General features: G+C 41.3%; 1 protein-coding gene, 5 long non-coding RNA genes and 6 gene segments (V, D, J or C); 6 read left to right on the top strand and 6 right to left on the bottom strand.

Moving 5' to 3' along the window:
• The first annotated feature begins 17,802 nt into the window (after nucleotides 1-17,802).
• Nucleotides 17,803-18,369, top strand: LOC123728252 (uncharacterized). The gene is made up of 2 exons (XR_006760163.1): nucleotides 17,803-17,895; nucleotides 18,047-18,369. It is a non-coding gene; the product is annotated as an uncharacterized lncRNA (long non-coding RNA).
• Nucleotides 18,370-19,726: 1,357 nt separating this feature from the next.
• On the bottom strand, nucleotides 19,727-21,721 carry LOC123728251 (uncharacterized). The gene is made up of 2 exons (XR_006760162.1): nucleotides 21,333-21,721; nucleotides 19,727-20,237 (listed from the first exon to the last, which is right to left on the bottom strand). It is a non-coding gene; the product is annotated as an uncharacterized lncRNA (long non-coding RNA).
• A 19,715-nt stretch (nucleotides 21,722-41,436) lies between these two features.
• LOC123728250 (uncharacterized) lies at nucleotides 41,437-51,501 on the bottom strand. The gene is made up of 2 exons (XR_006760161.1): nucleotides 51,283-51,501; nucleotides 41,437-41,483 (listed from the first exon to the last, which is right to left on the bottom strand). It is a non-coding gene; the product is annotated as an uncharacterized lncRNA (long non-coding RNA).
• LOC106576384 (Ig kappa-b4 chain C region-like) lies at nucleotides 44,881-46,615 on the bottom strand. The segment is given in 2 exon segments: nucleotides 44,881-45,467; nucleotides 46,351-46,615. Coding segments are annotated over 2 exon segments (402 nt in total).
• LOC106576381 (Ig kappa chain V region 3381-like) lies at nucleotides 47,586-48,825 on the top strand. The segment is given in 2 exon segments: nucleotides 47,586-47,737; nucleotides 47,861-48,825. Coding segments are annotated over 2 exon segments (408 nt in total).
• Nucleotides 51,502-51,982: 481 nt separating the features above from the next.
• LOC106576385 (Ig kappa-b4 chain C region-like) lies at nucleotides 51,983-91,390 on the bottom strand. The segment is given in 2 exon segments: nucleotides 51,983-52,571; nucleotides 90,896-91,390. Coding segments are annotated over 2 exon segments (375 nt in total).
• LOC123728249 (uncharacterized) lies at nucleotides 62,062-68,011 on the top strand. The gene is made up of 3 exons (XR_006760160.1): nucleotides 62,062-62,124; nucleotides 64,479-64,609; nucleotides 67,706-68,011. It is a non-coding gene; the product is annotated as an uncharacterized lncRNA (long non-coding RNA).
• Nucleotides 91,391-92,553: 1,163 nt separating the features above from the next.
• On the top strand, nucleotides 92,554-94,091 carry LOC106576379 (Ig kappa chain V region 3547-like). The segment is given in 2 exon segments: nucleotides 92,554-92,765; nucleotides 92,888-94,091. Coding segments are annotated over 2 exon segments (426 nt in total).
• Nucleotides 94,092-94,882: 791 nt separating this feature from the next.
• On the bottom strand, nucleotides 94,883-100,684 carry LOC106576386 (uncharacterized). The gene is made up of 2 exons (XR_001321934.2): nucleotides 100,047-100,684; nucleotides 94,883-95,396 (listed from the first exon to the last, which is right to left on the bottom strand). It is a non-coding gene; the product is annotated as an uncharacterized lncRNA (long non-coding RNA).
• A 6,236-nt stretch (nucleotides 100,685-106,920) lies between these two features.
• Nucleotides 106,921-107,984, top strand: LOC106576380 (immunoglobulin kappa variable 3D-15-like). The segment is given in 2 exon segments: nucleotides 106,921-107,080; nucleotides 107,189-107,984. Coding segments are annotated over 2 exon segments (414 nt in total).
• A 1,199-nt stretch (nucleotides 107,985-109,183) lies between these two features.
• Nucleotides 109,184-111,014, bottom strand: LOC106576389 (Ig kappa-b4 chain C region-like). The segment is given in 2 exon segments: nucleotides 109,184-109,958; nucleotides 110,749-111,014. Coding segments are annotated over 2 exon segments (423 nt in total).
• Nucleotides 111,015-111,134: 120 nt separating this feature from the next.
• LOC106576387 (zinc finger protein 154) lies at nucleotides 111,135-132,944 on the top strand. 7 transcript variants are annotated; one of them, XM_014153522.2, is made up of 11 exons: nucleotides 115,577-115,658; nucleotides 115,867-115,987; nucleotides 116,179-116,448; nucleotides 127,726-127,795; nucleotides 127,963-128,165; nucleotides 128,261-128,365; nucleotides 128,471-128,569; nucleotides 128,755-128,865; nucleotides 129,578-129,698; nucleotides 129,809-130,090; nucleotides 130,817-132,944. In XM_014153522.2, the coding sequence occupies exons 3-11, from the start codon at nucleotides 116,332-116,334 to the stop codon at nucleotides 131,704-131,706; spliced, it is 1,998 nt and encodes a 665-aa protein (XP_014008997.1). In that variant the 5' UTR covers nucleotides 115,577-115,658; nucleotides 115,867-115,987; nucleotides 116,179-116,331; the 3' UTR covers nucleotides 131,707-132,944. The 7 variants fall into 7 exon arrangements, with proteins under 7 accessions (XP_014009000.1, XP_014008997.1, XP_014008998.1 ...); XM_014153521.2 differs by lacking the exons at nucleotides 115,577-115,658; nucleotides 115,867-115,987; nucleotides 116,179-116,448 and adding an exon at nucleotides 126,782-127,251 and having other exon boundaries at nucleotides 128,023-128,165; XM_014153520.2 differs by lacking the exons at nucleotides 115,577-115,658; nucleotides 115,867-115,987; nucleotides 116,179-116,448 and adding an exon at nucleotides 126,784-127,251.
• The last annotated feature ends 11,235 nt before the right edge of the window (nucleotides 132,945-144,179 follow it).

The raw sequence follows: 144,179 nt of genomic DNA, 5'->3' as shown, positions 1-144,179 counted from the left end.
CCCAGTCATTTGGGGTTGCCTACTGTACAGCTCAGTCATTTGGGGTTTGCCTACTGCATAGTCCAGTCATTTGGGGTTCGCCTACTGTATAGCCCAGTCATTTGGGGTTAACCTACTGTATAGCCCAGTCATTTGTTAGGTTAACCTACTGTATTGCCCAGTCATTTGGGATTAACCTACTGTATAGCCCAGTCATTTGTTAGGTTAACCTACTGTATAGCCCAGTCATTTGGGGTTTGTGTGTGAATGAAAATGAGGGGATCACAGTGGATTGGTTGGTGGCAGAATCGTTGAAGTCAATTCCTTCCAAGTTAACCTCAATGCATGTTGTAGAGCATTACATGTGTACATCTTGCATTTCCAATCCTGTGAACTGTGAATTAAAACAGAGTTGACATCAAATCTATTCTGATGACTGTCTAATGGGGAAATTCTGATCACCAAAAGATCATGTTTAGGTTTCATGTGATCGAGGACTAGACCCCAGGTGGGCCACACAACTGTACCCCCCCTCACCGTGGCTCCATGGTGGGCTTGTTGGTCACCTTAAGCTCCTCCAGGTAGACACACTGCTCCAGGATGAGGTCCGCCACCGGGCCCCCCATGGCCCCCTTCCCCTCCCCCGCCACAGGGCAGGACACGCCACTCAGCAGGCGGAATGTGTTGGTGAAGGCTGGTCCGATGCGTTGCACACAAACTCTGGGACGAATCTGGAAGATGGGAAGAGATATGAAGTGTTTACCAATAAGCCCTTATGATTAATCAATTATGTACCGTATATAACTGCACAAATTGCATTTTGTTAGCAAAAATGTATAATAACACATTTTAACTCAGTTCTTTCTACCTAATAATACTGTATATTCAGCTTGCCTATAAGTAATTTTGTGAGTTACGCACAGCACTTGTGATACAATGTCCTGAATGAACATGTTTTGATGTCAATAGGACATCTTGAAGTTCCTGTTGAAAGGGGAAGTGAGGCAGATGTACCTGTCTATGAAGCCAAAGGGGCCATAATCCACAGTAAATCCCAATATGCTCATGTTGTCTGTGTTGAGGACACCATGACAGAAGCCAACACATTGCCACTTGGCCACCAGACGAGCCATCCTCACTGTCTCCTGGGAACACAAGGGGGCGCCACAGAGCAGGTCTACAAATAAATGTAATTTTGTCACAGTGTGTACTTTAAGGTGAAATGTATTCACCCTGTATAGTTTATGTACAGTGCTAGATAATCTTTTTTGAATATTAGCAATGTCCATCTGGTACCGTTGTTCATATTGATAATAAGTAACAATCTCATATTTATCATGAGTAGAAATACAAAGGGTAGTACAGTTGTCGTATAGTGCTACAGGCACCTCACGTTGAATCTGAAGTTTCAGTGTAGGCCACACCTCTTTGAAAAATGCTGTGTTCCTCTCTTTGCGGTTGCCATGGCTTCGTTGGATGTCAAGGTAAAAGGTGTCGATGACTTAGTCCACTAGCTGAGCCCGAATGTCGTGGCGGCCTGGACTGGGACCGTCAGCCTGAAAACTCATCCCGAGACTGAAAGATCTCAAAGGACCCGAACCTGCACAAGCAAGTCAGCATTCAGTACCAAAAGCAGAGTTCATGGCCAGTCAGCTAGTCCTTCAGTCAGCCAGTCAGTCAGCTAGTCCTTCAGTCAGCCAGTCATCCAGTCAGTCAGCTAGTCAGGTAGTCAGCCAGTCAGCCAGTCCAGCCAGTCAGCCAGCCAGTCAGTCAGTCAGCTAGTCAGGTAGTCAGCCAGCCAGTCCAGCCAGTCAGCCAGTCAGTCAGCCGGTCAGCTACATCCCGATGCTGTTAAATTAATGATTTTCCTTGTTTTCTTTCACCTATGACCCTGGTACCCCACATACAGTAAGAAAGCTATCACAGTAATATAATATGGCCTAATCATCATATTCAATGGCTTCCTCTCTCTACCACTGAGAACTTGACAAGGGAGAGAAATATTGTATAAATCCATCCATTCCATTCACCTTCCTACTGTGGTCATCATGAAGGAAAGGAGACAAGGAAAGGAGGCCATTGATACATATATTGTAATTGAGAGGAAGAGGGGAACCACCAATAACCGTTCACCTGATGAAGGAGGGGGCGATGCGCAGGACCACCGAACACCTCTCCGAGTGGCGCCGGCCATTGTTGAGGGGGTCTCTGTTGACATAGAGTTCCGATGCCACCAGAGAGGCGGCACGGGTGGTGGGGATGCCCAGAGCGGCCATGGCCTCGCTGCACAGGAACTCCCGGATGCTGGAACGAAGGAAAGTTTTTTCAGCGCGACGTTGTTGAAAGGTAGGCGCTTGAGAGATGAGGATGCAGAGCCCTCCGAGTCCATGCCGACAGTGACCACTGTAGTGGTAAACAGAGGTTAGGTCGGCCAGTTAGTCATGCCCGGCACAAAACAAGTGCTCTATAATCCACTCATAGATTTAGCCTATGACAACACTCACACTGACTGGATCATGGTGCAAAACAGTGAGTGAGTTTACTAGTGCACTATTCAAAACCAGCCTACATAGAAAGTCTTTAAAGTCTCAATTTGACACACTTGAAGGTTGTCATTATGGTCATGTGACATCCCTCTAGTCTATTTGCCTTGGTTAAACCAGATTGGGAATGTTATTTGCCCGATGGAGTGGGCTACAATGCTCAAAGAAAGTATTGTTCTACAGAGGGCTTTCAAAGAGTGTGTGTGTGTGTGTGTGTGTGTGCACGTGTGTAAGTAAGGTATGCCTGGCTGTGTGTGTGTGTAGCTCAGTGTGTGTTGCATTGTGTATGTTTGTGTAGCTATGTGTGTGGGTGTGTAGCTATGTGTGTGGGTGTGTAGCTATGTGTGTGGGCGTGTAGCTATGTGTGCGTGGTTTGTAATGTAACCTTTTTAATTGCCAATAATATAGACCAGGGCACATTATTGCTTCCTTGTGCAGGAGATCTTATCACCCTTGTCTTGGGTTGAAATTAGATGTCATACAGGTACCCATAATTCAACCCTGTGACTGTGTCTGGCCAGAGAGGCCCAGGCAGAATCGACCATTCCCTAGGCAGAAGATTTAACACTCGCGTCCACTTCCAGCACGGATCCTGGTCATAAAATAAACCCAGCTAGCATCCAAGGCTTTTAAAATGCAGATGGAAGTGCTGTGCCTGCCAATCTGTGAAGCTGGAAATAAAATTGGCAGTTTATATCTTTAAAGAGGAAGAACTGGGGGAAGGACTCCCTGGATTCGTTTTTGGGCAAAAGGGTGGGATATGACTATGGAATTTTAATCATAAAGACTTAGTTTGAAAAATACAGTATAGGCATTTGGCACAACTGGCCACTATCATGCATATTCCCATAGCTTAAATGTGTACAACAGCAAGTCATATACTGTATACCGTCACAAAATACATGAAGGATATACACTACAGATGGTTTATAAAGAGTTGCAGAAACATCAACACACAATCTGTTTTCAAAGATTCACTCACTAGATAATTTTGTCATTGGAGTGTAGTTCATTACAGTAAAGAACTCACCCTCGTCCTTTCCTTTGAGTATTTTAGTGAAATTTACTTTCCGGTGAATGTATTTTTATATACACGAGTTGTGTTTATCAGATTATGGCCACATCAACATGAGTAGTACAGTTGTGTCATGTGTTTGTGTCAAGGTCAACCAACCGACTGTGAAGTACACCCATTCTCTGTCACGTGGTATGACACAGATCTTTTGTTCATCAGTCATGAGGTAATGTCTGTGTGTCGGGTTCACCATCACCGATACGCATTAGAATAGATGTTACACATTATAAACTGGGTGGTTTGAGTCCTGAATGCTAATTGGCTGACAGCCGTGGTATATCAGACCGTATACCACAGGTATGACAAAACATGTATTTTTACTGCTCTAATTACGTTGGTAACCAGTTTGTAATAGCAATAAGGCACCTCATGGGTTTTGTGATATATGGCCAATATACCTCCGTGTTGCGTTGTGCATTAAGAACAGCCCTTAGCCTTGGTATATTGGCCATATACCACACCCCCTCGGGCATTATTGCTTAATTATAATACCTGGAACACAACACACACACAATTACAAGAGAAAGAGAATCAAAATGCACAGTGAGTATTGGAGGGGAGAGGTGATTGTGAGATCACATTAGGGAATGTATTGATCCATTGGGCTGTACACAAGACATAAATTAGGAGGCGGGTGTTGAAACAACCTAGAATGGGAATAGATGTCTATTACAAATGATTAGGGGAAACAAGACATTTTGAAGACAGTTCCCCCACCTACAAAATCCCTTTTCAATTCCTGGTTGTATAGATGGTTATTTTTTGTATGATAGACTTCCATAGGTCTGAGTTACTTGACCGTGAAATGATCCTCTCTTTGATTTATTTCAATGCCATTGATTATAATTAGCAATCATATTTAATATAAAATCAATGTCAATTGCCATTTTTATTGCAGTTCGATGAACAACAATGCACCTTGTGAGGAATTGCGATAGTTGTACAAAAGGAATCACTGAGTTAATGGTGATTTTTCAGGCTGTCCTGTACTGCTTCATGCTTATGTGACAGCCCAACCAATGCACTATATCCGTGTCATGCCAATGCTTTGGGACCACTACAGAATTGGTGTGTAGTTGAATTTATGTATGCGCTAAATATAACAAAGTCTTATTGTCACAGTAACTTAGCAAACCGAGACCAGAAAAGGATGATACATTCCCATCATAATACTCCAAATGGAGGTAAATGATCACAAACACATTATAGACATGTATCTGGTCTTTTCAAAAGAGTAACCTGACTATTTATGTTGGGAGTGTATGGCCCATGAGTATGTATCTAAAAATATAACTGCACAAACACTTAATAAAAATGTTTACATTGAACTAGACCTAGGGTGTGTCTGCTGTAGCAATTTGGACATTAGACATCTTCCATAATGGTCAACTGACTGTCAAATATTGATATACAAGACAAATATCACCAAACTGAAAATGGTATAGTCAGTACACTCTTAGAAAAAAAGTCATACCTAAAAGGGTTCTTCGGCTGTTCCTATAAGAGAACACTTGGAAGAACCCTTTTTGGTTCCATGTAGAACCCCGTTCCACAGAGAGTTCTACATTGAACCCAAAAGGATGTTCCTATGGGGACAGCCGAAGAACCCTTTTGGAACCCCTTTTTCTAAGAGTGTATGGTCAAGTCTGATCATAACAATCATACGGTTCAAATATAACAGTAAATGTTAAATTTCTCTGACGGATTATTTACAAGAAACAACCAAATTAGTTGGTATGACTTGCCAAAATAGCACAGAATAAAATAACACTTTGTTTCACTACACATCTTCGCACATGTAAATGTTCAGTCTTCACATTTCTTAAAGGGGCATGTTCATAAGCAGCAAGCAGTATATTTACAGTCATGTCAATGGTCGCTCTTCACAGATGTCCGTGTATATACAGTAAATATCTCAGGATTGTTGGTTGGAGAAACAGATGGTGAGTGGATATGAAAAGGAGCAGCTAACCTCGTTGTTGGGTTAAAGTAGTGACACTACACTGTCAGAGACAGAGTAAAATTATATTTCCTATATATTCCTCTTCCACACACAATCCGAAATTTGAAATTAGAGGCATTGTACAGTCCAAATGGTAATACTCTCCGATGGGTGGATCCCTAGTCAAGGTCCAGGGTTGCCCACTCTCTTTATTAGTGTGCGACTGGTCGGTGGGGTCTTGGTTGCAGGCGGTTAGCTAGTAGACAGGCCAAGGCGATGCCGCCTATCTGGGTGAAGGCTAGCCCCAGCACGGTGGCAGCAATGTGGAAGACGTTGTCATTGACGAAACTGAACACCTTCCTGAAACATCCGTGGGGATGGATCCCAGCAGCCGCCACCCCTTCGCTACCCACTGCTGGCAGGGGTCGGTTCCTGCAGCCCTTGCGTCGGACGCAGCAGCTCTCAGGTAGAGACACAGAGGAGCCGTTGCACATGGGCGAGAATGCTGCGTCCTGATTGGCCCAGTCAGAGGTCAGCCAATCGCGCCAGCCCTCGGCCCCGCAGCACTCTAGCCCCCGCTGCAGGCTATCCAGAGCATTGGAGCGGCCCTCGTCTTCGCCATAGCCCGCCACTGCCTGCTGCAGTCCACTACGGAACCCTAGGGCGATGTCCTCGCGGTAAAACAGGCCTGAGAGGCCGGCGGCTAGCCCTGCCATAAGTGCCGCCAATTGTATGAAGCCGTATGCCCGCAGCACGAAGGGTAGGTTGGCGGCCACTCCCAGACAGCCCAGGAAGCCCCAGGCTGTGACGGTGGCCCCAGTAGCCAGAAGGATGAGCGGGGCATTGGGGTAGCGGTTGGCTGACAGCAGCATGTAGTCAGCCAGCGATACCTGGGCCCACACGCCCAGGGTGAAGATGGCCAGACCGGACGCCCAAAAGAGGCAGCTGAAGGCCAGCAGGGCCAGGCGCAGCAGGGGCATGACGCCCACTGGCCGGCAGCAGGGCAGGGGTCCACCCACGCGGGGAGCTGGGGGCGCCATGGAGGCCTCGGAGCACAGGGATATTGAGAGATGCTGTTGCAGCTTCTCCTGGTGCTCCTGGTGTTGCTTCTCCTGGAAGGGCGAGAGCATGTACCCGGGGAGTGCCGAGTGCCGCCGAAGCCCAGTAGAAGGGTTGAGGAGGCTCAGCCTCCTGGGAGAGGAGAGCCTCCGCGCCGCTAGCTGCTCACGTTCCCAGTCCACCGCTCGCCTGGGGCTCAGCCGAGCGGGCAAGGAGTCGTAGGGCAGTGCACAGCTCATGATGCCGGTTCAGGCTTTATCTACCTCCCTTTCTTGCTCTCTCTCTTCCTCTCTTTCTCTCTCTCTTTCTCTTTTTCTCTCTCCTCCCGTTCTCCCTTGTTTCTCCCTACGAGGCAACCCTCCCCCAGTTATTTACTACTGGCTGTTAACCCACCTTCCCCACACACCCCCCTCCGTACCCCCACTTCACCGTAAATCTCGTTGACGGAGACGTTGTGTCATGGTGTTATCTGCATCCGCAGCCCCCCTCTTTCTGTCTTATTTATCTGTTTATTTCGGGGATTCCTTCCACCTGCGTGGTCACCAGAGCTCCATGTCACTATGGTGAGTGCCGCATCCTCTCGCTCTATGGTCAGGGGCAGAGGTGTTTATGATGGCTAGGACTCAGAAACCACCCAGGCACCCCCCCTCTCGGTGCGGAGGAATCACTTGTCAGGATTTTAGTACCTACTCTGGTTGATTTGTAGCATCAACAAGCCGGCAAGAAAGTCCCCTATTCTGGTATGTCCTGTATTTTGTGAATATCATCCCAATAAAGACACATGCACTCGCATGTATGATATTCTGCTGAGATAAGGCAAGTGGTCAACAACCATTTTATGAACCAATATCAGTCCAGGACCTGTATGGACTACTGTAATTTATGGCACTTGGGATTGGATGGCAATAGAAACTAACGCAACTGGAAATGTACTAGATGTGTGCTCTGAATCTGATAAACTGTATTAGATAACGAAACACAACTGGTTACACGTCCTAAATTAGGCTATATAATTGCTTTGTTGACTATAGCCCGACTAATCCCATAATATCCTGCAAAATCCATGCAAATTAGAAGTCCCGTGTAGCTCAGTTGGTAGACAATGGTGCTTGCAACGCCATGGTTGTGTGTTTGATTCCAGTATAAAAATAAACAAAAGTTGAAAATGTATGAATTCACTACTGTAAGTCGCTCTGGGTAAGAGTGTCTGCTGAATGACAAATGTTCCAGCAGAAATTTTGCTACAAATGATATGGCGTCGAAGGAGAGGCATATCCCCTAGCCTTCCCATAGACATTAGCTATCGTTAGCTTTTAAATGTAAATTGAGCCGATTGTTGTAATTCTTCCAAACTGTCTTCATGCAATGGAGGCTGCTGAAGGGAGCCATTATTATGAGCCATCTCATAATAATGGCTGGAATGGAGTTAATGGCATGGTATCAAAAATATGATAACATTCCATTAACTCCATTCCAGCCATTATTATGAGCCGTTCTCCCCTCAGCATCCTCCACTGTCATTATGAGACCAAAATAAACTTGACAATGTATTTGGTTAGCTAGCATGCTATAGTTTCAGTTAGTTTGTCATGCTACCTTCCATTTTTGGTAACATCTGAGTAATTTACAAAGAGATTACAACAACAGTCCCTTTTGGACCCCCTCTACACTTGCGATACGCTTCAGCCATTTTGTGAACAATGTTTTAATTGGAATTAGACCGGAGTTGATATTGATAGCCAATGGGAAACCAAATAGAGCTAAAGAGTTTGTAAAGGGTAATGGGTTTAATGGCCTGATTGCCATTAACATAGCCAAGGTGAAGGTCTCAGTTTGATGTCATAGCACCACCACTATATCATGGTATATCCTCCATCTTGGGCTTCCTGGACACATTCATATACTTTCCCCTCTGATAGTTTGCTGCAAATGGCACTGACCCCAAAGTTTTATACATATTTTCCAGAAATAGCATTGGTTTACAGTGTTTAGTCGTGGAAGAGATTAAACAGGCTACTGTATCTGCGCCAAATAGATTCTGAATGCTAAATATAGTCTCCCAGTTCATGGACCGAAGATATCTCCTTCTCTCAGGTGCTGTTAAATGGTAACCCGTTGTCCCCGGCAAGAATGAGTGCATCCCTCTCAAACATTGGTCATCTCCATCCTCCATCTGCAACACACACACACACACACACACACACACACACACACACACACACACACACACACACACACACACACACACACACACACACACACACAACAATCAGGCTTCATTAAAGCCCCTTCCGCTAATTAAACACATTTGCGCAATGAAGTCGTCGTTTGAAAAAAACAACCATTCATCAGGGGGGAGGGGCAGGGGAGAGGGGCATACCTTGGAAGGCCATTTAACTAGTGTGTTCCACTAGTGAGGTGGGGGCGAGGTAGGCTCTGTGCGAACCAAGCCAGGAATATTTTCCATACGTATGGTAACATCCATGCCATGAGATTCCTCCTATTCCATCGTCTTGACACCTCACACAATGTGCCAGTTAGTGTTTGTCACGTTTAACTTATGTCTGAATAGACAGCCCGGGCTTCTGATAAATATGGTTGAAAAAGGGACAAAAAAATAGGACAAAGGTCACAGAAAACCACAGTAGAGGGCAGCATATGCAAAGGAATCAAAATTCCAGCAGAAATATTCACCTCTTGTTCACCTAGGGAAAATAGTTTAGATCGATAAACTTTGATTCCTGGCTATTTTTGCAGTGCTGATTATCATTTCTATAATAGTCACCACAATGTGACTGAAATTGGTTGACGGTATAATCATCCATTGAGTCATCTCCACCCCTTCTCTCCACATCTGGCCCAGTCCAAGGTATTTCAGGCAGTGAAACTGTTCAACTGCTAGACTGGTAGCTGTGGGAGTGAAACTGAGATTTACATAGACAGGGCTGGGTGGTTCTGCTTGTTCCAGAATAGAGCAGCACTGTCACCAGATGTTCACTCTGTCCCCAGGGGTTTGCTAAATACAGATGTGGTCACATTGGTGAGTGTCCAAGATATTGATGAAATGTTCAATAGCATTCTTAATTTGAGCCAGTTTACTACAGCAGAAAAATAATCCAACAGTAACAGGAAATGTGAATTATAATGGGGATGATAATTCATTTACATTTTTGTAGGGGATGATGCGTTTTTCATCAAGGAAAATCAAGTCTGAAATTTCAAGGTGGAAATTACAAATGTCAGAAACTATTTTAAACCTTAAATACACTAAATGTTTTACATTTCCTGCATTGCAGGACAGTTCTCCTGCAATAGGGTGATCAAATGAAGGTCCTACAGTTGAAGTCTGAAGTTTACATACACCTTAGCCAAATACATTTAAACTCAGTTTTCACAATTCCTGACATTTAATCCTTGTAAAAATTCCCTGTCTTAGGTCAGTTAAGATCACCACTTTATTTTAAGAATGTGGAATGTCAGAATAATAGTAGAGAGAATGATATATTTCAGCTTTTATTTCTTACATCACATTCCCAGTGGGTTAGAACTTGACATACACTCAAAGAGTATTTGGTAGCATTGCCTTTAAATTGTTTAACTTGGGTCAAACGTTTCGGGTAGCCTTCCACAAGCTTCCCATAAAAAGTTGGGTGAATTTTGGCACATTTATTCTGACAGAGCAGGTGTAACTGAGTCAGGTTTGCAGGCCTCATTGCTCGCACACGCTTTTTCAGTTCTGCCCACACATTTTCTATGGGATTGCGGTCAGGGCTTTGTGATGACCACTCCAATACCTTGACTTTCTTGTTCTTAAGCCATTTTGCCACAACTTTGGAAGTATGCTTGGGGTCATTGTCCACTTGGAAGACCCATTTGTGACCAAGCTTTAACTTTCTGACTGATGTCTAGAGATGTTGCTTCAATATATCCACATAATTTTCCTTCCTTATGATGCCATCTATTTTGTGAAGTGCACCAGTCCCTCCTGCAGCAAAGCAACCCCACAACATGAAGCTGCCACCACCGTCCTTCACGTTTGGGATGGTGTCTTCAGCTTGCAAGCCTCCCCTTTTTCCTCCAAACATAATGATGGTCGTTATGGCCAAACAGTTCTATTTTTGTTTCATCAGACCAGAGGACATTTCTCCAAAAAGTATGATCTTTGTCCCCATGTGCAGTTGCAAACTGTAGTCTGGCTTTTTTATGGCGGTTTTGGAGCAGTGAATTCTTCCTTGCTGAGTGGCCTTTCAGGTTATGTCGATATAGGACTTGTTTTACTGTGGATAGAGATACTTTTATACCTGTTCCTCCAGCATCTTCACAAGATCCTTTGCTGTTGTTCTGGGATTGATTTGCACTTTTCGCGCCAAGTATATTAATCTCTAGGAGACAGAACGCGTCTCCTTCCTGAGCGGTATGACGGCTGCGTGGTCCCATGGTGTTTATACTTGTGTACTATTGTTTGTACAGATGAACGTGGTACCTTCAGGTGTTTGGAAATTGCTCCCAAGGATGAACCAGACTTGTGGAGGTCTACAATTGTTTTTCTGAGGTCTTGGCGGATTTCTTTTGATTTTCCCATGATGTCAAGCAAAGAGGCAGTGAGTTTGAAGGTAGACCTTGAAATACATCCACAGGTATACCTCCAATTGACTCAAGTGATGTAAATTAGCCTATCAGAAGCTTCTAAAGCCATGACATAATTTTCTGGAATTTTCCAAGCTGTTTAAATGTACAGTCAACTTAGTGTATGTAAACTTCTGACCCACTGGAATTGTGATACAGTGAATTATAAGTGAAATAATCTGTCTGTAAGCAATTGTTGGAAAAATTACTTGTGTCATGCACAAAGTAGATGTCCTAACCGATTTGCCAAAACTATAGTTTGTTAAGAAGAAATTTGTGGAGTGGTTGAAAAACAAGTTTTAATGACTCCAACCTAAGTGTATGTAAACTTCCGACTCTAACTGTACATCTGTAGATTACAGCCTTTATAAATCTATAAATCAAGCAGGTAAAAAACTGTTCCAAGAAAGATGAATAAGGAGTACCATCTACTACATGTGGCTAGACCTCTCCTGTTAATCTGTTAACATTGTAGTATCTAGACCTCTCCTGTTAATCTGTTAACATTGTAGTATCTAGACTTCTCCCGTTAATCTGTTAACATTGTAGTATCTCCAAAAAGTATGATCTTTGTCCCCATGTGCAGTTGCAAACCGTAGTCTGGCTTTTTTATGGCGTACATCTACTACATGTAGTATCTAGACCTCTCCTGTTAATCTGTTACCTTTGTAGTATCTAGAGCTCTCATGTTAATCTGTTAACATTATAGTATCTAGACCTCTCATGTTAATCTGTTAGCATTGTAGTATCTAGACCTCTCCTGTTAATCTGTTAACATTGTAGTATCTAGACCTCTCCTGTTAATCTGTTAACATTGTAGTATCTAGACCTCTCCTGTTAATCTGTTAGCATTGTAGTATCTAGACCTCTCCTGTTAATCTGTTAATTTTGTAGTATCTAGACCTCTCATGTTAATCTGTTAACATTGTAGTATCTAGACTTCTCCTGTTAATCTGTTAACGTTGTAGTATCTAGACCTCTCATGTTAATCTGTTAACATTGTAGTATCTAGACCTCTCCTATTAATCTGTTAACATTGTAGTATCTAGACCTCTCATGTTAATCTGTTAACATTGTAGTATCTAGACCTCTCCTGTTAATCTGTTAACATTGTAGTATCTAGACCTCTCCTGTTAATCTGTTAACATTGTAGTATCTAGACCTCTCATGTTAATCTGTTAACATTGTAGTATCTAGACCTCTCATGTTAATCTGTTAACATTGTAGTATCTAGACCTCTCCTATTAATCTGTTAACATTGTAGTATCTAGACCTCTCATGTTAATCTGTTAACATTGTAGTATCTAGACCTCTCCTGTTAATCTGTTAACGTTGTAGTATCTAGACCTCTCATGTTAATCTGTTAACATTGTAGTATCTAGACCTCTCATGTTAATCTGTTAACATTGTAGTATCTAGACCTCTCATGTTAATCTGTTAACATTGTAGTATCTAGACCTCTCCTGATAATCTGTTAACATTGTAGTATCTAGACCTCTCCTGTTAATCTGTTAACATTGTAGTATCTAGACCTCTCCTATTAATCTGTTAACATTGTAGTATCTAGACCTCTCATGTTAATCTGTTAACATTGTAGTATCTAGACCTCTCCTATTAATCTGTTAACATTGTAGTATCTAGACCTCTCATGTTAATCTGTTAACATTGTTGTATCTAGACCTCTCATGTTAATCTGTTAACATTGTAGTATCTTGGGTTAGTATGAACTAGTGGTTGATGACGATGGTGGTTTCAAGTGAGAACATAAATAACTAAGCAATGACATTTAGGTCTGATAGTTTTCAAACTGTCAACAAGGATTTATGAATATATTTGTATATCATTCAACAACATTTAAGATTAAAGTCTACTTTGGTTTATTGAAAGAGACAACACAAATATTTGTTCTCAAGGTAAATCTTTATTTTCATTTATTCATCATAGCATCAATGCAAACATTTGTACAGTATAAAATAGTAGTAAAACAGAACATATCAAATCTATCACTGATACAACCTCAGTCTACAGAGAGGACTGATACATGAACTCAAGCAAAGCCCCCTGTTAGTCTACATGTCAGTGATCAATCAGACAGAGAACATCTGATCTCAGAACAGAGTGAAAGCAGAGGAACCAGCAGCCTCTCTCCACAGGGGTGTGACTGAGGGGTCCTACCCAGAACAGTCAGCCTTCCTCAGGGTCTTGGTGACTGGAGTCTGCAACTTATGGGACTGGCCTCCTGCTTCTTGCTGGTCCCGTCCACTTTCCAGCTCATGATCCTGTCTGAGGGGAAGCCATTGTTGGCCAGACACGTCAGTATGGCTGTTGATGTACTGGACAGCTCCTCACTAGAGTGCTGCAGGACAGTCAGGGTGGGGGCACTGTTACCTGGAACAAACAGAAAACATCAACTAAGTAACTACATCAAGTGAAGGTACAGGAGGAGATTATCATCAGCAAAGCAAGGATGTAAAGTACTTACACTGTATTCAGAAAGTATTCAGACCCATTGACTATTTACACATTTTGTTACATTATAGTCTTATTCTAAAATTGATTAAAAATAAATAATAATCTCATCAATCTACACCCAATACCCCATAATGACAAAGCAAAACGTTTTGTAGAAATGTTTGCATATGTATATATATTTTTTAAATGAAATACCTTATTTACATAAGTAGTCAGACCCTTTTCTTTGAGACTCGAAATTGAGCTCAGGTGCATTCTGTTTCCATTGATGATCCGTGAGATGTTTCTACAACTTGATTGGAGTCTACCTGTCATAAATTCAATTGAATGGACATGATTTGGATTTCTGAGTAAAAACCAAGCCATGAGGTCGAAGGAATTGTGCGTAGAGCTCCGACACAGGATTGTGTCGAGGCACAGATCTGGGGAAGGGTACCAAAACATTTCTGCCGCATTGAAGGTCCCCATGAACACTGTGGCCTCCATCATTCATAAATAGAAGAAGTTTGGAACCACCAAGACTCTTCCTAGAGCTGGCCACCTGGCAAACTGAGCATCGGGGGAGAAAGGCCTTGGTCAGGGAGGTGACCAAGAACCCGATGGTCACTCTGACAGAGCTCTGAAGTTCCTCTGCCGAGATGGGGGAACCTTTCAGAAGGACATCCATCTCTGCAGCACTCCACCAATAAGGCCTTTATGGTAGAGTAGCCAGACAGACGGAAGCCACTTCTCAGTAAAAGGAACATGACAGCCCGCTTGGAGTTTGCCAAAATACACCTAAAGACTCTCAGATAATGAGAAACAAGATTCTCTGGTCTGATGAAACCAAGATTGAACTCTTTGGCCTGAATGCCAAACGTTACGTCTGGAGGAAAGCTGGCACCGGTGAAGCATGGTTGTGGCAGTATCATGCTGAGGGGATGTTTTTCAGCGGCAGGGATTGCGAGACTAGTCAGGATCGAGGGAAAGATGAACAGAGCAAAGTACAGAGAGATCCTTGATGAAATCCTGCTCCAAAGTGCTCAGAACCTCAGACTGGGGCGAAGTTTCCCCTTCCAGCAGGACAACGAACCTAAGCACACAGAGAAGACAACACAGGAGTGGCTTCGGGACAAGTCTCTGAATGTCCTTGAGTGACCAACCAGAGCCCGGACTTGATTCCAATCAAACATCTCTGGAGAGACCTGAAAATAGTTGTGCAGCGACGCTCCCCATCCAACCTGACAGAGCTTGAGAGGATCTGCAGAGAAGAATGGGAGATACTCCCCAAATACAGCTGTGACCAAGCTTGTAGCATCATTGCAGACAGCGTGGTGAAGAAGGCGGAACAGCGCCTCTTCAACCTCAGGAGGCTGAAGAAATTTGGCTTGTCACCAAAAACACTCAACTTTTTGACCTTTTAATGGCGTCAGACCGAGGCTCTGCATCTGTCCTCGTGCACCTAGATCTTAGTGCTGCTTTTGATACCATTGATCACCACATTCTTTTGGAGAGATTGGAAACCCAAATTGGTCTACACGGACAAGTTCTGGCCTGGTTTAGATCTTATCTGTCGGAAAGATATCAGTTTGTCTCTGTGAATGGTTTGTCCTCTGACAAATCAACTGTACATTTCTGTGTTCCTCAAGGTTCCGTTTTAGGACCACTATTGTTTTCACTATATATTTGACCTCTTAAGGATGTCATTCGAAAACGTAGTGTTAAATTTCACTGCTATGCGGATGACACACAGCTGTACATTTCAATGAAACATGGTGAAACCCCAAAATTGCACTCGCTAGAAGCCTGTGTTTCAGACATAAGGAAGTGGATGGCTGCAAACGTTCTACTTTTAAACTCGGACAAAACAGAGATGCTTGTTCTAGGTCCCAAGAAACAAAGAGATCTTCTGTTGAATCTGACAATTAATCTTGATGGTTGTACAGTCGTCTCAAATAAAACTGTGAAGGACCTCGGCGTTACTCTGGACCCTGATCTCTCTTTTGAAGAACATATCAAGACTGTTTCAAGGACAGCTTTTTTCCATCTACGTAACATTGCAAAAATCAGAAACTTTCTGTCCAAAAATGATGCAGAAAATGAATCCATGCTTTTGTTACTTCTAGGTTGGACTACTGCAATGCTCTACTTTCCGGCTACCCGGATAAAGCACTAAATAAACTTCAGTTAGTGCTAAATACGGCTGCTAGAATCCTGACTAGAACCAAAAAAAATTATCATATTACTCCAGTGCTAGCCTCCTTACACTGGCTTCCTGTTAAGGCAAGGGCTGATTTCAAGGTTTTACTGCTAACCTATAAAGCATTACATGGGCTTGCTCCTACCTATCTTTCCGATTTGGTCCTGCTGTACATACCTACACGTACGCTATGGTCACATCCTGACCCCTCCTGTCTAAGCCTCTAGTATTTATGCTGCAGTAGTTTATGTGTCGGGGGGCTAGGGTCAGTCTGTTCTATCTGGAGTATTTCTCCTGTCTTATCTGGTGTCCTGTGAGAATTTAAGTATGCTCTCTCTAATTCTCTCTCTCTTTCTTTCTTTCTTTCTTTCTTTCTTTCTTTCTTTCTTTCTTTCTTTCTTTCTTTCTCTCTTTCGGAGGACCTGAGCCCTAGGACCTTGCCTCGGGACTACCTGGCATGATGACTCCTTGCTGTCCCCAGGCCACCTGGCCATGCTGCTGCTCCAGTTTCAAAATGTTCTGCCTCCGGCTATGGAATCCTGACCTGTTCACCAGACGTGCTACCTGTCCCAGACCTGCTGTTTTCAACTCTCTAGAGACAGCAGGAGCGGTAGAGATCCTCTCAATGTTCGGCTATTAAAAGCCAACTGACATTTACTCTTGAGGTGCTGACTTGTTGCACCCTCGACAACTACTGTGATTATTATTATTTGACCATGCTGGTCATTTATGAACATTTGAACATCTTGGCCATGTTCTGTTATAATCTCCACCTGGCACAGCCAGAAGAGGACTGGCCACCCCTCACAGCCTGGTTCCTCTCTAGGTTTCTTCCTAGGTTTTGGCCTTTCTAGGGAGTTTTTCCTAGCCACCGTGCTTCTACACCTGCATTGCTTGCTGTTTGGGGTTTTAGGCTGGGTTTCTGTACAGCACTTTGAGATATCAGCTGATGTAAGAAGGGCTATATAAATACATTTGATTTGATTTTGATTTGATTTTACAGATGCACAACCAAGAGCATTCTTTCGGGCTTTATCACAGCCTGGTACGGCAACTGCACCGCCCTCAACCGCAAGGCTCTCCAGAGGGTAGTGCAGTCTGCACAACGCATCACCAGGGGCAAACTCCCTGCCCTTCAGGCCACCTACAGCACCCGATGTCACAGGAAGACCAAAAAGATCATCAAGGACAACAACCACCCGAGTCACTGCCTGTTCACCCCACTATCATCCAGAAGGCGAGGTCAGTACAGGTGCATCAAAGCTGAGACCGAGAGACTGAAAAACAGCTTCTATCTCAAGGCCATCAGACTGTTAAACAGCCATCACTAACATAGAGAAGCTGCTGCCAACATACAGACTCAATCTCTGGCCACTTTAATAAATGGATCCCTAGTCACTTTAAATAACGCCACTTTTATAATGTTTACATGTCCTACATTACTCATCTCTTATGCATATACTGTATTCGATTGCATCTTGCCTACGCCACACGGCCATCGCTCATCCATATATTTATACATAGATATTCTTATTCATCCCTTTACATTTGTATGTATAAGGTAGTCGTTGTGATTTTGTTAGATTACTTGTTAGATATTACTGCACTGTCGGAGCTAGAAGCACAAGCATTTCGCTACACTCGCATTAACATCTGCTAACCATGTGTACGTGACCAATAACATTTGATTTGATTTGATCATCATCAGAATAAAACTATAATGGTGGTGTGACATAGAAGTTACCGTACATTAGTGATCTGAGTAAACAGTTGCTGTTTGATGTTATAAAAGCTGTGACATGAAGGATACAATACTCTAATCATTGAAGCATACTTGGAAACAGAAATAGATTTGAAACATTCATTTGCATAATACATCTGCTCCGCTGCTCTGAGAGCATTTATATCCCTGTGAGTTTAACACTTCATGACTGAGAGCTGTCCTTCATGACAACAGAACCCACAACAACCATGACTTTTATCACCATCTTCATCTGGACACTTGTTTCCTGCTTTCAAGGTTATAATTTTCAGAATTTATTGTTGAAAATGAATGAAATCTACGGTGTATACATGTACAGCATTTCAACGTTAATATTTATATTCAGAACTATTCATTACAATATGTAATATTTCATTTATATAAATGTTTATTTTTTATTTTTCAGAAGCCAGAGGACAGTACGTTCTGACACAGACTCCTGCAGTGAAAGCTGTTGTCCCAGGACAGCAAGTCTCTCTGAACTGTAAAACCAGCAGTGATGTGTATAATGATAACTGTCTAGCCTGGTACCAACAGAAACCTGGAGGAGCTCCTAAACTCCTTATTTACTATGCTACAACACTTCAGTCTGGGACTCCATCTAGATTCAGTGGCAGTGGATCTAGGAGTGACTTCACTCTGACCATCAGTAGAGTCCAGGCTGAAGATGCAGGAGATTACTACTGTCAGAGTTTACACTATCCCAATAGTAAAGATGTGTTCACACAGTGATACAGAGCCGTACAAAAACCTCCCTCAGTCAGACTGCACAGTGACTGTACTGCTACAGCTGGGACCTACTGCAGGTGCTGAGGGGGAAGAGGCAGTGACATGGAACAATGGTCACTAGATGAGGTCAACTGTGACATGTGACAATATGATTAGAAAGCAATCATTCAGATCACATGACCATAATCATCATCATCATGGTTATGACTTATAGTATTTGCCATGGTCTTTAAGTGTATATATATAAAAGTTACTTGAAGTTTTGTAACACACTTCCTGTCCATATGCAAAGCAAGATCTACAGAAGTTAAACAAAAGGTGTTATGACCTTAACAGTACTTCAAAGTTACAATCACTTCAGCCCCCCAAAACAAGTCCTCATATGGACCTCAACCAAATGTCTGATTTAAATGGATGTGATCTCCTAACATTACAACTATTTTGATGAGCAGGTTACTGACTGTTACATCTGTTAATGAGACATCATGCTGGGCTCAAACATCAGACACATGTACTCTACTGGTGGGAGGAGCTATTGGACGGACGGGCTCATCGTAATGGCTGAAATGGAATGCATGTTATGTTTGATATCGTTGAATTGATTCCATTCCAGCCATTACAATGATGTCATGCTCCTATTGCTCCTCCCACCAGCCTCCTCTGCACTACATACGCTATCTACATAAAGTAAAATTCCCATTTTATCTGTAATTAATTGCATGGTGCCATATCATTTGTCTCTCTCCCTGATTCCACCATAGAGGTTCAAACCAGTCCACTCCCTCACATCTGGTCCAGTCCAGGGTATATCAGGCTGTGAAACTGTTCAACTGCTAGACTGGTATCTGTGGGAGTGAAACTGAGATTTACATAGACAGGGCTGGGTGGTTCTGCTTGTCCCAGAATAGAGCAACACTGTCACCAGATGTTCACCCTGTTCCCAGAGTGTTGGAGGTAGAGAAGACCAGGGGAAATAATGAAGTGTAGAATACACATTGTTGAAAACCATTGCTAAAACATCTAATATGATAAATATTGTAAATATACATATGTTATGAAAAGTAACTATTTAGAAGTGAGAGTTCTGAGAGCAGATCTTAGAGGTTTATTATCAAACATCACTAATCATTATCACTGGTATTGATGCTACAGTATAACATGATCATTCAGTTGTAGAAATGAATGCAGAGTATTTGTTGGATCAGATACACTTTTAATTCTGTTTGAAAACATGAGAGTAGCTATATGCAACAATGCTAAATTATGAAAGAAGCTGATTGATATAAATAAGTATGAAATGTTCTGCCTATTCATGAGATAGAGATCATTGGAATCATGATTAAATAAACTCTTGCGGTTATTTTTTAATCAAAACAAGCTTTATTTGAACTCAAAGGCAAGAAGACATGTACAACTAAATCTCAAAATAGTTCATTTAGCACACAGCACTACTGATATTATTCACTATTCTACTGTAACATTCAGCTCTTAAACACTAATGTTTCTTTCACTTGCACCATGTGGGGACTCTCTAGCCCCCTACAATGGCTTCTAGACACTACAGTGACTTTTCCGGAAGGCGGCCGAATCACTGGTGTCGTCGTGGGCGACCCTGCAGGTGTAGACCTCTCCCTCTTCCCAGCGTGCCTTGCTCAGGGTCAGGGTGCTGCTGCGACTGTAGCGGCCACCCTTCTCTTCTTCTGTGGTGGTCAGGACCCCCTCCTTCACTTCCGCCCCGTCCACCTCCCAGCTCACCATCGCCCCCTGGGGGGAGTAGCCACTCAGCAGGCAGGCCAGTGTGGCCGAGCCCCCGGAGAGCTGCTCAGAGGACGGGGGGAGCAGAGACACTGTGGGCCTGACAGAGGGACCAGCTGGAAAAGAGGAGAGGGTCAGCTACTACTACTATATAACATTAGGAGAGGAGAAGATCAGTTACTACTACTACTCTATAACATTAGGAGAGGAGAGGGTCAGTTACTACTACTACTATATAACATTAGGAGAGGAGAGGGTCAGTTACTACTACTACTCTATAACATTAGGAGAGGAGAGGGTCAGTTACTACTACTACTCTATAACATTAGGAGAGGAGAGGGTCAGTTACTACTACTACTCTATAACATTAGGAGAGGAGAGGGTCAGTTACTACTACTACTCTATAACATTAGGAGAGGAGAGGGTCAGTTACTACTACTACTCTATAACATTAGGAGAGGAGAAACTTATCAGTGAACAAAACCATTTCAGATCAACAATACACACAGGATGAACAACTAGCTACAGTACAGAGAACAACCGACAACACTGAAACACTGAATCTATGAAGATAATGGCAAAAAAAACTCTGGATGGATTTTTAGATAAACAATCCATCAGATAAATGCTCTACAGTTTAGCACACCAAGAGCAACAAAACACTAGGAGGGGGTTTCCTGGAAACAGATGAAGCCTAGTCCTCGACTAAAAATCCCTTTCATATAGTCTGGGTACAGAATCATTTAATATTCACAATTTTAAATAAGACATGAAATATCAATTTATGTCAAATCTACTCTGAGATAAAAGCCACAAATTACCTCAAAATACTATTCAAAACTATAGATGAGGTTCCCCTTGAAACCATGTCAGTGTTAACATCTACTGTGAATACAATACAAAGTGCTGCTTATATTATAGAAATAGTAGTTGCTACATCTTGACAGAACAATGACCTGACATGCAATACTGTACATCAAAATGTGCCCTTTTTAAATTGCACGTTAGAATACTTATGGTTTTATTACCAAATAATAATTCTCTCACTTCAGTGACTCTGCCCTCTAAAAATCATCCAATCTGTCCACAGAAATCTCTAAAAATATATAGCCTAGAAGGCTTTCCTCTGGAGAAGATGATAACATCTCATAACGTTGTTCAATAGCATGATTACATTTAGTTTTATGAGAGAAAGACAAAAATGGACTTACTTTTCAACACCAGTTTTGTGCCACTTCCAAAAGTGTACCACAGTGATTAATTCTGGTGAAGTCTCCGTACAAAAACCTCCTTCACACAAGAGTGAGCACCTTCACACACAGTGCACTCTCAGTACCACCCTGATAGTACTGAAGTACTAGTATAATACAATAGGGACTGATAGTACTTCCGTACTAGTATAATATCATAGGGACTGATAGTACTGAAGTACTAGTATATCATAGGGACTGATAGTACTGAAGTACTAGTATAATATCATAGGGACTGATAGTCCTGAAGTACTAGTATAATACAATAGGGACTGATTGTACTGAAGTACTAATATAATATCATAGGGAATGATAGTCCTGAAGTACTAGTATAATACAGTTGTGGCCAAAAGTTTTGAGAATGATACAAATATTAATTTTCACAAAATCTGCTGCCTCAGTTTATATGATGGCAATTTGCATATACTCCAGAATGTTATGAAGAGTGATCAGATGAATTGCAATTAATTGCAAAGTCCCTCTTTGCCATGCAAATGAATCCCAAAAAAACATTTCCACTCCATTTCAGCCCTGCCACAAAAGGACCAGCTGACATCATGTCAGTGATTCTCTCATTAACACAGGTGTGAGTGTTGACGAGGACAAGGCTGGAGATCACTCTGTCATGCTAATTGAGTTCGAATAACAGACTGGAAGCTTCAAAAGGAGGGTGGTGCTTGGAATCATTGTTCTTCCTCTGTCACCCATGGTTACCTGCAAGGAAACATGTGCCGTCATCATTGCTTTGCACAAAAAGGGCTTCACAGGCAAGGATATTGCTGCTAGTAAGATTTCACCTAAATCAACCATTTATCGGATCATCAAGAACTTCAAGGAGAGCGGTTCAATTGTTGTGAAGGCTTCAGGGCGCCCAAGAAAGTCCAGCAAGCGCCAGGACCCTCTCCTAAAGTTGATTCAGCTGCGGGATCGGGGCACCACCAGTACAGAGCTTGCTCAGGAATGGCAGCAGGCAGGTGTGAGTGCACCTGCATGCACAGTGAGGCGAAGACTTTTGGAGGATGGCCTGGTGTCAAGAAGGAAAAATATCAGGGACAGACTGATATTCTGCAAAAGGTACAGGGATTGGACTGCTGAGGACTGGGGAAAAGTCATTTTCTATGATAAATCTCCTTTCCGATTGTTTGGGGCATCTGGAAAAAAAACATCAGTCCTGTGTCATGCCAACAGTAAAGCATCCTGAGACCATTCATGTGTGGGGTTTGTTCTCAGCCAAGGGAGTGGGCTCCCTAACAATTTTAAGAACACAGCCATGAATAAAGAATGGAACCAACACATCCTCCGAGAGCAACTTCTCCCAACCATCCAGGAACAGTTTGGTGACGAACAATGCCTTTTCCAGCATGATGGAGCACCTTGCAATAAGGCAAAAGTGATAACTAAGTGGCTCGGGGAACAAAACATTCATATTTTGGGTCCATGGCCAGGAAACTCCCCAGACCTTAATCCAATTGAGAACTTGTGGTCAATCCTCAAGAGGCGGGTGGACAAACAAAAACCCACAAATTCTGACAAACTCCAAGCATTGATTATGCAAGAATGGGCTGCCATCAGTCAGGATGTGGCCCAGAAGTTAATTGACAGCATGCCAGGGCGGATTGCAGAGGTCTTGAAAAAGAAGGGTCAACACTGCAAATATTGACTCTTTGCATCAACTTCATGTAATTGTCAATAAAAGCCTTTGACACTTTGTGAGAATGTATATTTGTGTCACTCTCAAAACTCTTGGCCACAACTGTACATTATGTACTGGTAGTAATGAAGTAACTAGTATAATACATTATGTACTGGTAGTACTGAAGTAACTAGTATAATACAAAAGGGACTGATAGTCCTGGGTTATGAGTAAATCCATTGAAGAACGCAAATCATTATATATTTACGTTATTATGTTTTGCAAATATGATAATATAATCTGTATAATTAGTATCATCCTTACCAGGAAGACTATTTACATAGAACACTTTGCATAGACAGCACATGCTTCAGTGCTCTGGGAGTGTTTATATCCCTGTGAGTTTAACACTTCATGACTGAGAGCTGTCCTTCATGACAACAGAACTTCAACAACGACTTTGATCATGAGCTTCTTGTGGATATTGATGTTCTTAATACAGGGTAAAACTATTGAATTTCATGATCTTCAAATTATTTTTCTTATTGAAATATTACATCTAAATTACCTCTGCCTCAACAGACTCAGATTCATGAAAATGTCGACAAAACAAACGCAGTTCAATAAAAATGTATATAATATCTCTGTTTCAGAATCCAGAGGACAGGTCACTGTGACTCAGACTCCTGCAGCGAAAGTTGTTCTCCAAGGACAGACAGTTGTTATAAACTGTAAAACCAGTTCAAATGTAGTAGATGCTTGTGCTGGGGATTACACCTGTATGGCCTGGTACCAACAGAAACCTGGAGGAGCTCCTACACTCCTGATGCACTCTTCAAACAGACTTCAGTCTGGGATTCCATCAAGATTCAGTGGCAGTGGATCTCATAAGGACTTCACTCTGACCATCAGTGGAGTCCAGGCTGAAGATGCAGGAGATTACTACTGTCAGAGTTACCACAGTGGTAATGTGTTCACACAGTGATACAGAGCCGTACAAAAACCTCCCTCAGTCAGACTGCACAGTGACTGTACTGCTACAGCTGGAACCTACTGCAGGTGCTGAGGGGGACAGACAGTGACATGGAACAGTGGTCACTAAACTGTGCCATGTGACAATATAGCTAGGACACAATCATTCAGATCATATGACATTCATCATCATCATGGTTGTGATCATAGAATGTCATATTATAACTATTTAATATAATAGGAATTTAGTAGGATCTCTGTGGTTGTGACTGGTTAGAAGATTTAAAAACAATACCAGTCATAACTCCACAATTACAGTCCATAAGAAGTACAAAAAGGGGATGTTAAATAAATATTTCTTAATTTTAGCCCTGTAAAACAAGTTCCCATATGTACCTCACAACCAAATATTGATGTGACCTTCTAACATTACATACACGATTTTTAATGAGCAGGTTAGTGACTGTTAGATCTGTGAATGAGACATGATGCAGGACTCAAACATCAGACACATGTACACTACTGGTGGGAGGAGCTATATACACTATCTACATAAAGTATAATAACAATTGTAGCTGTCATTAATTGCATGATGGCATATATGTCTTCCTCCCTGAATCCACCATGAAGATTCAAATCAGTCCACTCACATCTGGCCCAGTCCAGGGAATTTCAGGCTGTGAAATTGTTTAACTGCTAGACTGGTAGCTGTGGGAGTAAAACTGAGATTTACATAGACAGGGCTGGGTGGTTCTGCTTGTCCCAGAATAGAGCAGCACTGTCACCAGATGTTCACTGTGTTCCCAGCAGGTTAGAGGTAGAGAAGGCTATATGACTATCTTGAATCTCTGATACTTGTAATATATGTGGACAACTTTTAAAACAAATGTAGCTTAATTAAGGATGGTGTGATCATCACATTGTTGAGAGTCCAAGATATCGATATTGAGTTTAAATTATTCCTTGTCTAGTACAGACAAGGATGACAGAAAATGTAGTGGTTGTTCTGGGACAGGTTCAAGGAGACATGCCATTCCACTGAACCTGTCCTGGAGATGGTTCCTTAGCCACTGAAGATCCTCCTCTGTGGGCTCTCAGGACAGAGGGTTGTAGTCTTAGGCCGGGTACAGGTCCTCCACTGAAAGCACCTGGTTGGGCACGGCTGGCTTCCTCCACTCGAATTCCACATCCGTACGGCCGATATTGTGAACCGCCAAAATAGGCTGCATGGCTACACTTTTCAGCTCCACGGAAGCATTCGCATGTGGTAGAGAGAATCCCCTAGTCCAGGGGTTCTTAAACTTATCCGTCTGGGACTCAAATTAGAAATGCTGTGTTTTCCTGGGACCCAAGCTTATGAAAACATGCAACTATACCTACATATCGGTACATTTCATTGCCCTTATGCCTAAAACAAATGCAATATAGAAAGAAAAAAAGAAAAAACAATGAAATACTCATAAATATTTTTTCATGTTTATCTTTCCCCATTAATAACTGTCTATGTTGGAACTGTTGCTGTTAAAATACAATAACTTAATTCATTCTGAACGGGAATAAACTGACTAATCACATCACAGATTTATAACAGAACCACAAGAGGATGATGAGGAGGAAAGTTCAAAATAATGTCTGGAACGGAGCAAATGGAATGGCATCAAACACCTGGAAACCATGTGATTGATGATTTTGATACAATTCCACTCCAGCCATTACCATGAGCCTGTCCTCCCCAATTAAGATGCCACCAACCTCCTGTGAACAGAACACACACAGGCTCAGTTTTTGATATTGCAACCCTGAGTAACAGAACAGATAAAAAATGATCAGGCCTACTGTACATCTCACTGTAGAAATTATTGTTGAAAAAAAGTATAGGTTGGAACTGTTGCTATTAAAATACAATAAATAACTTATATTCTTAACTGGAATAAACTGAATGATCACATCACACAGATGTATACCAGCACACACACACTCCTAATGAGAGGAGTGGCTGGTTGAAGTTTTCAACAAGCAGGTCTATTCTGGGCTCAGTTTGACAGTGCCACCCTGAGGTCATGTTAAGCATTGAGTCTGTTTCTGTACTTGTTTTTTAAGAACGCCAGAGTTGAGAACCCTGACTCGTATAGGTATGTGGTGCCAAACTGGATCAGAACATCTACTGCTTTCCCAGCCAGGCAGGAAACCCCTTCCTGCTGTAGATTAACAACCCAGAACTGTGTGAGTGTGTTTGCCTCAAAAAGCATATTGCTGCCATTGCTTGCTTGTAGTGTCACTAAGGCCTCCATCTCTGGCAGACTTAGTCCTAGGTCTGATGAGGACACTGCTTGAAAGGGATACCTCACCCATTGAAGTTTTTGAGATCTCTGTGGGTTAGGAAAGTACCGGTCAAAGTTCTGCTGCAGGCTGGTCATGTGCTCAGCCATGACCTTCTTCACAGCTTCACATAGGGGGGAATCTATCTGCTGCATGTGAGCTGACAGAACAGAGAACATGCCATATGCGCCAGCCTTCAGCTGTGACTGCCACAATCCTAGGTGTGCAGTGAATCCTCTGATGCCATCTTCAAGCTCCAAAATGGTTGATTCCTTGCCCTGGAGGCTTGTGTTTAGCTCATTGAGCCTTCTGAAAATGTCAACCAGGTAAGCCAGCCTAGCCAACCACAGTTTGTCATGGAAGAGGTCTGCAAGGTCGCTGTCCTCTTTCTCCAGATAGGCCAGAACCTCCTCTCAGTACCCACAGCCTCTCCAGGACCCTCCCCCTGGACACAATGAAAGAGCAGGTGCTCATGGTCTGCTCCCATCTCATTGCAAAGCTCGCGGAACAGCCTTGTTTGAAGAGGTCTCTTCGTGATCAGATTCACCATCTTTAAGACTGAGTCGAAAACAGCCCCTTGGTTAGGTTGTAATGCTTTGCTGGCCAAAGACTCCCTGTGCAGAATACAATGTGTCAGTTTCACACCACTCTGCGGACATGAGCTATGAATCCGGAGTTGCACCCAGTCATGCATCTTGCACCATCAGTGCAAATCCCAGCACAATTTGCCCAGTCTATTTGCAAGTCTTTCAAATGAGTGTCTACCACCCTAAAAATGTAATCTCCCCTTGTTGTTGTTTGTAGATGGTCACAGAAAATAAATTCCTCCTGGATATTATCCTCAAATACGCATCTTGCATATACCATCAACTGCAGAATTTCAGCCACATCTACTGACTTATCTAATTGAAGAGATAATTTATTGTGCTGATTCATCTCATCTATCACAGATGCTTGTATGTCAACTGACATCTCTTATTCTTTTGCCCACTGTGTCATTGGAAAGTGGGACTGAGTCCACTTTTTTTGCTGCCTCCTCACTCAGAGATACACAGACATCCCTCAGGCAGGGTTTGATGAGATCCTCTCCTATAATGTGGGGCTTCTTTGCCTTGGCTATATTTAGGTTCACCTGGTATGAGGCTTTGAGGATAGCTCTGTTCCCTTTGAATGCCTGTTAGAGGGGCAGAGAAAGCCTCTGGTTAAAAACCACCTACAAACTATCGTTTAATAAAAAAAAAAATTCTAAATATGAACTACTCTTGATTTATCTTATCAGCTGTGTGTGTTATGTCTACATCTGTGTGATGTTTTAAATCATTTTATTTAGAATAAAAAAGATTACTTGTATTTTAACAGCAACAGTTCCAACCTAGACTTGTTTTCAACAATAATTTATACAGTAAGATGTACAGTAGGCCTGATAATTTTTCATCTTCATCTGTACTGTTACTTAGGGTTTCACTATCAGTATCTTGCTAGCTTGCTTTGGGTAACGTTAGCTATTAGCTGAGTATGAGGGGATCGTTTGAAAGAGAAACTCACATCTACTTCTATGAGAGATGGTGCTCATCATCTGTTATAAAATGACAACAATGCCTTGCTAATTGACTTACTCTTCCACTGTCGAAGCACTGTTTCCTGAAGCATTCTGCCCTGTTCTGGGTTTACCGTCATGCTGTGGATGTTTGGTCAAGACGTGTCGTTTAAATATGTTCGTTTTGAGAGACTCATTACTAAGCACTTCCCCGCACAAAACACGTTGCGGGCGATCCTCGTTATTTCTCAAAGTTTGTACAAAACCAAGAGAGAAACTCATCGCTGTATTTCAAGACGATTGAGCTCAGTCAGAACTTGTGGCTAGCTTGAGCCAATTTGATAACAGCGGTAAGTGATGGCGAGTGGGAATGACAAGTCAGCGGCTGACAGCACATCATCTGCTGCTGAAAACAGAGCTGTAGCTTGTGGGTCTCGGAGTGGTCTTCAAGAAAACTACAGACAAAAGATCCGGTAAACTAGGCACACATCTTCCTCCCACTCGCACACCTGCCAAACTGAGTTGAGATGCCGCTGCTAAACAGTGAGCGCAGTTGCACTTGGCCAAATCAATTAAATAATTATACATTTACTCTGACACGTCGCGACCCACTTTGTGTAGTGACCCATACTTTATGAAAGGCTGCCTTAGTCAGCTAATGAGACCTGCCAAGCGGAAGGATGTTAAGTGCCATATGCCTTTCAATGCATGACTTTGAACACCTTGAAATGCATTAGTTATGAGAAATGTGCTATATATGTTGTAAACGTTTTATCATATGACATATCAATCGTATAGTTGGAAGGATTCTATAAATCAAGACTGTGTGAATGCATGTACCACTCTGAATAAATAAATACTGTGCCTTTGAAGATTTGTCTCTGGTAATGAAACTACAATACAGGCTGGATGTCTAAACAAAGTCAAGTCTGAATGTCAATAGACTTTTAGATTCATTCTCATTAATGACAACATTCTAGAACTGAGTTATCACTCGTCAAAATCTGGTATCCGGGTTAATCTGGTTAATGATTATATCATTGATATAAGACGCTCAAACTTAACTTAACAGCTACACTCACCGACACTGGATAAAATGTATCCCTCATGCTGGCCCTGACCAAACCAGTAAGTTACCCCTCACTATAGCTGCACTTCTCCACATTGCCAGAATTATAGTGATCCTCTCTCCTTTAAATGATCTTGTGCTCATCCTTGAAAAATTACATAAATTCTGAAATAGACACCAAATTCAACATACTTGTCACGGTTGTCGTAGGGTAGTGTGGAACAAAACGCAGCAGGAATATGTGCACTCATCTTCTTTTATTTGGACATAAAAGGTAAACCAAAACAAACACGTATAAAATAAAACATAGAAATACACTTAACATAGAACAGTGCCCAAAAACCCCGGAATACTTCAATCAAACACCCCTCTACATAGACACACACCCCGAACCACATAAACCAAATACCCCCTGCCACGTCCTGACCAAACTACAATAACAAATAACCCCTATACTGGTCAGGACGTGACAATACTGTACAAACAGTTATCTAGGCTAAATAAAACGAAATAATATTTTTTTATCTATTGCTCTCTAAACTGGCGGCTAGCCAGGCGTTAAAATAGAACTTGGGTCTATTTTTTACACATGACGCGCTGCAGGTCCCGCCTCTCCCATTTTTTCATTGGATTTTAGGCGTATATACCCACAAAAGATGAACTTAAATCCACACTCCAGTCCAGTTGGGGGTGGTAATCTACCTTAAAGTTGGTTGCCAACCGACATATAAAGTCCACAGAAGAAGAGGAAGGGGTCTTCCCTGTGGCTCAGTTGGTAGAGCATGGTGTGTGCAACACCAGGGTTGTGGGTTCAATTCCCACAGGGTGCCAGTACAAAAAAAAAATGCGTGAAATGAAATGTATGCACTTCAAATTAGATCATCATACTCAGATTATTGATTTTAAATCCTGGATTTGAGGACTGCTGACCAATGACTGCACATGTTTTTAAACCTACTCTTTTACGCAGTTTGCACAGTTTTAACTTCCATTCATTGTTATGTTGTGGTGTTGTGTCTCATGTGTACACTGTATGGATGCTGCTCTCTTGGCCAGGGCTCACTTGAAAAACATGTAGATCTCAATGTGACTTCTCATGTAAATAAAGGATCAATTAAATTAAATCTTAAAATGTAGAAAGGATGTTGGGTTTCATGTATTGTAATTATGGCCCACAGAGTCCCAGTGTGTTTGATCAGAGACACAGGAGAGGAGGGAGCTGAACTCAGTCAGGAACAGAGTAGCAGTCCTGCATAGTGGAGCACCTCTTCAGTGGCAGTCCACTAGTGCTGTGTGGTTTTAAATATACTTAAGTATCAAAAGTAAAAGTATAAATAATTTCAAATTCCTACTATGCAAACCAGACAGCACCATTTTCTTGTTTTTTTATTTACGGATAGCCAGGGGCACACTCCAACACTCAGACATAATTTACAAAAAAAAGTACTTTTGGGTGTTAGGGAAAATGTATGGAGTAAAAAATACATTATTTTCTTTAGAAATGTAGTGAAGTAAAAGTTGTACAGATACACCAAAAAATGACTAAAGTAGTACTTTCATGTATTTTTATTTAAGTACTTGTGGAAGGACCACCAGAGGGCAGGCTGGGCTCATGGATAGTAGCCCAACAAGGCATGTGAGACAAGGTAACCAGAGGCAATTAAGCACAGCTGACGGTACTAATGAGATATTCTCTTTCCCCTACAAGAGAGAGGATGGAACCAGCAAGAGGGGAGGAAGATAAATTATCTCTGGAGAATGGCTACAGAGAGAGGTGCTTTCCAAGAAGATCCATTAAGACAGTGATGAATATGTGATTATTGTTATAGTTTGAAGATAATCGTAATGTGATCCTGTGTCATCTAAAGAAGAAGATGTATGTTGTTCCTTTGGAGATTCTCATTGACTGTGTTGGAGTGTTTGTATTGTTAGAAATCCCTCAATAGAGAACTGTGTTGAATCAAGAAAACCTACTCTTGACTCGTTTATTCCACCTTTCCGCTTTAGAGTGACACCAAATGACTTGGTCCGATCACATTGGTGGAGAATGTGGGCAATAGGTGGACGAGTGACACAAGGATAAGTGAGTAAATCAAGATTCTTCCACTAGACACAGGGGGATCCTCGACTTAGCCAAGGAGACCTGGGAGACCCAACCATGTCCCTTTCGATCCACAATAGAACATGTTACCCTGATGAGAGACCGCCTGTTGGCAGTGTGGCCCATAGTAAAGGAGCATATGGAGAAGGCGCAAAGGACCCAAGGCTGGGCCTATGATAAGTCCGCGACATCCCGTGGGTTCTCCGTGGGAGAGAAAGTGATGGTGCTCGTGCCCACAGCTGAACACCGCTGGCGCAGTGGAGGGGGCCCTACGAGGTAATGAAAAGGGTCTCACCGGTCAATTACCTCATCAAACAACCCGACAAGAGGAAGAAGGTCCAACTCAATCACAAAAACCTGTTGAAAAAGTACCATGGAAGAGAGGAGGAGGTGGCTTTGATGGCCATGGAGGACCAAGGAAAAGAGGAGGTTCTACCACAGGTGCGCCATGGCCAAACTCTCCTGCCGGAACAGTCGAGACAGCTAGACAAGCTGATTATGAACTTCGGCCGGGTATTCTCTCCATTCCCAGGACAAACAGATGTCTTGTTCCACCATATCCACACTGAACCCGGCAAGAAGGTGCATATCCGTCCTTACAGGATTCCTGAGGCCCGCCGAGTCATCGCCAAGAACGAGGTAAGGGAGATGCTGAGGATGGGTGTGATCGAGCCATCGACGAGTGAGTGATCCAGTCCCATAGTCCTGGTCCCCAAACCCAATGGTAGTATAAGACTCTGCAACGACTTTAGGAGCGTGAATGCAATCTCTAAATTCGACGCGTATCCCATGCCCCGCATGGATGAACTCTTGGAGCGCTTAGGAAAGGCCAAGTTCATCTCCACCCTGGATTTGACGAAGGGATATTGGCAAGTGCCGGTGGCTCCAGAGGACTGCCCAAAGACTGCCTTCGCCACACCGGAGGGGCTTTTTCAGTATGTGAGGATGCCCTTCGGACTGCGTGGTGCTGCTAGAACTTTCCAATGCCTCATGGATGCCATTCTACGGCCCCATCAAGAGTACGCAGCGGCGTACATAGACGATGTGGTCATCCACAGCGAGGACTGGGACAGTCACCTCCTACGACTACGGGCGGTGCTCATGAGTCTGGAAGCCACAGGGTTGACGGCCAATCCAAAAAAATGCTGCCTGGGTCTGTCCGAAGCGGAATACCTGGGGTACACCGTGGGGAATGGGAAAATACGCCCACAGGCAGAGAAGACCAGGGCAATTCGGGACTGGCCTCGACCCCAGACCAAGCGGGTCGTTTGGGCCTTCTTAGGGATAACGGGATATTATCGCCGTTTTATCCCTGGATATGCAACCATTGCCAACCCCCTTACAAACCTCAAGAAAAACTTGCCAAACCGGGTAGAGTGGAAAGATGAGGCGGAAGAGGCCTTTCAATTGCTAAAAGAGGGCCTGTGTTCTGATCCCGTCCTACAGGCTCCGGACTTCTCACAAGAGTTCATTGTACAGGTAGACGCCTCGGATACGGGGCTCGGGGCCGTACTAGCTCAGGGTGAAGACGAAGCAGAGAGGCCGATTCTCTTTATAAGTAGAAAGCTCAGCGATCGGGAACAGAGATATGCTACCGTAGAGAAAGAGGCCCTAGCCATTAAGTGGGCCCTCGATTATCTCCGGTACTACCTACTGGGTCGGAGGTTTGCATTAGTTATGGACCATGCGCCCCTCATGTGGATGGCTGGTAAGAGAAACAATAACAACAGAATAGCCAGATGGTTACTTGCTTTACAACCGTTCTCTTTCCATGTCATCCACAGGGCCGGATCGAGGAACGGGAATGCAGACGCGCTGTCTCGACGCGACCAAGACGGTGCGTCTGGCGCCCGACCGTCCGGTCCTGAGGGGGGGAGGTATGTGGAAGGACCACCAGAGGGCAGGCTGGGCTCACGGATAGTAGCCCAACAAGGCATGTGAGACAAGGTAACCAGAGGCAATTAAGCACAGCTGACGGTACTAATGAGATATTCTCTTTCCCCTACAAGAGAGAGGATGGAACCAGCAAGAGGGGAGGAAGATAAACTATCTCTGGAGAATGGCTACAGAGAGAGAGGTGCTATCCAAGAAGATCCATTAAGACGGTGACAAATATGTGATTGTTGTTATAGTTTGAAGATAATCGTAATGTGATCCTGTGTCGTCTAAAGAAGATGTATGTTGTTCCTTTGGAGATTCTCATTGAGTGTGTTGGAGTGTTTGTATTGTTAGAAATCCCTCAATAGAGAATTGTGTTGAATCAAGAAAACCTACTCTTGACTCGTTTATTCCACCTTTCCGCTTTAGAGTGACACCAAATGACTTGGTCCGATCACATACTTTACACCACTGGGTAACACCCTAAAAAGATGTCCGGACTGGACAGTTGTGATTGTCCATTCCATATTGTCAATTTTTATGACCTGTCCTGTTTTTAGGATATGTTGTTTGATAACATTACAACACATTCTTTATTTGATTGAGCGCCATTTAGGTTAGAGAAATTTGCTTCCTGTAGCACTATTTCCAAAAAGTTTTGGGACGCTGTAAAGTCCATGGAGAACAAGAGCACCTCCTCCCGGCTGCCCACTGCACTGAGGATAGGAAACACTGTCACCACCAATAAATCTACGATAATCGATCATTTCCACGGCTGGCCATGCATTCCACCTGGCTACGCCAACCCTGGCCAACATCTCAGCACCCCCTGCAGCAACTTGGAGGGCATGTTGTCCAAACATCTGGCAGTCTCTATGGGGGTGCCACAGGGTTCAATTCTCGGGCCGACTCTTTTCTCTGTATACATCAATGATGTCACTCTTGCTGCTGGTGATTCTCTGATCCACCTCTATGCAGACGACACCATTCTGTATACATCTGGCCCTTCTTTGGACACTGTGCTAACAAACCTCCAAACGAGCTTCAACGCCATAGAACACTCCTTTCGTGGCCTCCAACTGCTTTTAAATGCTAGTAAAACTAAGTGCTAGTAAAACTCTTCAACCGATTGCTGCTCGTACCCTCCCACCCGTCTAGCATCACTACTCTGGACGGTTGTGACGTAGAATATGTGGACAACTACAAATACCTAGGTGTCTGATTAGACTGTAATCTCTCCTCCCAGACTCACATTAAGCATCTCCAATCCAAAATGAAATCTAGAATCGGCTTCCTATTTCGCAACAAAACCTCCTTCACTCATGTCGCCAAACTTACCCTCGTAAAACTGACTATCCTACCGATCCTTTACTTCGGCAATGTCATTTACAAAATAGCCCCCAACACTCTACTCAGCAAACTGGATGTTGTCTAGCACAGTGCCATCCGTTTTATCACCAAAACCCCATATACTACCCACCACTGAGACCTGTATGGTCTCGTTGGCTGGCCCTCACTACATATCCGTCGCCAAACTCACGGACTCCAGGTCATCTATATGTCTTTGCTAGGTAAAGCCCCGCCTTATCTCAGTTCACTGGTCACCATAGCAACACCCACCCGTAACATGCGCTCCAGGAGGTATATTGCACTGGTCATCCCCAAAGCCAACACTTCCTTTGGCCGTCTTTCCTTCCAGTTCTCTGCTGCCAATGACTGGAACGAATTGCAAAACTCTCTGAAGCTGGAGTCTTATATCTCCCTCTCTAACTTTAAGCAGCAGCTGTCTGAGCAGCTTACCGATCACTGTACTTGTACACAGCCAATCTGTGAATAGCACACCCGACTACCTCATCCCCATATTATTACTTACCCTCTTGCTCTTTTGCACTCCAGTATCTCTACTTGCACATCATCATCTGCACATATATTACTCCAGTATTTATTTATTTTTTATTTTACCTTTATTTAACTAGGCAAATCAGTTAACCTGTTGGGGCTAGGGGGCAGTATTTGCACGGCCGGATATAAAACGTACCCGATTTAAACTGGTTACTACTCTTGCCCAGAAAAGAGAATATGCATATAATTTGTAGATTTGGATAGAAAACTCTCTGAAGTTTCTAAAACTGTTTGAATGGTGTCTGTGAGTATAACAGAACTCATATGGCAGGCCAAAACCTGAGAAGATTCCATACAGGAAGTGCCCTGTCTGACAATTTGGTCTCCTTCTGTGGCATCTCTATCAAAAATACAGCCTCTCTGCTGTAACGTAACATTTTCTAAGGCTTCCATTGGCTCTCAAAAGGCGCCAGAAAGTGGAATGACGTCTCTGCAGTCTCTGGGCGAAAAACAGCAGGAGTTTTTGTGAGTGGTCAGGCAGGGAACAATGACACTGGAGTGTGTGTCCACGAGAGGACTCCATGTTTTTCTTTCAGACTTTGAATGAATACAACGTTGCCCGGTTGGAATATTATTGCTATTTTATGAGAAAAATTGCATAAAAATTGATATTAAACAGCGTTTGACATGCTTCGAAGTACGGTAATGGAATATTTTTACATTTTTTGTCACGAATTGCGCTCGCGCGTCACCCTTCGGATACTGACCTGAACGCACGAACAAAACGGAGCTATTTCAATATAACTATGGATTATTTGGAACCAAAACAACATTTGTTGTTGAAGTAGAAGTCCTGGGAGTGCATTCTGACGAAGAACAGCAAAGGTAATCCAATTTTTCTTATAGTAAATCTGAGTTTGGTGAGTGCCAAACTTGGTGGGTGTCAAAATAGCTAGCCGTGATGGCCGGGCTATCTACTCAGAATATTGCAAAATGTGCTTTCGCCGAAAAGCTATTTTAAAATCTGACACCGCGATTGCATAAAGGAGTTCTGTATCTATAATTCTTAAAATAATTGTTATGTATTTTGTGAACGTTAATCGTGAGTAATGTAGTAAATTCACCGGAAGTTTGCGGTGGGTATGCTAGTTCTGAACATCACATGCTAATGTAAAAATATGTTTTTGATATAAATATGAACTTGATTGAACAAAACATGCATGTATTGTATAACATAATGTCCTAGGAGTGTCATCTGATGAAGATCATCAAAGGTTAGTGCTGCATTTAGCTGTGGTTTTGGTTTTTGTGACATATATGCTTGCTTTGAAAATGGCTGTGTGATTATTTTTGGCAGGGTACTCTCCTGACATAATCTAATGTTTTGCTTTCGCTGTAAAGCCTTTTTGAAATCGGACAATGTGGTTAGATTAATGAGAGTCTTGTCTTTAAAATGGTGTAAAATAGTCACATGTTTGAGAAATTGAAGTTATAGCATTTATGAGGTATTTGTATTTCGCGCCATGCGATTCCACTGGCTGTTGACTAGGTGGGACGCAAGCTTCCCACCTTGCCCAGGGAGGTTAAGAACAAATTCTTATGTTCAATGACAGCCTAGGAACAGTGGGTTAACCGCCTTGTTCAGGGGCAGAATGGCAGATTTTTTCCGTGTAAGCTCAGGGATTCGATTTGGCAACCTTTCAGTTACTAGTCCAATGCTCTAACCACTAGGCTACCTGCCGCTAAATTGTAATTATTTTCTCCTTTAGGGCCTATCTATTGCCTACCTCCATACTCGTCTACATTTGCACTCTGTACATATATTTTTCTGTTTTTCTTTTGTGTTTTGTTTCTTTTGTGTGACTGTACCTTTGTTTATGTGTAACTGTGTTTTGTTGTTTTTGTCGCACTGCTTTGCTTTATCTTGGCCAGGTTGCAGTTGTAAATGAGAACTTGTTCTCAACTGGCCTACCTGGTTAAATAAAGGTGAAATAAATAGAGAAATTGATCGGAGAAACCTGAATGATGTAAGTGTCCGTCTCATTACATTGTCAAACATTTTATCTCTGTCCTGTAGGCTACAGAAAAAGCCACATACTCTTTCTACCATATCCTATATCCGCTACATGATTTATGTTAGATGATTATTTTCTATGGAGCATTGGTGGAATGCCACAGCGACGTGTCTCTCCAACAGCACCCCGGAGAGGAGCACTGGGAATGGACAAGCAAAATGTTTTGCGCTCCTGCCTTTGTCAAAGTGGGCATTGATTATCATAGGGCTGCATCAGCGCTCACCTAAAAAGCCCAAATGCCACTGGTTGAGAGAAATGATCATTGTTTTTGGGCAGAATTATGTGAGGTTTTATGTGTGGCTGGATGTGTGTCTTGGTCAGTTTAGCTCAGAAAATGCCGCCCTCGTCAATCTAACACCATAGGCAGCTGCCTAATCCTGCCTAATGAGAGGGCTGGCCGTGCCAATGATCACTGGAAGGTGGAAACTGACTGGTATTCCTCTTTTCCATAGATATCAATATGTTACCGTAGCATATTACCATAACACTAATAAACAGATAAAGTGGTATGTTCAGAAGTTACATGATATATGACTTATTTTAAATCTCCATTATTCATTATAGTTTTGTCTTGCTAAAAAACAACCAATAACCAATAATAGCATTGTAGTCATGCCCTTTTTATTCACGTAATTGAACATTACTTGAAAGTTACAATCGCTTCAGGCTCCCAACCCCTCATAAAGTCCACACATGGACTTAAAACCAACTGTGGAAATTCAATGGATGTGATCATCTACAGCAGCATATTAACTTTTATCATGAGTAGGTTACCGACTGTTAGCTCTGTGAATGAGACATGATGCTGGATTCAACATGAGACACATGTAAACTACTTGTACATAAACTATCATCATGAAGTATAATACCCATTTTATCTGTCATAAATTACATGGTGGCATATCTGTTATGTCTCCCTCTCTGAATCCACCATAGAGGTTAAAACCAGTCCAATCCCTCACATCTGGCCCAGTCCAGGGTATTTCAGGCAGTGAAACTGTTCAACTGCTAGACTGGTAGCTGTGGGAGTGAAACTGAGATTTGCATACATAGGGCTGGGTGGTTCTGCTTGTCCCAGAATAGAACAGCACTGTCACCAGATGTTCACTCTGTTCCCAGGGGGTTGGAGGTAGAAAAGACTCTATGACTATATTGAAGATGTGATACCGGTGAAATGATGTGGATCTTGTAAAACAAATGTAGCTTAATACAGGTGTGATCGATCAAATGTTCATTAACATTAGCTTACTGTCTTTATGAGTCTATACAGTGCCTTGTAAAAGTATTCACCCCCCTTGGCGTTTTTCCTATTATGTTGCATTAAAACCTGTAATTTAAATTGATTTTTATTTGGATTTCATGTAATGGACATACACAAACAGTCCAAATTGGTCAAGTGAAATGAAAAAAATTACTTGTTTCAGAAAATTCTAAAAAATCAAAAACGGAAAAGTGGTGCATGCATATGTATTCGACCCCTTTGCTATGAAGCCGCTAAATAAGATCTGGTGCAACCAATTGCCTTCAGAATTTACATAATTTGTTAAATAAAGTCCACCTGTGTGCAATCTAAGTGTCACATGATCTCAGTATATATACACCTGTTCTGAAAGGCCCCAGAGTCTGCAACACCACTAAGCAACGCGCCTACCACCAAGCAAGCGGCAAAATGAAGACCAAGGAGCTCTCCAAACAGGTTAGGGACAAAGTTGTGGAGAAGTACAGATCAGGGTTGGTTATAAAAAAAATATCCAAAACTTTGAACATCCCACAGAGCAGCACTAAATCCATTATTAAAAAATTGAAAGAATATGGCACCACAACAAACCTGCCAAGAGAGGGCTGCCCACCAAAACTCACGGACCAGGCAAGGAGGGTACTAATCAGAGAGGCAACAAAGAGACCAAAGATAACCCTGAAGGAGCTGCAAAGCTCCACAGTGGAGATTGGAGTATCTGTCCACAGGACCACTTTAAGCCGTACACTAAACAGAGCTGGGCTTTACGGAAGAGTGGCCAGAAAGAAATAAGCAAACATGTTTGGTGTTTGCCAAAAGACATGTGGGAGACTCCCCAAACATATGGAAGAAGGTACTCTGGTCAGATGAGACTAAAATTGAGATTTTTGGCCATCAAGGAAAATGCTATGTCTGGCGCAAACCCAACACCTCTCATCACCCCGAGAACACCATACATGGTGGTGGCAGCATCATGTTGTGGGGATGTTTTTCATCGGCAGGGACTGGGAAACTGATCAATATTGAAGGAATGATGGATGGCGCTAAATACTGGGAAATTCTTGAGGGAAACCTGTTTCAGTCTTCCAGAGATTTGAGATTGGGACGGAGGTTCACCTTCCAGCAGGACAATGACCCTAAGCATACTGATAAAGCAACACTCAAGTGGTTTAAGGGGAACATTTAAATGTCTTGGAATGGCCTAGTCAAAGCCCAGACCTCAATCTAATTGAAAATCTGTGATATGACTTAAAGATTGCTGTACATCAGCGGAACCCATCCAACTTGAAGGAGCTAGAGCAGTTTCGTCTTGAAGAATGGGCAAAAATCCCAGTGGCTAGATGTGCCAAGCTTATAGAGACATACACCAAGAGACTTGCAGCTGTAATTGTGCAAAAGGTGGCTCTACAAAGTATTGACTTTGGGGAGGTGAATAGTTTTGCATGTTCAAGTTTCCGTTTTTTTTTGTCTTATGTCTTGTTTGTTTCACAATAAAATATATTTTGCATCTTCAAAGTGGTAGGCATGTCGTGTAAATCAAATGATATAAACCCCCCAAAAATCTATTTTAATTTCAGGTTGTAAGGCAACAAAATAGGAAAAATGCCAAGGGGGGTAAATGCTTTCACAAGCCACTGTAAATCAAGCAGGCCAAAAACTGTTCCAAAGATATGAATGAAAATAACCATCACCTACTACATGTGGCTAGACCTGTCCTGCTAATCTTTAAACATTGTACTATCTAGACCTATCCTGTTAACCTGTTGGGGCTAGGGGGCAGTATTTGCACGGCCGGATAAAAAAACGTACCCGATTTAAACTGGTTACTAATCTTGCCCAGAAACGAGAACATGCATATAATTAGTGGATTTGGATAGAAAACTCTCTAAAGTTTCTATAACTGTTTGAACGGTGTCTGTGAGTATAACAGAACTCATATGACAGGCAAAATCCTGAGAAGATTCCATACAGGAAGTGCCCTGTCGGACAATTTCTTGTCCTTCTGTTGCATCTCTATCGAAAATACAGCATCTCTGCTGTAACGTGACATTTTCTAAGGCTTCCATTGGCTCTCAGAAGGCGCCAGAAAGTGGAATGACGTGTCTCCTGTCTCTGGGTGAAGAACAGCAGGAGATTTTGTGAGTGGTCAGGCTGGGAACAGTGACACTGGAGATGCGCATTCATGAGAATTCACAGTTTTTTTTCTTTCAGCCTTTGAATGAATACAACGTCGCCCGGTTGGAATATTATCGATATTTTACGAGGACAATCGCATAAAAATGTATTTTAAACAGCGTTTGACATGCTTCGAAGTACGGTAAAGGAACATTTTACATTTTTTGTCATGAAATGCGCTCGTGCGTCACCCTTCGGATAGAGACCTGAACGCACGAACAAAACGGAGCTATTTCAATATAACTATGGATTATTTTGAACCAAAACAACATTTGTTGTTGAAGTAGAAGTCCTGGGAGTGCATTCTGATGAAGAACAGCAAAGGTAATACAATTTTTCTCATAGTAATTCTGAGTTTAGTGAGCGCCAAACTTGGTGGGTGTCAAATTAGCTAGCCTGTGATGGCCGGGCTATCTACTCAGAATATTGCAAAATGTGCTTTTGCCGAAAAGCTATTTTTAAATCTGTCACCGCGATTGCATAAAGGAGTTCTGTATCTATAATTCTTAAAATAATTGTTATGTATTTTGTGAACGTTAATCGGGTTAATCGCGCAATTCGTGACAAAACATTTCTAAATATTCCATTACCGTACTTCGAAGCATGTCAACCGCTGTTTAAAATCCATTTTTATGCCATTTTTCTCGTAAAAAAAGCGATAATATTCCAACCGGGAATCTCCGTTTAGGTAAACAGAGGAAAGAAAACAAAGCATTCGGTCGACGCGGGCACGCGACTGAGTCTTACGGTACTGTAACCAGCCACTACCCAAACGCGCTACTTTTTTCAGCCAGAGCCTGCAAAGCCACGATTCAGCTTTTTGCCGCCTTCTGAGAGCCTATGGCAGCCGTAGGAAGTGTCACGTTATAGCAGAGATCCTTTGTAATGGATAGAGATGGCAAAGAAGGCCAAGAAATGGTCAGACAGGGTACTTCCTGTACAGAATCTTCTCAGGTTTTGACCTGCCATTTGAGTTCTGTTATACTCACAGACACCATTCAAACTTTGGAGTGTTTTCTACCCAAAGCCAATAATTATATGCATATTCTAGTTACTGGGCAGGAGTAGTAACCAGATTAAATCGGGTACGTTTTTTATCCAGCCGTGTCAATACTGCCCCCTAGCCCTAACAGGTTAATCTGTTAATGTTGTAGTATCTAGACCTCTCCTGTTAATCTGATAACATTGTAGTATCTAGACCTCTCTTGTTAATCTGTTAATGTTGTAGTATCTAGACCTCTCCTGTTAATCTGTTAACATTGTAGTATCTAGACCTCTACTGTTAATCTGTTAACATTGTAGCATCTTGTGTTAATATGAACTGCTGTAAACTGGTGCCGGAGAAGAAGGCAGACATTTTACATGTAATTTTGTTTGCGTTGTTTGTAACTTGTATTTTTACTTATTTTGTACATAATGTTGTCGCTACCGTCTCTTATGACCGGAAGTAACTTCTAGACATCAGGACTGCAAATACCACGGACTAGCAGAGTTCTTCATTTCCTTTCACGACTCTGACGAGCCCAACGGGAACAGGCCCCAATCCCCGTGATCTGCGTGAAGAGGAGGTGGAGAAAGAGGGGCCGAAAGGGCGGGCTGACTTCTTATAATTCGTAGGCGATCGAATAAACCCCCACTTCCCTCCATTCTGCTTGCAAACGTGCAATCTTTGGAGAATAAAATCGACGAGTTACGCGGAAGATTAAACTACCAACGGGACATTAAAAACTGTAACATCTTATGCTTCACGGACTCATGGCTGAACGACGACAATATCAACATACAGTTGGCTTGTTGTACGATGTACCGGGAGGATAGAACAGCTGCGTCTGGTAAGACAAGGGGCAGCGGACTATGTATTTTTGTAAATAACAGCTTGTGCATGATATCTAAGGAAGTCTCGAGCTATTGCTCACCTTCGGTAGAGTATCTCATGATAAGCTGTAGACCACAGTACCTACCGAGAGAGTTTCCATCTGTATTCTTCGTAGCTGTTTACATACCACCACAGTCAGAGTCTGGCACTAAGACAGCATTGAATGAGCTGTATCCCACCATAAGCAAACAAGAAAATGGTCACCCAGAGGTGGCGCTCCTAGTAGCCGGGGACTTTAATGCAGGGAAACTTAAATCCGCTTTACCAAATTTCTATCAGCATATTAAATGTGCAACCAGAGGAAAAATAACTTTCCCTCGCCCTCCATTTGGCAAATCTGACCATAATTCTATCCTCCTGATTCCTGCTTACAAGCTAAAATTAAAGCACGAAGCACCTGTGACTAGATCAATTAAAAAGTGGTCAGTTGAAGCAGATGTTAAGCTACAGGACTGTTTTGCTAGCACAGACTGGAATTTGTTCCGGTATTCCTCCGATGGCATTGAGGAGTACACCACATCAGTCATTGGCTTCATCAATAAGTGCATCGATGACGTCGTCCCCACAGTTTTTTGTTTTTTTTGTGACCGACCGTACGTACAAGCCCCAACCAGAAGCCATGGATTACAGGCAGCATCCGCACTGAGTTAAAGGCTAGAGCTGCCGCTTTCAAGGAGCGGGACTCTAACCTGGAAGCTTATAAGAAATCAGGAAAATAGGTTTTCCGACGAACCATCAAACAGGCAAAGCATCAATACAGGACTAAGATCGAATCGTACTACACCAGCTCTGACGCTAGTCGGATGTGGCAGGACCAGACGAGCTAAACTACTTCTATGCTCTCTTTGAGGCAAATAACAATGAAACATGCATGAGAGCACCAACTGTCACGGAAGACTGTGTGATCACGCTCTCCACAGCTGATGTAAATAAGACCTTTAAATAGGTCAACATTCACAAGGCTGCAGGGCCAGACAGATTACCAGAATGTGTACTGCGAGCATGCCCTGACCAACTGGTAAGTGTCTTCACTGGCATTTTCAATCTCTCCCTGTCCGAGTCTGTAATATCGACACATTTCAAGCAGACCACCATAGCGCCTGTGCCCAAGAACACTAAGGTAACCTGCCTAAATGACTACCGACCCGTAGCACTCACGTCTGTAGACATGAAGTGCTTTGAAAGGCTGGTCATGGCTCACATCTACACCATCATCCCAGCAACTCTAGACCCTCTCCAATTTGCATTACACCCCAACAGATCCACAGATGATGCAATCTCCAGTGCACTCCACACTGCCCTTTCCCACCTGGACAAAAGGAACACCTATGTGAGAATGCTATTCATTGACTACAGCTAAGCTTTCAACACCATAGTGCCCTCAGAGCTCATCACTAAGCTAAGGACCCTGGGACTAAACACCTCCCTCTGCAACTGAATCCTGGACTTCCTGACGGACAGCCCCCAGGTGGTAAGGGTAGGTAACAACACATCTGCCACGCTGATCCTCAACACGGGGGCCCCTCAGGGGTGCTAAGTCCCCTCCTGTACTCCCTGATCACCCATGACTGCATGGCCGAGCATGACTCCAACACCATAAATTAAGTTTGCCGACGACACAACAGTGGTAGGCCTGATCACCAACAACGACGAGACAGCCTATAGGGAGGAGGTCAGAGACCTGGCCATGTGGTGCCAGGACAACAACCTCTCCCTCAATGTGATCAAGACTAAGGAGAGTGTTGTGGACTATATGAAAAAGAGGACCGAGCACGCCCCCATTCTCATCGACGGGGCTGCAGTGGAGCAGGTTGAGAGATTCAAGTTCCTTGGTGTCCACATCCCCAACAAACTAACATGGTCCAAGCACACCAAGACAGTGGTGAAGAGGGCACGACAAAACCTATTCCCTTTCAGGAGACTGAAAAGATTTTGCATGGGTCCTCAGATCCTCAAAAGGTTCTACAGCTCCAACATCGAGTGCATCCTGACTGGTTGCGTCACTTCTTGGTATGGCAAGTGCTCGGCCTCCGACCACAAGGTAGTACAGAGGGTAGTGCGAACGGCCCAGTACATCACTGGGGCCAAGCTTCCTGCCATCCAGGACCACGGTGTCAGAGGAAGGCCCTAAAAATTGGCAAAGACTCCAGCCACCCTAGTCATAGACTGTTCCTCTGCTACCGCACGGCAAGCAGTACCGGAGTGCCATGTCTAGGTCCAAGAGGCTTCTAAACAGCTTCTACCCCCAAGCCATGAGATTCCTGAATATCTAGTCAAATGGCTACCCAGACGATTTGCATTGCCCCCCCTCCCCCTCTTTACACCGCTGCTACTCTCTGTTGTCATCTATGCATAGTCACTTTAATAACTCTACCTACATGTTTGTACTACCTCAACTAACTGGTGGCCCCGCACATTGACTCTGTATCGGTACCCCCTGTATAGAGTCTCTCTACTGTTATTTTACTGCTGCTCTTTAATTATTTGTTACTTTTATCTCTTCTTCATATATGTATTTTGAAACTGCATTGTTGGTTAGGGTCTCGTATGTAAGCATTTCTCTGTAAGGTCTACGTTGCATTCAGGTCATGTGACTAGTAACATTTGATTTGATTTGATTGGATTTGCTGGTTGAAGATGATGTGGTTTCAAGTGAGAACATAAATAACTAAGCAATAACATTTTGGTCTGATAGTTTTCAAAGAAACTGTGAATCGGGCTTTATTAATATATGTCTATACCATTCAACAACATTTATGACTACAGTCTAATTATTAAAAGAGACATCAAAAATATTTGTTCCAAAGGGAAATCTTTATTTTCATCTATTCATCAAAGCATCAAAGCAAATATTCCTTCAGTATCTAATAGTAATAAAACAGAACACATCAAATCTAACACTGATTCAACCTCAGTCTACAGAGAGGATTGACACATGAACTCAAGCAAAGCCCTCTGTTTGTCTACATGTCAGTGATCAATCAGACAGAACATCTGATCTCAGAACAGAGTCAAAGCAGAGGAACCAGCAGCCTCTCTCCACAGGGGTGTGTGACTGAGGGGTGCTACCCAGAACAGTCAGCCTTCCTCAGGGTCTTGGTGACTGGAGTCTGGGATTTCTGCTGGGCTTCACAGGTCACCTCTCCTGCCTTGGTCCACTCCTGGGCAGTGAGAGTCAAGGTGCTGCTCCAGCTGTACAGGCCGTCCTTCTCCAGGACCCCAGGACTGGTCTCCTGGTTCTTGCTGGTCCCGTCCACTTTCCAGCTCATGGTCCAGTCTGAGGGGAAGCCCTTGTTGGCCAGACACGTCAGTGTGGCTGTTGTTGTACTGGACAGTTCCTCACTAGAGGGGGGCAGGACGGTGAGGGTGGGGACACTGTTACCTGGAACAAACAGAACACATCAACTAAGTAATTACAAGAAGTACAGCAACAGTAAGAGATTATCTTCAGCAAAGGACACAACAAAATAAAGTGAATTGGAAATGACCTCTACATATGAATGTTAAAGTTAGATTGTTTGGAAGATGTGGAGAAAACACTAAAGTAACATGATACAAAGCAGATTTATGAACCAAACAAGTATAAAATTGTTAACTAGAGTTACTAATCATACGGTATCAGTTATACACGTTAAACAGATATTGTTTGGGAATGGATCTGATCAGAATATCCTAGTCATATTTATAGTATTTTCATCACATATCATCCATGTTAGATTATGAAGTCAGTTACAACCATAACTGAGACCCTTTGTGTTCACACTAACAGTGAAGTTTACCATGAACACAATGCAGCAATGATTAATACTATATACAATACTATTAGTTATTATACCAGAATTAGGAGTGATATTCTGTAATTATACAAATAAACCTACAATTTATAATTTTGATTCAATAAATATTTATTTGAAAGAAGGCTCACTCAAAAGCTATATTTAACCAAAAATATTTGAGTTAAATATTTAAAAAAAAACAGTAATACGCAATGCAACAACTACATTCCATAATATTAAATAGTTGTCATACTAGAACTATCCTCTGCAATCCATCAAACCACACATTTAAATGAACACCTACATTTGAACATGTTGGTTAAATAACATTTCATTTGAAAGAAGGCTTAGTCAAAAGTCATAGAATTTTAAAAAATTTTAGAAAGTAAAATATGTAAAAATCGCAATATTTTCATAGAGACAGAGTTTCAGAAAGTAAAATACCCCCAAAGATTGTCTGAAAGAAATATCAAAGAGCTTGTTACTTACTTCCAACATCAAGTCTGGTGCCGCTACCAAAAGTGTACCACAGTGATACAATCCCTATTACTGCTGGTACAAAATCCTCCTGCATGTTTGGCAAGCTGAATTTCTTTAGACTGTGGTTCAAATAATTAACTCTGCTATGGTATGAATACTTTTCAGAAATGATTTAATCTACTCAATTAGAAATAAAGTGTTTTTGATTTTGATTTCCTTAACATTGACCAAAACTGACTTTTTCTTATATATTTCCTACTAGGTGCAGTATGTTTATTCATACAACTAATCTAAGATGTAGGCTAATCACTTTAATGTTTAGAAAAGGCAGGTCAAATTTGATAAGATGTAATAACATTTATATTCAAATTGGCCATAGTATGTGTAGGCCTTGTGTATTTTTTTAAAATCATCTAAAAAAGTTAATTTGAAAAATCCTCAATATCAAGGCAAAATGTACAGAGAAATTGAAACAGGACATCAAAAGGTGAATAAAACAGTACATTTTGTTGTTTACTTACTTCCAACATCAAGTCTGGTGCCGCTACCAAAAGTCCACCACAGTGATACAATCCATATTACTGCTGGTACAAAAACCTCTCTGTGTTGTGATGCTGCAGCTGTTACAGTGAAGATCACTCATACAGAATCAGAATCAACACAAATACACTTTAACATCTTCCAGGTAGAACAAACACTTCATATAAGCTGTTTCTAGATAATACAAATATGAATTGTATCTTAAATCCAGATATGAGTATTTTTTCCTTCTTCTGTGTATCAGGTGTTCTCCTAGTCTGTAGGTACAGTCCAGCATTAGATCAGTGTTGCTAGTATTCCTCCATATTGTCCATATGAAAGACAACAGCAGCAGCAGTAGTGATAGTGATCCATGTTGTATATTCCTTTATTAAATATGTTGATCTCAGATTTAACAGTGGTGGTAAAGTCACAGAGGACAGACAACACTACCAGAGGAATCCTACCAGCTTTACTTTAGAGAAGTGTTCACTAACTGATTAGAGGAACTTGCATGAGAGACCAAGCATGAGTGAACAGACAGTTCATTATATCTGATCATCAGAATAATAATATAATGGTGGTGTGACATAAAAGGTACCATACATTAGTGATCTGAGTAAACAGTTGCTATTTGATGTTATAAAAGCTGTGACATGAAGGATACAATACTCTAATCATTGAAGCATACTTGGAAACTGAAATAGATTTGAAATATTAATTTGCATAATGCATCTGCTCTGCTGCTCTGAGAGCATTTATATCCCTGTGAGTTTAACACTTCATGACTGAGAGCTGTCCTTCATGACAACAGAACCCACAACAACCATGACTTTTATCACCATCTTCATCTGGACACTTGCTTTCTACATCAAAGGTACAAAATATATAGGAGTTTTATGTTTGAATAATGAAAAGGAAACAATTTGAGTGAACTGGATTTTTTTTATGATTGTTATATTAATTCCTTGTACAATTATCTGTTTTCCCTCTGTTTCAGAATCTAGAGAACAGATCACTGTGACTCAGATACCTGCAGTGAAAACTGTTCTCCCAGGACAGACAGTCTCTATGAACTGTAAAGCCAGCATTGATGTGCAAACTAACTGTTGGAGTTCAGGTAAACCATGTTTAGCCTGGTATCAACAGAAACCTGGAGGTACTCCTAAACTACTGGTCTACTACAGTAGCACCCTCTTCTCTGGGACTCCATCTAGATTCAGTGGTAGTGGATCTGGGAGTGACTTCACTCTGACCATCAGTAGAGTCCAGGCTGAAGATGCAGCAGATTACTACTGTCAGAGTTTCCACACTGGTAATGTGTTCACACAGTGATACAGAGCCGTACAAAAACCTCCCTCAGTCAGACTGCACAGTGACTGTACTGCTACAGCTGGGACCTGCTGCAGGTGCTGAGGGGGGGACAGTGAAATGGAACACTGGTCACTAGATGAGGTCAACTATGACGTGACTGTCACATGTGATGACGCTGGAGTGACGAAGCAGGTACGGGGAGTAGAATGTTTAATAAATAACGAACATGGAACGAGATAGGAACAGCGTCAGCAAACTAATACTGAAGACAAAAAACAATCAATGCAGCAGCGGGGAACAGAGCTGGCGAACTGACAAATAAAAGGGAGGAAATAAACAGGTGATAAGTGAGTCCAGGTGAGTCAATAACGTTGATGCGCGTGACAAGGGAATGCAGGTGTGCGTAATAGATGGCAGGAGTGCGCGATGAAGGGCAGCCTGGAGCCCTCAAGCGCCAGGGGGGGAAGAGCGGAAGCAGATGTGACAGTGACAATATGGTTAGAAGCAATCGTTCAGATCACATGACCATCATCATCATCATCTTCATAATCATCATGGTTGGTACCATAGAACTAACAAAAATATCAATGCAACATGTGAAGTGTTGGTCCCATGTCTCATGAGCTGAAATAAAAGATCCCAGAAATGTTCCATACGCTCAAAAAGCTTATTTGTCACAAATGTTGTGCACAAATCAGTTACATCCCTGTTAGTGAGCATGTATCTTTTGCCAAGATTATCCATCCATGTGACAGGTGTGGCATATCAAGAAGCTGATTAAATAGCACACTAATTACATAGATGCACCTTGTGTTGGGGACAATAAAAGGCCACTCTAAAATGTGCAGTTTTGTCAGACAAATTTTGAGGGAGTGTGCAATTGGCATGCTGACTAGAGTAATGTCCACCAGAGTTGTTGCCAGATGTTTTACTGTTAATTTCTCTACCATAAGCCACCTCCAATGCCAGCCCAGGTCCTCCACATCCGGCCTCTTCACCTGCAGGATGGTCTGACATCAGCCACCCGGACAACTGATGAAACTGAAGAGTATTTCTGTCTGTAATAAAGCCCGTTTTGTGCAGGAAAGCTCATTCTGATTGGCTGGCCCTGGCTCCCCAGTGGGTGGGCCTATGCCCTACCAAACCCACCCATGGCTGCACCACTGCCCAGTCATGTGAAATCCATAGATTAGGGCCTAATAAATTCATTTGAATTTGACTGATTTCCTTATATGAATGAACTGTAACTCAGTAAAATCTTTCAAATTGATGCATGTTGAACTTACATTTTTGTTCAAAATAATATAATCTTTGTGGTCCTTACTGGTTATATTTGTCATGAGCTAAAAGTTAATTTAAAAGTTATCTGGAGATTTGAAAATAACAGTCATGAGTCCACAATACCAGTAGTCCATAAAAAGTCCAAAAATGGGTGATATTACGTAAACATTTCTTAATTTCAGCCCCGTATAACAAGTTCCCATATGCACTTCACAACCAAATGATATGATCATCTAGCATTATATTAACTATTTTAATGAGCAGGTTACTGACTGTTAGATCTGTGAATGACACACACATGAGACACGTGTATGTCAAAAAACCAAAGTTCTTTGAATCCCAAAACCACAGACACAAGCAGGAGGCAGACAGTTTTAACAGCTCTTTAATATATTTTCTCAGTATTAAAAAGTGGTTTACAGGATAAAAGCAACACAGTACAAAACACAAGGACAGGCCCGGCCACCACATAGGCCTACACACTAGAGTCCATAGTTGTTTGTCATGGAGCGTTCGTAGCTTTGAGGATGGCATCATGGGATTCCGATGCGGTAGTCGTGGCCTCAGCTGTCTTGTAGCAGGCCACGTCTGGAGGGCAGAGAAAGCTTCATCAGTGATGTCATCATACTGGAAACCATTGTTACGCACTCACACGTCGTTCAGTCCGGCTCTTATCGAGCAGGGTCACACTCATCCGGTCTCCTCTCCCCAGACGCAGCAGTGGTAGTTGTGTTGGTGAGCGCAGCCTGTGGCACCAGTCCTTTCCCGTTGCTGGCTTGAATGTCCTGAACATTGTCTGAGAGCTGCCTTTGTGCAGGGCATGGATCAGGTCCCTAACTAACACACTCATTCCCTCATTCACTCAACGAGAAGAGCACTCAAAAGGCATTAACCAATTCAAAGGAAGTAAATCAAATAAGTAAATATGAAAAATTAAAGCACTTCTAAATTCTAAACAAATACATTCTAAATAAATACATTCTATCAATACATTCTAAATCAAGCACACATGAGGGAAAGGGAAAAGGACCAAGTAGAGCCATAGGCACAAGTGACATCTACACTACATACATTGTCTATCTACACTATTTACACTATATATCTATACTATCTACACTATCTATCTACACTATCTACACTACATATCTACACTATCTACACGATCTACACTATCAATCAATCTACTCTACATACACTATCTACACTATATACACTATCTACACTATCTATCTACTCTACATACACTATCTACACTATCTACGCTATCTACACTCTCTATCTACACAATCTACACTACATACACTCTCTATCTACACTATCTATCTACACTATCTACACTATCTATCTACACTACCTACACTATCTACACTATCTATCTATCTACACTACATACACTATCTATCTACACTACCTACACTATCTACACTATCTATCTATCTACACTACATACACTATCTATCTACACTACATACACTATCTATCTACACTACATACACTATCTACATAAAGTAGGGTACTAGGGGGTAACTAGCCCACTGGGGTAATTCACATTAAGCCCACATGATGTCACCAAATTATTTTTCCAACACTTTCCCTGGCTGCCACTGCTGTTTCTCAACAACAAAAAATGTCCTCTGTGTCATCACGACCTTTGGAGATATTTCAACAAAACAATTTTGTGGTAAATTGATCAAATTTTTTGACATTTTGAAAAAGTTTAATATACACTGCTCAAAAAAATAAAGGGCAGCAATTAGACATTGTTCTTGGGAGGGGGGTACCCCCTAGTGCCCTATAATACCATTTTACTCATTGTAGTATCTAGACCTCTCCTGTTAATCTGTTAACATTGTAGTATCTAGACCTCTCCTGTTAATCTGTTAACATTGTAGTATCTAGACCTCTCATGTTAATCTGTTAACATTGTAGTATCTAGACCTCTCCTGTTAATCTGTTAACATTGTAGTATCTAGACCTCTCATGTTAATCTGTTAACATTGTAGTATCTAGACCTCTCCTGTTAATCTGTTAACATTATAGTATTTAGACCTCTCCTGTTAATCTGTTAGCATTGTAGTATCTAGACCTCTCCTGTTAATCTGTTAACATTGTAGTATATAGACCTCTCCTGTTAATCTGTTAACATTGTAGTATCTAGACCTCTCCTGTTAATCTGTTAACATTGTAGTATCTAGACCTCTCCTGTTAATCTGTTAACATTATAGTATCTAGACCTCTCCTGTTAATCTGTTAGCATTGTAGTATCTAGACCTCTCCTGTTAATCTGTTAACATTGTAGTATCTAGACCTCTCCTGTTAATCTGTTAATTAACATTGTAGTATCTTGTGTTAATATGAACTACCGTTTCATGACGATGTGGTTTCAAGTGAGAACATAAATAACTAAGCAATGACATTTAGGTCTGATAGTTTTCAAAGAAACTGTGAATCAGGGTTCATGAATATATTTCTGTATCATTCAACATTGAAGACTAAAGTAATATTATTGAAAGAGACAAGAAAAATATGTGTTCCAAAGGGAAATCTTTATTTTCATCTATTCATCAAAGCATCAAAGGAAACATTCCTACAGTATCTAATAGTAATAAAGCAGAACACATAAAATATAACACTGATTCAACCTCAGTCTACAGAGATGATTGACACATGAACTCAAGCAAAGCCCTCTGTTTGTCTACATGTCAGTGATCAATCAGACAGAGAACATCTGATCTCAGAACAGAGTGAAAGCAGAGGAACCAGCAGCCTCTCTCCACAGGGGTGTGTGACTGAGGGGTCCTACCCAGAACAGTCAGCCCTCCTCAGGGTCTTGGTGACTGGAGTCTGGGATTTCTGCTGGGCTTCACAGGTCACCTCTCCTGCCTTGGTCCACTCCTGGGCAGTGATAGTCAGGGTGCTGCTCCAGCTGTACAGGCCGTCCTTCTCCAGGACCCCGGGACTGGTCTCCTGGTTCTTACTGGTCCCGTCCACTTTCCAGCTCATGGTCCAGTCTGAGGGGAAGCCCTTGTTGGCCAGACACATCAGTGTGGCTGTTGCTGTACTGGACAGCTCCTCACTAGAGGGGGGCAGGACAGTGAGGGTGGGGACACTGTTACCTGGAACAAACAGAACACATCAACTAAGTAACTACATCAAGTACAGCTACACTAAGAGATTATCTTCAGCAAAGGACACAACAAAATAAAGTGAATTGGAAGTGCCCTCTAAACATGAATGTAAAAGTTAGATTGTTTAAAAGAAGTGGAGAAAACACTAAAGTAATATGATACAGCAGATGTATAAACCAAACAAGTATAAAGTGGTAAAATAACTACAGTTACTAGTCATACAGTGTCAGTTATACATGTTGTAGAGGTATTGTTTAGGAATGAATCTGATCAGAATAGCAGAATTTTAACATAAATGAGTTTTAATCACGTCGACCATGTTAGATCATGAAGTCGGTTATGAACATAAATGACTGTACATTTTTAATTTTTACATTTCAGTCATTTAGCAGACACTCTTATCCAGAGCGACTTGGAGTACTGAGGTCACAGACTCACTGGTACATTAATCTATGAGGACATCTTAGGGCAGCTGACAATATATTTAATGACTTTACTCACCCTACAGAGTCATGGACAATACTCTCTGAGATCACAAAACGGTATTTTATATAATGTTCCCAACACAAGAAAAGTGACCCCCTTGTACCCTATAATACCCATTTAAAAACATGTGCAGAAAGTGATCAGCAGCCCTCCAATCTGGGATTTAAAATCCTCAATTAAATTATCGTTAAATTATCTTTTTTTTGTCCTTTTTCAAAGTGTTCCAAGATGATGGGCAGCAAAGCTAAAAGCACTCTTACTGATCTCAGTTAAACTCTCTTATGCACTTTGCAATGTTTTAACTTTCATTCATTGTTATGTTTCAGCAGCCTGATGGTCTGGGGGTAGAATCTGTTTGCCAGTCTTTTAGTTCTAGCCATGATGCTCCTGTACTGCCCATGTCTGAGTGATGGAATCAGGGTGAGCAGGCTGTAGCTTGCGTGGCTGACGTCCCTGATGATTTTTTGGGGCCTTCCTGCGACTCCTGGTGTTGTAGGTGTCCTGGAAGGCAGGCAGTGTGCATCTAGGGCTGTTACGGTGACAGTATTAACGGCTGTAATTACGGCAGTCAAATTCAACGTGACCGTTTAGTCTCAGAAAATTAGGATTCTCCAAGCTCTGACGCTGCTGATGGTCATTAGTAGCCTACCAAACGTAATAACTGACTGGTACTCAGCACTCTATTGTCCCTCTAATCACTCTGATATCAATGCAAATGTAATCAAAAATGTAATCAAACACATCATGAGAGCCCATGAGCTCATGTTTCAGCACCATTTCTATAGACTAATGCAATTGCGTGAGAAAACAGAGTGATGGCCTCTATTAAAAAGAGGAGGATCCCATCAGCTTTCTATAGGCACATTACATCTCTTTACAATAGGAGTATAGCCTACCTGGCTGGCATGAAAATGAACCATGGGAAATGCGTCCTCCATTCGCTATTTAATTGCATAGATGAGATGTATTTTTGTCCCCTGCCCCTGTTTCGAGACAGGTGCATGATAATGGTCCATTCTAAATCAAAACTAATTTCACACATATATTATTTAGTATATGTAAAGATGAAGGAAAAAAGGAAACCGCACACTGCTCTTGATAGTATCACTGATATTTAATAAGCTTACGTATCGGCCTAACGGCCTTCATCAGAGCTAAAGCTAAAGCTCTGACGAAGGCCGTTAGGCCGATACGTAAGCTTATTAAATATCAGTGATACTATCAAGAGCAGTGTGCAGTTTCCTTTTTTCCTTCATCCTGTTTCAACTGTTGCCATGCACCTGCAGCAAGATTGCTCAGATGTGCGAGGGCCTTTTGAATTTAGTATATGTAAAGACAAAATGGCTGACAAGTGTGATGGGTGACGATTTTAGCCTATCGCTTGTGAAATATATATTATCACTTGTGAATGATGTTCAGCTTAAGGCAAGAAACAGCGCATGCCTTTTGTTTTGCAACTTTTTCAAATCATAGTCGCACACCTCATGTAGCCTAGCCCATAGGCTGATATGTTTTGATAAGGTTTGTATCACAACTAAAGTGGCCAAATAACTTTTTTAAATTAAGCACATTAATCTGCTTTATACCGGGTGAAGAGCCTAACTGGCATACACACGCAGCGAGTGAGATTCAAGATTGGGGAAGATCATTTTCACCATAAAAATACACCTTTATAATAAAAGCCTTACATGCATAATCACATTGCTAATGGAACATGTGCGCTTATAGCCTACTGCTGTGTGCGCATTGCTGCGCTTATAATGTGAAGAAATAGCCAAATAGTTGATCAGTGTTTCAAGCTAAATGTTCTGATTTGTTGTGTCAGCCTCATTGCTTAAATATAATTGATGCTAGTGGTTGTATTAATTTGAGATCTATCACATCCCACAACTCTGCAAGACTATTTTTGGAATATTTATTTCTCGCACCGAATAGGTCAACTTTTGTACTATGGGGGATAGTAGATTGACATAGGCTAGTACTTTTGCTGTTCGTTAGGCTTACTCATCTTGTTAGCTGACGAAAAGAAAGTAAATGTGGACAGTTCTTCTAATATCTTTGATATGCGCCTCGGAATTGGATGATGACACGCACAGTTACGTTCTGATGTGTCTTTCTTCACTTATAGCCTGTGAGAAAGACCCGACCATGTGATGGAGAGCCATGAGAGTGAGAGGTGATTCGGAGCATGCAGCTGGGAGAAGGGAATTATAATTATTATATTCAGCCCAAACGCACAACGGCCACTGGCTGCAAAAGACATGGATTTTTAAAGGGGGTATTACGGCCACACAAAGGGGATGCCGCTGGAGAATTCTAGGCATTATCAAGTGCTTGTCAAATTGTGTATGAGAGACTGATGAAGTGTGTATAGCCAGCACTAAAAAAACAAAGCAGACCTCATGCCTTTCATGCAACTTTTTTCAAATCATCATTAGAGTTGCATCATGCAGCCTTGGAATGTATTCAAAATCAAAACATACAGCCCAACGTTTGAATCACAACTAAAGTTAAATTAATAACTCTAAATTAAGCATATAGGAGAACCTTGGAAAAATATCCTTTCTATTTTATTCAGCTATATTAATTTGTATACTTCATACTTGTCACGTCCTGACCAGTAAAAGGGGCCATTTGTCATTGTAGTATGGTGAGGGCGTGGCAGGGGGTGTTGTTTTTGTGTGTTACGGGGTTGGTTTGTTTTATGGGGATTTGTTCTAGTTTTCATTTTCTATGTTCATGTTCTATGTGTGGCCGAGTATGGTTTCCAATCAGAGGCAGGTGTCTTTCGTTGTCTCTGATTGGAAGCCATACTTAGGCAGCCTGTTTTTCCTTTGAGGTTGTGGGTAGTTGTTTTTCGTATAGTCAATGTTACCTTAAGGAACTGTTGTGTGTCATTTTGTTAATTTTTGTTTAAGTGTTCACTTTACTTTAATAAAAAGAAGATGAGCACTCAACACGCTGCGCCTTGGTCTGCTCCTTCCGACAGTTACGACAATACTATAAAATCATGTAAAATAAAACCACGGAATTCTAAGCAAATCTTGTCTGCTAAATTAACTAGTGTAGTGTAGCCCACTAGTGGATATGGGAGTGACTTCACTCTGACCATCAATGGAGTCCAGGCTGAAGATGCAGGAGATTACTACTGTCAGAGTTTACACAGTAGTGGAGTGTTCACACAGTGATACAAAGCCGTACAAAAACCTCCCTCAGTCAGACTGCACAGTGACTGTACTGCTACAGCTGGGACCTACTGCAGGTGCTGAGGGGGAAGAGACAGTGACATGGAACACTGATCAGTGAGGAGGTTAACTTTGAATATGTTTAGGAAGCATCAATCTGATCACATGTTCTCCATCATCATCATCAGAATCACCACCATCATGTCATGGTTGTGACTCATTATATTTGTCAAAGCCTGAAAGTGCACATATAAACTTTATTTGATGCTATGTAACACATACAATACCAGTCCATATTCAAGTGAGGTGATGTTACATCAGCATCAGCCCCCTAAATCAAATCTCCATATGTACCTCATAACCAAATATTGATGTGATCATCTAGCATTATATTAACTATTTTGATGAGCAGGTTACTGACTTTTAGATCTGTGAATGAGACATGATCCCTTTCCTTTTTCCACATTTTGTTACGTCACAACGTCATTCTAAAATTGAATGAATATATATTTGTTCTCATCAATACCCATAATGACAAAGTGAAAACAGGATTTTAAATTTATAAAAAATAAAAAACAGAAATACTTTATTTACACAAGTATTCAGACCCTTTGCTATGAGACTCGAAATTGAGCTCAGGTGCATCCTGTTCCCGTTGATCATCCTTGAGATTTTTCTACAACTTGATTGGAGTCCACCTGTGATAAATTCAATTGATTTGGAAAGGCACACACCTGTCTATATAAGGTCCCACCATTGACAGTGCATGTCAAAGCAAAAACCAAGCCACGAGGTGGAAGGAATTGTGCGTAGAGGTCCAAGACAGGCAGAGATCTGGGTAAGGGTACCAAAAAGTTTCTGCTGCATTAATGGTCCCCAAGAACACAATGGCCTCCATCCATTAAATGGGAGAAGTTTGGAACCACCAAAACTCTTCCTAGAGCTGGCCGCTTTGCCAAACCGAGCAATAGGGGGGAGAAGGGCCTTGGTCAGGGAGGTGATCAAGAACCCGATGGTCACTCTGACAGAGCTCCAGAGTTCCTCTGTGGAGATGGGAGAACCTTCCAGAAGGACAACCATCTCTGCAGCACTCCACCAATTAGGCATTTATTGTAGAGTGGCCAGACGGAAGTCACTCCTCAGTGAAAGGCACATGACAGCCTGCTTGGAGTTTGCCAAAAGGCACCTAAAGGACTCTCAGACCATGAGAAACAAGATTCTCTGGTCTGATGAAACCAAGATTGAACTCTTTCGCCTGAATGCCAAGCGTCAAATCTGGAGGAAACCTGGCACCATCCGTATGGCAAAGCATAGTGGTGGCAACATCATGTTGTGGGGATGGTTTTCAGTGGCAGGAACTGGAAGACTAGTCAGAATTGAGGGAAGATGAACAGAGCAAAGTACAGAGAGATACCTGGCTAGATCCTTTCAGCACCTTCCCATTTTTTAATTGAACCCAGCTGAAGCTTGTTAACCAATTTAGACCCTGATTGGCTGGACAATCAGCCTCAACCTTTAAAATGCTGTTGCTCACACAGATCTCACCAATGAACAAAGGTTGTGAGAAGGTGAAGGAAGCATGGAGCAGTCAGAGATAGCCAGACTTGTAAAATGGGCTGAGGAACAGAAGTTGGGTTTTGGAGAAACACCATCAGTGCTCTGTAAGCAGTGTAACTGATGAAGGCCCGGCAAGAGTGTGGTGAACAGATAGATGTGATTGTGGACAGCTAGGAGGAAGGAAAAGAGCTGAGTGTAGTGGGAAGATGTGTGTTGAGGAAGAATGGCATCAGACATGATGAAGAACAATCTGGACCAATAGGAGTGACATTTTTTGAGAAGATGGACCCTTGCCTTTTGGCGGATCCATTTGTGGTTTCAGGGTGGGTGGGGAAGGAGTTGGGTGTAATTTAGTCAGTTGAGGTTAACCTGTAGTGGACTTGTGATATTTGCTTGTGTTTTTTCTGATTAGAGGAACGGGCGCTCTGTGTCACGCAACTTGGGTCAAGATCTGTTTCTTGCTTTGCTCTTAGCAACAGGGTGTTATGTGAAATAGTTCCCAATCGTTCTGATTGTGTTGTGATTGTGACATTATGTTGTAAAACTTTTCACAGTGTGAAAATGTTAGCCGTCAATAATTGCACGTGCATCTGTGTAGATGGCTGAGCTCCTGCAGATGTTTCTCTCACGCCACCTCACCCTTGATTTAGCTACCTAACTAGCATAATTAGCTGTGAACTGGTCGAGATGGCTTGTTCTCAGAGGTGTGCAGTTTTAACTTGTTTGTATAGCTAACTAACTAACAAATATATGCACTGTCAATCAAAAACGTAGCTCCCAAGTCTTTGCAATCGCCTGTCAATCTAAAGAATTTTGATGCGAATCCAGTTATTTATATGCTGACCTCAAGCCTCAAAAAGCTTCTGATTGGTCAGAATCAATACTCCTGGCCACCATTGATTGGCAGATGTGTGAAGCAAATGCGCGTGCCCAGAGAACAGTTTTTCAAGGTCAAGGGAGGGTGTGAGAGAACACCCTATTAGACTACTATCACCCCATTAAAAGGTGGAAATCATCATACCAATCCCACCATTATTATGGTGAATGTGGTAACCCACACGCCACCGAAACATCCGTAGGAGCTCAGCCATCCACAAAGAGAGATATGCTTGGAATTATTGTACTGGGAACATTTTCACACTGGGAGAGATTTTACAGCATGATGTCACAATCAGAGCACAGTCAGAACAATCAGAACAACTGGGAACTATTTCACGCTTAGAAGATTTTTACATGACACATGGCACCATTGAAAGAGGGGATTTCTGGGATAGCATTAAGTGTGGAGATGGAGAAATTGAAGTTCAAAATTCCTGGTGTTTATGACACCTGCCGTTTGGTACGACGCAGACCCGGTGGGGAGAGTGGTGAAACAGAGGAGTCATTGTCAGTCCTTTTGAGTCTATATTAGTTATCCTTTTAGAGATTTTGAGCAGAATCCACTGCACTGTTTCAGGTGCTGTCACGACTTCTTCCAAAGTCGGTGCCTCTCCTTGTTCGGGCGGTGTTCGGCTGTCGACGTCGCCAGTCTTCTAGCCATCGCCGATCCATTTTTAATTTTCCATTTGTTTTGTCTTGTTTTCCCACACACCTGGTTTTCATTTCCCTCATTACGTGTTGTGTATTTAACCCTCTGTTCCCCCCATGTCTTTGTGTGGTACTGTTAAGCGTCTGCTAAATTACGTAAATGTAAATGTAATATGTTTGACTGGTGCGCGTCGAGTTATTGTGCCCATATTTTGTATTGCTTATGCCGTTGGGTTTACTATTAAACTGCTCCGGCTTTTACCTAGTTCTGCTCTTCTGCATCTGACTTCCCTGCCACCAGTTACGCACCCCTTACAGGTGCAATGTTTACGGTCATGTTGCAGGAGTGTGTAGGAGGGAAATTCCAAGATGTGGGAAGTGTGCAGGAGGGCATGGGATCGAGGATTTTGTAGTTTCAGTGGATAAAGTTGTATGTGTCAACTGTAGGGATGCTCATGTTGCTGTTGATTGGAAGTGTCCGGTGCGAGAGAAGCAGGTTGAAGTGGCCAGAGTAGTGCAGAGGGTGTCATATTCTGAGGCAGTGAATGAAGTGGAGGAGGATGGGTCAAGGGTGAGGGATCCTGAGAGGATCCCAGTGAGTAGTAGATTTGTGCCAGTACAGAGGGATAGGCCAACGAGTAAGGTTGTCTTAGCGTTCATAGCAATGGTTATCAACTGTTCCACAGAAACGGTAGGTAAAACACAGAGAATAGATTTTGTGGTGGCAGCTGCTGAGAACTATTTGGGTATACAAGATTTGACTTCAGCAGAGTTACAGGTTGTGTTGAGGGGTGGTGTCCCGTCCTCCCAGGCCGTTGGCATGGTGCAGGAGCAGATAGGTTCAAAGTAGTCGACTGGGGTAGTGGGTTTTAATGTGTAGGTGGTAGCTGAAGAGAAGTACCTGGGTGTACGAGATTTTTCTGCAGAAGAGTTAATGGGGAGGTGATTTTATTTTTATGAAAAATGGGTATATAGGTGTATGGTTAGTTGGTGGTTTCATTTTACGAACAGGAATAATGAAGATCATTTAATGTAGATAGGCTGTGACTGGCCTCAACATTTAGTACAGTAGGTGGCGGTGTATACACCTTTAAATTGGATGCAATCCGCCAACCCAATCCAGAAGAAGAAGATGAAGAAGAAGAAGAAGTAGAGCTCTTCACCAAAGTTTCCCTGGGGGATAAATACAGTCTGTTTGCATAGAGAGGACACTTTGCATAGACAGCACATGCTTCAGTGGTCTGGGAGTGTTTATATCCCTGTGAGTTTAACACTTCATGACTGAGAACTGTCCTTCATGACAACAGAACCCACAACAACCATGACTTTCATCACCATCTTCCTCTGGATATTTGCCATCTGTCTCCAAGGTATTGCATTTTACAGAAAACTAACTCGACAATTGCAATAATATAACCTCATTACAGTTTAAGTTAATATGCTGTATGGACAAATGAATGAACAATTGAATGCTAATTCTACATGACATCTCTGTTTCAGAGTCCAGAGGCCAGGTCACTGTGACTCAGACCCCTGCAGTGAAAGATGTTTCCGTGGGTCACTCAGTCAGTCTCAGCTGTAAGACCAGCAGTGCTGTATACAGTAACAGCAATGGGCACCTTCTAGCCTGGTACCAACAGACACCTGCAGGAGCTCCTAAACTCCTAATATACTCAGCTAAAACCCTTCAGTCTGGGACTCCATCTAGATTCAGTGGTAGTGGATCTGGGAGTGACTTCACTCTGATCATCAGTGGAGTCCAGGCTGAAGATGCAGGAGATTACTACTGTCAGAGTTACCACTACATCAATAGTAAACATGTGTTCACACAGTGATACAGAGCTGTACAAAAACCTCCCTCAGTCAGACTGCACAGTGACTGTACTGCTACAGCTGGGACCTACTGCAGGTGCTGGATCTCGCACTAAGACCACAAAAACTCTTGACCACCTTTACTCCATACACAGACACGCATACAAAGCTTTCCCTCGTCCTCCATTTGGCAAATCTGACCATAATTCTATCCTCCTGATTCCTGCTTACAAGCTAAAACTAAAGCAGGAAGCACCAGTGACTCGGTCAATAAACAAGTGGTCAGATGAAGCAGATGCTAAGCTACAGGAATGTTTTGCTAGCACAGACTGGAATAGGTTCCTGGATTCCTTCGATGGCATTGAGGAGTGCACCACATCAGTCACTGGCTTCATCAATAAGTGCATCGATGACATTGTCCCCACGGTGACTGTACGTACATACCCCAACCAGAAGCCATGGATTACAGACAGGATTCTAACCGGGAAGCTTATAAAACATCCCACTATGCCTTCCTACGAACCATCAAACAGGCAAAGCGTCAATACAGGACTAAGATCGAATCGTACTACACCGGCTCCGACGCTCGACGGATGTGGCAGGGCTTGCAAACTATTACAGACTACAAAGGGAAGCACAGCCGCAAGCTGCCCAGTGACACGAGCGTACCAGACAAGCTAAATTATTTCTATGCCCGCTTTGAGGCAAGTAACACTGAAACATGCATGAGAGCATCAGCTGTTCCGGACGACTGTGTGATCACGCTCTCTGTAGCCAATGTGAGTAAGACCTTTAAACAGGTCAAAAATCACAAGGCTGCAGGGCCAGGCGGATTACCAGGCCATGTACTCCGAGCATGCGCTGACCAACTGGCAAGTGTCTTCACTGACATTTTCAATCTCTCCCTGTCTGAGTCTTTAATACCAACATGTTCCAAGCAGACCACCATAGGCCCTGTGCCCATGAACACTAAGGTAACTTGCCTAAATGACTACCGACCAGTAGCACTCACGTCTGTAGCCATGAAGTGCTTTGACAGGCTGGTCATGGCTCACATCAATACCATTATCCCAGAAACCCTAGACCCACTCCAATCTGCACTCCAATCTGCATATCGCCCCATCAGATCCACAGATGATGTAATCTCTATTGCACTCCACACTGACCTTTCACACCTAGACAAAAGGAACACCAATGTGAGAATGCTATTCCTCTATACTAGGCGATGTCAGAGGAAGGCACAAAAAATTGTCAACGACTCCAGCCAACCTAGTCATAGACTGTTCTCTCTGCTGCCGCACGGCAAGCGGTACCGGAGCGCCAAGTCTAGGTCCAAGAGGCTTCTAAACAGGCTTCTACCCCCAAGCCTTAAGGCTCCTGAACATCTAATCAAACGGCTACCCAGACTATTTGCATTGCCCCCCTCTTTTACGCTGCTGCTACTCTCTGTTTATTATCTATGCATAGTCACTTTAATTACTCTACCTACATATTACCTCAATTACCTCGACTAACCGGTGCCCCCTGTATATAGCCTCACTATTGTTATTTTACTGCTGCTCTTTAAAACCTGTTAGGGCTAGGGGGCAGTATTGACACGGCTGGATAAAAAACGTACCCGATTTAATCTGGTTACTACTCCGGCCCAGTAACTAGAATATGCATATAATTGGCTTTGGATAGAAAACACCCTAAAGTTTCTAAAACTGTTTGAATGGTGTCTGTGAGTATAACAGAACTCATATGGCAGGCAAAAACCTGAGAAGATTTCATGCAGGAAGTGGCCTGTCTGACAAGGTGTCGTTCTTCTTGTCTCTGTTTATTGAAGAGTGAGGATCTTAGCTGTACCGTGACACTTCCTACGGCTGCCATAGGCTCTTAGAAGGCGGCAAAATGCTGAATCGTGGCTTTGCAGGCTCTGGCTGAAACAAAGTAGCGCGTTTGGGTAGTGGCTGGTTACAGTACTGTGAGACTCAGGCTCGTGCCCGCGTCGACCGAAAGCTTTGTTTTCTTTCCTCTGTTTAGCTAAATGGACAATCCCGGTCGGAATATTATCGCTTTTTTACGAGAAAAATGGCATAAAAATGGATTTTAAACAGCGGTTGACATGCTTCGAAGTACGGTAATGGAATATTTAGATTTTTTTTGTCACGAATTGCGCCATGCACGCGACCCTGATTTACCATTTCGGATAGTTTCTGGAACGCACGAACAAAACGCCGCTATTCGGATATAACGATGGATTATTTTGGACCAAACCAACATTTGTTATTGAAGTAGCAGTCCTGGGAGTGCATTCTGACGAAGACAACAAAAGGTAATCAAACTTTTGTAATAGTAAATCTGATATTGGTGAGTGCTAAACTTGCCGGGTGTCTAAATAGCTAGCCCGTGATGGCTGGGCTATGTACTTAGAATATTGCAAAATGTGCTTTCACCAAAAAGCTATTTTAAAATCGGACATATCGAGTGCATAGAGGAGTTCTGTATCTATAATTCTTAAAATAATTGTTATGCTTTTTGTGAACGTTTATCGTGAGTAATTTAGTAAATTGTTAGTGAATTCGCTGGAAGTTTGCGGGGGGTATGCTAGTTCTGAACGTCACATGCTAATGTAAAAAGCTGGTTTTTGATATAAATATGAACTTGATTGAACAAAACATGCATGTATTGTATAACATAATGTCCTAGGGTTGTCATCTGATGAAGATCATCAAAGGTTAGTGCTGCATTTAGCTGTCTTCTGGGTTTTTGTGACATTATATGCTAGCTTGAAAAATGGGTGTCTGATTATTTCTGGCTTGGTACTCTGCTGACATAATCTAATGTTTTGCTTTCGTTGTAAAGCCTTTTTGAAATCGGACAGTGTGGTTAGATTAACGAGAGTCTTGTCTTTAAATAGCTGTAAAATAGTCATATGTTTGAGAAATTGAAGTAATAGGATTTTTAAGGTATTTGAAAATCGCTCCACTGGATTACACTGGCTGTTGCCCAGAGAGGTTAATTATTTGTTACTTTTAGTTCTTTCTTTTTTTCTATTTTTCTTAAAACTGCATTGTTGGTTAAGGGCTTGTAAGTAAGCATTTCACTGTAACACCTGTTGTATTCGGCGCATGTGACAAATAACATTTTATTTGATTTGATCATGAGTTTTGTGTGAATATTGATGTTCTTTATTCAAAGTAAGATTTTACACATTTCTTGGTCAAAATCACTTTCTTAAAATGTTTCATCTTTATTTTGCCTGAAATTGAGGAAATTTGAGATTTAGACAACATGTCCAAATGTTATCACATAAATAATGAGTTCTTAAATGTATCTTTTTCAGAATCCAGAAGACAGATAACTGTGACTCAGACTCTTACAGTGAAAACTGTTTCCTCAGGACTTTACTGGAAAATGATGGGGCAGCATAAGCAAGAACTGTCATCTCTCTACCTAAGCAGAGCCCCCCAGAAGGTGAATAAAATAGCGGTTGACTCTTTCCATCCACTCCACCCCGAATTCCAGCTCCTTCGCTCTGGCCGCAGGTACAGACTACCTAAGGTTAAAACAGGGGTCAACACATTACCAATGATCACTGGGAGACATTTGTCTTATTTCACCAATGTAGAAGGGTGTATTATACACAGGAAATTCGTTTTTTTTTGCATATGCCACCCACAGCCAGGTATCAGCCCATATTGAGGGCAACTCTGGAGAAATTAGGGTTAAGTGCCTCATTCAAAGGAACAACGAAAGATTATTTCACCTAGTCTGATCTGAGATTCAAACCAGAAAACCTTTGGTTACTAGCCCAAAAATCTTAATCGCTGGGCTACCATGAACACTAGAAAACAGACAGAAGTATACACATTGAGTATACAAAACATTAAGAACACTGACCAGGTAAATCCATGTGCAAGCTATGATCCCTTATTGATGTTGCTTGTTACTTTAATCAGTGTACTGTAGATTAAAGGGGAGGACACAGGTTAAATATAGATTTTTAATCCTTGAGACAATTGAGACATCATTTAAGTGCCTTTGAACGTGGTATGGTAGTACTGTAGGTGCCAGAACTGCAACGCTGCTGGGTTTTCCACCCTGAACATTGTCCAATGTGTATCAAGAATGGTCCACCACTCGAAGGACATCCAGCCAACTTGACACAACTGTGGGAAGCATAGGAGTCAACATGAGCCAACATCCCTGTGGAACACTTTCGACACCTTGTAGAGTCCATGCCCAGACGAATTTAGGAAAGGGGGGCGGGAGAAATAAATATTTTCTACAGTACTCCTTATGTTATTGTCTTGCTAAACAAGATTGATAGCAATCACATGTTATATCCCTTAAATCAATAATGTCCATTTTATTTATACACTTTTTATTCACTTAATTTATTGACATATTGATATGGACTTCAATGATCATTAGGTAACAAAATTGTGGGAGCAAGATCATCAGATTATAATGAACTCTTTCTGACTCTGACTCAGACTCCTGCAGTGAAAACTGTTCTCCCAGGACAGACAGTTTCTCTGAACTGTAAAACCAGCAGTGATGTGTATCCAAACTGTCGGAGTACAGGTAAACCATGTTTAGCCTGGTATCAACAGAAACCTGGAGAAACTCATAAAGCATTGGTTTACTATGGAAGCATCCTCTTCTCTGGGACTCCATCTAAATTCAGTGGCAGTGGATCTAGGAGTGACTTCACTCTGACCATCAGTGGAGTCCAGGCTGAAGATGCAGGAGATTACTACTGTCAGAGTTTACACTATCCCAATAGTAAAGATGTGTTCACACAGTGATACAGAACTGTACAAAACCCTCCCTCAGTCAGACTGCACAGGGACTGTACTGCTACAGCTGGGACCTACTGCAGGTGCTGAGCGGGAAGAGACAGTAACATGGAACATTGACTGAACTAAAACACACTGAGCCCAAATATATTAGTGATGCTGACTATAATGTCAACTTATCCACCCTCATGTTAAATCATTCCTTAAGCGGTAACACCCATATGTCCAGATCACATAAATATTCCTCCCATTTTGTTATGGCCAACCAGAAATAGTTCAAATACAAACATTGCTTCAACATATCTCACAATACGTTGAAAGGAATCCATCTATATACACTAATAATGTCTCACAACATTTCAGAATAAAACCTCCAGTCTCTGTAAGATCCCTCTGTCAAAATCTGCTATATTTATTGAGATGGTTTATGATTATAACACCTAATCCCTAAAACAGTGTTTCCCAAAACTTTCCTTAAGTACTTGAGGAAGTCCACATATTTGAATTTATTCCAGAATTAGTACAGATGATTTATCTAATAAGGGGTTTGCTGATTAGGTGACCATTTGAATCAGCTGTGCTAATTCTGGAACACATCAAATACTGTAAGTGGACTGTCTGGGGGGACTTGAAGAGAGGTTTGGGAAACACTGTCCTGAAATTACCTGTGGTGCAGTCAACACAAAACCTCCCTCCTGCCACGCCCTGCTGGAACCTTCCAGTGCCTTTCCAGCCTTTAATTTATCCCAGCTGAGGCTTGTTCACCAATCAAGGCCATGATTGGCTGGGAAATCAGCCCCACCACTTAAAAATGCTCCTGCTCACACAGATCTCTTCAACTACAATGTCTCTGTGGGACTGTGGTGTCTGCGGTGTATGTAGTAGTTGTACACTGTAGCAAAACTATTTGAAATGAATATGTGAGTTTCTATTGGACAAATTATGCTAGGTCCCTCCGTTTTATTCCTTTTGCTACTGTTTGATTCCTTTTTGTTCCGTTAGGTTCCTGGTGTATTTTTGTTTAAAAAAAAATAAACAAACAGAAGAAAAGAGAGCAAAATTCAGATAGGTCCATCCCTGTTTCGTTCTGTTTGCTCCAGTTTAAGAAATATATTGCAACAGAATCGGCAGAAATGAATACACCCCTGTCGAAAGGATCGTACCAAGGCGCAGCGTGTTTGTAGTTCCACATATTTATTATTATCGTGAAACGTTGCAATACACCAAATAACAAAACAACAAAACCATGACACAGAGAGAATACACACTACTCACAAATGAACAACCCACAAACACAAGTGGAAAAACACCCTACATAAATATGATCTCCAATTAGAGACAACAAGAACCGGCTGCCTCTAATTGGAGATCATTCCAACAACCCCAACATAGAAATAGAAACCTAGAAACACACATAGAAACAGATAACCAGAAAACCACCCAAAAACACCCCCTGTCACACCCTGACCTACTCTACTATCGAAAATGACATCTTACAAGGGTCAGGACGTGACACTCTGGAAGTATTTATTGCCCTGTGAGTTTAACACTTCATGACTGAGAGCTGTCCTTCATGATAACAGAACCCACAACAACCATGACTTGTATCACCATCTTCATCTGGACACTTGCTTTCTACATCGAAGGTATAAGAATTATGAATATCTAAGTAATGATAATTGAGTAAGTCATCATGCTTATCTCAGGATAATGTATTAATTACATAATTTAAAATATTAAAAAGTGTTCTGTTTGTTTCTCTCACCAGAGGACAGTACACTCTGACAGACACCTGCAGTGAAAGCTGTTGGCCCTGGAGACACGGTCAACATTGGCTGTAAACTCAGCAGTGGTATATACGGTAATTACGTGCACTGGTACCAACAGAGACCTGGAGAAGCTCCAAAACGTCTCATTTATCAGATAGACAACAAGTTCACTGGGACTCCATCTAGATTCAGTGGCAGTGGATCTGGGAGTGACTTCACTCTGACCATCAGTGAAGTTCAGGCTGAAGATGCAGGAGATTACTACTGTCAGAGTTACCACAGTGGTGGAGTGTTCACACAGTGATACAGAGCCGTACAAAAACCTCCCTCAGTCAGACTGCACAGTGACTGTACTGCTACAGCTGGGACCTACAGCAGGTGCTGAGGGGGAAGAGACAGTAACATGGAACACTGGTCAGTAGAGGAAACTTAGTGTAAAGTTAGAAAGCATCATTCAGATCGCATGTTCCACATCATCATTATCATGGTAGTAACTAATTATATTTGTCATGACCTGAAAGTTCACTTAAAAAAAGTTAGATTTTTTGGAACAAAATGTTTGTATTTTTTTACATTTTCCCAGGTTAGTCTCATTGAGATTAAATATCTATTTTGCAAGAGAGACCTGGCCAAAATACAGTTTAAAACCATACATTTACACATTGAGAAGGCAATTACAATATAAAACACAAAGCACTACAGTTTAAAACCATACATTTACACATTGAGAAGGCAAGAATTCTTTGGGGAGATGTGGTGAATTTAGGGGTTAAAACATTGACAACCCCCCACTTCATTGTCCACCATAGTTTTTACCCTCGCTACAGTAGTCAGTCAAAGAGACAAGCTCCTGCAATTTCATGTCCCTTTGAAGCTCCTTCCAAGTGAAAGAGCCAGAGAACTGGAACACTTTTTTTACCCAGCTCTGTACAGTCAACAAGACATAGTCATGTGTAGACGATAGTTGTCATTTGTCTGCTGGTCAATGTAGGTACATCGATCAAATGTGAGCCATTACCAGTCCACATGAGAAGCCAAAAAAAATGTGTTATGACCTCAACATTACTTCAAAGTTACAATCACTTCAGCCACCCCAAAAAGTCCCTCACAACCAAGTATCTGATTTAAATGGATGTATTAATCTACGGCAAAGTATAAACTTTTTGTCCTGAGTAGGTTACTGACTGCTAGACCTGTGATTGAGACCTGATGCTGGACTCAACCATGAGACACATGTATACTATCTACATACACAATCTACACTATCTACATTCTGTTAGGACCGACGCTGGGGAAGAGAAGCAGGTATGGGAGTAGAACATTTAATGCGGAACAGACAGGTAACAGGAGCAGCATCAGCACACGGGTAACAACGACGTACGAACATTAATGCTGCAGCAGGGAATAGAGCGGGGAACCAGACAGATATAGAGGAGGTAATGACAGATGTGTTTGAGTCCAGGTGAGTCCAATAATCACTGATGCGCGTGACGGGGGAAAGGCAGGTGTGCGTACTGATGGTGGCAGGAGTGGCGCCTCCCTGGCCTGGCGCCTCCCTGGCACCAAGGAGGGAGAGCGGGAGCAGGCGTGACACATACACTACATACACTATATACATACACTATCTACACTATACTATCTACATACACTATCTACACTTTATAAACTATCTACATAAAGTATAATACTAATTGTATGTGTCATTAATTACATTATTGCATATCTGTTACAGTATTTCTCCCTTCCTGCATCCACCATAGAGGTTAAAACCAGTCCAGTCCCTCACATCTGTCCCAGTCCAGGAAATTTCAGGCAGTGAAACTGTTCAACTGTTAGACTGGTACCTGTGGGAGTGAAACTGAGGTTTACATAGACAGGGCTGGGTGGTTCTGCTTGTCTCAGAATAGAACAGCACTGTCACCAGATGTTCACTCTGTTCCCAGGGGGTTGGAGGTAGAGAAGACCAGATAATTGACCACCATTGTTGAAAACCATCACATAAAGATCTAATTTAATGAAATGTTTGGAATTAAACATTATAAAAATATAAGTTATCCTCTTATATCTAGACGTTCCGCTAGCGGAACACCTGCTCCAATATCCAATGATAGGCGTGGCGCGAATTACAAATTCCTCAAAAATCCCAAAACTTCAATTTTTCAAACATATGACTATTTTACACCATTTTAAAGACAAGACTCTCCTTTATCTAACCACACTGTCCGATTTCAAAAAGGCTTTACAGCGAAAGCAAAACATTAGATTATGTCAGCAGAGTACGCAGCCAGAAATAATCAGACACCCATTTTTCAAGCTAGCATATAATGTAAAAAAAAAAAAAAAACACAGCTAAATGCAGCACTAACCTTTGATGATCTTCATCACATGACACGCCTAGGACATTATGTTATACAATACATGCATGTTTTGTTCAATCAAGTTCATATTTATATCAAAAACCAGCTTTTTACATTAGCATGTGACGTTCAGAACTAGCATTCCCACCAAACACTTCCGGTGAATTTACTAAATTACTCACGATAAACGTTCACAAAAAACATAACAATTATTTTAAGAATTATAGATACAGAACTCCTTTATGCAATCGAGGTGTCCGATTTTAAAATAGCTTTTTGGTGAAAGCACATTTTGCAATATTCTGAGTAGATAGCTTGCCATCACAGGCTAGCTATTTTGACACCCACCTAGTTTGACCCTCACCAAACTGATTTACTATAAGAAAAATTGGATTACCTTTGCTGTTCTTCGTCAGAATGCACTCCCGGGACTTCTACTTCAATAACAAATGTTGGTTTGGTTCCAAATAATCCATAGTTATATCCAAATAGCGGCGTTTTGTTGTGCGTTCAAGACACTATCCGAAGGGTGACGAAGGGTTACGCGACCGACGCGTTTCGTGACAAAAAAATTCTAAATATTCCATTACCGTACTTCGAAGCATGTCAACCGCTGTTTAAAATAAATTTTTATGTGATTTTTCTCGTAAAAAAGCGATAATATTCCGACCGGGAAACCCTGTTTTCGTTCAAAGACGAAAGAATAAAAACATGGTGTCGCCTCGTGCACGCGCCTCAGTCTCATTGTCCTCAGATCGACCACTATCCAAATGCGCTACTGTTTTTCAGCCTGGGCCTGCAAAGGCATCATTCAGCGTTTTGCCGCCTTCTGAGAGCCTATGGGAGCCGTAGGAAGTGTCACGTTACAGCAGAGATCCTCAGTTTTCAATAAAGAGAGTGTAGAAGGCCAAGAAATGGTCAGAGAGCGCACTTCCTGTAAGGAATCTTCTCAGGTTTTGGCCTGCCAAATGAATTCTGTTATACTCACAGACACCATTCAAACAGTTTTAGAAACTTTGGAGTGTTTTCTATCCAAATCTAATAATTATATGCATATTCTAGTTTCTGGGCAGGAGTAATAATCAGATTAAATCGTGTACATTTTTTTATCCGGACGTGAAAATACTGCCCCCTATCCATAACAGGTTATGGAAAGTAACTGTCAGTTTATCCGAGTTCTGAGAGCAGATCTTAGAGGTCTATTATCAAATATCAGTTGTAGAAATTATTGTGGAGTATTTGTTGGATCAGATTCCCTTTTAATTCTGTTTGAAAACATGAGAGTAGCTATATGCTACAATGGTAAATTATTTTTAAAAAGCTGATTAATCTAAATGAGTATGAAATGTGCTGCCGATTCATGAGATAGAGATCACTGGAATGATGATTAAATAAACTATTGGGGATATTTTCTGATCAAAACCATCTTTATTTGAACGCAGAGGCAAGAAGACATGTTCAGTGAACAAAACCATTTCAGATCAACAATACACACAGAATAAACAACTAACTACAGTAATCAAATCAAATGTTATTTGTCACATACACATGGTTAACAGATGTTAATGCGTGTGTAGCGAAATGCTTGTGCTTCTAGTTCCGACAGTGCAGTAATATCTAACAAGTAATCTAACAATTCCCCAGCAGCTACCTAATACACACAAATCTAAAGGGGTGAATGACAATATGTACATATAAGTATATGGATGAGCGATGGCCGTGCGGCATAAGCAAGGAGCAATAGATGGTAAAAAAAATACAGTATATACAGTACATGTGATATGAGTAATGTAAGATATGTAAACATTATTAAAGTGGCATTATATAGAGTGGCATTGTATAAAGTGACTAGTGATCCATTTATTAAAGTGGCCAGTGATTGGGTCTCAATGTAGGCAGCAGCCTCTCTGAGATAGTGATTGCTATTTAGCAGTCTGATGGCCTTGAGATAGAAGCTGTTTTTCAGTCTCTCGGTTCCAGCTTTGATGCACCTGTACTGACCTCGCCTTCTGGATGGTAGCGGTGTGAACAGGCAGTGGCATGGGTGGTTGATGTCCTTGATTATCTTTTGGCCTTCCTGTGACATCGGGTGCTGTAGGTCAAAATCAAATTAAATCAAATCAAACTTTATTTGTCACATGCGCCGAATTCAACAAGTGTAGACTTTTCCATGAAATGTTTACTTACAAGCCCTTAACCAACAGTGCAGTTCAAGAAGAATAAAATATTTACCAAGTAGACTAAAATAAAAAGTAATAATAAAATTAACACAATAAGAATAACAATAACGAGGCTATATACAGGGGGCACCGGTACCGAGTCAATGTGTGGGGGTACAGGCTAGTTGAGGTAATCTGTACATGTAGGTGGGGGCGAAGTGACTATGCATAGGTAACAAACAAACACCGTGTACAAAAGGGAGGGGGGGTTTCAATGTAATTTGTGCGGTGGCAAATCTATGAATTGTTCAGCAGTATAATGGCTTGGGAGTAGAAGCTGTTGAGGAGCCCTTTGGTCCGAGACTTGGCGCTCCGGTACCACTTGCCCCAGTGATGTATTGGGCCATTCGCACTACCCTCTGTAGCGCCTTACGGTCAGATGCCGAGCAGTTGCCATACCAGGCGGTGATGCAACCGCTGTAGAAACCTTTTGAGGATCTGGGGATCCATTCCAAATCTTTTCAGTCTCCTGAGGGGGAAAAGGTTTTGTCGTGCCCTCTTCACGACTGTCTTGGTATGTTTGGACCATGATAGTTCGTTGGTGATGTGGACACCAAAGAACTTGAAACTCTCGACCGGCTCCACTACAGCCCCGTCGATGTTAATGGGGGCCTGTTCGGCCCGCCTTTTCTTGTAGTCCACGATCGGCTCCTTTGTCTTGCTCACATTGAGGGAGAAGTTGTCATGGATGGCAGGTAGTTTGCCCCCGGTGATAGTACAGAGAACAACCAAGAACAATGAAACACTGAATCTACGTTGGTTCTTCCTTTAAAAGTTCTGAGCTTATGCCGCGACCATTTGTGGTAGTTGGTGGCAGATTGTGGTAAATTGCATCATTCTGTCATTGCACCACACTATCACAAGGAGGAGTTAGAACGCTGATCTATCCGTAGTCTAAACTGTGGCAAAAATGGTCTATCTTTTCCTAAATTAATGGAGGTGTTTTCAGTCTGAGAGTCTCTCTTCTCTGGCACTAGAGTCCTGCATCATTCAACAACAACAATTAGCTGGCGGTGGTCCTGGAGTTGAGAGGGAATTTGGGTAAATACAATGGCGCAATTACACTTAACATGTGGACTGATGATTTTCAAAAAATAGGCAAGGTGGGCTTTTGGTTTCTCTATTTTATCTTTTTAGGCAATACAAAACATACACATACAAACAACAAATACATCACACCTGCCCAGACCCACCTGCTTACACACCCATCTCCAGCGCCCGCATCAGTCTCTGCCACATTGCACCATGTTTTTCTCCATCGCCCACACGCACTTTAAGCATTTAAAGGCTGACATTTGTTGATTTTAATACCTCTGACTTCCAAATTTATAACACCACCCATAACATGGATTATTGTGCTCCCATCCTGTTAGAAGGTAACAGATTATTTTATTACAGTGGTTAAAATGGATTTGCATTGTGTTCATAGTATTTATCGCCCCCTAGTGGAGCCTTATGGTACTTAGAAAGACTAGAAATATTTGGTTGTAAGTTCGATTCAAAGATATTGCTAGTGATGATAATCTTGTTATTGATAGAATTGCTTACAATGTTAGTTGGTTGCATTTACTCACACAAATTGCCTTGCCTTTCATGTATGCCGTCAGCACCGAGGTAAAGACAGTTTCAACGGATATTCGCCTGTAGTTTTCCTTTCATCCACCAACATCAGTTAGGGACCGTCAACAGTGACAAATCAAATTTTTCAAATTTCAATAGCTCTTTAACCATTACTCCTAAAACTTTCAAAACTGGTTTGAGCTAAACCGAAGGAATAGAGACACATTGCACACACTTTTTTTGTAGATTTACATCTCACACTATTTTAAATTATTAATTTAAATTTTTGAATTTCAAAAGCTCCTTGGTCATGTGACCTACTGACTTCAAACAAGGTTCAGTATGTACACTCAGTGGGCCTACACATTGCACACCCTTTAGTTTGTCAATTTTTATCTTGCACGTTTTTTTGCATGAATTTTAAATGTTTCAAATTTCAATAGCTCCTTGGTCATGTGACTTACTAACCTCAAACAAGATTCAGCATGTCCACTGACTACCCTTATATATTGCTTACTCTTTAGTTTGTCCATTTTCATCTCACACGATTTGACCATTAATTTATCTTAACATAAAATTTGAATTGCTCCTTGGTCATGTGACCTACTGACTGCAAACAAGGTTCAGAATGTACACTCAGTTGGCCTACACATTGCACATTCTTTAGTTTGTCCATTTTCATCTCACACAATTTGACATGAATCCTTCCAAATGTTTAATTTCAACAGCTCCTTGGTCATGTGACCTACTGACTTCAAACAAGGTTCAGAATGTACACTCAGTGGGCCTACACATTGCACACCCTTTAGTTTGTCCATTTTCATCTCACACAATTTGACATTAATTTTTCCATAATTAAAATTTCAATAGCTCCATGGTCATGTGAGCTACTGACTTCAAACAGGATTCAAAATGTCCACTCATTGGGCCTACACATTGAACACTCTTCAGTTTGTCCATTTTCATCGCACACGTTTTTACATACATTTTTCAAAATATTAAATTTCAATAGCTCCTTGGTCATGTGACCAACTGACCTCAAACAAGGTTCAGAATATCCACTCAGTGGTCTACACATTGCACATTCTTTAGTTTGTCCATTTTCATCTCACACGTTTTTTACATGAATATAAAATGTTTCAAATTTCAATAACTCCTTGGTCATGTGACCTACTGACCTCAAAGATTCAGAATGTCCACCAATTACCCTTAAATATTGCACACCCTTTAGTTTGTCCCTTTTCATCTCACACGATTTGACATACATTTTTCCAAATGTAAAATTTCAACAGCTCCTTGGTCATGTGACCTACTGACCTCAAACACGATTCAGAATGTCCACTGACTACCCTTAAATATTGCACACTCTTGAGTTTGTCCATTTTCATCTCACACGTTTTGGCATACATTTTTCCAATTTTAAAATTTCAATAGCTCCTTGGTCACGTGACCTACTGACCTCAAACAAGGTTCAGAATGTCCACTCAGTGGCCTACACATTGCACACCCTAAAGTTTGTCCATTTTCATCTCACACGTTTTTACATGAATTTTAAATGTTTCAAATTTCAACAGCTCCTTGGTCATGTGACCTACTGACCTCAAACAAGATTCAGAATGTCCACTTATAAATTAATCACCCTTTAGTTTGTCGATTTTCATCTCACACGTTTTACATACATTTTTCTCAATGTACAATTTCAAAAGCTCCTTGGTCATGTCACCTACTGACTTCAAACAAGGTTCATAATGTACACTCAGTGGGCCTACACATTGCACACCCTAAAGTTTGTCCATTTTCATCTCACAAGATTTTACATGAATTTTAAAATGTCAAATTTCAATAGCTCCTTGGTCATGTGACCTACTGACTTCAAACAAGGTTCAGAATGTCCACTGACTACCCTTCTATATTGCACACCCTTTAGTTTGTCCATTTTCATCTCACACGTTTTGACATTAATGTCAATAGCTCCTTGGTCATGTGACCTACTGACCTCAAGCAAGATTCAGAATGTCCATGGACTAGCCTTATATTCTGCACACTCTTGTTTGTGTACTGTAAAATCAAGCAGTGTAACGTACATTTTTCATAGTTTTACATTTCAATAGCTCATTGGTCATGTCAATTACACACCTAAGAAGTGTGCAGTGGATATACACCCATATTGCATAACCTCTCGTCATGTATCTTCTATATTGTTGTACATTAATATTAGCTTTACAATTAGATGGTTCAGTCCAGTGTTGTGTTTACCCTTTTTTTAAATATCTATCTATAATAATTGGTAGTTCTAAGTACTTATTTTCCCTGTTTTTTATTTTCCACAGTATTTCACAGCGGTACACAATAGGAGAGAGACAGATAATATCTCCTTTCATCATTAATATCAACCATAAAGGAAAAGGGTAAAGTACGAGAGTCATGCTATTAATTGTCCAAAGCAGGGATGGAGAGTGAGGTAGTGAGGTAGGCTGCAGTGGGTTTGCTGGTCAATACATATACTGAACATGTAACCACAGTAATGTTGGCTCTAGAATCAATGAATAAAAATTGCATATTGACAAATTAAACAGAAATTGTAGCCCTTTAATCTTTTCCAACATGTCAACAGACACTTTACTTCAAATAAGTACAAAACATTTCACAGTATTAACTTTCTCTTTATCCCTGGTTGATGTACATTTCAGAGACTCTTCAGTGTGGATGGGGTATAGCATACATTTTTGAACAACAAAGACAGACCTAGTTACAGCACATGGAACCACCGTTGGCATGCAAAACATTCAATCTAAAACAAAACAAAGCGTAACACGTTATAAATAATATCAAATATCAATACAGTATGACGAATTAGACATCCATTGTGTTATATAATAAATTGTCTTACATGCCGTCACTGTTGTCAAAAGATTCTAAACATGCTTCTACACCTGCATTGCTTGCTGTTTGGGGTGTTAGGCTGGGTTTCTGTACAGCACTTTGAGATATCAGCTGATGTAAGAAAAATACATTTGATTTGATTTGATGTTAAATAACGTTACTAACCCAGTCAGTCTTTGGGCCACATCCAGATTCTTTATCAGCGGCACACATGAAGCAGTTGTTGGCTTTGTTGAACTCTGAAATCATAGGCATGAACTGAACATATGGCTGTCCACACGACTACATAAAAATAAAGAATTTACATTTACTTTGAATTTAAATGTAATTACATAACTGACATTTTTATTATATCCTCAGCCATTTCTTTTCGCAGTTGCTCAATGTTTTTTTGTGAAGGTTCTATATCAATTTGGGAGGGGATGTTGGGGAACTTCTGTGCAACTTCCTTGGCCATCTACACCAAAAAAATGAAATAGAGTTTTGACCTAATTGTCACATAACAGCTAACTGTCATGACGTTGGCCTGTGGGTAAGGTTTATGACCCCCCCATAAATACCTTTCTCCCTTCCCCTCTCTTTCTGACCATACTGAAGGACTTGAATAGCCTGTGTTAAATATAGAGAGTCTGGGAACATCAAACAAATGGGGGAAAAGGAACCATATTTCGGTAATAGAACCAGTTGGAAATATGCGTTGGAACTTAATGAGTATGGATGTCAGTTCGGTTGTCATCTGAGACATTATGACTGATGACAGGACGACATAAACTGTACCTGGGAAAGTCTACACATTCTAGTTATCAAATTCACATGGAATTGTTGTGCAATTTAAATGTTTGATATTGAAACTGTTTGTTAGAAGATTAAATGTAATTTTAGCTTCCAAATGAGAGAATTGGGTTTTCAGAAGGAAAGTGCCCTGCTTAATCAGTGGCTGTGAAGAGACAGGGGTTAATAACGATGAAACACACCCTTCTCCCCTGGCCACTATATAAGTCAGTGACGAAAATGTAACCCCGAGTCCCCGGGATGTGAGGTCTGCAGCCTCTGCGTTAAAAGGACACACACGTCAAGTACAGAACTAAGCCAACTTCAGCGTGAGCTTTGGTTTTGAATGGTATGAACTTTGAACACTTATTCACTACAGAAGTGATACTTCCTAGCTGTTGAGTTAGCAGCGGCCGCTGTAGACGTGGGCTAGGAAAGGACGGACTACGGATCCAGTCTAACACACGACGAAGATACGACAACGTATACAATTTACCACCAGAGACATTCTTCCGAGGACAGGAAGATCCCTGTTGGCCAACACCGCCAGCATCTACGACCAACCTACCGAAGCGCAGCTCAGAGTAAATATTTATTGCATTTTCCTTTTCCAAATGGCCGATAATTTAGAATGCATACAATTCTGTATTTACGATGGCATAGCTGTTTCTTTTGTTCCTCAGTCTTTCCGCTCTTTCATTCAAGCCCAACCCCCTTTCTTTGTGTAACGAGTCGCCATGTCGGCTCCGTCCACCAGGGGCGTTTTCTGTATGACATAATTTGCATTCTGTGTATATGTAATTCTGTGTGATTAGTTTAGGTATTTGGTAAATGTCACGTCCTGACCAGTATAAGGGGTTATTTGTTATTGTAGTTTGGTCAGGGCGCGGCAGGGGTGTGTTTGTTTTGTGTTGTCGGGGTTTTTGGGTATTGTTCTATGTTTTGTATTTCTATGATTTTTCTATGTTGTGTATTTCTTTGTTGGCCTGGTATGGCTCTCAATCAGGAACAGCTGTACATCGTTGTTGCTGATTGGGAGTCATACTTAGGTAGCCCTGTTTTCACCTGTCTTTTGTGGGAAGTTCTTTTTGCACTGCTGTGTGTGTAGCCTGCAAGACTGTCAAGCTGTCATTCGTTTTCTTGTTTTTTTGTTGTGTTCAATAAAAGTTTAAGATGAGCACTCAACCCGCTGCGCCTTGGTCTACTCAATACGACGGCCGTTACAGTAAATAAATAATTAAACCCAATTTTGTATTGCTGATTCAACTTGTTAGCCAGGGTTCGTGCAAATAACCAACAATTTACGACATTTGGAATGAGATTGACGTGAGGTAAAGAATACGTCATTAAATCAGAAAACTCAGAGATCAGATATTATGATATCTGAAAGTTATATTAGGAAAATTATAACTTTGTAATCTGAATATTTTCCTTGGTGCCCCTACCTCCTAGTTAATTACAGTTACGTGATTAATCAGTTTAATCGCGTAATAATAATTACAGAGAGTTATTTGATAAACATGTCTTCCGTTTTATTGATGCAATAGACACGACATAACCATGCATTATTGAAAATATAACTATCAAACCTGCATTACAAAGACCCCGCGGCTGAAGGTGTCCTGCTGCATGGTGTGAGTTATTTACCCTCCTTTCCACTTTATATCCACCCAGTTGTCTTTTCCATGGCAGGATCTTCTCATTTTGAAGTAATCTCTTTTTTATGTAAACATAATGGGATTCTGATTAGTTATAGGCAAATGAATACACAGCCCAAAACAGTATGCTGATTTCCTTATCACTATAATCTAGTAGAGGTAATTTCCTTTATGCCCCATTCTGCACATAGACACTAAACCATTTACAGGAGAATAATAAAAGTAGCATATAGGATGGACATAAGCTCTGAAGTACTCTTATAATACAATAGAGACTGATAGTCCTGAAGTACTAGTCCTGAAGTACTAGTATAATGCAATAGGGACTGATGGTACTTATGTATTAGTATAATAGAATAGGGACTGATAGTAGTGAAGTACTAGTATAATAGAATAGGGACTAATAGTTTCTGAACTGCTAGTATAATACAATAGGGACTGATAGTACTTGTAACGCCCTGGCCATAGAGAGGGTTTTTTTGTTGTCTATTTTGGTTAGGCCAGGGTGTTACATGGGTGGGCGTTCTATGTTTATTTTTCTATGTTGGTTTGTTTCTTTGGTTTGGCCGTGTGTGGCTCTCAATCAGGAACAGCTGTAGATCGTTGTTGCTGATTGAGAGTCATACATAGGCAGCCTGTTTTTCCTTTGGGGTTTGTGGGTGATTATTTTCTGTCTAGGTTTGTGTTAATCCTGACAGGACTGTTTGGCTGTCGTTTCTTTTTGTGTTTTGTTTGTAGTGTGCATTCGTTTATTAAAATCCTTTATGATGAACACATCCTCCGCTGCACCTTGGTCTCATTGCGGCGACGGTCGTTACAGTACTAGTATAATACAATAGGAACTGATACTACTGAAGTATTTGTATAATGCAATAGGGACTGATTGTACTGAAATACTAGTATAATACAATAAGGACTGAAAGGATTGAAATGCAGTTCTCGTATAATACAATAGAAACTGATAGTACTGAAGTACTAGTATTATCAAATAGGGATTGATAGTACTGAAGTACTCGTATAATACAATTGGGACTGATAGTACTGAAGTACTATTATATTATAATATGGACTGATAGTACTGAAGTACTAGTATAATACAATAGGGACTGATAGTACTGAAGTAGTAGTATAATACAATAGGGGCTGATAGTACTGAAGTACTGGTATAATATAATAGGGACTGACTGTACTGAAGTATAACACAGTAAGAAATTATATGCCTGGTATATGAGTATAATCCACTGGAGAACACATATAAATACGTTTTTATCTCTGATTTACAGTATAAGGTATTCAAAACATGATCAAATACTCTGTATAATCTGTTTCATAGTTAACAGTTATGAATGTGGCGTTACAAGGAAGATTATTTACATACAAGACACTTTGCTTTAGCAGCACATGCTTCAGTGGTCTGGGAGTGTTTATATCCCTGGGAGTTGAATACTTCATAACTGAACAGAACAGAACAGAACAGAATTTCAACAATTACTTTTATCATGAGGTTTGTGTGGATGTTGATGTTCCTAATTCAAGCTATGATTTACAATTTGTTGGTCTAAAATCACTTTTTTGTATGTTTTATCTTAATTTTGCCTCAAATTGAGAAAACGAGACATTAGAGATTTAGACAACATGGCCAAATGTTATCACATAAATAATGAGTTCTTAAATGTCTCTTCTTCAGAATCTAGAGGTCAGTACACTGTGACTCAGACTCCTGCAGTGGAAACTGTTCTCCCAGGACAGACAGTCTCTCTGAACTGTAAAACAAGCAGTAATGTGTATTATGCAGAAGGCAAATATCCCGAACTAGCCTGGTACCACCAGAAACCTGGAGGAGCTCATAAACTCCTTATTTACCTTGCTACACGACTTCAGTCTGGGACTCCATCTAGATTCAGTGACAGTGGATCTCATAGTGACTTCACTCTGACCAGTGGAGTCCAGGCTGAAAATGCAGGATATTACAACAGTGATCCAGTGTTCACACGGCAATATTTTTTTTTTTTTAATCTTCACATTTTCAAACAGTCCATTTATATTTTCCATCGGGGCTATACATTTGGACGAGGTTTTTTTCTCGCCTGACTAGCCTCGTTTCACTGCCAAAAATAAAATTAAACCATCTAGTGTTCAGCAAAATAACAACACAATGTCAAATACAGGTAGCCTAGTCAAATAATTAACATCCAATCACATTAACCGTTACACTCTCGCGGGAATTCCTCTAACGGTATATAGCCAAACGTAGGTGCTGCTCATGTTGGTATCTGTACTGATGCGCGAAAGCCATGACAGGGAGACATACTGTAGTGGAGTGGTAAAGCGCGTGCAAGCAGTTGCTCTCGAAGCCACTTGGGTACACTGCAGCATCCACCGAGAGGCTCTTGCTACCAAGGGAATGCCTGACGGCTTGAAAGACGTTTTGGACACTACAGTGAAAATTGTTAACTTTCTTAAAGCAAGGCCCCTGAACTCTCATGTATTTTCTGCACTATTCAATGATATGGCGGCGACCATGTAACGTTTTTACAACATACAGAAGTGCGCTGGTTATCAAGGGGCAAAGTATTGCCATGTTTTTTTTAATTGAGAGAGGAGCTTAAAGTTTTCTTTACTGACCATCATTTTCACTTGTCTGACCGCTTGCATGATGACGAGTTTCTTACATGACTGGCCTATCTGGGTGATGTTTTTCTCGCCTGAATGATCTGAATCTAGGGTTACAGGGACTCTCCGCAACTATATTCAATGTGCGGGACAAAATTGAGGCTATGATTAAGAAGTTGGAGCTCTTCTCTGTCTGCAGTAACAAGGACAACACACAGGTCTTTCCATCGTTGTATGATTTTTTTGTGTGCAAATAAACTCAAGCTTAAGGACAATGTCAAATGTGATACAGCGAAGCACCTGAGTGAGTTGGGTGCACAATTACGCAGGTACCTTCCCGAAATGGATGACACAAACACCTGGATTCGTTATCCCTTTCATGCCTTGCCTCCAGTCTACTTACTGATACCTGAACAAGAGTGTCTCATCGAAACTGCAACAAGTGGTTCTGTGAAAATGTAATTTAATCAGAAACCACTGGCACATTTCTGGACTGGGCTGCACTCAGAGTATCCTGCCTTGGCAAATCGCGCTGTTAAGACACTGATGCCCTTTGCAACCACTACCTATGTGAGAGTGGATTCTCGACCCTCACTGGCATGAAAACTAAATACAGGCACAGACTGTGTGTGGAAAATGATTTAAGACTGAGACTCTCAAATACAACCCAACATTGCAGAGTTATGTGCATCATTTCAAGCACACCCTTCTCATTAACCTGTGGTGATTAACCAATCATTAACCAATTTTCGATGAACAAATAAGGTTTTATATGTAAGGTGGTTAAATAAAGAACAACATTATTGATTATTATTCTATTATTATTTGTGCCCTGGTCCTATAAGAGCTCTTTGTAACTTCCCACGAGCTGGGTTGCGACAAAAACTCACTTATTCTTATGTTTAATAAATGTATCGTGTGGCAGGCTTACAATGATGGCAAAAAACAACATTTGAGAGTGTGCTGACCCTGGTGCTAGAGGGGGTATGCAGCTGGAGGTTGAATGATTGAACGGGTACGGGTCTATAAAAAGTTTGGGAAACACTGATCTACACTACGCTATCAACACTGCACTATCTACACCATCTACCCCACACCATCTACATATATTATCTACACGACAATATCTACACTGCACTATCTGCATACACTATCTACACGGCACTATCTGCAATAACTATCTAAACAATTTATTACAAAATATACACCACACTATCCATCTACCCTACACTGTTTACATACACTATCAACATATACACTACCGACACTACACTACATACACTATCATATCCATTTATCTGTCATTAATTACATGATGGCATAGATGTTATGTCTCCCTCCCTGAATCCACCATAGAGGTTAAATCCAGTCCAATCCCTCACATCTGGCCCAGTCCAGGGTATTTCAGGCAGTGAAACTGTTCAACTGCTAGACTGGTAGCTGTGGGAGTGAAACTGAGATTTACATACACATAGCTGGGTGGTTCTGCTTGTCTCAGAATAGAACAGCACTGTCACCAGATGTTCACTCTGTTCCCAGAGGGTTGGATGTAGAAAAGACTCTATGACTATGTTGAAGATGTGATACCGGTGGAATGATGTGGATCTTGTAAATCAAATGTAGCTCAATACAGGTGTGATCGATCAAATGTTCATTAACATTAGCTTACTGTCTTTATGAGTATATACAGTGCCTTACAAAAGTATTCACCTCCCTTGGCGAAAAGTGGTGCGTGCATATGTATACGACCCCTTTGCTATGAAACCCCTAAATAAGATCTGGTGCATCCAATTGCCTTCAGAAGTTACATAATAAGTTAAATGAAGTCCACCTGTGTGCAATCTAAGTGTCACAGTATATATACATCTCAGTATATATACACCTCTTCTGAAAGGCCCCAGAGTCTGCAACACCACTAAGCAAGGAGCCTACCACCAAGCAAGCGGCAAAATGAAGACCAAGGAGCTCTCCAAACAGGTCAGGGACAAAGTTGTGGAGAAGTACAGATCAGGGTTGGTTATAAAAAACGATCCAAAACTTTGAACATCCCACAGAGCACCATTAAATCCATTATTAAAAAATGGAAAGAATATGGCACCACAACAAACCTGCCAAGAGAGGGCCGCCCACCAAAACTCTCAGACCAGGCAAGGAGGGCATTAATCAGAGAGGCAATAAAGAGACCAAAGATAACCCTGAAGGAGCTGCAAAGCTCCACAGCGGAAATTGGAGCATCTGTCCATAGGACCACTTTAAGCCGTACACGCCATAGAGCTGGGCTTTATGGAAGAGTGGCCAGAAGAAAATAAGCAAACATGTTTGGTGTTTGCCAAAAGGCATGTGGGAGACTCCCCAGACATATGGAAGAAGGTACTCTGGTCAGATGAGACTAAAATTGAGCTTTTTGGCCATCAAGGAAAATGCTATGTCTGGCGCAAACCAAACACCTCTCATCACCCTAAGAATACCATCCCCACAGTGAAGCATGGTGGTGGCAGCATCATGCTGTGGGGATGTTTTTCATCGGCAGGGACTGGGAAACTGGTCAATATTGAAGGAATGATGGATGGCGCTAAATACTGGGAAATTATTGAGGGAAAACTGTTTCAGTCTTCCAGAGATTTGAGACTGGGACTGTTTTTTTGTTTTTTTTGTCTTATATCTCGTTTGCCTGCAATATTTTTTATTGTGAAACAATCTCAACGCTCTGCGTTACAGGGAAGACATCCTCCTCCCTCATGTGGTACCCTTCCTGCATGCTCCTCCTGACATGACTCTCCAGCATGACAATGCCACCAGCCATACTGCTCATTCTGTGCGTGATTTCCTGCAAGACAGGAATGTCAGTGTTCTGCCATGGCCAGCAAAGAGCCCGGATATCAATCCTATTGAGCACGTCTGGGACCTGTTGGATCGGAGGGTGAGGGCTAGGGCCATTCCCCCCAGAAATGTCCGGGAACTTGCAGGTGCCTTGGTGGAAGAGTGGGGTATCATCTCACAACAAATCTGGTGCAGTCCATGAGGAGGAGATGCACTGTAGTACTTAATGCAGCTGGTGGCCACACCAGATACTGACTGTTACTTTTGATTTTTTCCCCCCTTTGTTCAGGAACACATTATTCAATTTCTGTTAGTCATATGTCTGTGAAACTTGCTCAGTTTATGTCTGTTGTTGAATCTTGTTATGTTCATACAAATATTTACACATGTTTGCTGAAAATAAACGCAGTTGACAGTGAGAGGACGTTTCTTTTTTTGCTGAGTTTAGTATCTAGACCTCTCCTGTTAATCTGTTAACATTGTAGGATCTAGACCTCTCCTGTTAATCTGTTAACGTTGTAGTATATAGACCTCTCCTGTTAATCCGTTAACATTGTAGCATCTTGTGTTAATATGAACTGCTGTAAAATGGCGCCGGAAAAGAAGGCAGACATTTTCCGTCCATTTTTTTGTGTTGTTTGTAACTTGTATTTTTACTCATTTTGAACATAATGTTGCCGCTACCATCTATTATGACCGAAAATAACTTCTAGACATCAAGACTGCGATTACCACGCACTAGCAGAGTCCTTCATTTCCTTTCACGACTCTGATGAGCCCGACACAAAGGATATACTGCTTCCTCGGGAACAGGCCCCAATCCCCGTAATCTGCGTGAAGAGGAGGCGGTGAAAGAGGGGCCGAAAGGGCCCCCACTTCCCTCCGTTCTGCTAGCAAATGTGCAATCTTTGGAGAATAAAATCGACGAGTTTCGCGGAAGATTAAACTACCGGCGGGACATTAAAAACTGTAACATCTTATGCTTCATGGAGTCGTGGCTGTACGACGAAAACATCAACATACAGCTGGCTGGTTATAAGATGTTCCCGGGAGGATAGAACAGCGACGTCTGGTAAGACAAGGGGCGGCGGAATATGTATTTTTGTAAATAACAGCTGGTGCACGATATCTAAGGAAGTCTCGAGCTATTGCTCACCTTCGGTAAAGTATCTCATGATAAGCTGTAGACCACACTACCTACCGAGAGAGTTTCCATCTGTATTCTTCGTAGCTGTTTACATACCACCACAGTCAGAGGCTGGCACTAAGAGAGCATTGAATGAGCTGTATTCCGCCATAAGCAAACAAGAAAACGTTCACCCAGAGGCGGCGCTCCTAGTAGCCGGGAACTTTAATGCAGGGTAACTTAACCTGTTGGGGCTAGGGGGCAGTATTTTCACAGCCGGATAAAAAACGTACCCGATTTAAACTGGTTAATACTCTTGCCCAGAAATTAGAATATGCATATAATTAGTAGATTTGGATAGAAAACACTCTAACGTTTCTAAAACTGTTTGAATGGTGTCTGTGAGTATAACAGAACTCATATGGCTGGCCAAAACCTGAGAAGATTCCGTACAGGAAGTGCCCGGTCTGACAATTTGTTATCCTTCTGTTGCATCTCTATCGAAAATACAGCATCTGTGCTGTAACGTGACACTTTCTAAGGCTTCCATTGGCTCTCTAAAGCCACCAGAAAGTGGAATGGGGTGTCTGCTGTCTCTGGGCAAAGTACAGCAGCAGAGTTTGTAAGTGGTCAGCCTGGGGACAGTGATACTGAGATGCGCATTCTCGAGACTTCTCCATTTTTTTTCTTTCAGCCTTTGAATGAATACAACGTTGCCCGGTTGGAATATTATCGCTATTTTACGAGAAGAAATAGCATAAAAATTGATTTTAAACAGTGTTTGACATGCTTCTAAGTACGGTAATGGAATATTTTGAAATTTGTCACGAAATGCGCTCGTGCGTTACCCTTCGGATTTTTTATTCCACATAAAAAATCCTGGTTTCTTGCTATAATACCAGCCAATATTTTACAGTGATTTTAAAAAAGTAAAAAAAAAAAAAAACATTTTGTAAGTAACAAAACGGAGGTATTTGGATATAACTATGGATTATTTGGAACCAAAACAACATTTGTTGTTGAAGTAGAAGTCCTGGGAGTGCATTCTGATGAAGAACAGCAGAGGAAATCCAATTTTTCTAATAGTAATTCTGAGTTTAGTGAGCCCCAAACTTGGTGGGTGTCAAATTAGCTAGCCTGTGATGGCCGAGCAATGTACTCAGAATATTGCAAAATGTGCTTTCGCCGAAAAGCTATTTTAAAATCTGACATAGCGTTTGCATTAAGGAGTTCTGTATCTATAATTCTTAAAATAATTGTTATGTATTTTGTCAACGTTTATCATGAGTAATTTAGTAAATTCACCTGAAGTTTTCGGTGGGTATGCTAGTTCTGAACATCACATGCTAATGTAAAAAGCTGTTTTTTGATATAAATATGAACTTGATTGAACAAAACATGCACGTATTGTATAACATAATGTCCTAGGAGTGTAATCTGATGAAGATCATCAAAGGTTAGTGCTGCATTTAGCTGTGGTTTTGGTTTTTGTGACATATATGCTTGCTTTGAAAATGGCTGTGTGATTATTTTTGGCAGGGTACTCTCCTGACATAATCTAATGTTTTGCTTTCGTTGTAAAGCCTTTTTGAAATCGGACAATGTGGTTAGATTAACGAGAGTCTTGTCTTTAAAATGGTGTGAAATAGTCATATGTTTGAGAAATTGAAGTTATAACATTTTTGAGGTATTTGTATTCCGCGCCACGCGATTCCACTGGCTGTTGACTAGGGTGGGACGCAAACATCCCACCTAGCCCATTGAAGTTAAATCCGTTTTACCAAATTTCTATCAGCATGTTAAATGTGCAACCAGAGGAAAAATAACTCTGGACCACCTATAGTCCACACACAGAGACGCATACAAAGCTCTCCCTCGCCCTCCATTTGGCAAATCTGACCATAATTCTATCCTCCTGATTCCTGCTTACAAGCAAAAATTAAAGCAGGAAGCACCAGTGACAAGATCAATAAAAAAGTGGTCAGATGAAGCAGATGATAAGCTATTGTTTTGCTAGCACAGACTGTAATATGTTCCGGGATTCCTCCGATGGCATTGAGGAGTACACCACATCAGTCATTGGCTTCATCAATAAGTGCATCGATGACGTCGTCCCCACAGTGACCGACCGTACGTGCATACCCCAACCAGAAGCCATGGATTACAGGCAGCATCCGCACTGAGCTAAAGGCTAGAGCTGCCACTTTCAAGGAGCGGGACTCTAACCCGGAAGCTGATAAGAAATCCCGCTATGTCCTCCGACAAACCATCAAAAAGGCAAAGGGTCAATACAGGACTAAGATCGACTCATACTACACTTGCTCTGACGCTAGTCGGATGTGGCAGGGCTTGCAAACCATTACAGACTACAAAGGGAATTACAACCAAGAGCTGCACAGTGACACAAACCTACCAGACGAGCTAAACTACTTCTATGCTCGCTTCGAGGCAAATAACACTGAAACATGCATGAGAACACCAACTGTCACGGAAGACTATGTGATCCCGCTCTCCACAGCCGATGTGAGTAAGACTTTTAAACAGGTCAACATTCACAAGGCCGCAGGGCCAGACGGATTACCAGGACGTGTCTTCACTGACATTTTCAATCTCTCCCTGTCCGAGACTGTAATACCAACACGTTTCAAGCAGACCACCATAGTGTCTGTGCCCAAGAACACTAAGGTAACGTGCCTAAATGACTACCGACCCGTAGCACTCATGTCTGTAGACATGAAGTGCTATGAAAGGCTAGTCATGGCTCACATCTACACCATCATCCCAGCAACCCTAGACCCATTCCAATTTGCATACCGCCCCAACAGATCCACAGATGATGCAATCTCTATTGCACTCCACACTGCCCTTTCCCACCTGGACAAAAGGAACACCTATGTGAGAATGCTATTCATTGACTACAGCTAAGCTTTCAACACCATAGTGCCCTCAGAGCTCATCAATAAGCTAAGGACCCTGGGACTAAACACCTCCCTCTGCAACTGGATCCTGAACTTCCTGACAGGCAGCCCCCAGGTGGTAAGGGTAGGTAACAACACATCTGCCACGCTGATCCTCAACACAGGGGCCCCTCAGGGATGCGTGCTAAGTCCCCTCCTGTACTCCCTGTTCACCCATGACTGCATGGCCAAGCATGACTCCAACACCATAAATTAAGTTTGCCGACGACACAAAAGTGGTAGGCCTAATCACCGACAATGACGAGACAGCCTATAGGGAGGAGGTCAGAGACCTGGCCATGTGGTGCCAGGACAACAACCTCTCCCTCAATGTGATCAAGACAAAGGAGAGTGTTGTGGACTACAGGAAAAAGAGGACCGAGCACGCCCACATTCTCATCGACGGGGCTGCAGTGGAGCAGGTTGAGAGCTTTAAGTTCCTTAAACTACCAATAAACTAACATGGTCCAAGCACACCAAAACAGTCGTGAAGAGGGCACGACAAAACCTATTCCCCTTCAGGAGACTGAAAAGATTTGGCATGGGTCCTCAGATCCTCAAAAGGTTCTACATCTGCACCATCGAGTATCCTGACTGGTTGCCTCACTGCCTGGTATGGCAACTGCTCGGCCTCTGACCGCAAGGTACTACAGAAGGTAATGTGTATGACCCAGTACATCACTGGAGCCAAGCTTCCTGCCATCCAGTACCTCTATACCAGGCGGTGTCAGAGGAAGGCCCTAAAAATTGTCAAAGACTCGACCACCCTAGTCATAGACTGTTCTCTCTGCTACCGCACGGCAAGCGGTACCGGAGCGCCAAGTCTAGGTCCAAGAGGCTTCTAAACAGCTTCTACCCCCAAGCCATAAGACTCCTGAATATCTAGTCAAATGGCTACCCAGACTATTTTCAATGCCCTCCCCCTTCCCCCTCTTTACCACACTGCTACTCTCTATTGTCATCTATGCATAGTCACTTTAATAACTCTACCTACATGTACATATTACCTCAACTAACTGGTGCCCCCGCACATTGACTCTGTATCGGTACCCCCCTGTATATAGTCTCGCTAGTGTTATTTTACTCCTGCTCTTCAATTACTTTTTACTTTTATTTCTTATTCTTATCCGTATTTTTTTTTTAACTGCATTGTTGGTTAGGGGCTCGTACTTAAGCATTTCTCTGTAAGGTCTACATCTGTTGTACTCTGCGCATGTGACTAACATTTGATTTGATTTGATTTGCTGGTTGAAGATGTGGTTTCAAGTGAGAACATAAATAACTAAGCAATAACATTTAGGTCTGATATTTTTCAAAGAACAAATAGAACACATCAACTAAGTAATTACAAGAAGTTCAGCTACAGTAAGAGATTATCTTCAGCAAAGGACACAACAAAATAAAGTGAATTGGAAATGCCCTCTAAATATGAATGTTAAAGTTAGATTGTTTAGAAGATGTGGAGAAACACTAAAGTAATATGATAAAAAGCAGATTTATGAACCAAACAAGTATAAAGTGGTTAACTAGAGTTACTAATCATACGGTGTCAGTTATACATGTCATACAGATATTGTTTAGGAATGGATCTGATCAGAATAGCCTACTCATATTCATAGTATTTTCATCACATATCATCCATGTTAGATCATGAAGTCAGTGACAACCATAACTGAGACCCTTTGTCTTCACACTAACAGTAAAGTTTACCATGAATACAATGCAACAATGATGAATACTATATACAATACTATTAGTTATTATACCAGAATTAGAAGTGATATTCTGCCATTATACAAATCAGACATACAAATAAACCTACAATTTATCATTTTGATTCAATAAATATTTATTTGAAAGAAGGCTCAGTCAAAAGTCACATTTAACCAAAAATATTTGAGTTAAAGACAATAAAAATATATATTTTAAAATCTCACAAACAGTAATACACAATGCAACAACTATAATCCATATTATTAAATAGTTATACTAGAACTATCCTCTGCAATCCATCAAACCACACATTTAAATAAACACCTACATTTGAACATGTTGGTTAAATAACAATTCATTTGAAAGAAGGCTTAGTCAAAAGTAATAGAATTTTTTTTTTAATTTAGAAAGTAAAATATGTAAAAATCGCAATATTTTCATAGAGACAGAGTTTCAAAGTAAAATACCCCAAAAAAGAATCTGAAAGAAATGTCAAAGAGCGTGTTACTTACTTCCAACATCAAGTCTGGTGCTGCTACCAAAAGTGTACCACAGTGATACAATCCCCATTACTGCTCGTACAAAAACATCCTGGACATTTGGCAAGCTTAATTTCTTTAGACTGTGGTTCAAATAATTAACTCTGATATAGTATGAATACTTTTCAGAAATGATTTAATCTACTCAATTAGAAATAAAGTGTTTTACATTTTGATTTCCTTAAGATTGACCAAACCTGACTTTTTCTAGTACAATTCCTACTACTGTAGGTGCAGTATGTTTTTTCATACAACTAATCTAAAATGTAGGCTAATCACTTTCATAGTTTAAAGGCAGGTCAAATTTGATTAGACGTTTATAACATTTATATTCAAATTGGCCATAGTATGTGTAGGCCTTGTGTATTTTTTTTAAATCATCTAAAAAAGTTAATTTGAAAAATCCTCAGTATCAAGGCAAAATGTATAGAGATATTGAAACACGGCATCAAAAGGTGAATAAAATTGTTAATTTTGTTCTTTACTTACTTCCAACATCAAGTCTGGTGCCGCTACCAAAAGTCCACCACAGTGATACAATCCCTATTACTGCTGGTACAAAAACCTCTCTGTGTTGTGATGCTGCAGCTTTTACAGTGAAGATCACTCATACAGAATCATAACCAACACAAATACACATTAACATCTTCCAGGTAGAACAAACACTTCATATTAGCTGTTTCTAGGTAATACAAATATGAATTGTATCTTAAATCCAGTGTCACGGTTGTCGTAGGATGAAGAAGGAGCAGACCAAAGTGCAGCGTGTGTGTCGTTCCACATTTTATTTATACTGTGAAACCATGCAATACATAAATAAACTGAATGACAAAAACAACAAAACGGGACACAGAGGTGAAACATACACTACTCAAAATTAATCTCCCACAAACCCAGGTGGGACAAACACCAACTTAAATATGACCTCCAATTAGAGACAACGATGACCAGCTGCCTCTAATTGGAGATCATCCCAAACAAAGCCAACATAGAAATACAAAACTACAACATAAATATAGAAATACAAAACATAGAAAAACACCCCCTGTCACGCCCTGACCTAATCTACCATAACAATAACCTCTTACTATGGTCAGGACGTGACATCCAGATTAGTATTTTTTCCTTCTTCTGTGTATCAGGTGTTCTCCTTGTCTGTAGGTACAGTCCAGCATTAGATCAGTGTTGCTAGTATTCCTCCATATTGTCCATATGAAAGACAACAACAGTTCATTACATCTGATCATCATCAGAATAAAAATATGATGGTGGTGTGACATAAAAGTTGCCAGTTAAAAGGAATGAAGTAAACAGTTGCTGTTTGATGTTATTAAAGGGGCGGCATGTATCTAGTGGTTAGAGTGTTGGGCCAGTAACCGAAAGGTTGCTAGTTCAAATCCCCAGGCCGACACGGTGAAACAACTGTCGATGTTCCCTTGAGCAAGGCACTTAACCCTAATTGCTCCAGGGTCGCAGTTGATAATGGCAGATCCTGGTCGTGACCCCCCTCTCCGAGGCTGTCTCAGGGGGAGTTGGGATATAAAAAAAATAAACATTGTTAATTCACACATGCGTGAAATAGGACAAATATAAGCACCACCTAGTTATTATAAAAGAAAACTCATGCAGGACAAAATATATTCTAATGGGAGCCTACTTGGAAACTGAAATAGATTTGAAACATTCATTTGCATAATGCATCTGCCCTTCTGCTCTTAGAGCATTTATATCCCTGTGAGTTTAACACTTCATGACTGAGAGCTGTCCTTCATGACAACAGAACCCACAACAACCATGACTTTTATCACCATGTTCATCTGGACACTTGCTTTCTACATCAAGGGTAAAAAACAATAAGAGTTATGTGTTTGTACAATGAAAAGTAAACAATTTGAGTGAACTGAAAGACTGAGATTGTGTTTTTAATTCCAGGTAATGTACAATTACTTGTTTTCTCTGTTTCAGAATCCAGAGGACAGATCACTGTGACCCAGACTCCTGCAGTGAAAGCTGTTGTCCCAGGACACACAGTCTCTCTGAACTGTAAAACCAGCAGTAATGTGTATAGTAATTGTTACAATGGTCAGTCATGGGGCCATCAGTGTCTATCCTGGTACCAACAGAAACCAGGAGAAAAACCCAAACTAATGATGCTCCCAGGGAACAAACTCCATTCTGGGACTCCATCTAGATTCAGTGGTAGTGGATCTGGGAGTGACTTCACTCTGACCATCAGTGGAGTCCAGGCTGAAGATGCAGGAGATTACTACTGTCAGAGTTTACACTATCCCAATAATAAATATGTGTTCACACAGTGATACAGAGCCGTACAAAAACCTCCCTCAGTCAGACTGCACAGTGACTGTACTGCTACAGCTGGGACCTACTGCAGGTGCTGAGGGGGAAGAGACAGTGACATGGAACACTGATCAGTAGATGAGGTCAAATTTGAATATGTTAGAAAGCATCATTCAGATCACATGTTCCCCATCATCATCCTCATCATCATCATCATCATCGTTATCAAGGTTGTGACTAGTTATGTTTGTCATGACCTGAAAGTTCACTTATAAAAGTTAGATGTTTTGAAACCCATGTTTTATTTAATTTTGCCTTTATTCAGGTTAGTCTCTGAGAGACCTGGTCAAAATAGCAGCACAAAGGTTTACACACAATTACAACATAAAACACAAAGCACTACAGATTAAAAACATCAATTTACAAATTGAGAAAATAATTATTTGGGGAGATGTGGTGCATTTAGGGGTTAAAACATTGACAGCCCCCCACTTCATTGTCCACCATAGTTTTTACCCTCGCTACAGTAGTCAGTCAAAGAGACAAGCTCCTGCAATTTCATGTCCCTTTGAAGCTCCTTCCAAGTGAAAGAGCCAGAGAACTGGAACACTTTTTTACCCAGCTCTGTACAGTCAACAAGACATAGTCATGTGTAGACGATAGTTGTCATTTGTCTGCTGGTCAATGTAGGTACATCGATCAAATGTGAGCCATTACCAGTCCACATGAGAAGCCAAACAAAAGGTGTTATGACCTCAACATGAATTCAAAGTTATAACCACTTCAGCCCCCCAGAACAAGTTCCCATATCAAATGTCTGATGTAAGTGGATGTGTTAATCTACGGAAGTATAAACTTTTTGTCCTGAGTAGGTTACTGACTGCTAGACCTGTGATTGAGACCTGATGCTGGACTGAACCATGACACACATATACACTACACTATCTACAATATCTACACTATCTACACTACACACATACACTATCTACACAAAGTATAATACTCATTTTATCTGTCATTAATTACATTATGGCATATATGTTATGTTTCACTTCCTGCATCCTCCATACAGGTTAAAACCAGTCAATCCCTCAAATCTGGCCCAGTCCAGGCTATTTCAGTCAGTGAAACTGTTCAACTGCTAGTGTGGTAGCTGTGGAAGTGAAACTGAGATTTACATAGACAGGTCTGGGTGGTTCTGCTTGTCCCAGAATAGTGCAACACTGTCACCAGATGTTCACCGTCCCCAGAGTGTTGGAGGTAGAGAAGACCAGGGGAAATAATGAAGTGTAGAATACACATTGTTGAAAACCATTGCTAAAACATCTAATTTAATTAACATTGTAAATATACATGTGTTATGAAAAGTAACTATTTAGAAGTGAGAGTTCTGAGAGCAGATCTTAGAGGTTTATTATCACTAATCATTATCACTGGTATTGATGCTACAGTATAACAGGATCATTCAGTTGTAGAAATGAATGCAGAGTATTTGTTGAATCAGATACACTTTTAAGTCTGTTTGAAAACATGAGAGTAGCTATATGGTGGTAAATATATGGTAAATTATGAAAGAAGCTGATTGATATAAATTAGTATGAAATATGCTGCCTATTCATGAGATAGAGATCATTGGAATCATGATTAAATAAACTCTTGCGGTTATTTTTTAATCAAAACAAGCTTTATTTGAACTCAGAGGCAAGAAGACATGTACAACTAAATCTCAAAATAGTTCATTTAGCACACAGCACTACTGATATTATTCACTATTCTACTGTAACATTCAGCTCTTAAACACTAATGTTTCCTTCACTTGCACCATGTGGGGACTCTCTAGCCCCCTACAATGGCTTCTAGACACTACAGTGACTTTTCCGGAAGGCGGCCGAATCACTGGTGTCGTCGTGGGCGACCCTGCAGGTGTAGACCTCTCCCTCTTCCCAGCGTGCCTTGCTCAGGGTCAGGGTGCTGCTGCGACTGTAGCGGCCACCTTTCTCTTCTTCTGTGGTGGTCAGGACCTCCTCCTTCACCTCCGCCCCGTCCACCTCCCAGCTCACCATCGCCCCCTGGGGGGAGTAGTCACTCAGCAGGCAGGCCAGTGTGGCCGAGCCCCCGGAGAGCTGCTCAGAGGACGGGGGGAGCAGAGACACTGTGGGCCTGACAGAGGGACCAGCTGGAAAAGAGGAGAGAGGAGAGGGTCAGCTACCACTACTACTCTATAACATTAGGAGAGGAGAGGGTCAGTTACTACTACTACTACTACTCTATAACATTAGGAGAGTAGAGGGCCAGTTACTACTACTACTACATAACATTAGGAGAGGAGAGGATCAGTTACTACTACTACTCTATAACATTAGGAGAGGAGAGGGTCAGTTACTACTACTACTCTATAACATTAGGAGAGGAGAGGGTCAACTATTACTACTACTACTATATAACATTAGGAGAGGAGAGGGACAGTTACTACTACTACTACTCTATAACATTAGGAGAGGAGAGGGTCAGTTACTACTACTACTCTATAACATTAGGAGAGGGTCAGTTACTACTACTACTCTATAACATTAGGAGAGGAGAGGGTCAGTTACTACTAATACTCTATAACATTAGGAGAGGAGAGGGTCAGTTACTACTACTACTCTATAACATTAGGAGAGGAGAGGGTCAGTTACTACTACTACTCTATAACATTCGGAGAGGAGAGGGTCAGTTACTACTACTACTCTATAACATTAGGAGAGGAGAGGGTCAGTTACTACTACTACTCTATAACATTAGGAGAGGAGAGGGTCAGTTACTACTACTACTCAATAACATTCGAAGAGAGGAGAGGGTCAGTTACTACTACTACTCTATAACATTAGGAGAGGAGAGGGTCAGTTACTACTACTACTCTATAACATTCAGAGAGGAGAGTGTCAGTTATTACTACTACTCAATAACATTCGAAGAGAAGAGAGGGTCAGTTACTACTACTACTCTATAACATTAGGAGAGGAGAGGGTCAGTTACTACTACTACTCTATAACATTCGGAGAGGAGCGTGTCAGTTACTACTACTACTCTATAACATTAGGAGAGGAGAGGGTCAGTTACTACTACTACTCTATAACATTAGGAGAGGAGAGGGTCAGTTACTACTACTACTCTATAACATTAGGAGAGGAGAGGGTCAGTTACAACTACTACTACTCTATAACATTAGGAGAGGAGAGGGTCAGTTACTACTACTACTACTCTATAACATTAGGAGAGGAGAGGGTCAGTTACTACTACTACTCTATAACATTAGGAGAGGAGAGGGTCAGTTACAACTACTACTACTCTATAACATTAGGAGAGGAGAGGGTCAGTTACTACTACTACTACTCTATAACATTAGGAGAGGAGAGGGTCAGTTACTACTACTACTCTATAACATTAGGAGAGGAGAGGGTCAGTTACTACTACTACTAGTCTATAACATTAGGAGAGGAGAGGGTCAGTTACCACTACTACTCTATAACATTAGGAGAGGAGAGGGTCAGTTACTACTACTACTCTATAACATTAGGAGAGGAGAGGGTCAGTTACTACTCTATGACATTGGGAGAGGAGAGGGTCAGTTACTACTACTACTCTATAACATTAGGAGAGGAGAGGGTCAGTTACTACTACTACTCTATAACATTAGGAGAGGAGAGGGTCAGTTACTACTACTACTCTATAACATTAGGAGAGGAGAGGGTCAGTTACTACTACTACTCTATAACATTAGGAGAGGAGAGAGTCAGTTACTACTACTACTCTATAACATTAGGAGAGGAGAGGGTCAGTTACTACTACTACTCTATAACATTAGGAGAGGAGAGTGTCAGTTACTACTACTACTCTATAACATTAGGAGAGGAGAGTGTCAGTTACTACTACTACTCTATAACATTAGGAGAGGAGAGGGTCAGTTACTACTAATACTATATAACATTAGGAGAGGAGAGGGTCAGTTACTACTACTACTCTATAACATTAGGAGAGGAGAGGGTCAGTTACTACTACTACTACTACTCTATAACATTAGGAGAGGAGAGGGCCAGTTACTACTACTACTCTATAACATTAGGAGAGGAGAGGGTCAGTTACTACTACTACTACTCTATAACATTAGGAGAGGAGAGGGTCAGTTACTACTACTACTCTATAACATTAGGAGAGGAGAGGGTCAGTTACTACTACTACTACTACTCTATAACATTAGGAGAGGAGAGGGTCAGTTACTACTACTACTCTATAACATTAGGAGAGGAGAGGGTCAGCTTCTACTACTACTCTATAACATTAGGAGAGGAGAGGGTCAGTTACTACTACTACTAGTCTATAACATTAGGAGAGGAGAGGGTCAGTTACTACTACTACTCTATAACATTAGGAGAGGAGAGGGTCAGTTACTACTACTACTCTATAACATTAGGAGAGGAGAGGGTCAGTTACTACTACTACTAGTCTATAACATTAGGAGAGGAGAGGGTCAGTTACTACTACTACTCTATAACATTAGGAGAGGAGAGGGTCAGTTACTACTCTATGACATTAGGAGAGGAGAGGGTCAGTTACTACTACTACTCTGTAACATTAGGAGAGGAGAGGGTCAGTTACTACTACTACTCTATAACATTAGGAGAGGAGAGGGTCAGTTACTACTACTACTCTATAACATTAGGAGAGGAGAGGGTCAGTTACTACTACTACTCTATAACATTCGGAGAGGAGCGTGTCAGTTACTACTACTACTCTATAACATTAGGAGAGGAGAGGGTCAGTTACTACTAATACTATATAACATTAGGAGAGGAGAGGGTCAGTTACTACTACTCTATAACATTAGGAGAGGGTCAGTTACTACTACTACTACTCTATAACATTAGGAGAGGAGAGGGTCAGTTACTACTACTACTCTATAACATTAGGAGAGGAGAGGGTCAGTTACTACTACTACTACTCTATAACATTAGGAGAGGAGAGGGTCAGTTACTACTACTACTCTATAACATTAGGAGAGGAGAGGGTCAGTTACTACTACTACTACTCTATAACATTAGGAGAGGAGAGGGTCAGTTACTACTACTACTCTATAACATTAGGAGAGGAGAGGGTCAGTTACTACTACTACTACTACTCTATAACATTAGGAGAGGAGAGTGTCAGTTACTACTACTACTCTATAACATTAGGAGAGGAGAGGGTCAGTTACTACTACTACTCTATAACATTAGGAGAGGAGAGGGTCAGTTACTACTACTACTAGTCTATAACATTAGGAGAGGAGAGGGTCAGTTACTACTACTACTCTATAACATTAGGAGAGGAGAGGGTCAGTTACTACTCTATGACATTAGGAGAGGAGAGGGTCAGTTACTACTACTACTCTATAACATTAGGAGAGGAGAGGGTCAGTTACTACTACTACTCTATGACATTAGGAGAGGAGAGGGACAGTTACTACTACTACTCTATAACATTAGGAGAGGAGAGGGTCAGTTACTACTCTATGACATTAGGAGAGGAGAGGGTCAGTTACTACTACTACTCTATAACATTAGGAGAGGAGAGGGTCAGTTACTACTACTACTCTATAACATTAGGAGAGGAGAGGGTCAGTTACTACTACTACTCTATAACATTAGGAGAGGAGAGGGTCAGTTACTACTACTACTACTCTATAACATTAGGAGAGGAGAGGGTCAGTTACTACTACTACTCTATAACAGTAGGAGAGGAGAGTGTCAGTTACTACTACTACTCTATAACATTAGGAGAGAAGAGGGTCAGTTACTACTACTACTCTATAACATTAGGAGAGGAGAGGGTCAGTTACTACTACTCTATAACATTAGGAGAGGAGAGGGTCAGTTACTACTACTACTCTATACCATTAGGAGAGGAGAGGGTCAGTTACTACTACTACTCTATAACATTAGGAGAGGAGAGTGTCAGTTACCACTACTACTCTATAACATTAGTAGAAGAGAGGGTCAGTTACCACTACTACTCTATAACATTAGGAGAGGAGAGGGTCAGTTACTACTACTACTCTATAACATTAGGAGAGGAGAAACTGTTATCAGTGAACAAAACCATTTCAGATCAACAATACACACAGGATGAACAACTAGCTACAGTACAGAGAACAACCGACAACACTGAAACACTGAATCTATGAAGATAACGGCAAAAAAAACTCTGGATGGATTTTTAGATAAATGTTCTACAGTTTAGCACACCAAGAGCAACAAAACACTAGGAGGGAGTTTCCTGGAAACAGATGAAGCCTAGTCCTAGACTAAAAATCCCTTTCATATAGTCTGGGTACAGTATCATTTAATATTCACAATTTTAAATAAGACATGAAATATCAATTTATGTCAAATCTACTCAGATAAAAGCCACAAATTACCTCAAAATACTATTCAAAACTATAGATGAGGTTCCCCTTGAAACCATGTCAGTGTTAACATCTACTATGAATACAATACAAAATGTTGCTTATATTATAGAAATAGTAGTTGCTACATCTTGACAGAACAATGACCTGACATGCAATACTGTACGTCAAAATGTGCCCTTTTTAAATCGCACGTTAGAATACTTATGGTTTTATTACCAAATAATAATTCTCTCACATCAGTGACTCTGCCCTCTAAAAATCATCCAATCTGTCCACAGAAATCTCTAAAAATATATAGCCTAGAAGGCTTTCCTCTGGAGAAGATGATAGCATCTCATAACGTTGTTCAATAGCATGATTACATTTAGTTTTATGAGAGAAAGACAAAAATTGACTTACTTTTCAACACCAGTTTTGTGCCACTTCCAAAAGTCCACCACAGTGATTAATTCTGGTGAAGTCTCCGTACAAAAACCTCCTTCACACAAGCGTGAGCACCTTCACACACAGTGCACTCTCAGTACCACCCTGATAGTACTGAAGTACTAGTATAATACAATAGGGACTGATAGTACTTCCGTACTAGTATAATATCATAGGGACTGATAGTACTGAAGTACTAGTATAATATCATAGGGACTGATAGTACTGAAGTACTAGTATAATATCATAGGGACTGATAGTACTGAAGTACTAGTATAATACAATAGGGACTGATTGTACTGAAGTACTAGTATAATATCATAGGGACTGATAGTCCTGAAGTACTAGTATAATACAGTTGTGGCCAAAAGTTTTGAGAATGACACAAATATTAATGTTCACAAAGTCTGCTGCCTCAGTTTGTATGATGGCAATTTGCATATACTCCAGAATGTTATGAAGAGTGATCAGATGAATTGCAATTAATTGCAAAGTCCCTCTTTGCCATGCAAATGAATCCCCAAAAAACATTTCCACTCCATTTCAGCCCTGCCACAAAAGGACCAGCTGACATCATGTCAGTGATTCTCTCATTAACACAGGTGTGAGTGTTGACGAGGACAAGGCTGGAGATCACTCTGTCATGCTGATTGAGTTCGAATAACAGACTGGAAGCTTCAAAAGGAGGGTGGTGCTTGGAATCATTGTTCTTCCTCTGTCACCCATGGTTACCTGCAAGGAAACATGTGCCGTCATCATTGCTTTGTACAAAAAGGGCTTCACAGGCAAGGATATTGCTGCCAGTAAGATTGTACCTAAATCAACCATTTATCGGATCATCAAGAACTTCAAGGAGAGCGGTTCAATTGTTGTGAAGGCTTCAGGGCGCCCAAGAAAGTCCAGCAAGCGCCAGGACCGTCTCCTAAAATTGATTCAGCTGCGGGATCGGGGCACCACCAGTACAGAGCTTGCTCAGGAATGGCAGCAGGCAGGTGTGAGTGCATCTGCATGCACAGTGAGGCGAAGACTTTTGGAGGATGGCCTGGTGTCAAGAAGGAAAAACATCAGGGACAGACTGATATTCTGCAAAAGGTACCGGGATTGCTCTGCTGAGGAATGGTAGCTGTGGGAGTGAAACTGAGATTTACATAGACAGGGCTGGGTGGTTCTGCTTGTCCCAGAATAGAGCAGCACTGTCACCAGATGTTCACTCTGTTCCCTGCAGGTTAGAGGTAGAGAAGGCTATATGACTATCTTGAATCTCTGATACTTGTAATATATGTGGACAACTTTTAAAACAAATGTAGCTTAATTAAGGATGGTGTGATCATCACATTGTTGAGAGTCCAAGATATCGATATTGAGTTTAAATTATTCCTTGTCTAGTACAGACAAGGATGACAGAAAAGGTAGTGGTTGTTCTGGGACAGGTTCAAGGAGACATGCTATTCCACTGAACCTGTCCTGGAGATGGTTCCTTAGCCACCGAAGATCCTCCTCTGTGGGCTCTCAGGACAGAGAGTTGTAGTCTTAGGCCGGGTACAGGTCCTCCACTGAAAGCACCTGGTTGGGCACGGCTGGCTTCCTCCACTCGAATTCCACATCCGTATGGCCGATATTTTGAACCGCCAAAATAGGCTGCATGGCTACACTTTTGAGCTCCACGGAAGCATTCACATGTGGTAGAGAGAATCCCCTAGTCCAGGGGTTCTTAAACTTATCCGTCTGGGACTCAAATTAGAAATGCTGTGTTTTCCTGGGACCCAAGCTTATGAAAACATGCAACTATACGTAAATATCGGTACATTTCATTGCCCTTATGCCTAAAACAAATGCAATATAGAAAGAAAAAAAAAACAACAATGAAATACTCAAATATTTTTTCATGTTTATCTTTCCCCATTAATAACTGTCTATGTTGGAACTGTTGCTGTTAAAATACAATAACTTAATTCATTCTGAACGGGAATAAACTGACTGATCACATCACAGATTTATAACAGAACCACAGGAGGATGCTGAGGAGGAAAGTTCAAAATAATGTCTGGAACGGAGCAAATGGAATGGCATCAAACACCTGGAAACCATGTGATTGATGATTTTGATACAATTCCACTCCAGCCATTACCATGAGCCTGTCCTCCCCAATTAAGATGCCACCAACCTCCTGTGAACAGAACACACACAGGCTCAGTTTTTGATAGTGCAACCCTGAGTAACAGTACAGATAAAAAATGAACAGGCCTACTGTACATCTCACTGTAGAAATGATTGTTGAAAAAAAGTATAGGTTGGAACTGTTGCTGTTAAAATACAGTAAATAACTTATATTCTTAGCTGGAATAAACTCATTGATCACATCACACAGATGTAGACCAGCACACACACACTCCTAATGAGAGGTGTGGCTGGTTGAAGTTTTCAACAAGCAGGTCTATTCTGGGCTCAGTTTGACAGTGCAACCCTGAGGTCATGTTCAGCATTGAGTCTGTTTCTGTACTTGTTTTTTAAGTATGCCAGAGTTGAGAACCCTGACTCGTATAGGTATGTGGTGCCAAACTGGATCAGAACATCTACTGCTTTCTCAGCCAGGCAGGAAACCCCTTCCTGCTGTAGATGAACAACCCAGAACTGTGTGAGTGTGTTTGCCTCAAAAAGCATCTTGCTGCCATTGCTTGCTTGTAGTGTCACTAAGGCCTCCATCTCTGGCAGACTTAGTCCTAGGTCTGATGAGGACACTGCTTGAAAGGGATACCTCACCCATTGAAGTTTTTGAGATCTCTGTGGGTTAGGAAAGTACCGGTCAAAGTTCTGCTGCAGGCTGGCCATGTGCTCAGCCATGTCCTTCTTCACAGCTTCACATAGGGGGGAATCTATCTGCTGCATGTGAGCTGACAGAACAGAGAACATGCCATATGCGCCAGCCTTCAGCTGTGACTGCCACAATCCCAGGTGTGCAGTGAATCCTCTGATGCCATCTTCAAGCTCCAAAATGGTTGATTCCTTGCCCTGGAGGCTTGTGTTTAGCTCATTGAGCCTTCTGAAAATGTCAACCAGGTAAGCCAGCCTAGCCAACCACAGTTTGTCATGGAAGAGGTCTGCAAGGTCGCTGTCCTCTTTCTCCAGATAGGCCAGAACCTCCTCTCAGTTCCCAGAGCCTCTCCAGGACCCTCCCCCTGGACACAATGAAAGAGCAGGTGCACATGGTCTGCTCCATCTCATTGCAAAGCTCTCTGAACAGCCTTGTTTGAAGAGGTCTCTTCTTGATCAGATTCACCATCTTTAAGACTGAGTCGAAAACAGCCCCTTGGTTAGGTTGTAATGCTTTGCTGGCCAAAGACTCCCTGTGCAGAATACAATGTGTCAGTTTCACACCACTCTGCGGACATGAGCTATGAATCCGGAGTTGCACCCAGTCATGCATCTTGCACCATCAGTGCAAATCCCAGCACAATTTGCCCAGTCTATTTGCAAGTCTTTCAAATGAGTGTCTACCACCCTAAAAATGTAATCTCCCCTTGTTGTTGTTTGTAGATGGTCACAGAAAATAAATTCCTCCTGGATATTATCCTCAAATACGCATCTTGCATATACCATCAACTGCAGAATTTCAGCCACATCTACTGACTTATCTAATTGAAGAGATAATTTATTGTGCTGATTCATCTCATCTATCACAGATGCTTGTATGTCAACTGACATCTCTTATTCTTTTGCCCACTGTGTCATTGGAAAGTGGGACTGAGTCCACTTTTTTTGCTGCCTCCTCACTCAGAGATACACAGACATCCCTCAGGCAGGGTTTGATGAGATCCTCTCCTATAATGTGGGGCTTCTTTGCCTTAGCTATATTTAGGTTCACCTGGTATGAGGCTTTGAGGATAGCTCTGTTCCCTTTGAATGCCTGTTAGAGGGGCAGAGAAAGCCTCTTGTCAAAAACCACCTACAACAAACTATTTACATTTTTTTTATCTAAATACGAACTACTCTTGATTTATCTTATCAGCTGTGTGTGTGTTATGTCTACATCTGTGTGATGTTTTAAATCATTTTAATTAGAATAAAAAAGATGACTTACAGCAAGCTGCAGAGAGTGGCACACACAGCGAATAAGAACCAGATATTTGATATCAAGTCCTTGCTGGCTTCCCTCAAATCCTTGCTGGTGTAACAGTGTGGGTTCCGTCCCTCTCTTCGCCCCAACCCGGGCTCGAACCAGGGACCCTTGCACACATCAACAACTGACACCCCGCGAAGCATCGTTACCCATCGCGCCACAAAAGCCGCGGCCCTTGCAACGCAAGGGGAAACCCTACTTCAAGTCTCAGAGCGAGTGACGTCACTGATTGAAACGCTATTAGCACACACCACCGCTAACTACTAGCCATTTCACATCGGTTACACTGGCTTCCATTGTATTCAATGTTAGGGGCTGCAACAATGTCATATGTTTTTGACCAGACAGCTTCAGATAGATGTGCTTCACATAGAGACTAGGGGGAGATGTTTTGCTCACGAGGTTGCTTTCTCCACTCTTTTATTTTCTGGTCAATGTTTTGGGGAAGCCTGGCTTCCTTTGGCATTCATGAATACATTCAACTAAGAAACTACATCAAGTAAAGTTACAGTAAGAGCTATCTTCAGCAAAGTACACATAAAATAAAGTGACTTGGAAATGCCTTCCAGTGAATGTCAAAGTTTCATTGGTCAAAGTAGTAAAAAACACAAAACATAATATGATACAGTACAAAGCAGATTTATGAACCAAACAAGTATAAAGTGGTAAAATTAGAGTTACTACTCATATGGTATCAGTTATACATGTTATACAGATATTGTTTAGGAATGGATCTGATCAGAATAGCCTACTCATATTTATAGTATTTACAGAATATGAACATAAATTACTTTTAATCACGTCAACCATGTTAGATCATGAGCTTGGTTACGAACATAAATTACTTGGTACATTCAACAGCTCACTAAAAAGTTTAAACTTAAGCTGGGCTTTTTCTTAAAGAATAAGTCTTGTTTTTAATTTCAATACTAGAAAAGACCTTGTTGCAGCCACTTTCTAGCCTTTGTTGGACTATGGTGATATTCTGGAATGTTCCAGGATCTTACCTGCACACACTAGACATTCTACCATGATGCTGTTAGATTAGTAACCAACACAATACCTCTAACACATCACTGTACCTTGTATCAGTTAGCAGGATGGCCATCCTATAAGGACCGACGCTGGAGATGAGAAGCAGGTACGGGGAGTTGAATATTTAATGCGGAACAGACAGGTAACAAGACAGGAACAGCGTCAGCACACGGGTAACAACGACATAATAACATTAATGAAACAGCGGGAAACAGAGTTGGGGAACTGACAAATATAGAGGAGGTAATAAACAGGTGATTGAGTCCAGGTGAGTCCAATAATACGCTGATGCGCATGACGGGGAAAGGCAGGTGTGCGTACTGATGGTGGCAGGAGTGCGTAATGCTGGTGGCAGGAGTGCGTACTGATGGTGGCAGGAGTGCGTACTGATGGTGGCAGGAGTGCGTACTGATGGTGGCAGGAGTGCGTACTGATGGTGGCAGGAGTGCGTAATGATGGTGGCAGGAGTGCGTAATGCTGGTGGCAGGAGTGCGTAATGATGGTGGCAGGAGTGCGTAATGATGGTGGCAGGAGTGCGTAATGATGGTGGCAGGAGTGCGTAATGCTGGGGAGCCTGGCGCCGCAGGCGTGACACATTCTTAACTGTGAGGTAAAAGACTCAGTGGTACATTTGTCTATGAGGACATCTTAGGGTCACTGCCATTATATTTAAGCACTTTATTCACCCAACAGAGTCATGGACATTACTGTCTGAGATCACAGAACTGTATTTTATATAATGTTCCCAACACAAGAACTGAGTTTGGTAAGAGGGCTTTTAGATTTTCTGCCCCATCATCTTTTTAAATCCTAGATTGGAGGACTGCTGACCAATGACTGCATATGTTTTTAAATTTGCTCTTTTTAACTGTCATGCGTTTTGCACTGTTTTAACTTCCATTCATTGTTATGTTTTATGTGGTGTTGTGTCTCATGTGTATACTGTATGCTGCTCTCTTGACCAGGGCTCACTTGAAAAATATATAAATATCAATGTGACTTCTCTGGTTAAATAAAGGATAGATAAAAAAAATACAGTGAAATATTAAGATGTAGAGGAGATGCTGGGTTTCATGTATTGTAATGATGGTCTACAGAGTACAAGTGTGTCTGATCAGAACACAGGAGAGGAGGAAGGGAGCTGAGCTCAGTCAGGAACAGAGTAGCCGTCATACACAGTGGAGCCCCTCTTCTCTCAGTGTCAGTCTAATAGTACAGTAGTTCATTATTCAATCCACTCAGTCCACACAGCTCACTGCACTAACACTACTCCCCCTGCAGGGGGCGACACATGACCAATAATCACTGGGAGGTGGAAACTGACTGGTATTCCTCTTTTCCATAGATATGTTACCATACCATATGACCATAAAACTAATCAACAGACAAAGTTATATATGTTCTATGATAACGTGATGTACTGTAGGAATGTATGTTTTATTCTCTCCTTTATTCATTTGTGTTGCTAAACAGTGATCATATGTGATAGCCCTTAAACCAATAATATCCATTCTCTATTCTTACCCTTTTATTCACTTAACTTATTTACATATTAATATGGACTTCTATTATTATTTGGTGACAATAATTGGCGCAAGATCAGATTGTAGTGGAATCTCAGTTCTAATCTGATGGATACTTAGTGGTCTAAGTTAATGGTGGATGGGGAGAAGATCAGAAGATGATTTGCATAGTGTTGATGCTTTGCATAGACAGCACATGCTTCAGTGGTCTGGGAGTGTTTATATCCCTGTGAGTATAATACTTCATGACTGAGAGCTGTCCTTCATGACAACAGAACCAACAACCATGACTTTTATCACCATCCTCATCTGGACACTTGCTTTCTGCTTCAAGGGTAAAGAAAATTAAGTTCCATGTTTGTATAATGAAAAGTCAATGACTGAACTTAAAGGTTGTTAAGAATGTGTTATTAATACATGGTGATATTTGTTCTCTGTTGCAGAATCTAGAGGACAGATCACTGTGACTCAGTCACCTACAGTGAAAACTGTTCTCCCAGGACAGACAGTCTCTATGAACTGTAAAGCCAGCAGTGATGTGTATCCTAACTGTTGGGGTACAGGTAAACCATGTTTAGCCTGGTATCAACAGAAACCTGGAGAAACTCATAAACTACTGGTCTACTATGGAAGCATCCTCTTCACTGGGACTCCATCTAGATTCAGTGGTAGTGGATCAGGGAGGGACTTCACTCTGACCATCAGTGGAGTCCAGGCTGAAGATGCAGGAGATTACTACTGTCAGAGTTACAAACATATCAATAGTAAAGATGTGTTCACACAGTGATACAGAGCCGTACAAAAACCTCCCTCAGTCAGACTGCACAGTGACTGTACTGCTACAGCTGGGACCTACAGCAGGTGCTGAGGGGGAAGAGACAGTAACATGGAACACTGATCAGTAGATGAGGTCAACTGTGGCATGACAATATGGTTAGAAAGCAATCATTCTTTCAAGGCACAAGGCGAGACCCAGATGCAGACACAGGGGGCAGATGGTTGGAGTCTAACAATGTTTATTAATCCAAAAAGGGGTAGGCATGAGAATGGTCGTGTACAGGCAAAAGGTCAAAACCAGTTCAGAGTCCAATAGGTACTGAAGGGCAGACAGATTCAAGGTCAGGGCAGGCAGGATGATCAGGCAGGCGAGAAAGTAGTCCAGAGTCAGGCAGTGGTCAAAACCAGGAAGACTGGCAAAAGAGAATAGAAAAGGAGTACAGGGAAAACACGCTGGTTGACTTGACTAAACATACAAGACGAACTGGCACAGAGAGACAGGAAACAGGGATAAATACACTGGGGAAAATAAGCGACACCTGGAGGGGGTGGAGACAATCACAGGGACAGGTAAAACAGATCAGGGCGTGACACATTCAGATCACATGACCCTCATCATCATCATGGTTATGACTTATAGTATTTGTCATCATAACCTATAGAAGTTATTTGATGTTTTGAAACACAATACCTGTCAATTTGCAAAGCAAGATCTCCAGAAGTAAAACAAAAGTTGTTATGGCCTCAACATTACAAAAGTTACATTCACTTCAGGCCCCAAAACAAGTCCCTCATGTGGACCTCACAACCAAATGTCTGATTTAAATGGATGTGATCTTCTAGCATTATATTAACTATTTTAATGAGCAGGTTACTGACTGTTAGATCTGTTAATGAGACATGATACAGGACTCAAACATCAGACACATGTACTCTACTGGTGGGAGGAGCTATATACAGTATCTACATAAAGTATAATAACAATTTTATCTGTCATTAATTGCATGGTGGCATATCATTTATGTTCTCCTCCCTGAATCCACCATAAAGGTTCAAACCAGTCCACTCACTCATCTGTCCCAGTACAGGGTATTTCAGGCAGTGGTCAACTGTTAGACTGGTAGCTGTGGGAGTGAAACTGAGGATTACATAGACAGGGCTGGGTGGTTCTGCTTGTCCCAGAATAGAGCAGCACTGTCACCAGATGTTCACTCTGTCACCAGGGGGTTGGAGGTAGAGAAGACTCTATCTTGAAGATGTGATACTTGTAATATTATTTTGACAACTTTTTAGATAAATACAGGAGTGGTCATATTGGTGAGTCCAAGATATTGATCAAAATTCACATTTTTGAAAGAAACAAGAAAAATATTTGTTCCAAAGGGAAACCTTTATTTTCATCTATTAATCAAAACATCAAAGGAAACATTCCTACAGTATCTAATAGTAATAAAACATAACATAACATCTAACACTGATACTGTCACATCCTGATCTGTTTCATCCGTCTTTGTGATTGTCTACACCCCCCTCCAGGTGTCGCCCTTCTTCCCCATTATCCCCTGTGTATTTATACCTGTGTTCTCTGTTGGTCTGTTGCCAGTTCGTCTTGTTTGTTCGAGTCGACTAGCGTTTTGTGTCTCAGCTCATGCTTTTTCTAGTCTCTCTTTTCTTTCCCTCCCGGTTTTGACCCTTGCCTGTCCTGACTCTGAGCCCGCCTGCCTGACCACTCTACCTGAGCCTGCCTGCTGACCAGTACCTCTGCCCCCCCTCTGGATTACCGTCCTCTGCCTTACCCAGACCCTGAGTCTGCCTGCTGTCCGGTACCGTTGCCCAACCTCTGGTTTTCTGACCCCTGCCTGCATTGACCTGTCTACTGCTTGCCCCTGTTGGAACATTAAACTATTGTTTATTCAAAGTGGTCTGCATCTGGGTCTTCCCTTCATACCTGATAGATACAACCTCAGTCTACAGAGAGGATTGACACATGAACTCAAGCAAAGTCCCCTGTTAGTCTACATGTCAGTGATCAATAAGACAGAGAACATCTGATCTCAGAACAGAGTGAAAGCAGAGGAACCAGCAGCCTCTCTCCACAGGGGTGTGTGACTGAGGGGTCCTACCCAGAACAGTCAGCCCTCCTCAGGGTCTTGGTGTCTGGACTCTGGGAATTCTTCTGGGCTTCACAGGTCACCTCTCCTGCCTTGGTCCACTCCTGGCCAGTGAGAGTCAGAGTGCTGCTCCAGCTGTACAGGGCGTCCTTCTCCAGGACCCCGGGACTGGCCTCCTGCTTCTGGCTGGTCCCGTCCACTTTCCAGCTCATGGTCCAGTCTGAGGGGAAGCCCTTGTTGGCCAGACACGTCAGTGTGGCTGTTGTTGTACTGGACAGCTCCTCACTAGAGGGGGGCAGGATTGTGAGGGTGGGGGCACTGTTACCTGGAACAAACAGAACACATCAACTAAGTAATTACAAGAAGTACAGCTACAGTAAGAGATTATCTTCAGCAAAGTACACATCAAAATAAAGTCAACTGGAAATGCCCTCTAAATAGAAATGTAGAAGTTAGATAGTTTAAAAGATTTGGAGAAAACACTAAAGTAATATGATACAGCAGATTTATGAACCAAACAAGTATAAAGTGGTTAAATAACTAGAGTTACTAGTCATACGGTATCAGTTATACATGTCATACAGATATTGTTTAGGAATGGATCTGATCAGAATAGCCTACTCATATTCATAGTATTTGCTAAATCTGAGCATAGATGAGTTTGAATCACATATCAACCATGGTAGATCATGAAGTCTGTTACAAACATTACTGAGACCTGTCTCTGTCCAGACTTAGATCTAACAACATTCTCCGTTAGGGGGCATGAACGTTCCGTTTTTGTAAGAGGAGCGAACAGAAACGGAACGTTTACGCCCCCTGACTGAGAATTCGGCTACCTATTGACCAAAAGTTGTATCTTTAGATGAAACTACGAATTTGGTCATCTTCTTCTCCTCAAGCTTTTTTCACATTCACCTCAAACACTTTAATTGACGGGAAAGTGCAAGTGGGCTTGCTATTCTTGAGTAGTCATGTTTGCGATTGGAGCTCTCGGTACGATGATTAGACGTCACTTCCGTGACGTATTCTTGATCTAGCCACAGATAGAACAATGAAACAGATATTTCACCGGGTGTATAAATGTGAAGCATCCGCTTGGCGTTTCCACTCACTTCCAAATATGGTAGTTAGAAGAAGCCCAGTGACCGTCAGTGGGAGAAGATGGAACGAGATAGATTTTAGCCGAAATTCTGCACATTTTCTCATCGATAAAAACATTTGATCTCAATACAGTTTTCTGTTCCCAAAACTATAATCTGTTACGAACAGAGTGGACTAAGGTTTGTAGACTTTACCCCATTTCTAAAAACGTGCGTTGTTTAGAAGGAGTGAATAATAACGAATTGCGTTATTACACACGCACTTCACAGAGAATGCGTTCCCTATCGGAAATATGCAAATATTGCTAGAACGCGCCAATAGGATCTCGCTAGCTCGTGATTGGCTCTGCCCACTATGACTAATGTGTTCCCATTGGAAACGACAGGCTGTGGTCTGTCTCAGTTATAAAAAAACATTAGATCTTAGCTACAATACGGGAGACTTTTATTTTGAAGACTTTGTGGTTACAACAAACATTTTAACTAGCGTTTCAAGCCTCCAAGCTAGCTCCCTAACGTTAACATACCGTCGAAGCAGAATTAGCAGCTTGTTTTGCTGGCGATATGGATTCAAAAGGTTTGTCTCTGGCGTTTATAAGTAATGTTTTCCTAAAATGCTTCACCCAAAATGTATTTCTGTTCAAGATTAGACGAGGAAAATGTGGACAGTATGTAAAACAATATTTGGTTAAATTCACATAGCTAGTGACTAGCAGCTAGACGTGCACTAACAGGGTAAAACACAGTGGAGTCAACACCTGTATGAAAGTGTTGCGACAGAAAAAGGTCTGCGATTCCTTCAGGGCATTTCCATCGAAATGGACCCATGAGCACCAACATGTTAAGTTAATAGGAACATATCAATTTTGAGTGTCAAATGAAAGCTAAGAGTCCATATTTTGAGGAAATTAAGTCATGATAGATACATTTTTCAACCATCTTCTATCATCAAAATGAGTCATAAGTAAAGGCTTTGATTTCTGGATAAACTGATGGGGTCTAAGAAAAGGTGTCTTGGAAAATATCTAGCCTACCAGGAAAGTATTAGAAATACATCAAAACACAATAATGTTGATGTAAAGACCCCTGTCAGCTAATATCAACACTTATGTATAGTTTTGAATAAATTATTTACCTTCTGTAAGTTTAAGAAATATTGCATTGTAATTCTGTTACCAAAAACCCATATATATTTAAGATATTTTCGCATTTCTCTCCCGCGTGAGGAGAATAATGAAAGCTCACTGAAGTAACAAGTAATGGTAGACTTACCAATAAGTTATAGTGATTATTTTATTTTTTTTTTTACGGATATAAAATGTTTCATTCATTATTAAGTGATTAAAACTTGTAATTCTGTCACCAAATTGGTAACGAACTTACCCCAAAATCTGGCTACAATGGGAATGGCTACAATGGGAAATCATAATAGTCACAAAGCACAGTTGGTCACCTGCTACTGACCTCCCACTGGCGTACTGTTATGTTCAGATATCTGTTTTATTTTAATTTTATTTTTTGTTGTCCTAGAACAGTCATGACTCCGGAAAACACCTCTCCTTTTCTCACTCTCCAGTTAATGTGACCTCTCCTAGCGCTTACTGACACCTACCCATGAGCCCCCTCTTTTCCATTTACTGTAACAAGCATCCTCAACCATTGAGCACTGACCAACACTGGATGTCCATGGACGTTGAAAAGTAGTTGATATTTGGTCAGTCCACCCTGGCAATGACGTTAACGTCCACAGACGGACTGGATTGGACAAATGGATAGCACAGTACAGTGAGTAGAGCACAGTACAATACTGAGTACTGTGCAGTGAGTAGACTACAGTACAGTCAGTACAATATAGTACAGTAAAGAAAAGGAGAGTACAGTATATTCTACTATACTGAAATATACTATACTGCACTGTACTGAACTCTATTCTACTCTGCTGTGCTGTATTCTACTGCACACTACTGCGCTCTCCAGTGCTGCGCTGTGATGTCTAAACTTGTAAAAGGAGAATGACATTAATATCCATAATTACACATTTCTGTGTAGTACAGTAATTCTGTTACCGCTGAATCGCCCTTCATCCATTTTCAGTCATTTTAAATTAATTGTCTATGTATGCCTATTTATTCTTGAACAATATAACTTATACATGCCTCATGAGCTTAGTTCAACTAAGCTACAGATTGTTACACCAGATAATGTAATTTAACCAAAGCTCTTTGATATCTATTACTGGGAGTTACAGGATAGATACTGTTATGGTGTAGCACAGAGAATTTCCGACCAACCTTAGTCTGGTTATACGGTCTTCGTCCTGGATTCGTGGAAACAGGAGTCTCATAAAATGTCTGTAGTTGCAGGGGTCCGTATTAATTTGATGGTTGTAAGTTATGTTAACAAATTTCTCACTTTCGTTTTCATGACAGGTCTCAATCTCCCTCTATCCTCCTTGTGTCTCCTGGTTCCACCAATACGCTTGATGTCAGCATCCATGTGGCAAGTGGCTGAGCAGCGTAATGTGATGCAATATGGGAAGCTGGAGGAATTTGTGACTTTGGTGACAGAGATGGTTCCAGAGCTGCTGAGCTCCAGGCAGAGGAGCCAACTCATTCTAGGACTGAGAGCAAGGGTGAGAGAGGTGGAAATGTTGAGGGTTGGGAGGATGTAAAAGTGACCAATGTGGGGTGAGATTCAGAACTTAGTTCCTCATAAGCCCCTGGATCTTGAAGGCCAGGGATTTGGACAGAAGATTGTTCTCGTCACATTTTCATGATCAACTTCTGTTGTCATTGTCTTCTTCGTTTTTGTCCCCTTTGTCTTAAATGGTCAGCTACCTGCTCCCCCCCCCGCTACTCCCCCTATGAACATTTCTCCCCACTCCCTCAATGGTCACTTAACTTACCTGCTGCTCCTCCTGTGGATATTTCACCCCCCCCCACCCCCTCAAATGACTTTTACTCTGCCCCCACCCCAATTATACTGTCCAACAATATATGTACAACATGCAACAATTTCAACGATTTCATATATTTCAGTCAATTGAAATAAATTAATTACGCCGTAGTCTATGGATTTCACATGAATGGGCAGGGGCGCAGCCATTGGTGGGTCTGGGAGGGCAAAGACCCACCCACTGGGGAGCCAGGCCCAGCCAATCAGAATGAGTTTTTCCCCACAAAAGGGCTTTATTACAGACAGAAATACTCCTAAGTTTCATCAGCTGACCGGGTGGCTGGTCTCAGATTATCCCACGGAAGAAGCCAGATGTGGAGGTTCTGGACTGGCGTGGTTACACGTGATCTGTGGTTGTGAGGCCAGTTTGATGTACTGCCAAATTCTCTAAATCAACGTTGGAGGTGGCTTATGGTAGAGAAATGAACATTCAATTCTATGGCAACAGCTTTGTTGGCAATTTCTGCAGTCAGCGTGCCAATTGCGCGCTGCCTCAAAACATGAGACATCTGTGGCATTTTGTTGTGTGACAAAACTGCACATTTTAGAGTAGGCTTTTATTGTCCCCAGCACAAGATTAAACAGCGTGTAATGATCATGCTGTTTTATTAGCTTCTTGATATGCCACACTTGTCAGGTGGATGGATTATCTTGGCAAAGGATAAATGCTCGGGATGTAAACAAATTTGTGCACAAAATTTGAGAGAAATAAGCTTTTTGTGTATATGGAACATTTCTGGGTTCTTTTATCTCGGCTCATGGAACATGGGACCAACACTTTACATGTTGTGTTTATATTTTTGTTCAGTATACATTCATCCCTGTTACAGTTGTTAATATGTATATTATTACTTTTTTATTATAATTGTTATCATTTTTATTTCACTTGGTCCCCACACCCGCTCAATGGTAATTTAGTCTGCCTGCTGCTCCCCTATGGTCATTCCCCCTTTCCCCTCTACAGTCTTTACTCTCCCTCCACCCCAATGGAAATGTATAAATTCATCTCTGCTACAGTTGTTATTATGTATGTAGTTCTATTTCTATTGTTGTTTTTTTATGACCATTTTAATTATTTTATTTCACTTAGTCCTGCATGTTGGAGTTCGGAGCCTAAGATTTTCAATGAACCCTGCCATCACACCTGCAACCCTGTACATTAAACACTCTGACTGTGAATCTGTAATGTTCCCATTCCTGTATATTAAAGTGTGCCTGCTATTTCAGCTGGTTCTTGAGTTGTGCTGTGGTAAAGAGGACATGGTGGACCATCAAACCATCCAATGCCACTTGGATAGAATCCAGTCATGCACAGTAAAGCACAAAGCGGTAAGTTATGTGCAATACACCACAGAGTATGTGAATTGTTAAATCTCTATCACAACATTTTTTTGTTGTTGTAATTTTAGTTCTTAACTTACTTTTTTGGGGTGTAATTTCATGTTCAGAGCAAAAACAAGAAAGTGGAGGCATCAAAGTCTAACTTTGTGGAGCTGGTCCAAACCCTGCTGGAAGACCCAGCAAAGAGGGAACACTTTTTTCAGGTGAGATAATATCAAACATCTAACTTTTCACAATGGGGTAGTTCTGTGTCATAATCAAGCAAAAGTGTTGGATATGCCTGAAGAGCAAGCAGGCAGGCATGCACGTGAAATTAAATGCAATGCAATGCTCCCAAGCATGGTATGTGTGTGTTGTGTGTCAAGTTGGGTACTGTGACAAATATCAAGAATATTAGTGCAAATGGATAAAACAAGTATTTTATTAATCTACGGTAATGCATATTGACTGTATCAAGTGTTATAGGCAAGACCATTCACCTCACTGTGTAATGGCTCTCTACATTTTCATTAAAGGAGGTGTTCCCAGTGCAGTACGGTACTAAGTATGACACAGCACTGCAGATTCTGGTGTGGGAGTTCTTCTCCAGATTGGAGGAGCTGCTGCCGGTGCCCAGCTTTACACAGGTACTGATATGACTGCATCTTCATCCTATCAATTCAAATGTGAAAAATGTTGCATTTACTGTTATGAATGAATGAACCCCCTTTAATAGATGAATAAATGGACTGAACATCAACACGTTTCCAGTGGGTAGGAGCTAGGGCTTGATTTTGTATTGGACTGCACTCTCCTTTTCCATTTTAACTTTAAGTTTGCCTCTCTCACCCTCAGACAGCATCTTGTCTCAGCCTTGCCTTCTCTGATCTGGAGGAGTGTGTTCAGTCTGTCTCTGACCCTGAGCACCTGAAGACACTGCTACAGCATCAAAGACACCTTGGACACCTAAACAGAGGTAGGTAGCCTTCAGGTTATCTATTTCCGCTGGGGTAAATTCTTTGAACTTCTTTAGATTTGATTGCATTTTCCACCAATGAAATGTGCCTTGTTTTGTTAAAGATGTCTTCACCTTCAATGTGGCACAAACTGTATTCACCTCCAAGGTATTAGTAAATAAAATTGGTTTGTATTCTCCCTCTTTTCCAGATCATTTGTTCTACGACTCTGACACCATCCTGTCCGCTCTGTCCCTCACTTCCTTGGTAAACTCGAAACAAACTTCATTGGAGGCTCGAGGTCGTGACACTAGGAAGAAAGAACAGGAGGGTGGAGAAGAGTGGCGACCAGAAATCAGTGACAATGGAACCAATAAGGGAACTGATGAGGGCGCTGAACGACTTGAAGAGGCTGGTGAATCCAGTTCTGGTCAGCAGAAACCAGGATCATCACTACACGCTCGTCCAGTGGCCGTCGACGGTAAGGACATTCGCAGCAGAGTACATTACATACATCTGTGCACCGTTCATGGCGTTGCCAAACTGTGTTATTGATAACTGGCTGTTATTACTAGTTGGAACAATATTAAGTTAAGCGACAGTACTTTTTCCATTAGACTAGTCAGGCTTCTTTTAGCTGCTGTTTCCATTGTGGCTGTAGCTACTCCATCAACAGAGCTTTATTTGAGCCGGAACAGGAACCTGTTTTCCCAGATCCGGTACCTCTCGTGGCATGAAACATCATTTTCACTGTTTGCAATGTAGGAATTCTAATAAGAGCAGTCAGAGTTAAATACGTTGACTATTCCCCAAAAGTCTGGGGTTTTTTTACTTATTTTTTTAAGTAAGACATTCATATGACATGGATTCATTTTTAGCTCTAATTCTAGGTAACCAATGGGCAACTAAGATTCCAGATTGTAGATTTTAACAAGTTACACAATTCAGTATTTCATATATTCCCTTCAGACCTGTGTTCAAATACTATTTGAAATCTTTGAAATATGTTTAGCGTTTGCTTTAGCCTGCCTGGAGTGCCAGATGGGCGGGGTTTGCAGTTTTGTGACTCTATTGGTTCCATTGTGAAATGATTTCAAACAGTAGGCTATTTGAAGTTGAAACCAGGTCTGTTTCTGTAACTGGTGGGGTAGTGGTTACTGTTGCTACCACAATTCCTAGAAGCCTACATGTTTCAAAATGTTACCACCACATTGTTGGGATGTTGATGTGATGTAACAATGAGTTGACCTCCTAGAAAAACCCATCTGCTTGAGCTGCTCTTCGTTGAGTTCTGCTATGGGGGTGTATTTATTATGGATGAGTTGACCGTGGTCTGGCCACTGCATGCTGAAAATACCTGTTATAATTGTGTCAGTCACCAGATGAAATAGAGAACCATTTGGGAAGATGCTGTGTAATCAGTCACCACAATAGTTTTGGAGTACATTTACAATAATAATTTGCTGGCTAGCCAGGGTTATGACAGTTGTTTGACAATATAGTGTAACAATTGACCGTGGTCCAGGGCCGGCTTGCCCTGTATGCAGACCATGCACTACACATAGCTGACCAAAAAAAATAAGGAAAACAGTGTTGAGAGTTTGAATAGTAGAATTCCTACATATTTCTTCCATGCCTTCTTCACCCTCTACGGGACAGAAGGCCACAATCCAACATGGATGACCAATATTCAGTATATCTTATATTGCTTGTTCAGCTGAAGCACTATACTGTACATACTGTACATGTAGCAGACATGAGTCAGGCTCATGGTCTCGTGATGAGGTAGCCCTGCCTCACCCTTGGCCTTAGAGAGAGTATCCTCTTGGTCTCACTGTCAAGGTGTTTGTTTCTCCTGTGGGAGACCCGGGTTCAGATCCCGCCCGTGACAGTAGCCGTACCCATTTGACCTTGCTGTAAAATCAACATGCCCTTCCTGGTGTTCTCCTGCCCCCACCAACGAGTTCAAACAGGAGAAGGGCATTATGTTTGCTCATCTTGTGGCAGGGGGTTTAGAACATCACAGATCTTAAAATCACATTTACACATTCATATTGTGTGTTTGGCACAATCCTACTTGGATTGTGTCTTCAAGGAAAAGCATAGTAAACATACAAATTAACAAAAACAAAGCTAAACAGCACATATGACTTTTGAAAACAATAGTGATTTCTTTGGGATTTTGATTGCAGGAAATATACTAAAGCATTCTGAATACATTTGTGAATAATTCAATGTGTGAATTAGGGTTTGTTCTTCTAGGAGTTATCAAGGTAGTGGTTAGAGGAGGGATGTCTGTCAAACTCATTTTGCCTTGGGAATGTCTTCATAGAGACTCCAAATTCGTTAATGGGATAATTTTACAAAAATGTAACGAAATCTTAATGATTTTTGTTTAGTTTTTTACCTTGAAAGAAGTTGTCTGTCTTACAATTTTAGTACAAACACGACGGAGAGGCCTGTGAATTAAATGTGTCAACATTTCCTAAAATATCTCACACACTGCAATCCAACTTCTCTTGTGACAATATCACTTGAGATAAGATCTGTGTTTGACTTAAAACATTTAGGAACGTATTGCATGCATTATTTACTTAACAGGGCTTTTCATAGAGCTTGTATTAACTCTACTCGACCACAACTTCATTTCAAATTTGACCACTCTTTCATTTGATGGGGCAGGTAGCCTAGTGGTTAGAGCATTGGGCCAGTAACCAAAAGGTTGCTAGATCGAATCCCCGAGCTGACAAGTTATAAATCTGTCTTTCCGCCCCTGAACAAGGCAGTTAACGCACTGTTCCTAGGCCGTCATTGTAAATAAGAATTTGTTGTTATTTAGTTAAACAAAGGTTTAATAAAATTGTAATGAGATTTTTGACAAGGATTGCCTTTTTTTGGAGGTCATTGCCTTGTCAAATACTATATACATATCGACAACAATCTGGAAAAAGAATGTTTAAAATAGCAGGACTGATTATATACTGAACAAAAATATAAAGGCAACATGCAATAATTTCATTGATTGTACTGAGTTACAGGAAATCAGTCAATTCAAATAAATTCATTGGGCCCTAATCTATGGATTTCACATGACTAGGAATACAGATATGCATCTGTTCGTCACAGATACCTTTAAAATAAATGGGCCTCACAATTGGCCTCAGGAAATTCATTAGGCCCTTATCTATGGATTTCACATGACTGAGAATACAGATATGCATCTGTTGGTCACAGATATTAAAATTGCAATTGATAAAATGCAATTGTGTTCATTGTCCATAGCATATGCCTGCCCATACCATAACTCCACCACCACCATGGGACTTCTGTTCACAACGTTGACATCAGCAAACCGCTTGCCCACACGATGCCATACACGTGGTCTGTGGTTGTGAGACCGGTTGGACGTACTGCCAAATTCTCTAAAATGACATTGGAGGCGGCTAATTGTAGCAAAATGAACATTACATTTTCTGGACACAGCTCTGGTGGACATTCCTGCAGTCAGCATGCCAATTGCACGCTCCCTCAACTTGAGACATCTGAGGCATTGTGTTGTGTGACAAAACTGCACATTTTAGAGTGGCCTATTCTTGTCCCCAGCACAAGGTGCACCTGTGTAATGATCATGCTATTTAATCAGCTCCTTGACATGCCACCCCTGTCAGGTGGATGGATTATCTTGGCAAAGGATAATTGCTCACTAACAGGGATGTAAACAAATTTGTGCACAACATTTGAGAGAAATAAGCGTTTTGTGCGTACGGAAAATGTCTGGGATCTTTTATTTCAGCTCATGAAAGATGGTACCAACACTTTACATGTTGCGTTTATATTTTTCTTCAGTGTACTTCCATGTGCTTTTTACCTGCAGAAACGGATAGTGACATTCCCTCCCAGGTCTTCTCCTGCCCCCAGTGCCCATTCTCCCACAGGGAAGAGGTGAATCTTCAGCAGCACATCAGGAAGGAACATCTAACAGAGGAGGACCGCAGGAGCCTGGACTCTGGAGGAGCTGAGAACTCACTGCCATCCAGTCAAACAATACAGAGACCCTCAATCAAGACAACCAAGAAGTACATCTGCTTTAAATGTGGAAAGGGTTTCAGAAGCCCATCGGACCTGAAACGACATAAGGGTGTTCACACAGACATGCAGCCGTTCCATTGCAACCAGTGTGATAAAAGATTCAAAGCAAAGGGTAGTCTAAAACAGCACCAACGAGTTCACTCAGGAGAAAGGCCTTATGATTGCTCACATTGTGGCAGGGGGTTTAGGACATCAGATATCTTAAAATCTCATTTACGCATTCATACTGGGGAGCGACCTTATGGGTGTACAATATGTGGGAAGAGATTTATTCAACGGCAAGTACTAACAAGACACATCAGGATGCACAGTGGAGAGAAACCATACTTGTGTAGCATTTGTGGAAAGACCTTCGCTTGCTCAGGGGAACTGATGGTACACTCAAGGATCCACACAGGGGAACGACCGTATCATTGTGAACAATGTGGGAATACTTTTAGTCTAGCAAGTAAACTGAAAGTGCATCAGCGAAGTCATACAGGCGAACGCCCATACCCCTGTACACAGTGCCCCAAAGGCTTCTCCACCTCCAACAGACTAGTGAAACACATGCGAATTCATACTGGGGAGAAACCTTACCCATGTGTAAAGTGTGGCAAAAGATTCTCTGAAAGGGGAAACATGAGAATACATCAACGAATGCATGAAAAAGAGAGAAAAGGTCGACAAATGTATTGATAAAGCAACACTAAGCTGTTGAAATGTTATTTGGAGATTCTGCTCTATATAGTTCTCTGCTACATTTTCAGGTGATTATGACATGTTCGTAGATCTTCTAATTTGTCATACCAGGCGGTGTAACTTCAGAGATGATAGGCAAAATTTGTGTTCTAAATATTGTAACCATTCTGTAAAAATGTTAAGTTATGTCTGGTTATATGCGAACAGATTTGATTTTACCCTGAAATAATTCCCTGAGTTCAATGCTACCCAGTTGTAAAACTAACAATGGGCAAAAACACTATTATAAACCACATTTCTAATATAGCGGGACATCTTAAACAATACCCTCAAATAAAAAGTGTTTACACACCTGGCACCACCTATAGACCCGAAATATATTTAGATTATTTCAAAGTAATTGAACAATTGCTCAATTCCATTTAGCCTTTTTCCATTGTTGTTCACTCCACTCGTTAACTTCACTATATACAGTGCCTTCGGAAAGTATTCAAACCCCTTGACTTTTTCCACATTTTGTTAGGTTACAGCCTTATTCTAAACTGGATTAAATTGTTATCTTTCCTTATCTGTTTTCGCTTTGTCATTATGGGGTATTGTGTGTAGATTGTTGAGTTTAAAAAAATGTGTATCCATTTTAGAATAAGGCTGTAATGTAACAAAATGTGGAAAAAGTAGAGGGGTCTGAATACTTTCTGAATGCACTGTAGATGATTTGGTGGTAAACACAGATTCAATAAAAGCACCATTATTGTACTAACAAAGCTGGCTAGTGGTGTGCTGGGTCCAGTGATTTGTGGACATCTATCAGCTTTGCCTTTCTCCCAGTGGCATTTAATTCCTCCATGGAATTTACAGTGAGTTCCAAAAGCATTGGGACAGTGACACATTTTGTGTTGTTTTAGCTACGTACTCCAGCACTTTCGATTTGAAATGATACAATGACTATGAGGTTAAAGCGCAGACTGTCAGCTTTAATTTGAGGGTATTTACAGTTGAAGTCGGAAGTTTACATGAACTGAGTTTAATGTATTTGGATAAGGTGTTTCACAATTCCTGACATTTAATCCTAGTAAAAATTCCCTGTCTTAGGTCAGTTAGGATCACCACTTTATTTTAAGAATGTGAAATGTCAGAATAATAGTAGAGAGTGATTTATTTCAGCTTTTTATTTCTTTCATCACATTCCCAGTGGGTCAGAAGTTTACATACACTCAATTAGTATTTGGTAGCATTGCCTTTAAATTGTTTAACTTGGGTCAGACGCTTCAGGTATCCTTCCACAAGCTTCCCACAATAAGTTGGGTGAATTTTGACCCATTCCTCCTGACAGCTGGTTTAACCGAGTCAAGTGTGTAGGCCTCCTTGCTCGCACAAGCTTTTTCAGTTCTGCCCACACATTTTCTATTGGATTTCCTGACTGATGTCTGGAGATGTTGCTTCAATATATCCACATAATTTTCCTGCCTCATGATGCCATCTATTTTGTGAAGTGCACACATTATGCTGTCACCCTCGTGCTTCATGGTTGGGATGGTTTCTACGGCTTGCAAGCCTCCCCCTTTTTCCTCCAAACACAATAATGGTCATTATGGCCAAACAGTTCTATTTTTGTTTCATCAGACCAGAGGACATTTCTCCAAAAAGTACAATCTTTGTCCCCATGTGCAGTTGCAAACCGTAGTCTGACTTTTTTTTATGGCAGTTTTGGAGCAGTGGCTTCTTCCTTGCTGAGCGGCCTGTCAGGTTATGTCAATATAGAACTCGTTTTACTGTGGAAATAGATACTTTTGTACCTGTATCCTCCAGCATCTTCACAAGGTCCTTTGCTGTTGTTCTGGGATCGATTTGCACTTTTCGCACCAAAGTACATTAATCTCTAGGAGACAGAACGCGTCTCCTTCCTGAGCGGTATGACGGCTGCATGGTCCCATGGTGTTTATACTTGCGTACTATTGTTTGTACAGATGAATGTGGTACCTTCAGGCGTTTGGAAATTGCTCCCAAGGATGAACCAGACTTGTGGAGGTCTCAAAACAAATTCTGAGGTCTTGGCTGATTTCTTTTGATTTTCTCATGATGTCAAGCAAAGAGGCACTGAGTTTGAAGGTAGGCCTTGAAATGCATCCACAGGTACACCTCCAATTGACTCAAATGATGTCAATTAGCCTATCAGAAGCTTCTAAAGCCATGACATAATTGTCTGGAATTTTCCAAGCTGTTTAAAGGCACAGTCGACTTAGTGTATGTAAACTTCTGACCCACTGGAATTGTGATACAGTGAGTTATAAGTGAAATAGTCTGTCTGTAAACAATTGTTGGAAAAAGGACTTGTGTCATGCGAAAAGTAGATATCCTAACCGACTTGCCAAAACTATAGTTTGTTAACAAGAAATTTGTGGAGTGGTTGAAAAACGAGTTTTAATGACTCCAACCTAAGTGTATGTAAACTTCGGACTTCAACTGTACATCCATATCGGGTGAACCTTTTAGACATTACAGCACGTTTTATACATAGTACCCCCATTTAGGGGACCAAAAGTATTGGGACAAATTCACTTACACTGAGTGTATAAAACATGAAAGACCCATTCCTAATATTGAGTTGCTCTGAACTCTGGAGGTGCTGAGAACTCACTGCCATCCAATGAAACAGTAAAGAACTCCTCAGCCAAGACAACGAAGAAGTACATCTGCAAACAGTGTTTCACCAAAGGGCACATGAAAGAACGTAAACGTGTTCACACAGAGGAAAAACTGTTTCATTGTGACCAGTGTGAGAAAAAAAACTAAAATCAAAGGGCACTTTAATACTGCACCAACGTGTCCACACAGGAGAAAGACAATATCTTTGCGCACATTTTGGCAGGGGGTTTATGACATCTGGGACCTTTAACTTCCCATATACTTACTCATACTGGGGAGAGACCATTCACCTGTTCAATATGTGGGAGGAGATTTATCCAACAGCAATTACTAACACACCACCTCAGGATGCATACAGGAGAGAAATCATACTAACTGTATGTAGCGTTTGTAGAAATACATTTTATTCCTCAGGGGCCTTGTTGGTACACTCATGAACACACACAGTTAAATGCCCCCACAGCTGTCAACTTTGTGGGAAGATGTTTAGAATGTCTTGGATGCTCATGATGCAACGAAGGACTCACACAGGTCGAGCTCCCATTCTCCTGCTCTCATTGTGAAAAACGCTTCATCTCAAAAGCGCCCTTAGATGACATGCTTATTCATACTGGAGAGAAACCTCATCCGTGTCTATGTGGGAAGCAGTTTAATTTGAGAATCCATAAATAAAACTCATTGGCCATAGTTCAGGTAGTTGTCTTGTTCGAACACAACATTTCTTCATAGATGTTCATTTTCATACTCTGACTCTCTCAAAGCCTTTTTTAAGTTCTTGGTTGTTTTTCATTTAAATATGGACTCAACCACAATCTTGTTTTTTTGTAACTTTGATGTGTCCATTGTTGAAAACCCTGGCCTGGAGAAATGGGCCATACAATCCAGGAACCTTGGGATGTCCCAACTCTGACGTTACCCCATTGAAGTTTAAATGTAAAATGGTAAAGGTGGGGGTTAGGGTAGGGGTTAAAGTTTGGGTTAGGGTTTAGGGTAGGGATGTCCCAAGTATCCCAGATACACATTTTTCCAGGGTAAGTGCTATGTGAAGGCAGATATTTGTATGAAGGAGTCTTTATTTTAACTTGCATTGTTAGACATTTGAACATTCTAGATAGCTTAGTACCACTGGATAGTTGTATCAATATGCTTGTGTCAACTTCCAGGGATACTCACACGCTGTTCCTAAAGGTGTGCATACACATGTGAAATAGGGGCCTCTTTCTATTCTGGTTAGAGACAGTTTGCACTGTTCTGTGAAGAGAGTAGTACACAGCGTTGTTTAAGATGTTCAGTTTCTTGGCAATTTCTCGCATGGAATAGCCTTCATTTCTCAGAACAAAAATAGACTGACAAGTTTCAGAAGAAAGTTCTTTGTTTCTGGCCATTTTGAGCCTGTAATCGAATCCACAAATGCTGATACTCCAGATACTCAACTAGTCTAAAGAAGGCCAGTTTTATTACTTCTTTAATCAGCACAACAGTTTTGAGCTGTGGTAACATAATTGCAAAAGGATTTTCTAATAATCAATTAGCCTTTTAAAATGATAAACTTGGATTAGCTAACACAACATGCCATTGGAACACAGGAGTGATGGTTGCTGATAATGGGCCTCTGTTGCCTATGTAGATATTCCATAAAAAATCTGCCGTTTCCAGCTACAATAGCCATTTACAATGTTAACAATGTCAACACTGTATTTCTGATCAATTTGATGTTATTTTAATGGACAAAAAAATGGCTTTTCTTTCAAAAACAATGATATTTCTGAGTGACCCCAAACTTTTGAACGGTAGTATGTGTGTGTGTGTGTATGTAAATATATATACAGTACCAGTCAAAAGTTTGGACACACCTGCTCATTCCAGAGTTTTTCTTTATTTTTAAAATGTTCTACATTGTATAATAATGTAAAGGCATCAAAACAATGAAGCAACAGATATGGAATCATGTAGTAATCAAAAAGGTGTTAAACAAATGAAAATATGTTATATTTGAGATTCTTCAAAGTAGCCACCCTTTGCCTTGATGACAGCTTTGCACACTCTTGGCATTCTCTCAACCAGCTTCATGAGGTAGTCACTTGGAATGCATTTCAATTAACAGGTGTGCCTTCTTAAAAGTTCATTTGTGGAATTTCTTTCTTTCTTAATGCGTTTGAGCCAGTCAGTTGTTGTGACAAGGTAGTGCTGGTATACAGAAGATAGACCTATTTGGTAAAAGACCAAGTCCATATTATGGCAAGAACAGCTCAAATAAGCAAAGAGAAATGACAGTCCATCATTACTTTAAGACATGAAGGTCAGTCAATCTGTAAAATTTCAAGAACTTTGAAAGTTTCTTCAAATGCAGTCGCAAAAACCATCAAGCGCTATGATGAAACTGGAAAGGAAGACCCAGAGTTACTCCTGCTGCGGAGGATAGGTTCATTAGAGTTCACTGCACCTTAGATTGCAGCCCAAATAAATGCTTCACAGAGTTCGAGCAACAGACACATCTCAACACCAACTGTTCAGAGGAGACTGCGTGAATCAGGACTTCATGGTCAATTTGCTGCAAAGAAACCACCACTAAAGGACACCAATAATAAGAAGAGACTTCCTTCGACCAAGAAACATGAGCAATGGACATTAGACTGGTGGAAATCTGTCTTTTGGTCTGATGAGTGCAAATTTGAGATTTTTACTTCCAACCGCCATGTCTTTGTGAGACGCAGAGTAGGTGAACGGATGATCTCCGCATGTGTGGTTCCCACCGTGAAGCATGGAGGAGGAGGTGTGATGGTGCGGTGGTGCTTTGCTGGTGGCACAGTCTGTGATTTATTTAGAATTCAAGGCGCACTTAACCAGCATGGCTACCACAACATTCTGCAGCGATACGCCATCCCATCTGGTTTGCACTTAGTGGAACTATCATTTGTTTTTCAACAGGACAATGACCCAAACACACCTCCAGGCTGTGTAAAGGCTATTAGAACAAGAAGGAGAGTGATGGAATGTTGCATCAGATGACCTGGCCTCCACAATTACGCAACCTCAACCCAATTGAGATGGTTTGGGATGAGTTGGACCGCAGAGTGAAGGAAAAGCAGCCAACAAGTGCTCAGCATGTGTGGGAACTCCAGGTGAAGCTGGTTGAGCGAATGCCAAGAGTGTGCAAAAATCTGAAATATATTTTGATATATTTGTTTAACACTTTTTTGGTTACGACATGATTCCATATGTGTTATTTCATATGTCAAATGTCAAAATTAAGAAAAACCCTTGAATGAGTAGGTGTGTCCAAACTTTTGACTGGGACTGTATATATTTATTTATTTTCAATTTTGTAGTAAAGTATAATTAATTTATATTATAGTCCACTTCTGGCCGTTATAATGGAACATATTGCATGCCAACCGCTGTTAAACGAAGAAGAAGAAGAAGAAGAAGGTGAAGATGATGTTGTTGATACCGGAAGTGAACGTTTTTGGCCTAAAACGTCATATGTAAACGACGACCGTGAATGTTCGGTTATTTTGCTGCTTATCTAGCTAGCTAGATAGCTAACCAGCTTGTGAATTTTGGGGAAATGGCTGAATCGTTTGAAGAACGTCTCGTAAAAGCTGTCAAAGAGCATACACACTTGTATGATACCTCAATGCGTTTACATTTCGACAAAGAGGCTCTCGAACACAGTTGGCGCGAAATTGCTACATATTTAAACTCCGATCCAGATACTTGCAGGAAGAAATGGAGACTTGCGAGGGACCGTCATGTGAGAGCACTGAAAAAGTCTAAGGATATGCCAGAGGGTGTACCGAGGCCTGGAAGCCTGAGTTGGCTCACCGTTTTTATAAAACATCGGCAAACCAACCCAAACTTTCCTGAGGTAGCTAGTTAGCGAAGATACATAAAATGTGTGGTTACAGTAACTTACCTAGTTGCCAGACCTGTGCTATTCACAGCCAGCTAGACACTGCTAGCATGACTAGTTATGTGTGTAATACCATAGACTTATAGACCGGTAATTATCGGTATTATCAAAGAAGATTATCTAATAGTTCGACTGAAGAAACCACTATTTGTGGCACTGGGTTCGCAGTTCAAATGAGTGCAATATCAACACCAGCAGCAGAGGACGCACATACATCAGTACGAGATTGCGGAGATTAATGTAACATTTTCTTTTTGAAAAGTTAAAACACTGAGTCAACTGTTTATGGCAATCCGGCTTTAATCAGAACATATGACAGTGACGGATTAATTTAGTCATAAAATGAGAACGTACTGTTTTATTGTTTGCAACAGGCCAGCCTTACTGTTAATCTTTTAAAGATGTCTCTTGTTTTGTTGGTTTCCATAGATCTCAGCAGACAGAGTTGAGAGTCCTAATGACAACCTGGATCAGACTCCTTTGTTTTCAGACCAGGCAGGTAAGCCAATATTAGTGGTGTGTAGTTGGTTACAGATATTGTGTAGTTGGCTACAGGTATTGTGCAGTTGGCTACAGGTATTGTGTAGTTGGTTACTGGTATTGTGTAGTTGGCTACAGATACAATCCTTATGTTTCCATACTGGCTCCTTTTTTATTTTACTGTAGGTCCACTGTTCCCTTTATCTTCTTTCCGTCTCCTGGTTCCACCTCTACGACTGATGTCAGCTTTCATGTGGCAAGTGGCTCAAGAGCGTAATGTGATGCACTATGGGAAGCTGGAGGAGTTCGTGACTTTGGTGACAGAGATGGTTCCAGAGCTGCTGAGCTCCAGGCAGAGGACCCAACTCATCCTGGGACTGAGAGCAAGGGTGAGAAGTGGGAGGGTGGAGAAGGAGTGGAGGCATGGATGTTCAGAAAGGCTCTTTAGTCCAATGACTATTATTCTCATAAAATCTACTTTCAGATGGTTTTAGAGTTGTTTCGTAATGAAAACCCACCGGACCCCCAGACCATCCAACTTCATTTGGACAGAATCAAAACTTCTTCAGTACATGCTGTCAATGAGGATGTATGTAACTTTCAGTGTCTAAAGTCGTCTGGATGCTATTGAATACAGGGAGCTTATATTGTCTTTCTTTTGAAGCTGATTGTATCATTCATTTTACATGCCCAGTCACAGAGTAGAAATGAGTTGGAGGCTTCAGAGTCTAACTTTGTGGAGCTGGTCAAAACCCTGCTCGAAGACCCTTCTGAGAAGAAGCACTTCTTCCAGGTGGGAAATATCCTAATGAATCATAGTTGTTGCTTTCAGAGTCAATAGGACAGCATGTTCCAGCAATGTAAAACTCAGTAGTGAAATGTTGCTTGTTTTACTGTAACTGATGAAAGGCTGTACAAAATGAAAAATCCAGCAAGGTGTTGGTTTCAACTATGCGTGTTTTTATTTTTCTCTCTCAGGTGGTGTTCCCAATACGTTACGGCCCTCGGTATGACACAGCACTGCAGATACTGGTGTGGGAGTTTCTCTCCCGACTGGAGGAGCTGCTGCCTGTACCAGACCTCACAGAGGTACAGGCTCAATATCTTAATAGCATGACATCTTTAGAGATGGTCAGGCTTGTCATGTTATTTCTTCAGTATCACACGCTTGGAGGTGTAACTGTTTTAGTAATGGCACTGTATAAGGTCCAGTTTTTGGAACAGAGTTTCTTGTTCATGACTGTCCTTTTTGTCAGCTAAGGTTGAATCCTATATGATTAATGTAGAGACACAGGAGAGGAGTGCTTCTTTGATTGAAGACCATGGTGCTTGACTACGAAGCGGCAAAGGGAACTGCACCTCCTTAACTTTAGGCTATGCTCAAACCCTACACCCCAACCCAAGCCCTCTGGTCTCTTGGTCCTCGCACCCCTACGGGAGGGCAGCTCCCACTCAGCCCAGTCAAAGCTCTTCTCTGTCCTGGCATCACAACTACGCCCCCCCACCCACCCCACCCCACTCACTGTATGTCACTCTGGATAAGCGCGTCTGCTAAATGACTAAAATATACAATCCATGAGGTGCTCTTTGATCATGGGATGAAATATTATAGATAAAAAATATGTTGACACTGGATAGTAAACAATGCTGTAAAAGCCTTTGTGAAAACAAACTTCCAGAAGTAATCAAGGCACTCTCAGGTAGTGGAAACATGTAAAAGCCTTTGTTTTACGGCTTGTGCATGGCAAGAATAACAACAACAAAAACCTAATATGTTTTAATGTTCCTTTTATCTTCTCAGACAGCATCTTGTCTCAGCCTTGCCCCCTCTGACCTGGAGGAGTTCTGGCATTCTGTTTCTGACCCCGAGCACCTGAAGACACTGCTGCAGCATCATAGACATCTGGGTCACTTGAGCAAAAGTGAGTCTTAATAAGAGGATATCAACCATGTTAGCCATGTGCTCTTCTGTAAATTAGTGGAGTTGAATTTTTCCGTTTCCTTTCCTGAGATGAAAATTCTCTCCTTTCAGATGAATTCTCCAACCAGGTTGCAGACAACATCTTGTCCACATTGTCAATTCCTCAAATTCATGGCCTCAAGTCAAGTCTTGATGGACATGAAGGCATGAAAGGGAGCACAGAAGGGTGGAAGATCAACAGTGAGGAAGACCAAGAGGAAGGAGGAGAGTTGCATTTTGAAAAGAACTTGGAGGATGATGGAAGTGAGAGAAATGAAGACACTGAGAGAGGATTGAAGGATGAGGATGACGCAAACTGGACCTCCCCTCTGAGTGAACCAGAGGACTCGGCTGGTAAGGAGATTCATAATGATAGTCCATTTCCACCATGTATTTTTAAGTGATTTGTAAAAGCCTGACTTGTTACATTACCTAGAAATATTATTTGCAAATTGTTTTTTTTTTACACTCCTTGACCTTCAGGGGAAAAATCAGGAATTGTTTCACACCCCTGTCAAATGTTATACTTATGATAATGAATTACAGAGGTTGATATCAGTTCCTACTTATAAAAGTGTCAAATATAGAGGGGCTGTGTATATTGTTTTGGAGAAGGACATTTTTGTGCTTTTGTGAACACCACACTGAAGGCTGTTTCCAACAATGGCTGCCACCGCTAGCGGAACCATTCATTTCAATGGGATGTTGGTTGGCGAGCGACGTTAACTGGAAGATGCTGAAACTTGCTAAATAATAAGCTAATGTACTTAAAAAATGTCTGGCTGTATCAACAATATAGCTGTCCCTAAATCAGGCACATTCAGCATGACGGCAGCGTGCTAGCTCATTTACAACTGGCAGAAATGTGATTTGCATTTGCTGCATCACAATACATGCTGTTCTGGTCTAAGATCTTGGACCCGCCACTCGGGTAGGTCCAGGATTCATTTGGGTCAGGCTTTGTTTGCCCTTCGCATTGTTTTGTAACGTGGATCATGGTACCAAGCACTCCAGGATCTGGATCAAAGAAAGGATATGTAAAAGCGTCTGAAATGTTGTATGTCTGCTTTCTGCCTACAGAACTGGATAGTGGCATGCCCTCCCAGGTCTTCTCCTGCCCCCAGTGCCCATTCTCCCACAGGGAAATGGTGGATCTTCACCAGCACATCAGGAAGGAACATCTAACAGAGGAGGACAGCAGGAGCCTGGACTCTGGAGGAGTTGAGAACTCACTGCCATCCAGTCAAACAGCCAAGAGCTCCTCAGCCAAGAGCTCCTCAGCCAAGAGAATCAATAAAAACACCTGCAAACAGTGTGGGAAGGGTTTCAGATGCACAACTGACCTGAAACGACACCAAAGTGTTCACACCAGTGTGCAGCCGTTCCGTTGCAACCAGTGTGAGAAGAGATTCAAATCGGAGAGATATCTACAACTGCACAAGAAAAGTCACGACGTAGAACCGATGCACAGGCCTATTTGCCAACACTGTGGCAAGAGTTACACTAGTGCAGCAGTCCTCAAAATACACATACGCACCCACACCGGAGAGCGGCCTTACTCCTGCTCAGTCTGTGGGAAGAAGTTCAATCAAAAGCACACATTAGTTAGACACCTCCGGATGCACAAAGGAGAGAGACCATACCTGTGTAGCGTATGCGGGAAGGCTTTCTTTGTTTCCGGGGAACTCTTAGTGCACATGCGTTTTCACACAGGGGAACGACCTTACCGCTGTAAACCGTGTGGAAAGGCTTTCAGCACGTCATGCGCTCTCACGTCGCATAAGCGATGGCACTCAAACGAGCGCCCGTTCACCTGCTCCCTGTGTTCAAAGGGCTTTGCGGAAACTGGTGGCCTTAAAAGACACATGTTTATTCATACTGAGGAGAAGCCCCATTACTGCCACACGTGTGGGAAAGGATTTAGTCAGTTGAGCAACATGAGAATACATTTGAAAACTCATAAAAAATAATGTAATCGGATCTTTGTCAGACTAAAGGAATTTTTACACTAGTATAATGTTTATTTCTCCTTGAGCTCATAAAGCCGAAAGTAAGGAAAACATGAAATTGTGTTATCGGTAATGTACATCGTCCTGACAAAGTTTTCACCATTTATTGACTAAGTAGCCATTCTGTTAATTTCTCCTTGGTGATGTGATCGGTTGTTAAGGAACTTTGGCCACAGACTTCACGATGAGGTTTTACTTAGTGCACTGCCATCTGTACTGTACTCTGGTGAGCACAGTAGGGTTTACATGATGTAAGCATGACACATCGTTCGTGTAGGCCGTTCTGTACCTGAAGTAATGGAGAAAAAAACGTTTTGACCGCAACTATCAAGTTGTCCTTTAATAATAATTCATGTGTTTTAGGGCAAGCTCCTGATGTATGTTGGAACAGAGTCCTCCCTTTTCTCCTGCATAGGTACCCGTTCACGTGTGCTTGTCTGAGGAAATTTTAGGCGCCTGATTCCCTTCTGGTTCATGCTGGGCTGAAGTGCAATTAGGTACACTTTGTTTTCCATTGTAATCAGATCTGGGTTCAAATACTATTTCAAATATCTCAACTTTCACCTACGTTGTCCAAGTGAGTATTCAGATATATTTTATTTCAAAAGACAAGTAGTTGAATATTTTAATGTATTTGAAAATACTCAAATACACTCCCATGCATTTGAAAATAGTTTTTAAAATAAGTGTTTGAAAATACTCGTACTATTTGGTTTTTACAAATAGCCATTCAAGTAGAAGGACTTGTTTTGGGCTTTGTATTTGAAAATACTCAAATACACAGAAAAATGTATTTTAAATACCAGATATCCAAATACATATTTAAACCCAGGTCTGATTGTAATAAATAATCACTCAGTAATCGTCTGGTGACTCAATCATTTGTAAATTAACTAATACTACAGCATGTGTATGATATATGTATATTATTATGTACATGATGCTACATTTATTATCCATCAAACACTTTTTATTAAGTGTGGGAAAGAATTTACTCGGATGAGCAACATGAGAATATGTTTGAAAACTCGTAAGAAACTCATTGGATCTTTGTCAGACTAAAGTGATTTTTACATTCGTGTTAGGTGTTAGTATTTCTCCTTGAGCTCATTGTATTATAGGTCATGTACAATGAACAAAAATATAAACGCAACAAGTGTTGGTTTCATGAGCTGAAATAAAAGATCCCAGAAATCTTCCATATGCATAAAAGCTTATTTCTCTGAAATTTGGTGCACACATTTGTTTACATTCCTGTAAGTGAGCATTTCTACTTTGCCAAGATAATCCATCCACCAGATATGTGTAGCATATCAAGAAGCTGATTAAACAGCACGATCATTATACAGGTGCACCTTGTGCTGGGGACATTAAATGGCCACTCTAAAATGTTTTGTCACAACACAATGCAACAGATGTCTCAAGTTTTGAGGGATCGTGCAATTGGCATGCAGGAATGTCCACCAGAGCTGTTGCCAGATAATTGAATGTTAATTTCTCTACCATAAGCTGCCTCCAATGCCTTTTGGAGATTTGGGCAGTATGTACAAACGCAGACCAGGTCTATGGCGTCGTGTGGGTGAGTGGTTTGCTGATGTCAACGTTGTGAACAGAGTGCCCCATGGTGGCGGTCGGGCTATGGTATGGGCAGGCAGGCATAAGCTACAAACACAATTGCATTTTATTGATGTTTGGAATGCTCTGAATTGACGTGTACGATAGTGTTCCAGTTCCCACCAATATCCAGAAACATCGCACAGCCATTGAAGAGGAGTGGGACAACATTCCACAGGCCACAATCAACTGCCTGATCAACTTTATGCGAAGGAGATGTGTCGTGCTGCATGAGGCAAAAATGGTGGTCAAACCAGATACTGACTGGTTTTCTGATCTACGCCTCTACCTTTTTTTTTAAGGTATCTGTGACCAACAGATGCATATCTGTATTCCCAGTCATGTGAAATCTATAGATTAGGGCCCAATTAATGTATTTCAATTGACTGATTTCCTTATATGAACTGTAACTCAGTAAAATTGTTGAAACTGTTGGTATGTAGCATTTATATTTTTGTTCAGTATACATTGTCCTGACAAAGTATAATGCAAAGTTTACACATTTGATTGACTAAGTAGCCTTTCAGTTATTTTCCCCTTGGCAATGTGATAGGTTGTTTCTTGGACTTTGGGCACCCACTTCACAATGATATTGAGGCTTTACTTAGTGTAATGCCAACTATACTGTACTCTGTGAGCACAGTAGGGGTAACATGATGAAGGCATGACACATTGTTTGTGTACACACTTCTGTACCCAAAGTGGTGACAAAAGTTTTGAGACAGCAACTTCCATCAATAATCAACAATAATCATTCATGTGTTTTAGAGCAAAGTGATAGAACTTGTGAAATCAAAGAAGAGAGGGGACTAAGGTAAAAAATAATCACTCGGTAATCGTCTGTGGTGACTTCATTTGTAATTTAACTAATGCTATGTCCTGTATGAAATACACTCTTGCATATGTATTTGGACAGTGCAGCAACATTTTTTAATTTGGCTCTATACTTCAGCATTTTTGATTCAAGATATAATGTTTCATATTAGGCAACAGTATTTTCATACATATCTGTTTTACTGTTTCGAAATTAAAGCACTTTGTGTATCTACTCCCCCTATTTGAACAAGTAATGTATTTGGATAAATTCACTTACTGTATAATGTATTAAGTAGTCAAAAGTATTTGGTTCCATATTCCTTGCACGCAATGACTACATCAAGCTTGTGACTACAAACTTGTTGGATGCATTTTGCAGTTTGTTTTGGTTGTGTTTTGGATAATGTTTTGCCCAATAGTAACTGACAAACAGTAGTAACACAATAGTAACACAAACAGGATGCATGTTTTTGGAATATTTTTTTACAGGCTTCCTTCTTTTCACTCTGTCAATTAGGTTAGTATTGTTTAATAACTACAATGTTGTTGACACATCCTCAGCTTTCTCCTATCACAGCCATTAAACTCTGTAACTGTTTTAAAGTCACCGTTGGCCTCATGGTGAAATCCCTGAGTGCTTTCCTTCATCTCTGGCAACTGAGTTAGGAAGGACGGCTGTGTCTTTGTAGTAACTGGGTGTATTGATACACCATCCACCATCTAAAGTGTAATTAATAACTTCACCATGTTCAAAGGGATATTCAATGTCTGCTTTTTTATTTGTATTTTTTATCTACCAATAGGTGCCCTTCTTTGCGAGGCATTGGAAAACCTCCCTGGTCTTTGTGGTTGAATCTGTGTTTGAAATTCACTGCTCGATTGAGGGACCTTACAGATAATTGAATGTGTGGGGTGCAGAGATGAGGTAGTCATTCAAAAATCATGTTAAACACTGTTATTGCGCACAGGGTGAGTCCATGCAACTTACTATGTGACTTGTTGAGCATATCTTTGCTCCTGAACTTATTTAGGCTTGCCATAACAAAGGGGTTGGATACTTACTGACTGAAGACATTGCAGCTTTTCATTTTTAATTAATTTGTACAAATTTCGATCATTATGGGGTATTGTGTGTAGGCCAGTGACAAAAACATCTACATTTAATCCATTTTAAATTCAGGCTGTAACACAACAAAATGTGGAAAAAGTCAAGGGGTGTGAAAACATTCTGAAGGCGCTGGAAATGTGTTTTCACTGCGCTTTCAATCATGTAAAAGTTCAACAAAGTACAAATGGAAACACATACAGTATTTATTTTGTATTTATACAACAACCTAATGTGTTAACTGTGCAGCTGAGACTACATTAAAAGTTCATAGTGCAAATTATTGTAACTTCTGTGCAACTTTATATAAAGTGCATTTCAAATTCTTTAACTTAGATTTTTGGTTGAGATGGAGGCTTGAATCCAACTTTTTAATTATTAACTTTGAGATTAAATTAGAAATCAACCAAAGCTTGAAACCCTATGCCTATCTGTATTGTCTATTTTTAGACAAAAATAGCTGTTGATGATTTCGCAAATGCTATATAGGGCTAAATACTAAAATAGCTGTTGATGATTTCGCAAATGCTATATAGGCCTAAATACTATCATAGATGTTATACAGTATGACTTATAAAGTATGGTTAGATTTAATTTGCTCTGTTAAACCTACCCTTTTAAATGACTTCAATAGCGACTGAATCTATTTAGCTATTAAGAGATCTCTCAATAATCATTCTCAATATAACACATAGTAGTCAGTGACAAATATCAAAGCTAAGAAGGGGTGGGCTTGGTTAAAACCCTGAATAGGAAACAAATGGATAGCTCTCCATAGATTCTCTGTGTTTAAAAATAGTGTTTAACATGATTTTTGAAAGACTACCTCATTTCTGCACCCCACACATACAATTATCTGTAAGGTCCCTCAGTCGAGCAGTGAATTTTAACAACAGATTCAACCACAAAGATCGCGCAGGTTATCCAATGCCTCGCAAAGAAGGGCACCTATTGGTTGATGGGTAAAAATGTAATGGTGAAGTTATTGATGACATTTTGGATGGTGTATCAATACACCCAGCCATTATAAAGATACAGGTGTCCGACTCACTTGCCGGAGAGGAAGTTAACCGCTCAGGGATTTCACCATGAGGCCAATGGTGACTTCAAAACAGAGTTTAATGGCTATGATACTTTTATTTATTTTATTTTACCTTTATTTTACCAGGTAAGTTGACTGAGAACACATTCTCATTTACAGCAACGACCTGGGGAATAGTTTCAGGGGAGAGGAGGGGGATGAATGAGCCAATTGTAAGCTGGGGATGATTAGGTGACTGTGATGGTATGAGGGACAGCTTGGGAATTTAGCCAGGACACCGGGGTTAACACCCCGACTCTTACGATAAGTGCAATGGGATCTTTAATGACCTCAGAGAGTCATAAGAGAAAACAACATTGCAGTTACTCCACAAAACTAGTCTAATGGACAGAGTTAAAAGAAGGAAGCCTGTACAGAATACAAATATTCCAAAACATGCATCCTGTTTGCAACAAGGCACTAAAGTAATCCTGCAAAAATACAAAGTGTTATTTTGGGGCAAGTCCAATACAACACATTACTCAGTACCACTCTCCTTATTTTCAAGCATACTGGTGGATGCATCATGTTATGTGTATGCTTGTAATAGTTAAGGACTGGGGAGTTTTTCAGAATAAAGAAACAGAATGGAGCTAAGCCCAGTCAAAATCCTAGAGGAAAACCTGGTTCAGTCTGCTTTACACCAGACAATGGGAGATGAATTCACCTTTCAGCAGGACAATAACCTAAAACACAAGGCCAAATCTACACTGGAGTTGCTTACCAAGAAAACAGTGAATGTTCCTGAGTGGCGGAGTTACAGTTTTGACTTAAATCTACTTGAAAATGTATGGCAAGATCTAGAAATGGTTGTCTAGCAATGATCAAAAACGAACTTGACAGAGCTTGAAGAATAAAAATAAAAAATCATGGGCAAAGTGTGACAATCCAAATCTCTTAGAGACGTACCCAGAAAGACTCACAGCTGTAATCGCTGCCAAAGGTGTTTCTACAAAGGTTTGACTCAGGGGTGTGAATACTTATGTAAATTAGATATTTCTGTATTACATTTTCAATAAATTTGCAAAAATGCCTAAAAACATATTATCACTTTGTCATTATGGTGTATTGTGTGTAGATAGGTGAGATTTTTTATTTAAAACATTTTCAATTCAGGTTGTAACACAACAAAATGTGGAATAAGTCTGAAGGCACTGTATGTTGAAATATGGGTGGTCTTACCTTCCGGTTCATTCTTTTAAGTCAATGTTGTTTAAAGACTTCCTCCAGCGACGTCATCGGCCTCGAACCTTGCTTGAGGAACAATATAGAAGCAATAGAGAACAAAATATGTTTAAAAAAAAGTAAGTCAGGTGACAGATCTGGTGAAAAGGAGACTGGAGTGCCACTTTAACAAAACAAAAGTGGAACAGGTTATGGTATACCTGCCATTCAATGCCCTCCAACATCAAAACAACATGCTTAACCTGTTCCATAGTGTGTTTGTTGTTCTATAGATATATGGTGCTTTTCTTACCTTACACATGAGCATCGGTCACACCCATATTTACATGGTCCACTGGCACTATGTAGGTCTACATTCTTGCTGTTGAAACAGTAAAAGGCACAGATTCTACTGGCTTTGGGATACAGTCCTGCATTACTTCAAACACTCAACGTTTGATTGAATAGAATTACAAACTTTGGGAGGAACAATGCGTTTTTGCACAAATATCCGTCCTTCCATCACTCTGCCAGTTCTTGGAATCACACTTTTGGTGTATGTTGCTTTTTCCGTGTTTTATTAAGTCAAACTAGTGATATCTGATCTTTGGAAAAACTTCATCATAGTCTTAGAACAACATCAGAATACAAGTGTTCTCATTCTGAATACACCAAAACAACAACAGAATACAATGTATGAGTGTTGTCATACTGATGTTTTCCACGGTGATGATATTATCATTCATTATGTCAATTTATGAATATTGTGATGTTCTTTTGATTATCATGATATTTAATTATAATATACTTCTGTTATTAGCTCTGCTCACATTGTTGAATTACGTCCACTTGTTGTGTATGTACTCTGATTACACACCATTGTTCTTCTGTATGTGTGTCAACACTTGTGTTTGCACAGAGCTGATAATGGCATTTAACCAAAATGTATGCTTCTCTGCATACCACTTTTTTTACATATATGTTTTTGGGCTTTGTCGATATCATAGCTGATGTACATGATGTTAATCAATCCTCTTTCTATCTCCGATTTAGAGTCCTGGTTTTAACATGTTGTTACTCATCATTTGGGTAAGATCAGAACTTGTTTAGTGTTCATTTGTTTGTAACTTTTTCAAAGAGATAATCCAATCTTGATAGAACCCTTATATAATCCCATCAGAAAGACACTATGCCATCATTTATTTTATAGGTGATTGCTGAAATGTAGCCTTCTAAAAAAGCCCCGTGGGCTCATGACAATGAGAGTCAGGACCAGGGATTAAGATCTAATTTGAGATCACATTTTCTGATGACATTACCATTGTAAATATGGAAATAATTAAATTTTGCACTTCCTTTCTGTTTGATTTGACATACTAGTTAAGTCACCTAAAATGTTCCTTTTTATCATCAACAGTGAGATGAAAAATAAGGACGTCAGAATTCTAGACGTTTGGGTGTAAGACAATTTGTGTTACTGACATAATAAACAAAAACTTATTTTTGTATACTTTTTTTGTGAACCCCTAATGCTCCACAATCTCTCCTGATGCTATCATTCCGTATTAACACAGTATTAACTTTGAACCCCCTTTGAAGGTTGTGTCAGCAGGACCCTGTCAATTTCAGGCGGGAAAACTGTAGTCCCCACAGGGGTGAGACTCTTCTTTGGTCTACTCTAATATAATCATCTCACCCGATACCAGCTCTTTGCAAAACTCACCAACTGCAGCCATTTTGAAAGCAGTACGCTATTTTACAATGTCATTTTTGGCATGGTCTTTTCAGACTCCTGTATAAGCAGCCCAGTGTGTTATAGGGGTAAGTTATTATGAATGTATTATTGTTAGTAGTAGACATAGTATCAGTAGGAGAAGGTGCATTTGGAAGTACAGGAAATGTAGTCACTATGAAAGAGTTGCCTATGATGCATTGAATATCTCTGGGCGTTCACAAGCTTTTAACATATCTTTTGTTTTTTCAGGCGCACCAATGTGGTAGCTGTTACCCCTTGTTTGCACAATGAATGCAAAGTGCTGTAATTTCTAAACGATTCACCCGATATGAATGAAAATACCAAATTAAAGCTGACAGTCTGCACAGTAATTTTTTTGGAGTATAGAGACAAAAGAAGAAAAAATATTCACTGTCCCAATAATTACGGAGGGCACTGTGCATAAGGTTTACATAACACATGTCATGGCCCCATGTCCATCAGATCAGTGTTTATAGACCTGGTGTGCTATGGTGCCTTCTAGTGGCACCATACAGCAACTAATCATTCTCAAATTCATTAGAGGCTAATTCATAGTGTGTATACCAAATCTGGAGTCAATCTGATTTATGGTTCATGAGAAAAATATTTTTAGCATTAGCATATGTGCTAACGTGCATCTATAAGTTCAGTGTGGCCATATTTGAAATGAGCAACAACACTTTTTATTGAAACCATAAAAATCGGATGTAATGAGTCTAAATACAAAATCTGGACTGAATCTGTTCAGCCGGACAAATTTATCTTATCTGTCCAACTTGTACTATATGGCCGCCTGGCCAAACTTATCTTATCTGGCCTCCCAGCCGACTTGTCCTATCTGTCTGACTTGTCCTATCTGGCTCACTTGTCCTATTTGGGCAGCCGGTCAAACTTTTCCTATCGGACTGACTTGTCTCATCTGTCCAGCTGGCTGAACTTGTCCTATATGGTCGACTTGTCCTATCTGGCTGGCCGGCAGAACTTATTCTATCTGTTGATTCAGCCCAACTTGTCCTATCTGTCCGGCCAACTTGTCCTATCTGACCAAACATCCTATCTGTCCGGCCAGCCAAACGTCCTTTCTTACCATCCCGACAGACTTATTCTATCTGGCCAGCCGGCCAAACTTGTCCTATTTGACCAGCCTGCTAAACTTATCCTATCTGGCCGACTTATTTCATCTGTCCGGCAGACTTGTCCTATCTGTCCGACTTGTCCTATCTGGCCGGCCAGCCTAATTTATGTCATCTGACTGGCCAGCCAAACTTGTCCTATCTTTCTGGCCGGTTTACTTGTCCTATCTGTCCGACTTATCCTACCTGGCCATCCGGTTGACTTGCCCTATCTGGCTGAACTTATCCTATCTGGGCAGCCGGCCAAACTTATACTATCTGGCGAGGCGGCTGAACTGATCCTATCTGTCCGTCCGGTCAACTTGCCCTATTTGGTCGCCTTGTCCTATCTGGGCAGCCGGCCGAACTTATCCAATGTGGCCAACTTGACCTGTCTGCCCAACCATCCTATCTTTCCGGCCAGATGGACTAATCCTATCTGGCCGTCCTGGCCGAATTTGTCCTATCTGACTGGCCAGCCGAACTTATCCTATCTGGCCGAACTTGTCCTATCTGACCAATTTGTCCTGTCTGTCCGGCGGTCCGAACTTGTCCTATCTGACTGACTTGTCCTATCGAACTTATTCTATCTGGCTGTTGGGCCGACTTGTCCTATCTGGCCGGTGGGCCAACTAATTCAAACATTTTCCTTAAAGTGCACAACTGGTCAAATGTTTTAGGACACCTACTCATCCAAGGGATTTTCTTCATTTTTACTATTTTTCGACATTGTAGAATAATAGTGAAGACATTAAAACTATGAAATAACACATATGGAATCATATAGTAACCAAAAAAGTGTAATTAAACAAATCAAAAGATATTTTATATTTGAGATTCTTCAAATAGCCACCCTTTGCCTTGATGACAGCTTTGCACACTTTTGGCATTCTCTCAACCACCAGTAGTGTATATATATTTTTTAAGTTCAAATGTTATTGTCCCCACTACAACAACAAAATACAATATGTAATTTTGTCCTTGAAACATTAAATTGAAATACTCCATTGAAATACTCCATTCCATTAATTCCTATGGAGGAATGCAGAAGCTTCAAAGCCTCATTGGCCAATACATAGCGACAGCAATCCAGGGTTAATATACACTGAGTGTACAAAACATTATGAACACCTGCACTTTCAATGACATAGACTGACCTTGTGAATCCAGGTGAAAGCTATGATCCGTTATTGATGTTAGAGATGCACTATGCAGAAACCGCTCCACCATTTCCAAGTTGCAAAAATTACATTAGTTTGCCTAATTTCAGTTTGTGACAAAACAAGCAAGTATAGTGTAGAGAATCATTGTACCATGTAAACCGCTGTGAAATACATTTTCCATAATCAAAAATATTGTATTTTCAGCTGTTTGAAGCAAAAACTCAATTTAAGAACGGGAAGCAATAATTTCTAATCCCCCATATATTTTTTGTAAATATATATATATCTTTTTAAATTATATTTTCTTTTATTATTTTCCCCTAACCCTACCACCCCTCTCCTTATTGGAGTAAACTAATGGACAACAACACTTACGCTTCTACTTCCAGCTTATACATACTATATACATTTTACGGACACAATGTATTTAGCAATAGTTATCTTTTGTTTGTTTTTAATCCCATCCTTCAGCTACCATCAACCCCTCCCATCTATCTCTGAAGCTCATTTGTTTGATTTCTATTTTTCCATATATTTTTAACTGTGCTGTTTCACAAAAGTTTTGAACCTATGGTATATACATTTTACGGACACAGTATATTTTACATTAGTTATCTTGTTGTTTTTAATCCCACCCTTCAGCTCCACTCAACCCCTCCCATCTATCTCATAACACCATGCATTTTTATTTCTATTTGCCATCTATTTTTAAACTGTGCTGTGATGTTTCACAAAAGTTCTAAACCTTTCTATTCTCATAGTTTCTACAGATTGTAAATTAAAGATAAACATTTTTGCTAAAAATATGATTATATTATTGATCGATTGACCATTACTTTTCAAATCACCCAGTAATGCTATCTGCAGAGTTAGCTCCAGGTAAATGTTGCAATTATTTAGCCATTCCTGAACCGGTGACCAAAAACAAGCTACATATGGACTGTACCAAAACAAATGATCTAATGAATCTGTCTCTTCACAGCAAAATCTGCAGAGCTGGGATGGTTGTATCCCCCATATATACTGCTCAAAAAAATAAAGGGAACACTTAAACAACACAATGTAACTCCAAGTCAATCACACTTCTGTGAAATCAAACTGTCCACTTAGGAAGCAACACTGATTGACAATAAATGTCACATGCTGTTGTGCAAATGGAATAGACAACAGGTGGAAATGATAGGCAATTAGCAAGACACCCCCAATAAAGGAGTGGTTCTGCAGGTGGTAACCACAGACCACTTCTCAGTTCCTATGCTTCCTGGCTGATGTTTTGGTCACTTTTGAATGCTGGCGGTGCTTTCACTCTAGTGGTAGCATGAGACGGAGTCTACAACCCACACAAGTGGCTCAGGTAGTGCAGCTCATCCAGGATGGCACATCAATGCGAGCTGTGGCAAGAAGGTTTGCTGTGTCTGTCAGCGTAGTGTCCAGGAGGCACTACCAGGAGACAGGCCAGTACATCAGGAGACGTGGAGGAGGCCGTAGGAGGGCAACAACCCAGCAGCAGGACCGCTACCTCCGCTTTTGTGCAAGGAGGAGCAGGAGGAGCACTGCCAGAGCCCTGCAAAATTACCTCCAGCAGGCCACAAATGTGCATGTGTCTGCTCAAATGGTCAGAAACAGACTCCATGAGGGTGGTATGGGGGCCCGACGTCCACAGGTGGGGGTTGTGCTTACTACAACCCAACACCGTGCAGGACGTTTGGCATTTGCCAGAGAACACCAAGATTGGCAAATTCGCCACTGGGGCCCTGTGTTCTTGACAGATGAAAGCAGGTTCACACTGAGCACATGTGACAGACGTGACAGTCTGGAGACGCCGTGGAGAACGTTCTGCTGCCTGCAACATCCTCCAGCATGACCGGTTTGGCGGTGGGTCAGTCATGGTGTGGGGTGGCATTTCTTGTGGGGTGGCCATGTGCTCGCCAGAGGTAGCCTGACTGCCATTAGGTACCGAGATGAGATCCTCAGACCCCTTGTGAGACCATATGCTGGTGCGGTTGGCCCTGGGTTCCTCCTAATGCAAGACAATGCTAGACCTCATGTGGCTGGAGTGTGTCAGCAGTTCCTGCAAGAGGAAGGCATTGATGCTATGGACTGGCCCACCTGTTCCCCAGACCTGAATCCAATTGAGCACATCTGGGACATCATGTCTCGCTCCATCCACCAACGCCACGTTGCACCACAGACTGTCCAGGAGTTGGCGGATGTTTTAGTCCAGGTCTGGGAGGAGATCCCTCAGGAGACCATCCGCCATCTCATCAGGAGCATGCCCAGTCGTTGTAGGGAGGTCATACAGGCACGTGGAGGCCACACACACTACTGAGCCTCATTTTGACTTGTTTTAAGGACATTACATCAAAGTTGGATCAGCCTGTAATGTGGTTTGCCACTTTAATTTTGAGTGTGACTCCAAATCCAGACCTCCATGGGTTGATAAATTGGATTTCCATTGATTATTTTTGTGTGATTTTGTTGTCAGCACATTCAACTATGTAAAGAAAAAAGTATTTAATAAGATTATTTCATTCATTCAGATCTAGGATGTATTATTTTAGTGTTCCCTTTATTTTTTTGTCCAGTGTATATAACATTCTATTGGTTGTAAGAATTTTGTATA

The sequence above is a fragment of the Salmo salar genome, chromosome ssa17, assembly GCF_905237065.1.
Source record: "Salmo salar chromosome ssa17, Ssal_v3.1, whole genome shotgun sequence".
NCBI lineage: Eukaryota > Metazoa > Chordata > Actinopteri > Salmoniformes > Salmonidae > Salmo > Salmo salar.
Note: the sequence above shows the minus strand (reverse complement) of the source record. Positions and strands in the feature narration are given on the sequence as shown.

What these genes read in the sequence shown, in the direction of transcription:
- LOC106576387 (XM_014153520.2), top strand. Translation starts at nt 126,952, where the DNA reads ATGGCTGAATCGTTTGAAGAACGTCTCGTAAAAGCTGTCAAAGAGCAT. An exon ending in TCCTGGGACTGAGAGCAAGG is followed by an intron (nt 128,166 to 128,260) that starts GTGAGAAGTGGG and finishes ATCTACTTTCAG; the next exon opens with ATGGTTTTAGAGTTGTTTCG. An exon ending in TCTGGGTCACTTGAGCAAAA is followed by an intron (nt 129,699 to 129,808) that starts GTGAGTCTTAAT and finishes CTCTCCTTTCAG; the next exon opens with ATGAATTCTCCAACCAGGTT.